This window comes from Epargyreus clarus, unplaced genomic scaffold (genome assembly GCF_041222505.1).
Source record: "Epargyreus clarus isolate Ecla_fem2 unplaced genomic scaffold, WU_Ecla_fem_2.2 ptg000035l, whole genome shotgun sequence".
NCBI classification, from domain to species: domain Eukaryota; kingdom Metazoa; phylum Arthropoda; class Insecta; order Lepidoptera; family Hesperiidae; genus Epargyreus; species Epargyreus clarus.
In genome coordinates, this window is record NW_027332240.1 from 5,589,850 (window position 1) to 5,734,028 (window position 144,179).

A 144,179-nucleotide genomic window follows, 5' to 3' on the forward strand; every position below is an offset into this window, starting at 1 on the left:
TTAATATTTTTAATAGTACGTTGTGAAGATATTTTCGTGCTCTGCTCTTAATTTGTTAATTAATTACCTAGATTAAAATGAATGGTGGAATGAGGGTGGAGGTGGGTGTGATTACAAATTGTTTTCATTTGAGTCGATTGTTATTGAGCATTTAACAGCTTTCTCATAAAGAGCCTCTAAAATTTTTAATTTTTTAAACAAAACGATTTTAAATTCACATGTTGCTTCTTTATACTACACTATACTTGTCACCTGGATCTCCTTTACTCCATTTATTATTATTTAAATTTTTAATTTAAATTACCACTCAATTCAACAGTAGTGACACCGTGAAAGATCTTGAGACAGTACAAGAACTTGGCACATGAGAACGAGTGTATTTGTATATTTGTATATTTATATAATATACACTTTTACAAATAATCAATTTCATTGTAAAAAAAATGAGATTATGAGGCGTGCACTTTTGGATTTTCCAAATTTATTTTGAACTCCCAGCCGTGAAGATTTCCTCCGTTTAAGCAAGTTTTGAAGCTCGGACTCACCGTAGGAGAGGCCAATATTTCTAAACTGCTTATAAATATGGTAGAGTATGTAATTTATTACTATGTTATAAATTTTTATGCCCAATTATTTGTATGATATGACCTACTGTATATGAATACCTATTCCAGGTACTATGACATGAGGCTCTTAAAAAGGTGTAATAAAACTCCCCTCTAAATAAAAAGGTGGGAAAATGATAAATAATATAATCGGTGAATTAGTCCATAACATTGCACGATTTACGTTATTAAATACTCTGCGACCGCTGACTATACCCCCCTTATATCTAAATTCATATACACTACATATCGTCAATAAGTTACGTAGTTACATGACCTACCTTGAACTCGACTAATAAGGTAAATGATAGATACAACCACATTCCGCCAAGGGATTGAATTTCAGAATTAGCTGACGTTTTACCTACATTCACTTTTGTTACGTTTCATGGAATAATAAAATGGAGCAGGATATGCGAAGATTATACCTAACTTTTACCCACAGCTTCGCGGACAATGACGATATTTATTTTATCTATCCCTGGGGAACAGTACATTTTTCGGGATAAAAAGTACCCTATAACCTTTTCTGAACCCCTGACAACATGAGTACAAAATTTTATGACAATCGGTTTGGATATTCAGGCGTGAAAGTCAAACAAACAAACTCACTTTCGTATCTATAATATTAGTTAGGAAGTTAGGGCTAGGATAATGTCTTATTAATGCAGATATACAATGCATTTTAAAGATAGTATGATGTAATGGAGCCAATTAGGAGCAGGCGAGGATCACCATGGGAAGTTGAGGTTCCATAGTAGCAAGAGCCACTATGAAAGCCACCATTTTTTTTTATAATGTAAGAGTAGCAGACGAGCATGCAGTCCACCTGATGGTAAATGGCTACTTCCGCCCATGGACATCTGTAATCAACCCCAGATAGGATTAGATATACCTACCTGAGGTCGGCCACAGATGCGCCGCTAACCCTGAGGACTAAGCTGGAATGCTTCGGAAAAGTCTGTCTCCCTTACCACACCATTCAAACCTGAAAGATTTCTTGGCTTTCGGTGGAAGAGGAATGCCGATTGACTTACATGAGGCGAGCGTCTAGTTCTCAGAAGTGACAAAGTACAGATGCTTCAGCTTCAAGTTACCCCTATTATGTAGGTCCTACGGTGGCAGTAAAAACTTACCATTACAAACTGTATGTTAATTAGCGAGATTGAACTTGCAAAAAAAGGAAAATTGTTGTCCTTGACCAACATACCTATTATCTGTGGTTGTGACGTCAGTTAGCACTGCTATTCTGTTTTGTATGCATACATATATCAGAAGACGACATACGAGTACAAAATGATATGTATCCTATGCAACCATTTACTTATGACTGGCCATCAGGTGGACTACATGCTCGTTACCCGCTTTAGTGTCCAAAAAAAGTAAACTCTACATAATTAAATAATTAATTAATTATCTTCTTATTCGGTGAGTAGTCAATTCAAAGAAACGTGACGTAATTAAATACGTCAAATATATTTAGTAGGTCGGTTGGTAATGACTGTCTTCGTTTAGTTACTTGGTTTTCGAAATTATTATTGAAAAGGCTCCGGGTAGATTGCAACTAATACAACATCCTTGAAACTAATTTAACGGAGTCAAGACGGGTCAAATACGTAAACACGGCAGTAGTGACGAAAAGCAGGAAAAGAATGGAACAATTCACCTGTATTTGTTCTTAGAAAAGTCATTTGACCGCCGTCCCAGTCAGTATTTCACGAAAAATATACAAAGATTGTAAATTTACTAGGAACTAGGTGAATTCTTTTACAAGTATTCATCAAAAATTTAATTGTTTTTATACAATTTAATTTAGCAACTGTCTAATACTTTAATATGTAACGGGTAATCGTGATATCGGTTTTAATTTCTTTATTGCAGTAATAATGATGTCTCAGTTTCGCAGATAATACTAGTCGAAAATCATATGTTGTCTATTGTTTCTTTTTTCTTCAACAAGGAATCCCTTTCTTAGTAAACTTTGTAGTTTTGGGCTCTCAAGACGCACTCCCACACATATGCTACTGAGGCTGGATCTTGCTACCTAAATCTAGACTTAGCAACCCGCCTATCTTTCGACTATAGATCTAGTCCTTCATCCTTGTGGGCGGGTAAACCCAGCAGAGCAGCCGGACATAGATAAAGAGAAAGTGTCTTAAGTAATGCGTTGGGACGCGAATGCTAATGCAGAGTTGCACAACCATTCATTATTACTATGCTAATGCATTGATCTGTAATTAAAACGACAATTGCAATCAAGATGCGGCGGTAAGACTCTACCGGACTCTATAATAATAGATTTGTGGGATTTGTTCTTCAGAAACAGTTTTAATACGTACCACAGTAAGACTCTACTGGACTCTATAATACTAGATTTGTGGGATTTGTTCTTCAGAAACTGTTTTAATACGTACCACAGTAAGACTCTACTGGACTCTATAATACTAGATTTGTGGGATTTGTTCTTCAGAAACTGTTTTAATACGTACCACAGTAAGACTCTACTGGATTCTATAATAATAGATTTGTGTATTTTTTTTTTATCAAGAAACTTTTTTAATACCTACTTATTACTAAAATAGGGTCTAGAACAGCGATCGGAAAACTGCGGTCCGCGGACTGTATGTAGCCCGGGAACTCTACGGTGCGGCCCGCGGGCCTTCCTAGAACCTCTCCATGCGGCCCGCGATCCTTTAATTTTATAGCCTCATTTTTACCCAAGTTGTTTTTAATTTTGTCAAATTTACAGTCCATTTTTATTCTTTTCGACTTTTTTGCGTATGTTGCTATAGTTTGTCCAAAAAACTGCGAAGCCGCCTTTGACACTGAACTAGATTTATTGTGGTTTCGCTCTCACGTAGAAGGACTTCTTTGTCTTGTAGTCCAAAATAAAACTGTAACAAGCACAACAAATACAAGTAAAATACAAAGCACGATTCTAGATTTAATTAGAATATGCTTCAGATAAGATTTTATAATAGGTATATTCTACCGATTTAATTTAGATAAATATCCATAGACAAGAGACTAAATACCTACTCAACATCAAGCTACACTCACATTCAACATAAGAACAAAGATTAGGTATGACTGAATCACATTAATAGATATTATATTTGCTTATAATTATGCACGTAGATATATATGTGCGTTTTAACCTCATTTCGGGTTCAACAGAACAATTGGAATCACATTAAAGGAAAGTCATCCGTGCATCAATGAATCATAACCACAACAATATGTTTGACGTCACGACCGAAGATGAGTGATCGAAAATTCCTCTGGAGAAAAGTTTGACAGACATTACGCATGCGACGCGAGGATGCGTACGCGCAGATATCCGCCCGCTTTCGAACTTGCTGGCCTTGTAAATGATAAGTGATGATGACCGTGATAGACTAGTGGATATCTCGGCCTCTTGAGGGGTCCGAAGTTTTTTTTCTTTTTATAATATAGGAGTAGCAGGCGAACATACAGTCCACCTGATGGTAAGTGGCTGGACATCTGTAATTAACCCCAGATAGGATTAGATATTCCTACCTGAGGTCGGCCACAGATGCGCTGCTTCCCCTGAGGACTAAGCTGGAACGCCTCGGAAAAGTCTGTCTCCCTTACCACACCCTTCAAACCGGAACACAGCAGCGCCTAACACTGCTGTTATTAGGCAGAAATAGGTGTGGCGGTGGTACTGCCGGAGTCGAACCACAAAGGGTTCTACCACCTTCAAAGGTACGTGAAGTCCACCAATTCGCACTTAGCGGTGGACTACGTCCTAATCCTTTGCATTCTGAGAGGAGACCTGTGATTGCGGTAAGTGACTAAGGGATAAAAATTTGAGAGTGAGCGTCTTCCGACGAACTTACTCATCAACTGCGGTCACGAATACGCTCAGACACGCGCGTGACCAAACTCAGTCTAGGGGAAGCATACGTTTTGTGGAAAGTTAAGAGGTAATGAATACGATAGTAATATAACACTTTAATAATAAGATTATATAGGTTTTCCTTAGATTTTAAGGATGTGATGAAATTAGCTGAGTTTGTACGGTCCGAAACCACTCAACCGACTTCAATAAAATTTTCTGAGTGTATGAAAAGTAATGGTTGGTTTCAGCTTTAATTATACGACGTTTGAACCCGACAGATAGCGCTGGGTATTAATCGTCACTTTGGTAATTTAACGGTAAAGTTATTGTTAGGAAACTACTACATGCCTGAGAGTCTATATAAAAATAAATCTAAAAGGTATGTGAACTCTATCATTCCACACTTGGTCAACGCGGACTATGCCTTAAGGGCTCGAACACAAAACTGCGATGCGACGCGATGCGAATTCGCAACGCAGAAAATTGCGATGCGAATTGCTGCGATGCGATATCGTGCGGCGTAGCGTCTCTCAGGGTGACCAACAACAACAACCACTGTGCGATGCGAATCAATTCGCAAGTTCTTGCGATGCGTCGAGGGAGCTCGCAGATTTTTGCGATGCGACGTCGCATCGCAGTTTTGTGGACGAACCCTTAATCAGTCTCCCTCTGAAAGGCAGATCCATAAAGAGCAGTGGGGGAAGCCCAATTTGTTGACAAAAGTATCAATTTCTATATTAAAGAAGATTTACCTATACTTAGATACTATACCTTGAACATCACCATAGTAATACCATAGCCTATAACCATATGATTTTAAACTGTATTTTACATAAGAAAGGTTGAAATTTAAATAAAGTATTCGATCAACGTACTTATGGTTTATCTAATCTTCAATGATAATTGTACAGTTGTTACGATAATGGCCAGTTCTTAAAACGGAAAATTTGTAAGGAAAAGTGCTTAGATGAACGAAGATAATGTTTCTTGACGATAGCTGGAAATAAATTAGTGATGTATCTAAAAATAATAGCGTTTAAAAGATAAATAAGTAACATTCTCTACACTCATGGTGACTGCTCCACGAGGATCGTCAAATCAAATCACGATACCGATATTTTTTTCATGGTAGAGTCATTTGCCATTCACTTTTGGAGACCGCCAAACATATTTCTATACAAGTAGTCATCCGCACCTGATGATAAATGACTACTGTTACCAATGGATATCTGCAATCATCCCCAGATAAGATTAGAATCCTTGATGTCACAGATGCGTCACTATCATTGAGAAGTTGGAACACCTCTGAAACTCTCCTTTACCACACCCCTCAGACCAGTACCCATACCATGAGTTTTTACGTTTTGACAAATATGACTGTTTTGGTATTTGTATTTACCCATACAAATTCCAATCAGCGCCCCTAGCGGATTGTATCAGAACTAACGTAACTAACTAGTGTCAGTAACGTAACATTAAATGTTAAGTTGACAAAATGGCGCTTTATGTTTTGTCTCTCTTTTTTGCGAACATGTGAGGTAGACAAAAAGACTTGAGCACTTACTTATTGTTACGTTTACTCAGCCTACTAAGCAAACGGAATAGAATAATGGATTGTATAAACGTAACGTAAAATTGTGGGATGTTTTGAAAACTCATGGTAAGGGTACAGAACACAGTAGAACGTAACACTGCTATCATCAGACAAAAAAGGGGTGGCGGTGGTGCTGTCAGAGTCGAACCACAAAGGAGTCAACTTCATCCTGTGGCCACAGAAACGTTCCTACCCCCGAGGACTATGTAGGAACGTCTCAGATAAGTATCTCCCTTCATAACCTTCAGGTGAGTCAACCTGCTTAAATATATGCAAAAAATAGCTCCAATAAATATAATTACGCAAGTAATTAGCTACTTTAATATGCTAAATACAAGTATACACACTGCATTAAAATTTACATACACCCGGCTATTAAGAAATTATGGACACACGTTGAAATCGAATTGTTTTCTCAATGTTATTTTATCCATTACTTTCATATTGTAAAACCTACCTATATGCATACCTTTTTTTTACGGGGAGGAATCCTTCAAAAGGTACCCGACGACGTGGGAGCGACGCCGGGTTATGTGGGATTTTTACCGCACTTAAACCCCCCCGGTGGCCGTTCTCAACACATGTTAGAGAACTCCGAGATCTCCGAGGGAACACAAACGGAGTACCTATATTTATACGTAATGATAAGGCAGACGGGCTACCTGATAGAAACCCGCGGAGCCGCCAATGCATCGCCGGCTTTGAAGAAGATCTGCTTTTTGCACCTTTCTTGAAGATCTCCTTGTGTGGAATACATATATCTATACTAATATTATAAAGAGGAAAACTTTATTTGTTTGTTTGATTGTGATGAATAGGCTCAAAAACTATTGTACCGATTTTAAAAATTCTTTCACCATTCGAAAGCTACATTTTCCACGAGTAACATAGGCTATATTTTATATTATATATATTTGATAAATGGATTTTGAGGCGGTACAAAGTTTGCCGGGTCAGCTAATAGTTATATATGGGGAAGTTTTACTGCCACACTTATATGTAGCGTGGAGCAGTTCTGCATTCCGATGACACGGTGTGAATGACGGCTAATGCGACTACCACCTTAGTCTTCGGGGTGGCAATACATCGACTTCAGGGGTTTCTACGTCCAAACAGGGAAACTCATGTACTATATGGAATTGGTTACTGATGGTGACCACTTACCACATACAATATGATATATGCTCGTTTGTTAAATCAATGTTATTAAAAACTACCTTTTTAAAAATCATATCCTAGGGCTAATGAATAACGAAGTATTTATAATTACTTTAATTTTTGTAGAAAAAATCTTCACTTGTAGATTGAGAAGAAATTACTATTTCCGGTATATTAAGAGCTATTTTGACATTTTTACCTATATCACTTACTTACCTATCTAAAAAACAACACTGTTGATAGAAACATAGAGAAGATTAATTAAACATCTAATTTGAACGTAACATTTAGCATCCGAGTCTACTTAGACTAAATATCTCGTTATTAAGAAATAATTGTAATTAACAGACGTCAGTACCGAATGTTTAAATTGAGAAATTAATGAGCAGGTGAGGTAATAGTGGACGAAAAGAGGTCAAATGCAACCACATGACATTCAAAAATTATAATAAGTTTTGTAAATGTACTGAGATGAGTTAAATTACGATATAATACTACGAGACCTTGGTCGGAGGACTGGCAATACATTGATGGAGGTGAACTAGATGTGACATCGCAGTTAATATACTGTGGTTGTTCCTTTGTGGTTCGACTCCGGCACCACCGCCACACCTATTTCTGCCTAATAACAGCAGTGTTAGGCGGTGCTGTGTTCCGGTTTGAAGGGTGTGGTAAGGGGGACAGACTTCTCCGCGGCGTTCTAGCTTAGTCCTCAGGGGTAGCGGCGCATCTGTGGCCGACCTCAGCTACGAATATCTCTATCTGGGGTTGATTACAGATGGTCATAGGCGGCAGTAGCCACTTACCATCAGGTGGACTGCATGCTCGTCTGCTACTCCTATATTATAAAAATAAAAAAAACTGTGTAATTGACGGTGGTAGAGTTTTGGTTGGACTCTGGAAGCATCACCGCTACACCTATTTCTGTCAAATAACAGCAGTGTTAAGCGCTGCGCTAAGGGAGATATAAGAATTCTTCATCGTTAACCCATTACCGTTTCAATTCTGGGAACCTCTCCTTGCAGAATAGGAGTGGTTAAGGCCATAGTCCATCGCTCTAGCGAATTTCCTTCTTGTAAAAGTTCTCGTGCTACTTCGTGTAATAGAAATATCAAATCGTGCTCAATAGTTAATATCGTAAAAGACTTAACCGTAAGTTACTTTACTATATAGTATGCTGCCATAACCTGATAAAGTACACGGACTATGAAATACAATTGCTTATTACTTGACATAAACATAAATTCCATACTAGAAAGTAGTATACATAGATGGCGTTACTTGCGTACCTCCATTTTGTTATAGTCCGCGCCAAACTACTAGTCCACTCTGAAGTTGTTGCGCGCAGGTTTAGTCATATATACTCCGTAACGCTGGGGCACTCTAACGCAGCCATGTACCTACTCGTCGGCAAGAGCGAGCAGCGGAAGTGTGCTTGGGCGCGTTGTCTAGTATCTACAGTTTTCTTTGGCGACGCGATTCATTTCTATATTCAGAGCGGACTAGCTGTTTGGCGCGGACTACACCATATTAACAAATAACAGGTTGTCGCTTCCATTTACTCTATATCTGTGTGAGATGTAGTTCTAGGCGATACGGTAGCTCACGCCTCGCAATCATGAAGATTATAATTAAATTTAACGTTTCACAACCACGTTTACGAAGCATTATCTCGGTGGATGCGTTTGTTTTACTATTTCTATGTTTATGTTTGATATTTCAATTAGATACTAATTAAGTTTTTAAGGTCAATTAGTATTAGTTATGCTCGCGACTTTGCGCGCGTAACGTACATAGGTTACTAAAGATTAGTCACTCCTTACAAGAAAATGTAACCAGTTTTGACAATTGAAATGATAATGAAATGATTTTTTTCCGCACTTTTTCTCCGATTTCGTGTTTTTGCACCACTTACTGCGCATGTCGGCATTGTTTCGCGTAAATTACACCATGACAGCCATTAAATGGCTGACTGAATTGTCAGCCTTTTAAGCCATTTAATGGCTTCCTTCAATTATAAGGCGGTGAGATATCTATACTTATCTATGGTACGGAGGTACACTTTTTTTTATAAATCTCTCAGGTATGCAGGTTTCTTCACGATGTTTTCCTTCGCCGTTTAACAAGTGATAATTAATTTCTAATACGCATATAACTTTGAAAAATCAAAGGTGCCTGGGATTTGAACCTCGGACCCCTCGATCAAGAGGCCGAGTTACTTAACCACTAGGCTATCACTGCTTCTAAATGAAATCTACCTATGACCGATAAATAGGAGCGATATACCGAACGCCTTGTAAGTGTCCCTTCGTCTATGCTTCACAACCATACTTCTCAAACTAAAACACAGCAACGCTTAACTAAATAAATAAATACTGTCAGAAATTAGGCAGAAATAGATCGTGGGTGCCTGGAGTCGAATTGTTCCAAATACAACAGAAATCGTAGGTGCATTGTACTCATTACAGATGTTTTTTAACATGTTTTTACGCGCCATTTTTACAATATGACCAAGACTACGATATCTTCAATACAAATAATTCAAATCAAATGGAATTCTCGTACTAAAAAAGAGAAAAAAGCAAGAAGCGTAATAATTTTCTGGCCAGCATTTATTTATTTTTCAGCCAAGATTCATAACGTTTATATAGCAGTAGATTCCAATCGCTTAATTCACAATAAGAGCAGGGGTGAATGCCTTTAAAACAAAGAATCCACGCTCTCTGCAAAATATCACAATAATTAATATGTATGCACAAGTGGTATTGGTTACAAAGGAAAATACTTTTGAGTTGGATTTCCATCTCATTTCCCTTGGCCTCACATGCAGAATCTGAATTAAAAATAAAGTAATCGAAATTTAAAAATATGGGTACGTTACCGAAAATCGTTGTAAATGATTTTGTTTTTTTAGGTAAGAATTATAAGGATACGACATTTTAATAAATGGAACATTTTTACATTACTATTTTATTTTCGATATATACCTACTATCTAGTAACAGATACCTACTAATATCTATATTTATTATAGACCAAATAAAGTCGTTAAACTTATAGTTATTTAAATATCTACTTATCAAAATCTCAAAGCTTTTTATTATTTTTATGTCGGTAAAATCAATTATTATAAAAACCTACGCCCAAATATTAACTAGCTCATCACTATTCAATCCAGTGCCATGATTACTAATATACCTAAGTACCTACTATGCCTACACTAATATCCAAATAGAGACACAATACAAAGATACTTTATTCTCATCATGTGCGATGCAATTGAGAGGTCATCGGCCGCTCTAACAATATTGACACAGGCAAGAAGAACGATATCACATACAAATATCGTATCCAAATACGATTGTGATGTGTGGGGACTAAAAGATCCATTTAAATATCGCGTAGAGGTTAACGGCTACGTCTTCCTGTTGTGGTTGATTGTGTAGGTGACTTTTGAGACGTTTTCGTTATTTTAACGTTTCTTTATGTTGAATATCTAATGACGTTATACAGACGATGCCTTTTATATAGGAATGTAATAACATTAACCTAATATGGTTTAAATAAAAAAAATATTTAATGACTTTTCTTTACGGGATATGGGTTTATTTTCAATTTTCACTATAGTTGTAGAATTTCTAGTGATTGGAATAGCTATTATTTATGCCTGATATTTTTATGAATATCTGGACTTAATGAAATTACTGTATGTAAAATATCGTATGGGAAGTCTGTGCAAGGGAGTTGAGTTTAGACCGTAAACAGTGTTTGTAAAAAGCCGTCTATCATATTGTCTGCTTTCCGCCTGTCTATAAGATATTCTGAATTAAACTCATTAAAACATTAAAGGAATCATTTGATACTGTAAGGAAGTACGAAATCATACAAGAAAAGCGTGATTTATTCTCAAACGAAAGTGAAAGAAAGTCGTATGACCAATACATCATTTTCATCACGCGATCAACATAGCGGAAGCGTTGGCGCGAAATTGAATCTTAACTTTTTTCTTACTCGCGAATGCAGCGAAGACATTCCTGCCGGCCAGTGTCAGTTACCGCTGTGTTCGTTAAGAAAAAACGCTGTACGTCATGCAATTATACGCCACGATAATAGTCAGGCGAGACTTTACTTCTGCTATTACTTAACCGCACTGCTAAATACGTATAGGTATTTTCTATTTTTTACTACGAAAAAAGTGGCCATCTGAAAAAAAAGTATTTTATAGCGCGAAATGAACGGTCACATTATTAAATATACTGGCATGAACGAAATATGTTCTGATAAACTAAGCAGATAGCACAAGGAAAGTAAACATTATTATTATAGTAAAGTAGAATCTAGTATCGGTCTAAAACATCGATTTGGACAACATCCATTGTTTGAGATTACCCGCAGCCACCCTAGTCTATATTTTGTAAACTAACGCGCGAACATCCCGTCTGTCTATTTTTTCCGTTACCGACGCCATGTTTGTAAACGTCAGCTCCTGTTCATGAATGAATTTCGCGCGGTTTCCGCAATTTGTGCAAATGGTTCACAATGAAAGTGGTAGTTTATAGATTTACTTCCAATTGATTATGCATTTTGTTAATGACTTTAAGTGACGATGCTTGTAGCAGAAGCGTGTTACTGGTTATGGGCATTTACGCGGTTTTACCAGTTGTCCATAGTGCATAGGTCCTCTAAAACGAGACTGCCCTTTTTTCCCAACGGTGATGGTAATATTAACGAGATTATTTAATAACAACAAAATGATATTTAAGGGCAAAAATTCTTATTAAAAGCCATATACCCATATTAAAACTTAAAGCTATATTTTAAAAAGTATATCGGTAATAAAAATATAAAAAATTTACTCTTATGTTGCATAACTTTTTACATTTTTATAAATGAAATCCATACCTACTTCAGCTTGTCATAATGTATGAGATTAAAATTGAGTCTCCTTTATAAATCGGTCCTATTATTTGACATGAAGAAGCCGAAGTCCCGTTTTGAATCAAAAATAAATGGCTTCACGTAATACATAAGTACCTACCTGTGCCTGTGCCAGCACAGTATAAGGATGTGGTGCCAGTCAGTACGACTTCTGACCAGATAAAGCTATCCTTATTCCAACCTCAACATATTTAGGCATTCCCAATGAATAAAACAATGATAATACCCACTGCACAGCTAATACCATTTAAGGCGTTTTGTCATTTTCCTTAATTGATTTGAAGTTATGAATTAAATTGGCAATTAATTGTCAAATGACATAATTAAATTAATATACACTTACCTACTATTTATTTATAAACCGTAGACTAATGGGTAAGTTAATTCATTTATAGAAATAATGTTATTAGTAATATATATAGTGAATATGCATGTGAAAAGTTAAGGGGCTTAAACTACGTGTATTTTACCCGAGTACGGTAGGCATAAAGTACCTACATACCTATTTTACCACACTGCGGAGGGAATTTTCTTTCTTTCTTTGACATGCCATCCATTCCAAACGGCTGGACGGATTTTAACATATGAGGCGTCATTGGATTCGAATGTCTTCTAGAATCGCCTTACTCAGAATTAAGTCTTTAGTAACGTTAAATAACTAACATATACGATAAAACCGATCGACCTTAAAAAGATAAAAATTGATTATAAAAAATCTTATTTATGTGTCCCGTCGACTGCTCCAAGATCCCTAGGTATTATCTTTAGGTGTTATCAAATCGATTAATGTCATGGTAACAGATAAAATTGTGTTTTTTAAGAAAATAAAACTATTTTGTAGATATTTTCCGTATGATAGTATCGTAGAAGGCACCTTCACGACACGGGTCTTCTTTCATAGTGAGAGGTTTAGTTCATAGTCCACCGCGCTTACCAAGTGTGAATACTATTTACTAATTATATATGAAAATATTATACGAGACTTACAGCAATAAAATAATTATTAAAATTTTTGTCTGTCTGTCTGTTTATCTGTCTGTTTGTACTGTATAATCCCCGAAATGGCAGTAAGACGATATATCAAGGACTAGCTTGGACTACTTTACTTTATGAAATAGAATTAGCGTTCCGCACAAAATAAATAACACCCTTAAAATCTCCACTATATTTACGTAGGTACATTTTAAATATTTCTCTTTCACATATTTACAGAAACCGTACTGCACAGTTCGTCTAAAATATATTTCGTTTTATGTCCCTCGCAAGATTTTCAAATATTCTTATAAGACATACCAAATTCAGATAAGACACCAATAAAGGGACATGTTCAACTGAGATAGGAGAGCCGAATTGGCCACGTGTTGACAGATGTAAGGGTGATTTGTTTGCTCAAGACGCTTGACCGATATTGGAAGTCGATAGTAAGATGCCCCTCTCGAAAGGTAACATTTGTTTGGTATGAACGTAAGCATTTGGATTTTTCAAAAATTTAGAGAATGTAGGTATATTTAAAAGTTTAAATAATGTAGGTATTAGGTAGGTTAAGTTAGAATTTACATCATGATAATACTTATAAAACATTACACATAAGGGCCAGTGCCCATGATTCAATTTCTACTTGTTTATAGGAAGCTACTGTAGTTAAGCAGTGGTTGAAAGTTTGAAACACGTCCTATCAATCGGGCGATCGGAGATTCGAATCCCAAACATGCATCTTTGATTCTCCGAAGTTACATGCGAACTAGAAATTAATCAACTTACCTTATATAATTAAATCACTTACCATAACGGTGAATCATGAGAAAGGCTATACACCAGAGAGTTAAAATAATATAAAGTAGAGGGTGTTTGAAGCCTTGGTTGGCTGTCGCACTATGTCCCCCTCTCGTTCTATGACGTATAGACCCGTGCCCAGCAGTGAAACAGTATTGGCTTGACGACGACACTTTAAATGTAATAAGTAATAATAATAGGTAAAAAATAATAAGTTCTCACTTATATAATCAACTGGCTGGTACGTTTTATGAGTTAGCATAAAAAAAGAAAAAGAACGAATGTTAACGTTTGAACTGTATTTTGGGGAATAATAAAAGTTGTAAAATAGTTTTATTTTTATACTACATTTCAAGCGTTTTTGATTAACAAATAAGATTAAATTGAAGCTATATGTGGATACCTACAAATATTAAGTACTTTTCAATAAATATTACGGGATATTTTGTTTTATATCAATGAAAATAATGGCAATGAACATAATTGTCTACGCATTTGCGGTTGTGTATTAGGTACTCATTAATTGATTTATGTCATTACAAAATTAAGAGAATTGACATGCTATCGTAGAAGATGAATAAATATTATATTTAGGACAAGTGATAACTTGTTTGCTAACTTCATTAAGTTTGTATTGTGATAGACAAATAATTGATGCTTTGGTATGAATTATCTTAAGAAAGATTAAGTATAAGTCATTATTATATACCTAAACAACAACAAGCGGCTTAAAACGGCTGAAAAAAATATGTCAAGTATCCTATGTCATTCCCACAATTCAGACGAATCCAACGACACCTCATATGTTAAAACCCAGAAAGCCATTGAGGCTGCAGGGCGTGCCAAAGAATGACACATAGGTACATACAAAGATACGCACGCTCGGAAAACATTACCCTCCGCAGTCGGCTAGCAAGAAAAATCTTTATTAATAACTGTACTGTAATAATAAAAGATGATTTTATCGCTTCAGGCATACCTAGAATAGATAATAATGCATATTAGAATTACAAATAAATGATAACTCACAAAGTAATTGATAACGATAAGCAAGTGATAAGTTTTAAGAGCGAAGCATCGATATAATCTTGTTTTTTGTTCATTTACATTAAATTGAAGTAATTGGGAAGGTATAGGATATATTTGTAGGCATTGAACAAGTTTAGGCATTTAACTCGAGCAAAAACTTGGGTAAACCCGCGTGTTTTAATGTTAGGTACATATTTATTGGTACAGATTAGGTATCTATCCTACCTATCATATTATGCTAGGTACCTATCATATATAATATCTTCGATTTTCAATACAGGAGATAAACATTCAATAAATTAATCCTAAATCTTGATATTCACAAAATATTAACATTCGACAAAAATTTTAACTTCCACCTTTCCAATTTATCTGATTCAGGCCATACAAATGACTATGTGAAAACCGGCTAAAGGTGTATAATCAAATTTTTTTACCATTCTTTCTAATTAGGCAAGGATAATGACCTAATGACTGATTGATTATCTATCTATCGATGTATGTAAACTCAAATTTAACTTACTTGTATAAAACCAAAATGGTAACGAATCATATTTTTCGAGATCGTTCTAATTAATTATATTAATTAGCTAGAACATGACCTAATCTAACATTATTTCGGATATTTTTATTGACATAAATCAATTTTTAATCTCCGATAAGTGATCGGAATATATTTTTGCCACAAATGCTGACGCCATATTGTTTTAATAATCTCATTGATAACACTCGCTAAATAACGTCGATAAAGACGGAACCACTCGGGCAGGCATCTCCATAATATCATTTCGCTCTCAACAATGATCCACCTGAACTCGCCCGACGGACAATCTGTAGCAGGGCGACGAAACGATCGATGCTATCCGTCTCGCTCACTCGCTCACCGTCCGAGATGCGCTCTCTCCTTCTCCCCGGCCGCGTTCTCGACCAATCGGAGGCCATCTTCTGCTCCCCCGAGAGCAGAGCGACAGTGCGTACTCTCATCACAATCACAAGGAGACGACATCTCGCCGTGCGAGGTTGTCGTCCGCGAAGATGCGGTACACATCCAACGCGACCGAACGTTATTTTTAAACCCTACAGTAGTGCCTTAGAACATTTTTAGTGTTTAGAAAACTGTATCTGTGCTCAATTATAACCAAGTTACCGTGTTTTGTGAGAGACTGGGAGTACAGGAAGCTCCGGTGTGCGAAATTGGACTTTTTTGTTATAAATAAGGCACAGGCTGATAGCGCAAAAATCATCCACGATTGGGTAAGTTATTCCGATTAGATTACAATGCAAATTATCGTTTGGTACCGTCGACGGGTCGTGTTTTTAAGTGCTTGTGTACACTTGTTTATTATAATCGAGTAGGCTCCGCCAGGCGCGCCAGTTTGCTTTTCAAGTCTTTTGACCCTCAGTCCGTGAAAAAATTACGCGACATTTTAAAATACGTAATTCGAAAAGAAGTTTTGCTAAAATGAAGAATGTAGGGTTCTTGTGAAATAATTGAAATAAATCTGAAGCTTTTTAAGGAAAAGTTTAGAAAAAAATGTGTTTTCAAATTTTAAAAAATGACTAATATTTTTTTTTAAATTGTGAAGCTATTTATAAAGACTAATGTGTATTTCATAAACAGATAAATTATATATGAACTATAACTAAGATAATAATATATCTTTTACTATAGAAATAATTGTGTTAAAATCCCTTATAGTTTATATTAAATAAATAATAATAGTATTATTATAATATTTATCCTATCTCTACAAAAACATTCTGTCTCAATAGTTAACGTATTTTAACGTATTCAGTGTTTTATGTTATTTTAATGAAAAAAACGCTATATATTATAATTAGACGGCGGTCAAGTGTTTTTAGCATTAATCAATCTATTTTTAGAGGTATAATTAAATTGTAATGATTCCGTCGGCAATAGTTCACACCCTTGTATACCGTCGTACCAAAAATCAAAAACTCTCTTCTGTGTATTCTCAATTATACTAATTGTAAAGAATTATTCCAAAGTAAACAATGCGCAAACATGTCTTAAAATAATTACCTATTAAACTAAATTAAAATGTACTTTTTTCTTGCATTTATTCAAATTAAAATGTTTTGATAAATAGTCTATCATTTATCACAACTATTTCTGCAATGGTCTGTAAAAGACTAAACATTGTTATTTAAATCATATTTTTTTTAAGTATCTACCTCCTAAATTTTAATTTTCTTATACCCTTGTGTATATTATATTTGTCTTTAGGATATGTCTAAAATAAAAAAAAATAGATAAAAAATAATAATGTAACATGTTTCAAATTAATAATACACTAAATAACTATGTATACAGTGTAATAGCTGTATAAAAAGTAACTTAATAAGATTCTTATAAGATAAAATGCCATTTTTAATTTTATATAACTAAAAATATGGGTGTAATGGTGACAAGATAAATATGGCACTAATAAATTGATTTTATAATTATTGATAACAAGGAAGTTATTCGCAAATATAAATAATAAACATTAAATTGCTTTTATTATTGTAAATTTTACAAATATTTCAACTAGTCCAGTCTTAAAGTAATTTAAATTTGAATAAAATACCTTACAAACGAAATCCTGTTCATAAAAAAATATGAGATGAAAATGAACTCTCAATGTACCTACTAATATTACTGTCTAAGGTTTTCTATAAATATCTCCTTTTTTAGAAAGCTCTGAATAAGTCATTAAGCTTATTTCTACTTACACCTGCTACAATTAACTAATTATGATATTACAAGTATGATAATGATATTTAATAAAGCATCTTTAACTATGTACCATCATTATTCTGACCCATTAACTAATTTGTAAGAATAATCTAATCCTATTAGATTGGTACATTAAATGGGTACTACCTACCTACCTGTATTCGAATACCTTAATTTCTAATAAGGAAAAATGCTATTGGCGTGTTACAAATTTTTGCTTATTAGTTCCTTCATATTATGTACTTAGACTATAACAAAAAAGATGGCCGAATATAACGATATAATGCGACGGTACCACCGCCACATCATAGCACAATTTAGTCTGTCTACCCTTAAGATTAACTTTCTTTTGTCCTGCTTTCCACCTGGTAAGTAGACACTGTCTCTCTTGCACATCTGTAACCAATTCCATATAAAACAACTTTTACTTGAAGACGATCACAGATGCGTTACCATTCCCGAGGACTACAATGATCGCCCCATGTGGATGTCAACCTTACACCTTCCACTGAAGCTTCCGCGTCACCCTAGAAATGGGTGTGGCGGCGAAACTTCCCAGGTTGCACCTTTTTTTTATAATATAAGGGTATCAGACGAGCATGCAATCCACCTGATGGTAAGTGGCTACTGCCGCCCATGGACATCTGTAATCAACCCCAGATAGGATTAGATATTCCTACCTGAGGTCGGCCACAGATGCGCCGCTACCCCTGAGGACTAAGCTGGAACGCCTCGGAAAAGTCTGTCTCCCCTTTCTACCTTATAACAGCAGCGCCTAACACTGCTGTTATAAGGTAGAAATAGGTGTGGCGGTGGTGCCGCCGGAGTCGAACCACAAAGGGTTCTACCATCTTGAAAATATACCTTACCTTACCTTGAACCTTATAAGCTCTACTACCTTTTGTTACCTTTAACAGGCAATTTGACGATCCTATTGCTATTGGATTCAAGGAGAGCCATGGGATGCAGTGACCATAACCGTTAAGTGGACAAATACTACTTGAATCATGTGCAATTGAGAATTTTGATTATTTTAATATACTCGTAATAACGGTGCCTCATGATATGCGGTTTTACTTTTTTTACTGCCGATATTTCGACCCGAAGAATCGGGACAAATGTTTCAGTCACGATAATATTACTCGTAGTATAAAATCATAAAATACGTCTTTGTCTTAAATAGTTACGAGAATTAATCATGTATAATTGACAAATTAGTTCCGTTTAATATGTAATTAGTACTCACGACACGCAGTTTTAATTTCTTTATTCCCGAAATTTCGACCCGTAGAATCGAGACGAATGTTTCAATTCCGCGATAATATTAGTAAGATATCATACATTAGCTTTTTATTTTATTTAACTTAAAATATAGGTGTCCCAAACAGTTATGCATATATATAGTCGGGATACTATATATAAATGAATTGAAACATTGTAATATGTAACGAATACGATACGCGGTTTTTATATCTATACTAATATTATAAAGAGGAAAACTTTGTTTGATTGTAAAGAATAGGCTCAAAAACTACTGGACCGATTTTAAATATTCTTTCACCATTCGAAAGCTACATTATCCACGAGTAACATAGGCTATATTTTATATGAAATAGTCAGCTAGTAGGTAAATAATTATGAGAACTTATGGCCAGCGTTTGGAATAAACTGCAATACAGGTACGTGCTACCAATTACGACGCAACGTGATAAGGGATCAATCAAAATAGAATCAAACGTAATGAGATAAGAATCTTGTTTCATCTTATTGAGACATTAGTCTCGTAACAGTGATAGCTCTCAAGATTATAGCAGGTTGGTTGGTATCTAATCTTTGTTTTTATTTTATGGCAAGTACCTTTCACGTATTTTTATAGAAAATGATAGCCGCGGTTACTGCCTAGTTTTTCGGTATTTAAGCGGACTTTTGATGATTTTGAAATTATAACAAAACTCTGAGGATTGTAACGGTGTTTTAAAATCCTTAAATTCCATGTAGTTTCGAAGATTAGTTTATAAGATGTTGGGAGCCTTATAGGAATGGTAGAAATCTGAAAATTTAAACAATGGCACCATACGGCTCAAAGATTAGTATATAAGATGGTGAAACCCTGTTAAAAGTGGTCGCTAATTTTATTTTAGGTACTTTACCTACATATATCTAGTATATGAAGCTACCACCATAGTAAAGTAAGAGTTCCATTGCTACCACAGACGAACGGCAGTAACCGCTAATAAGATAGACCGCAAAAAGTTTTCTTTTTCAAATTCCATAAATACAAAAAATACATTCCATAGATTTTACGTTGACATTTTCTTTTTCAAATTCCATAAATACAAAAAATACATTCCATAGACTTTACGTTGACATTTTCTTTTTCAAATTCCATAAATACAAAAAATACATTCCATAGACTTGCGGACAAAAATAAAAACGGTCTTATTTATATATCTAAGCATACGAGCTCTACTAAAATCAATTATTTCAAAACGACACACACGTGTAGGTATTATTATTATGTACAGATAATAGAATTGACTGTAATGATCCGATAAGAATCCGCTTCATCTCAGATTGAGACATCGTATCTCGTAATTGCGATGCCTATCTCGAGTGGCTGATAGCTCTTGACGTAATGAGATCTACTATCTTGTCTTATATATCTTATATATAAAATAAAAAATAGGAAAAGTCTTGTTTGCTTAAGGCATTGCTTTTCTTAGTAAAGATCGGATAGTCATAGGTAGTACAAGGAGTTTAGTTGTCGGTATCGATGATTTTAATGTCAATTACGCTTACTTTTATCGACAATTTTAAATTTTTCTCCAAGTATTAGGTATAAAATGGCATCCCGGAGTTCTCCAACAAGCGCTGAGGACAGCCACCGGGGGGGTTTTAGTGCGGTAAATTCCCACGTAACCCGGCGTCGCTCCTACGTCGTCGGGTGGGTACCTTTTGAAGGTTTCCCCCTCGTAAACAAAAAAAGGTATAAAATGGCAGATATTTAAATTATTTTGATTATCGAAGTGCGAACATGTATTTTATAATAGTAGTACCTGAGAATCTTTTAAACACAGGTCTTATTTGATTGCTAAACATATGGGAATCATAACCATGTTAAATAAATTACCATAGGCCGCAGTGGCCAATTACAATCTAGTAAACTACAAACTCATTTATTACTTCAATGTTATAAAAAGTGTGTTTACTGCTAATTATCTTATATATAAAATTCTCGTGTCACAATGTTAGTTACCGTACTCCTCCGAAACGGCTTACCGATTTGCACCAAATTTTATACGCATATTCAGTAGGTCTGAGAATCGGCTACTATCTATTTTTCATACCCCTAAGTGATAAGGGTTGTTCACCCTTAACATTTTTTTTATTTATATGGCAATACTATGTTTGCCGGGTCAGCTAGTTTTTTATATATTTATAATCCAAAATTAAAATGACAATATTTTACATTATCAATAAGAATATAATCGCTGAAAGATGAACAGTATTTGTTGTTTCGCAAAATAATTAAAAATTACAGCATAATTAAGTTTTTTATAAGCATGATTATAGGTAATTATAAAGACGCTGCCAAATAACTTTTCTACGTAATAATTTTGCATAGTTTTACTATAAAATTATCTTAAAATGTTACATAAGTAAGCCTACTATTGAGCACAGATCACTCAATGCAGTCCGTCTGATGGTAAGTGGGTACTGCTGCTCGTGGACGATCTATAATCGATCCCAAATTGAAACGTCCTATTTCATATCAGCCACAGATGCATTACTTCCCTTGAGGGATATTACCACACCCAGCAAACGCGCAAAGCTGCTGTTATAACGACCCGCGTGGCGGTGCGGTCGCTATATCGGTCTAACGCGCAAAGGGTCCCGGGTTCGATCCCCGGCCAGACAGATATCTAAATGATGAATTTAGGTTTCTGTTTCTGGGTCTGGGTGTTTGTGTATTTGTCTATGTGTGTGTCCATGGCACCCACGACACGGAATCCTAGTGTGGGGCTGTGAGTGTAGAAAGCGTGTAGAAAGCGTTTATTGGCAGACAGTGGTGCCTCCATAGTCGAACCACAAAGGTTTCTACCAATTCTTTGTTCACTTTTAATCGTATTCTATTCTCCACGTTTGGCAAATGTGATTTCAATTTTTTTAGATGGATTTGTTAATAACATAAATAAAATTTCCAACCATAATTGGAATAATTATAGTAGGTCCTTAAGACACTTTTATTACAGAAAAATCACATTACGTTAGTAGGTACATTAGCGAGTTTTACGTAATTTTATGCAATGGTCGTTCTTATCGCTTCTGAGGTAAAACTTGGAATAAAGAAATAATTAGAATCGCATTATAGTAATATGCTGCTGATGATCGCCATTTTGGCTGATTTTTTATTCTGAAAAGTGGTTGACTTAGTATCTATGGTTTGACCGGAGAGATACCACTGATAAATAAAGAGGGTATCCTCGAGACCCGAATTTCCTGCCCACCGCCCTTATGTTGACATTGCCGCGATATACTCGTATGTGCGCCCGGGGGGTAAGACGTTCCAGTGTAGCTAGATACCACCACCCATTTCTAGCGCGAATTAGTTGTGTTTCTGTAGACGGGTGTGGAATGTGGATTCTGGCTGATTTACATCTGAGGTGACCTCCTTAATCAACAGTGGCAATGCATCTGTTACAGGTTTCGGGTAGAACCCCCGGTTTTATATGGAGTTGGTCACAAATGTCAGATTGCGGCTATGTCCTCTTACAATTAGGAGACTACTGTTACAGTCACATCACACTGTTTCGTGTATAGATTAAATTTCGTATTAATTATATAATTTACGTCACTTAAATACTTTTGAAATATTCAATCTTGCTTTGAGTTATTAAATTTCATCTGATTATTGCAATGTTTTTTTAAAGAAGTGTATCACATTTAGTGGATAAAGATATATTATTGTAAATATTAATGAGAATAGAAGAACATACCTATTGTGTTTTTTGGAAGTTTTGAGAGTTTTAATACTGAATAAATTTATAATAAAAAATCTAAATGAAATAGTAAGAAGTTACACCATACCACGATATCGGCGATCCGTGACAAAGTTGCCATAACATCTCTAGAGGCTGTTTACTGCAATCCTATGCTCGTGAGGAGATAATAATTTATATGATTCAAATAACTTTACACTACTTACTTATTTTACTACCTACCAACTGAAGACTTCTGAAGTTCATTCCCTACGTCATTCATTTAAATGTAAAAAAATATTGGAATTTAATATTTTACTAGTTTTTGCCCGCGGCTTCGCCTGCGTTTAAAAGAAAATTATATGACATACATACTACACTCAAAACTTGTCTTTAAACTACATAGATATACCTAACGTTCTGTGGTTCGACTCCGGCGGCTCTACGACCTCACCTATTTCTACCTTATAACAGCAGTGTTTAGCGCTGCTGTATTCTGGTTTAAAGGGTGTGGTAAGGGAGACATGCTTTTCCAAGGCGTTCCAGCTTAGTCCTCAGGGGTAGCGGCGCATCTGTAGCCGACATCAGATAGTAATCTTACCCTATCTGGGGTTCATTACAGATGTCCATGGGCGACAGTAGCCCCTTACCATCAGGTAGACTGCATGCTTGTCTGCTACTATATTATAAAAAAGAACAACATATGCGACAGGTACTTATTAGCACGTTTCACGATGTACAAATTTATTAATAAGTTATGTATTTGTAATAGCTCATTCGTCAGTGCCATCCGATCACGTTTACCGATAAGCCTGAAATCCTTGTGATAACTGGTGATAAATAAGAGTAATTGATTCTATGTAGGTATGTATTCGTAACTCTTAAAGGTGAGGTCTGTGACTACATCGTATTAGTCTGCGCATAATTGAAAAAAGTTTGAAAGAGTAGTGTTAAGCTACTGTGTTCTGGTTTGAAGGGTGTAAAGAAGTCATGCTTAAGCTACTGTGTTTCAGTTTGAAGGGTGTGGTAAATGAAACATAGTTTTTGAGTTGTTTCAAATTAGCGGCGCGTATGTGACCGAACTCTGGTAGAATTACAGATTTTGATTACAGTCCTTGAGCGGCAGTAACCACTAACCAGCAGGACTGCATGATCATCTGCTGCTTCTATATCATTAAAAAGTACCACCGCCACAATTATGTGTAACGTGAAGCTGTTATGTATTTCTTTGGCTTAAGGAGTAGTAACATACATGCTTCCGCTGTCCGCTTCAGGTGGATCATATTCTGTATGGTGCTGGTTACAGAGCTAATGGGCGGTGACCACTTACCATCAGGTTGACTGAAGCAAAACCTTAAAAGAACCTACACGCCTAAAAGTACTTTAAAATTTTTCTAAGGCTTGTAAAGTCTTCCAATACGCATTTGACTTCAGTAAAAGAGACACGTGTCCAGCAGTGGTATGGTATAGTCCGCGTAAAACTGCTAGTCCGCTCTGAATATAGAAGTGAATAGCGTTGTATGGCTATTGCTCGCAACAACTTCAGAGCGGACTAGGAGTTTGGCGCGAGCTATAACTGTTTTTTGTTACAAATTGTCATTTTATGTCGGGAAAAATTCAAAGTCAACGTTAGTTCAAAACTGCATTTTCCTCACAAAGAGAGCCGCTTATCGAAAGAGACAGATAAGTAATAAATATTGTATTACGATTCATACATGTTCTAAGTAAAGTGTAATTGTCGATCAAACGATGCCGCTTGGCGGCGTCCTTTGTCTTTTGTTGGACTTTTGCGGAAACTACTACCATCTGGAATTTGGTGACGTCATTTCTCTGGATTTTGATTCTGTAAGTGTTTTATATGCTGGAGCATGATGATGATGAAAAGTGGACCTTCGCCAATGGACATCTGTAACTAATTCTACAGAAGGTTCTAGTGGAAGCCGATCGTATATGACCCCACCACATTTTTCACAGACTCTAACTTTGCAAAATCCGGCGCGAAGGACCAACATGTTTACTTTAAACAATTTTAGCTTGAATTTCGTATAAAAACTTTTTGCCAGATGACTCTGTTATTTTATAAGCGACTTAAAAAAGGAGGTTCTGTGTTCGACCGCTATGTACCTATAGTCTGATTCATAATTAGGTGTCCGAAATGTAAACAAAGGTGTTGTCCTATCAATAAAATACGTTTCAAATGGTAGTTTCTTATTTTTGACAATATTAAATGAATACAACAATAATAAAATAATAATCTAAATAAATTAAGATCAATTCAAATTTTCTAATATTTATATTACCTCAATTTCGTTCCATACAGTAATAATAATAAAAAACAAGGTTTATGGTAGAAAATTAAAATGTAATAATGGTAACACAAACGGACCCCAAGACATTTTTTGTACCGTCATTTTTAAGTTTCGTAGCTGACGTTATACATTTTCGTGATTGTAATCGAACTCAAATGTATTATGGTTTTCATAGCCCGTATGTTAAATTGTGAATAATTGTAAAATATTCGATTTTTGTTGAGTTTGTTAAAGTTTTTGTTTCTTGTTAATTTTGACAGTGACATTTGTTTGTTTACATTTTGGACACCTAATTATGAATCAGACTATACCTATTTTTATTTTTATTTTATATGTCCGCTATTTTCTCTTATTTCTGAACCAATTTTATATAAACTATGTGTCAAATTAGATCTATGTAGAATACCTGATATCCTCTGGTAATTTATTGCCAAATGTAAAACGTAAGTAAAAGTAACACATAATAAATGAGTAATACACCTATAACAGGTGACATGAATAAATCCACATGTCGATGTACCTCGTATGACTGTCATAAACAAAGGTTTAGTGCGTATTGTATGCATAGTCGCTCAAGTTCTGCTTGACATTCCTAGCCGGGTGTCGTGTTCGGCTTTGCGAATAGATCCTACTATGGAGATGCACATAGTATTTTAGTAGTTACAACTGTTTTTTTAAGGTAGTGAAGGTAGAAACTTAGAACCCTCTGTGGTCCGTCTCCGGCGGCACCGCCACACCTCATCATCATCATCATCGTCAACCCATTATTGTCCCACTGTTGCGCACGGGTCTCCTCTCAGAATGAGAAGGATTAGGCCATAGTCCACCGCGCTGGCCAAGTGCGTATTGATAAACTAGTAGGCTATTTCTGCCATATCACCGCCACACCTATGTCAGCCTAATAGCAGCAGTGTTAAGCGCTGTTGTATTCTGGTTTGAAGAGTGTGGTAATGGTAATACTTCTCCGAGGCTGCAACCTAGTCCTCCGGAGTAGCGGCGCATCTGTGGCCTCAGGTTGGAATTTGGTTTTATCTGGGGTTGATTGTAGATGTCCATGGACGGCAGTAGCTACTTACCATCAGGTGGACTGCATGCTCGTCTGCTACTTCTATATATATTAGTTGGATCGACATTTGACTGAGCACTTAATAATCAATACATCGTTTTATCATACCTAAGGTTTAAGATTCGATTCTTGTTCAGAAGAATCTCTGCTTTAGGTCCATTATACTTATACATTACACTCACGACAAACAGAATCTTAATATAGATCATAAAACCATTGATTTACAAGTAGAGTTCGCGATACAATAAAGTAACCGATTTATAGACATTTCAACGTTATGTTAATACTATTACTGCTATAATATAATGAGTGATACTAAATAGGAATTTATTTGTTAACAATAGACATTATTCTAATAATAATCGTGTGTGTCCGTCTGTACGCATACCAGACGTAGGTTATTAGCACGCATTGTCTGAACCATAATGCGGTTAAGGGCGTTATACACTGGCTATCTTGGCTTATAAGCTTAAGCCTGAGATTGGCTAGTGTATAGCACGTACGCTGCATTTGGATCGGATAGTGCACAAGGTACCTTTTTATAATATTGCAGACGAGCATGCAGTCCACCTGGTACTAAGTGGCTACTGTCGTTCATGTACTATAATCAATTCCAGATAGAATTAGATATTCCTACCTGAGGTCGGTCACAGATGCGCCGCTCACCCTGAGGACTAAGCTGGAACGCTTCGGAAAAGTATGTCTCCCTTACAATACACTTCAAACCAGAACACAGCAGCGCTTAACACTGCTGTTATGAGGCAGAAATAGGTGTGATAGTAGTACCGGTATCGAACCACAAAGGGTTCTACCGCCTATTATATTTATTTTTAAAACCTTTAAAGTAAATATCGCTGAGGACGGTGCCTCCGAGATCGAACCACGACAGTTTCTGCCACTCTCAAAGCCACCCTGGTCCTAGTAGTTCCTCCGTAATATCACTTAATATCATCTGATATACGAGATACGAAATACACTAAATAGTCTGCTTGTATTTTGTACCTTTGTACCTATGTATGGATAAAAATATTCAATTTCTTTTCGTAAAATATTTTTTGCCTTAGGTTTTAAGTATTATGTTTATTTTAAGTGAAATTGCTCTGATAAATTCATGTTCTTTTACATTAGTAAATACTAAAAATAAATATTACACCAGAAAATATATGTACCTATATCACATAATCCGATCAATATTTCAAAGTACATTAATCTTTATCTTTTGAAATAACATTCGAATTAAGAATAACTGTTGTTGGTAGATAAGATTGGAGATAACAGGACAGTCCTAGATTTTCTTCCTTTGGTACACTCGTGTCTCGTTATTGGATTAAGCCGCTTACAAACGAAGCCGGACTGGTGTTTTTATCGGACCGTTAAAAAATTGATCAAATCTTCAATTTGTAAAACATTGAATATTCGCAGTAAATTTTGTATAAAAAAGAGTTTGCCGTAAGTGCATTATGACATATTATTATCCCTATATACCTTACCAGACCCAATTAATATAAAGTGCGCCCTTGTACAACGTAGGGCGATCATAGACCTTCAACATTATCCTTATTAATTAATAATTATATCCTGTACTAAATTTAGAAACTCCATATTTACATTCTTTATATCAATGTCATATTTAATTAACCACACACAGTGAAATAGAAAGCAATTTTAAATTTTCTTTTCGATGCGTCCGGCGGAGATCCGGCATGTCTATCTCACCGGATACCGTCTAGTGTGCAAACGCCTAACCAGATACGATATAGCCTCGTTCTTCGATTAACGCCGTAAGTGCCTTTACAGGAAGTGGGGCTGATAAGTGCAGGGTTTATGACTCACTTACGGTTCTTTGTTAGGTAGTGACGTATACGAAGCGACAGTCACTAGATCTAAGTGGATAGGAAGATACTAGATAGTTAAATATTAGGCTGACTACAGACTGAGATAACCTTAAAGGGAAGTACTGCCTAACATGCTAACATAACCTACTAATTGGGAAGTACCGCCTATTTCGCAATTGATAATATTGTCAAAATTATCGGTGGTGCAATAAACGTCAATTAAATACTGAATTAAAATAGAGCTTGATCAAAAATAGATTTCGCTGCTCGCTTTACAGCAACACAACCAGGTTTTCTCCATATTTTCAAAGGTTGTCTGGCAACCCTGCCTTAGAAATGAACTATGGTCTAAAGGCTAAAACCTTGTATTTTTAATACATACCCGGCAATGAGACAAGGGCTAACGTACTACATATTTTTTAGATTTGTACCTACTAACAGGATAAATGATACTGATATCATTTAGGGGAAAATGTGCGCCATAATATTTACGTTAATCTTTTTTATTTGACGTTGTTCATTAATCAGTATTAAATAGATATTACACGCACAAATTAACTGGCCCCTTTGTGATATCACCTACGCGAGATCTCCAGAAACTTCTCCCTGATATTAATAATCGATCTATCCATTGTTTTGTTTACCAAACATCGACTAACAATTTCTTCCTACAAGACATTTTGTTTTCATCTCTGGTATGCAAAAAGATCTACATTTAACAATTTATTTATACAACACATAGATCTGTGGTAGGCAATTATGTCATATTTCTTTGGTTTGGATTACATCAAAATTCATTTATTAAGCAAGGATAGATTGATTATTAATAACGGTCAATCGTACGTATAAGGTTAGTAATGTATGGACTGCACAGGCGCCGCGGTCGTTCGTCGCGGGTCATGCAGGGCGCTGCGAGCGTCCCCGCGCCCCCCGCGGCCGAGCCACCTGCTCCGAAACGTGAGTGCCATTTCTTTTTATATCTATGGGCAATCTAATGTTGTAATTATAGTAGTATAAGAATTAAGAGTCTTTAGTTTCTAAGGTAGTTTGTAAGAAATAAAAAAGGGGTAGTTAGTGCTATAAAAGGAAGTGATAGGTACCTACTAATTAAGCTTACAACATTTGACTAAATCAAGGTAAAAAAAATGTTAAAGCTAACAAACATTGCAAATTAAATTATAGTTTGAAAAAAGGTACGAGTAAATAGAATCCGGTGCATCTGCAGTTAGAACAGAGATCTAACTAAGAATCTTAGGATAGATTATGTCTAAGTACTACCTAAATCTATACAAAATAAATATAAAATAATTGAACGGCCAAATTACCAATACGCACTTGGCCAGCGCGGTGGACTATGGCCTAATCCTTCTCATTCTGAGAGGAGACCCGTGCCCAGCAGTGGGACAGTAATGGGTTGATGCTGATGATGATGATGATGATGATAATGATGATGAATTGAACGGCAACTTTCTTAGCAACAAATTAAAAAAAATGTACGACTTCTTACGCCATCTGCTGCGATATTCGAGAATAAACAACAACGAAAACTTCTAATAGTTTCCTTTAGTCTAACTTGACTCTGTGTAAGTTCTGCGCGCGCAACTCTCTCCTAAAAAAATCTTAACACGCCAAAAAAATTATTCCTTCAAAAATAAAACTAACTATAAACATCAAGGTAAAAAAAGTTAAAGTTTAGAAGGTGGTAGAACTCTTTGTGGTTCGACTCCGGCGGCACCACCGCCACACCTATTTCTGCCTAATAACAGCAGTGTTAGGCGCTGTTGTGTTCCGGTTTGAAGGGTGTGGTAAGGGAGTCAGATTTTTCCGAGGCGTTCCACCTCAGGGGTAGCGGCGCCTCTGTGGCCGACCTCAGGTAGGAATATCTTATCCTATCTGGTGTTGATTACAGATGTCCATGGGCGGCAGTAGCCACTTACCATCAGGTGGACTGCATGCTCGTCTGCTACTCCTATATTAAAAATAAAAAAAAGTATGTCCATCTTGAAACTACACCTTCGCTACGTAACCCCCGAAGCCGCATGACATAAGCGTGATGCAAGCCCAGACGTTCATTCAGTCCCTCGAGTTTCAAACCATTGATGAACAGGATGTGCATTCGACACGTAATACATTTGAGATTATATTGTTCGGCTGTTACTACCATGTGGTTTGGTGCGAAATCGGGACAGTGTCCACTTGGAATCAGGGCCTTGGATTCGACTACGATGGCACCACCTCCTATCTATGTCTATTTTAAATCTTACTTACAGACGATCGTACACTGCATTCAGACTAATATTCCCATGGAAATTTCTGGATAAAAAAGGTTGATTGCAAAATATTCTGGATTATAATAGATATATTATAGTGCTTGCAGTCTCACTTATACATGACTACATATGAGGCAATCATCTTATTCCTCAAAGTGGTAACGCTTCTGCGATAGGCTTCAGGTAAAATCTCTCCATACGGAGTCGTTTCCAGTTACCAGTGAGACATTACCATCAGACGGACTACATGCTCGTTTGCTACAAAATGTTATGAACAAAGACACCTCAACCTGATAATAAATAATTGTCTGAATATTACGAATACCTTATAATTAAAACATCCGGAATAATCCTTTAAAACCCAAATACATGGTGCCCTCATCCGGTCATCCCATCTCTGGCTCGTAACTTGAGCGGCAAAACGAGAATCATTGCCCGCACGCGCCGACACTGACACCTGTTTGTTCGAGATATTGCTTAACTGTTCGCATTATGATTTAATCTTATACCGCATTCTATTATCTGGAGGTAGGTGAATGATTTGCAAATGGACCTTTATGTCGTGCACATCAAGTACGTTTAGAAACACGTACCAAATTAATTAGGAAATCCGGCAAAATCTAATCCGTTGGTGCCCCATCCGGTCATCCCATTTAGGGGCTCGTAACTTGAGCGGCAAAACGAGAATCATTGCCCGCACGCGCCGACACTGACACCTGTTTGTTCGAAATATTGCTTAACTGTTCGTATTATGATGTAAACTTATACCGCATTCTATTATCTGCAGGTAGGTGAATTATTTGAAAATGGACCTTTATGTCGTGCACATGGAGTCCTTTTAAAAACGCCTACCGAATTAGTTAAGAAATCCGGCAAAATCTAATTCGATGGTGCCCCATCCGGTCATCCCATCTCGCTGCTCGTAACTTGAGCGGCAAAACGAGAATCATTGCCCGCACGCGCCGATACTGACACCTGTTTGTTCGAGATATTGCTTAACTGTTCGCATTATCATGTAATCTTATACTGCATTCTATTATCCGAAGGTAGGTGAATGATTAGCAAATGGACCTTTATGTCGTGCAAATCAAGTACATTTAGAAACACCTACCGAATTAGTTAAGAAATCCGGCAAAATCTAATTCGATGGTGCCCCATCCGGTCATCCCATCTCTGGCTCGTAACTTGAGCGGCAAAACGAGAATCATTGTCCGCACGCGCCGACACTGACACCTGTTTCTTCGAGATACGGCTTAACTGTTCGCTTAATTATATTTTGTAATCTTATACCGCATTCTATTATCTGGAAGTAGGTGAATGATTTGCAAATGGACCGTTTTGGCTTCTCTACATCGATGCAATACATACGATACAAAATAATCGATCAAATATAGTAATCTTGACTGCCGCAAAAGTTAGATAAAAAATTGCCCACAAGCTGCTGCCCTTAAACCCACTGATAGCAGGTCTACAATATTGTTGTAATGCTTTAGGTGTGGCAGTTTTCCGTAGTTCTCCAATGTCACTATAATGGGTAATGTTTTTAGACCGTATGTATGTATGTTTGTCACATAATTTGCTACGTCTTAAAGTAAGTACAATTGGCTTAACAAATTTTAACATATAGGGTGTCGTGGGATTCGTCTAATTGGAGGCCGTGACATACATACATATACCCTATATTTTAAAGCTGTCGGATTTTTTGTTTTTATAATATTCTCTAGTAGTTCTTACACTTTAAATAGAGCCAATATTTTCAAAGGTACATCTCAGACATACGTAAGATGTAAATGAATATACCCGTCCTTTTCCTTGCTGATAAGACCACTTTCAATAATTACGATTGCGACATTCGCATTTGCGCATATTAACATACTTCAGAATAATTTAAATGCTTTGCAAAGCAATTGAAATAATAAACGTACCTCAGAAATACTCAGCATGCCTATACCTAAGTGTTATAATAACTGTTTGTACATAAAAACTGGTATCTGTCTTATAAATAACGAGTTTATTAGGTGATAAGAGTGTCTGCGTGATAAGTTTTATACCTACTTATTTTACAGTAAAGAGATCAGTTATCTGGAGGCACGGCAGTGCCTCCGCCAAGTCGAGCCAAAGCCAAAAGAAGCGGCACGGCCGTACCATACTTTTCCCGAAGCAATTCGGCCCATTTTTGACCCCCTGTAACTTCGTTGCATATGAAGCTAGAAGCCTGAATTTTCAGGAGCCAAGCAAGCATTGTATAGACACGGTACATTTCAAATTTCATTCAATTTGAACCAGTAGTTTCAGAATTACAAGTAGTTAAAGTTCGTAATTTTGTCACTCACTCACTGACTGACTGACCGATCATCAAAAGTTTAAGGCACTTCCAGCAGACATAGAAGGTTGAAATTGAGAATACAATTAGTGTTTAGTATACAACTCATGGAAAAACTAAAATATTTTGCAATTTCTGTCCAGTTATCTAGATACACCAACTACATTAAATAACTTTGTATCCTATATAAGTTATATAGGATTACAAAGTTACATTTGCAGTTAATGAATCTGTGTTTCTGTCCGCGAAATGTACGAGTAGTAGGGGAGCCCATGATGTTAAATGGGTAGAAACTCGAGCGTCAATAGGACGTATACGATTGTGTAGATTACACGTTAGAGTGAAGAAAAGGTTATGTGATATTTTTTGATTCACCGTGAGAATAGTTTCTAGATGATTCGATAATATGTAAAAAGCAGAGTCAGACATACTCAAGGCGCGGCAGGTTAGTGATATAGTATATATCTCTGATGCCGGAAATATGTTTATCTGCTGGTTTGCATAGGGGGACAGCCATACGAGAGGTAAAAATGGAAAAAAAAGTAACCAGCACATTAGATTTTCAAAGGGGATATGAAGTTACCCCAGAGGAGTCTCCCATTCGAAAGACTGACGATTCGATTCGAAAGACTGTCAGTGACTCTTCGAAAATGCAAAAAAAAACGTTATCTTGACACACTCGAGGGCGTAAGATTATTATACAGGAAATTCCAGCTGATGTTTTACTTATCATAACCCTTCATCTGACGATTTAGTGGAGGGATTTTTTATACTGACGATTTGAAAAAAAAAATAGAATGAGAATATATAAAGAATAATGTATTTTCCATAAAATTTGCCTTTTCCTTTAGTTTGTTGTACACCATTACTTTCCAGGGATCCATGCTAATAAATGGCGCTATCAGATAGTGCATATTTTCTAGCATTATTTCCTTTGTATTAAAAAAATTACCGCACTCGAGTATGTCCAGGTATAGATTTTTTGCAACCTTATTACTCCCTAACGCCGCCCTCAAACCATCAGATTATAAATTTATTGTTTTCAGCATGTAATTAAGCTACTATAGATAATACGATTTTTTATTAATAGTCTGATGGACTTCCCTGGTTGAACCCCCCAAATGGATAGTTTAAGATACTCTATAGGATGTAAGGTATCTTCCATATCTTAATCTGCCGCGTTCGAGTCACTCTCGAAATCCCGTCTTGGGCTCCCCTACTATTATAGGCGACGTCAATTGTTTTTATTCTCGAGACAAAAGACGTTTTCAATTCCAACTTCAATTTAAATTCAATTCAAATAATGGGTGAAGTGCGAATCGAACTCGTACACTGAGGGTTCCGTACCACAAAAATATTTGTTTATTTTATTTTTATTTTTACTAATTGATGTTATAGCAGCCATATAATGCATTGTGAACATTTCAAATGGAAAACGCTAAAAAATAGCAGGTCCTTATATGTTTGTCTCTGTAGTTCCTGGACTAAAAAAGGGTTACGATATCCCGTGCCTGTCGTAAGAAGCGACTACAAGGGGGGTTCCGGAGTGGCAAGAGGGAGCTCGAACCGTCCGATAAGTGTCCCCGGGAAGGACGGCGGTATGTGTAGTCGCATACCGTCGTGAACACCGGATAGTTTAGGAGGAGCGAAAACTGTTCTTCCAGGGCAGAGCTCGATCGGGGCATCGCGCTTAAAGGACTTCTGTTACGTTCAGTCGGAGATCCCGGAGTTCTCCAACAAACGTTGAGGACGGCCACCGGAGGATTTTAGTGCGGCTAAAGTCCCACATAACCCGGCGTCACTCCCACGTCGTCAAGTACCTTTTGAAGATTTCCTCCTCATAAAGAAAAAGAAGGTCCTTGTATGGCAACTCTCCTTTATTTGAAAGTTTTTCTTTTTACTTTTAGTACTTATTGTTAAAGCGGCCACCATTATACATATTCCGTAAAAATTTTAAATTTCTATCTATAAAGGTTCCAGAAATAGAGCTCTATGTCAGACAGACAAACGAACAGCTTAGAAAAAGGGTTCCGTTTTTACCCTTTGGGTATGGAACCCTAAAAAGTTATATAATATCAAAAACATTCCGAATTTCTGACAAATGTCATGAGAAAAAAACTAGATGTTACGGCTAATGTGCCTAAATCAGTTAAAACGCAGATTAGCTTGTCCATTACCTAAAGTACAAAACGAGATTGTATCAATTTTCACCCCTTGACGTCGACCCGTGCATGCCATGATGCGTCGTCGTGTCATGAATTTACGACAAACATTGTATATTTTCACGAAACAATATCGCTTTGCGGCACGATGTCGCTATGTGTCACGATACGCCGTCGTGTCGTAAAAAGGCATGTGTTTTAGCCCTAAGAACAAGTCTGAAAAGATGTTCGAATTTTAACTACATAGTTAATCTGCATATTTTCTAGCTAATCTTAAGACTGCCTAGTTAATGTGTATGCAAACGTATTCTACAATCTAACGGTAACATACACAAAATACAATAACTGTCGTGAGGTAAAGCAACTGTCGCCGTATTATAAAATAATAATAAGTTTGTTTCCAAGGAAACAAGTGTTCAGGCAAATTTCGGCCTTATTGCGCTTAAATAAATGTCTGTACGAAAATAAGCTTACATATAAAAATTTGAATGTTCACAATGGAAAATCCCTAATAACTTGTAAACGGATTACCCTAATTACACAATTCCTATTGCCCTATCCGTTTTAGACCTAAACCTACCAAATGGCATTAAAGGCAAACCAATATCTACACAAACAAAAAATCATGTTTTCAACTTACGTAATATTAGGTACGTAATATTACAACGCAATATTACAAAAATTTAGTTAAGTTCGTTTCAAATGATTCGAAATGGGAAACTGTTATATAAATCGAGCTTAGATAGCCACTAGATGACATGTTCTTGCCATGATCACCAAAAATATCAGCTCCTAGTGGCTTGATAATTGATAGCTATAAAAAAACGAAAATCCACAGTTTAATGTTGAATTTAAACAACCGTCCATTACACAATTAGGGTAACTTTCTTTTGCTCCATTGCTTGTACAACAGTTACAAAAGCGTGTTAGAAGCGGACTGACAGTCGCACACGTATGCGCCCGAGTCCCCTCGAGATAACGAGTCGGTAAGCGAGGTCTATGTGTGCGTTGCTCGAGCCCACTTTGTATGAAGATTGACTTCTGTTAGCTTTTATTTTGTGGGCTTTCGAATGATTTAAAACATAAGGCCAAACAATTGTTAATATGCGAAATGTTTAAATTAATGAATGGCGGAAACTTAACTGCCAAAATATTATGAAAAAATTTGAATTTTCTTAAAAATGAGGCTTTTCCTTTACTTTGTCATTTATCAATACTTTCCAGAATTTGATCCTTATAAGCAACACTATGAGATAGTGGAATAATATAGAGGGCGTATTTTTTTTCAAAATGAACTCGTTCGATCCCCGGCTACGGAAAAAAATATTAAAAAAAACGAATGATGCAGTTTTAGTTTTTATTAAAATCGGCCTCGTAACTCCTTTCAGCATTTTTCGCTAATCGTTATTGTACTGTTTGTGTTTCACCTTATGTTAAAGTATCGGCTCACTCAGCAGTGCCCGCACGCACATCCATCTTACACCACAGCTTCCAGCAGAGTGAGGGGGGGACCATGCCCCGTTCACACCATACCATTGTTCACGGCGTGTACACATGAGACGACGGAACCTTCATATTACTTTTCATACACTACAGTTATAGATTCGGATTTGGCCCTGAAGGCTTATTTGAAAAATTCGGCGAGTTAAGTTTTAAAAAGTGAATAAAAATATGGTCTAGCTGAAAATATGTATTATTAATATACTTTGCGAATAATAATTTTAAAAATAACTACAGGTTGAATATTTTGAAGAGATGAAATTTTAAAGATAACTACAGAAGACAAATACAGACTAATAATTTAAGTATGAATTCGTTATCGGTGAGTAAACTTACTGAAAAAGGATTTACTGTTAATTTCCTGAAAAACGGTTGCACTATTAGTAAGTCTATGGATAATATCATCGCAACTGGCCACAACGTATATATATATATATATATATATATATTTTAAACAATTTGTCAAATCACCGATAAGTAATTTGACAATGTCAAATAAATATTGGCATAGAAAACTAGTCCGTACTAATCCGGAATATATGCAAATTTTAAAGAATATTGTGACCCGTCTTGATGATGTGAACATTATGACGGATATGTCGACTAAGAGTAAGATGTAAGAAATCATTTCCAAATCTCTGAACGGGAGCGAACGATATACTGGAGATCGGACATACGGGTTTATGTGGTCCCTTGGAAGCTACTTCATTCAACGGTTCATGGTACATGTTATTATTTATCAACGATATATACTCGAATGACACATGTTTATTTTCTCAAACATAAGAGTGAGACTTTATAAAATTTCAAAAAAAATAAGTTCGCGTTGAAAAGGCAATTAGCAAGTCGAACAAGTGTATGAGATGAGATGGTGGAACGAAGTTTTGTAATAGAGCTTACGATATTGTTTTGTCAACAAATGAAATTCTACATCAGAAGGCGATATGTAGTATATACCACCAAACAGAATGGTATGGTTGAAAGAGCTAACAGAACTATTATCGAAAAAGCGAGAAGTCTATTATAACTTTAAGCAAATTTGTGCAAGAGCGTTAAATATGTACTAAGATTTATATAAAAAACCGGATTCCTTACGAAGACAGTGAAAGACTGTGTGCCTCTACAAAAATGGTCTGGGAAACGAGTAGATGTTACCCATTTATGCTTATTTGGATGTGCAGCGCATAAAAAATATATAAAAACGCATTTATTTAAGGAAAATCATTGAAACTAATGGTCGGGGCTTCCTGGTAAGTAGTCAGAGACACTTGTGATAGGAATGCGTCGCTCTTCCACTGTTGGATTTCTTAATTAGGATTATACATAAAAGTATTGACATTGAATTACAAATATAGGATTAACATAAATATTACACCATATTGAGTACCGCATTGAACCGCATTGGAGGGTGCTACAATATCGCAACGTCTCCTATCAAGGAAGGTGTTATCAAAAGGTAGACCTTTATGGAATTTTAAAATTAGATTCACGATATATAATTTTCTAACAGATAATAAGTTACTGATAGCGTAGAGATATACGTATATAGCGTAGCGTATACTCTTATACCAAACAGAAAAGACGAAAGTTGGATGCAAAGTCATAACCAGTGATTTTTGTCGGATATTCATAAAAAGATATCGATTATTTAATACGAAGACATTCGAGGTGTTAAGTTTTTAAAATATGTTTTTCCTGAGGATAACGCGAGTAATTCCAGTTGTCAAAATAGTAACTTTTCGATTTAATTTATTGTCATGAAAAAGAGTCCATGACTGATTCTGGTGTTACAGGTGATATAGGTGTATGTGTGCCTGCGGTTACGGATACAAGTGATGTAAGTAATGTGACTAATACTATGACGGATGTAAGCGAGCCTGAGGTAATGGTACGTGAATCTGTTCATATAAGTAATGATAGTAATAGACGTTATCCTGTTAGAGAGAGGAAACAAACTGAATTTTACAACTTTTTTACATGTGATTTAATTTCAGAGAGTGGTCCTGTAACGGCCTGAGTGTAGGCCTGATCGTAATTTGTACTAAAAGAAAATCAAACTCGAGTTCTTGTTGAACCTCTGCGTGATAGCATGCTTATAGATGACTGAGTGATTATTTGAGACCAAAAACAATGTATTTTAAAATTAATGCAAGCGTTTGGTATGTCCGTTTGTAAGTCCATGTCAACTTCAATGGAGGTTGATTTGAAATAAACAAAAGGTAACTCAGATAGTAACAGTAATCTACCGTGTCAGAGTTTAGTGGGGAGATTCAACTATTTAGCCAGTTCCACGAAAGACTTATGTTTGGTAGTATTTATGTGGAGTTTCGTTATAGGCGGGTAATAAAGATAAAGGGGCGTATTGTAAGAACCTTTTTTAATATAAATTGTAATCTATATTACTGGTTGTGTATAAAATGATATTGTTCGGTGACTCAAGATTAAAATAGAAATAAATAAAAACGTGGTCTAGCGGAAAATATGTTTTATTAATATACTCTTCAAATAATAATTCTTACAATAACTACAAATATTACCTACAAAAAAGAAGGCTCATACTCGTAAGACAGTGAGGGGGCTTTAAAAAAATCTGTTGTTGACATTCAAGTAATATAAGGTCCCGGAAAGGAAAAAAAGTAGGCATACCTACAAAAAGGAATGAGATGCCATCAAAAACACTGCTTGTAAAAAAATCCAAGTCTCGCCATTCAGCTCTTCCACCGTAAAAAGTCGTGAGATCCATGGAATCCAAGTCCTTGGATTCATGTAGTCTGTACTTAAGAGACCTTCTGTCTTAAGGTATTATCTCACTATGTAACCTAACAACATCTCATGGGACCATATCAATATTAAAAATATTTTATGTTTCAAATAAATAGATTGGACTTGGCAATCGTAGTAATGTTACTCGTGTGCTGCGATATGATGCGATTAAAACACAATGTGAACTGTTTGTGGTATCACCGCTTCCAGCGGCACCACCGCTAGATCATTTTATGCGTCTTAAGCGCTGCTATGTTCTAGTTTCAAGAGTGCGGTAAGGAAGATATACCGAGGCGTTCCAGCTTAGTCAGCTTCCTCTATATTATAAAAAAAAACAATGTATATCACAAGTATATGTATATTAAATTAAATTAGTTTGTTTAGTACGATTGCCAAATCCAATCTATTTATTTGAAACATAAAATATTTTTAATATATATATGGTCCCATGAGATGTTGTTAGGTTACATAGTGAGATAATACCTTAAGACAGAAGGTCTCTTAAGTACAGACTACATGAATCCAAGGACTTGGATTCCATGGATCTCACGACTTTTTACGGTGGAAGAGCTGAATGGCGAGACTTGGATTTTTTTACAAGCAGTGTTTTTGATGGCATATGTGTATTATTATATACAAAAATACGACTTCTTCAAAATAAGTAGGTAACTAAAAAGGGAAGTAATGTAGACTATAACACTTCTACAATTTAGATTTTGGAGTAAATTCAAGGACACCTTGTATTTTAAAATCCTTCAGGACGTTTAGGTTGAAGGGTGTGCTTAAGAATGAGACATACATATACTTGAAAAACATTACTCTTCGTAGTCAGATAAAAAGGAAAGTAATGTAACCTATATCCCTCCAATAATTAAGACGAATACAACGTAACCTCATATGTTAAATCGTCCAGCCGTTTGAACTGTAGGTTGTGCCAAAGCATCTCATTTACATTACCTACCTATTTACATGTAGGTATAGCCCGCGTAAAACTGCTAGTCCGCTCTGAGTATAGAAATGAGTCGCGTCGCCATAGCAAATTGTATGACAACACCTGCTCGCAAGAACTTCAGAGCGGACTAGCAGTTTGACGCGGATACATATGTTTAAAAACATTACCATCCACCGCCAAAAAACTAACGGTAATCATAATTAAAAAGCAACTAACGAAACTTGTATTAACAAGAGTATCTCATTAGAGCGTCTAAGACAACCGGCATTCCGTTTGTTCAGTTGCGGCAGTATCTCCTGAGAGCAAACCACATCCTTTTGTAGTGACACTTGTGTCTACAGAGCATCTGCTGTAGATTCCTCGCTTGATACTATGTTTGGTTTGAAGTATTTTTAATTGTTACCCGCGTGGCGGAGGTGACACCGCTTATAAGATGGGTTCCAGGTTCGATTCTCGGATAGCTATGATTAATTTGGGTTACGGTTCTGGGTCTGGGTGTTTTTTGTCTACGGATGTCTATGGAGGGCAATGGCCTCCAGTGAACTGCAGTGTAAAACTCCAATCCTATTTAGGTGCTCGTATACTGGTTCTATATTATAAAATAAATGTATATCAATAATATATTTAACCTAAAACAACATTACCAAACGCAGTACCTAACGTGATTTTATTTTGCGTATTCTTGAAAAATTCATTAATTTGATACATAGATCCCATATAATGGGGTGCATAAAAATTAAATTGGTACACCATATTGGGATGTTACCCATTTGGATATCATTTCATCATTATTATCATTAGAATGATCATTAGAATGACGTCACTCTAATAATCCAAGCGAAATGTCTACAGTCACAGAATTTTTCCTCAATCCGTACGATTTAACGGGTTTAAAGTTCAATTGAAAGATTCAACCCTCACGTGCGAACTAACAAAGCAATTAAAATAAAAGTTTAAGTACTTATTCTGTTTGATGACGTTTATAATTAATAATCATTTCATATCAAACGATTATCTCGTCTGGGTTTACGCACGTAAGATTAAAGTCAAAAATTCTTTGTGAAGGAAATCCGTATTAATGTGATGACAATATACAGAGATAAATTATATTTAATTTACAACACTTGGATTACGTTTTTGTTTTGTTCTTGATATAGCTTGGGACGTTAAACCCTATAATCTTTTCAGTAAGTCATTTCCCTCCTTTAAGACAAGTTTCCCAAGGGTGGCTAAAATCTACTCTTAAGGGTGGATTGCGACTGACCTAAGTGAGTATTTATCTACTGACCACTAAACATGGATTTTAGACACAAACACATCCCACAAAATAGTCACTCACAAATATTTCCTAATTTGACAATTTTAGTAGACAGAATTTGTCAAATTCTTATCGTCGGTAGGCAAAACAATGGATAGATTGATTAATAATAACGGGCTAAATAACTGGCTACATATGGACTTAGCTAACCATTAGGAATATTAATTAAAATTTTCAAACAAGCAAATTTCTTCATATTTACATTGACTATCAAAAAGTTTACCAATACTTTTTTATGTACGACCCGGGACTCGAACCCTGGTACAGGACTAGTCTAGTTAACATATACCTCACTGAGCAGACGCATCAAGATAAACGTTAATGTTAAACAATCCTTATCGGCGACTTCAAAGTACATCTCAGTGTCAATATGCATCTCACAGCTCAATTAGACATGGTTGCCCCTATCTAAAACGAATTGGAATTTATAACAAAGAAATACTTAAAATACTTGTATTTTTCTATTTTTTTTTAATCAAACAGCGATAAGTCCCGTAAAATACAGAGTTACTTGCAGATCATACTATTCCTGAAAATTAGAACGCTTCCACATTCAGAACAGTTATCAACTACCTGCATAACAGCAGCATGATGTAGTATATTCCACGTCTCTCGAATATGATGAGAAACTCGTGTCTATATCGATCATATCGATGTGTGTCAAATCCAATAGGATAGCTTCATTTTCATTTGTTTAGTTTAGGACAAATCCTAGTAGCTAAATTATGTCTTTTATGGTTAGGTGCGAACTAAGGATTGTAGTTATGGATGTAAAATTTATTGTTTTATTTATTAAATGGATTACCCACATAAGAAACAGTGTTTACAATGAATACATTTTAAATAAGCTCAAAGGATACATTCCAACTGTTCGAGTAATTCCATCATGCATTATTAGGTACATGTTACACATTTTTAAAATATTATATTAAATACAAAAAATGAAATGTCTTAAGCTAAAAATAATTAATAAGGCGAGTACAATGGAATAAAGATAGATTGAATGAATTGAATTAAATTTTAATAATATCAATAAAAGAAAACAAAACATAGCGTAAAACAAACAGCGCCTCGTCGTTAGGCACCGTTTAGCTACCTCGCACACCTCTGTTAGATATGCACCCTTACTGTGTTACTCCTAAGACATACAGTAAAATTAATAGCCTTCAAATCAAAACAGACAGCCCTTACGTCAACCTAACGGTACCTTATCAGATAGTGAGTTCCGGCCTCAATTGCCGAGCCTGATTGGGCAAGTTTGGACAACTGGACCGATAGCCGAGATGAGTAATCGTTTACCTGGTGACGGACTGGGCTCGTCTCGAACGTTTACAGACGTGGAGATAGCTGATAATTTGAATGGAGTCATGCCTTGCTCATAAGACGATATGATGAAAATTTCTTCAGTTCGTATGTGTGGAAATTGAAATTATTTAAAAGGAAATATTTTACAATTTTACATAATGGTACATATAATTAATTATTTATGATGAATGGATTTTTTTATTATGTGGTTGTACGGAATGATATGTTCGCCCAGTGAAAAAAAACCCTTTATAAATTAAAATTAAAAAAAAAATCCAGTTATCATAACATAACTTGAAGGTGCCAGAACTATTCACATTTTTGTTTATAACCCACATAGCACATACCATTTTGTCTATGATAGTATTAAGCGCTGTGGTCTGCTTTGAAGGATTTTGTCAAGGTAGAGACACTTATACCAAAACTTCGAATATGTTTATAACACACCCTCAGTGACCCTCACCTATAATATTATAAGGCGCTTCTGATAAAGGCTGGTAAAGGGTATTTAAGGGAGATACACGCAAGGCCTTTAAAATTAGACCTCAAGGGCGTCAGGGGTCAAAATTGATCAAGAGTCACAATGCATATATGAGCGACCTCTGACCTACCTACGTAAGAACCAGTCTACCCCATTCCTTTCAAATAGACGGCATGGTCATTCGTTACTTATCTTATACATAAAATTTTCGTGTCACAATGTTAGTTACCGTACTCTTCCGAAACGGCTTTACCGTTTTTCACCAAATTTTATATACGAGTACATATTCAGTAGGTCTGAGAACAGGCTACTATCTATTTTTCATACCCCTAAGTGATAAGGGTTGCTCACCCTTAAAATTTTTTTATTTATATGGCAACACAACGTTTGCAGGGTCAGCTAGTATTTTATAAAAAATGTAAATAAAGAAATAAGAATTCTAATTAATTCTAAGCTCATATTATATTAACAACTTAAAATTTCGCTACGTGCAAAATGTCAAGCTTTATAGGAACTTTTATGCTTAAACGTAAATAAAGCTGCACGAAAAAGCTCGTAGCAAATACTCGTAACTTTTGTACACAACATCAAATTTAGATTTAGATAACGTATGTACAATTTTCAGGAAAATTGCTGAAAACCTAGGAAATCATACCATGTCAAAGAAAATTGTAGTTTTCAATCCTATTTTTCGTGCTCAGGCCAAATTTGTAGAAAATTTGATTTCGTCGGAATCGTATTGTGGTAGACATGTGAATTCAATTCAAATTTTGTTTGATTATAATTCAGCAACAATTTTGAAAATTTGATAAAAAAATCGTATTGTTTTACATTAGGTACTTTAATTTGACCTACTTTGGTTTGCGTCTGACTGTATTTATACTATAACCGTGCTAGGATGTTGTGTAAAATATTTTTGGTATTAAGAACGGCTACAAGATTTTGGTGCGTGACGGTATCATAGGTACTGTTCAATACAAAGAATATCTTTTTTGCCTGACACTTTCATAGAACGTTCGGTATGGATACGAAGTATTGTCCGCGTAAAACTGTTAATTAGCTCTGAATATAGAAATGAATCGCGTCGCCATAGTAAATTATACGACTACACCTGCTCGCAACAATTTCAGAGCGGACTAGCAGTTTGGCGCGGACTATACCTAAGTACCTAATGGGTAGTCTCCTTTACACCGTACTATATACATATATTATAAATTATTGTCAAATTTATGTACATACCTAACTTTTGTGTCATATGAAAAAAAGTTATGTAAATACATAAGGTATATGTTTCATATTGTTCAAATTTTCAAAGTATACCTGAGCACATTTTAATGTACTGAATAAACCATGATCACCACCACTTATCTGAAAATCAAGATACCTGTAATTTCCTTCCCAATAAAATGAAAAGACAAAAAACAAATTAATTTGTGTGCGTGTTAGAGGTAAACAACCTACAAGGAGTCGTGTACCTTCATACGTGAGGGATATGTTAATTTGGTGTACTTTGGTAACAGTTTCGTGAGCGGAAAAGGTCTGTACTTTCGACGTATCTTCATTGATAGGTCACATTATAGATATACTTTGTATAAAATAATTCTTTTTTTTATAATAATAATTTAGCGAACGAGCGTGCAGTCCACCTGATGATAAATACTCACTGCCGCTTATGAACATCTATTATCAATATTTTTTTATAATATAGGAGTAGCAGACGAGCATGCAGTCCACCTAATCGTAAGTGGCTACTGCCGCCCATGGTCATCTGCAATCAACACCAGATAGGATTAGATTTTACTACCTGAGGTCAGCCTCAGATGCGCCGCTTCTCCTGAGGACTAAGCTGGAACGCCTCGGAAAAGTATGTCTCCCTTACCACACCCTTCAAACCAGAACACAGCAGCGCTTAACACTGCTGTTATGAGGCAGAAATAGGTGTGACGGTACGGTGGAATCTACCTAGTTTCTTAAAAGTTCATTTGAAAAATTTAAAAGAACATTCTTCTTTTAATTTGCTATATTACCTACCTACTATAAAATTGCATTGCAGAGAAGTATATTTATCGTCATTTTAATGAGATGTGAAGACTATTTGCAATGCACATCATAATAATTTCTTAATAAACGAATATTACTCAGTGAGTTAATAAACTGCATATAATTACTGAAGATTCATAAAAACGACTCGTCTTATTTGAGATTATACTGCGATAACCCCTATAACTTGAGATGTTTGTTTATTTCCTGATATAATACCAGTATGACGTGTTGTATAAAATACGTATATAAGTTTTAATTAGTGTTAGGTTTTTTATTTTAAAAAATAAACGTCGACTGTCGTCTTCAGTTCAGTCGAACATCACTAATAAAGTTTTAGATACACGCCGAATGCAGACGAATAGACGCAAGTAGGAATATGTAAAAACCCTGCTCGGTATTCGCTTCGACAGTCGTCCATCAAGATGTAGGTTTTTCAGCGAAAATCAAAGAATTTCGCGCATGTCATCGTGCGCAGCGTTTACATATTCGTCATTATTTAGAAAATTACTCGACCGATTATTCGCGAGTATTTAAATTTAAAACTGGCATAATAGTCGGCGTTCGCGAGTATTTAAAACTGGCATAATAGTCGACGGTCGCATTTTGATTACGAACTCTTATAGCAAGAAATCATAGGTGTGGCATACCGTAAAATTAAAATTACTTTTTAATACTTTTCTATGTCTAATGCTACGTATTTTCAATATCTGTGTAAGCATCATCATCATCATCATCATCAACAACCCATTACTGTCCCACTGCTGGGCACGGGTCTCCTCTCAGAATGAGAAGGCTTAGGCCATAGTCCACCGCGCTGGCCAAGTGCGTGTAGGTAGACTTCACATACCTTTGAGATTATAAATCTCTCAGGTATGCAGTTTCCTCACGATGTTTTCCTTCACCGTTTTAGCAAGTGATAATTAATTTCTAATACGCACATAACTTTGAAAAACCAGAGGTGCGTGCCTGGGATTTGAACCTCGGACCCCTCGATCGAGAGGCCGCGTTTCTTAACCACTGCTTCTCATATCGTGTAAGCATATCGATACCTTAATTCGCAAATCAGCCAACTCCACTTTTTGTCAAAATAAATTAAAAAAAAACATTTTGAAAAAAGTGGAGTTGGCTGATTTGGGAATTAAGGTATCGATATATAAAACACTTATATTTTAACACACTTAGAGTACACAAATATACCTACATGTACATTTTATTTTTCTAACATAAATCCTTCTGTAGTTCCTCAAAAAGGAGAGAATACACACCGTATACAATATTTCTGTTAACCAATAGCTAGAATCAACGAAGAGCATTATCATAACTCATTGACTGCGCGTTATCACGTCTGCAGTGCTGTTACCGCCATCTCTCGGGCCCTGTCGGATCAATATTCAGTTATTCCACGCCCCAACACGGTGATTTAATCGCTTTTCCGTTCGGAGAAAAGTTATAAATGTTTTACTTAGCGTAGCATGTCTTGAGTATGTCTGTATGTAATTTGGTAACTCGAAGGTGGTACAACAATCTATGCTTCGACTCCAGTGGTTTCACCGCCACACTTATGCTTCTCTAATAAAAGCAGTCTTAAGCGCTGTTGTGTTCTGGTTTGAAGGGTGTGTTAAGGGAGACATACATTTCCGAGGCATGCCAGCTTAGTCCTCTGCTACTCTTATATTATGTAAAAAAGATAATAGCGAGATGTCTTCATCAAATAAACGTTAATGACGTTTGGCAAAAAATTTGGGAGATTTTACTTTCATATTAAATTTAATTTTAATAGATAAGTATATCGCATACATAACTAGAATGAAAATTGAATCTTGATAGTTTATTGGTATAAAATTCCAACTTTATTGATCAAGAAAGTTCACTCCACCTTTATAACGGAAAACCTTCTTGTATTTTATTGGTAGTGTCCTCAGTCCTTCTTTAATAAACCTTTCTAGACGATTACCGCCATCTGGCGAGCCCTGCGCGATTCTGTATTCAGTTATTCATCTCCCGCGCAAACCTAATTGGAACGCTTTTCCGTTCGGAGAAAGCGTCGATCGATTCGAAGTTTTGGGCGCGCACAGATAAGGAATCGATACGTTGAAGAACAGGCGGAAAATATTTATTATCTACTTATCTTCGTGGTTCTTGTATTTTTTATTATTAGTGGGTATTGTATATTTACACATTCAATTGGATTTTTATATAACGTAACTTTCAATATTTTAAATCAATTACGTAATATAACTGGTTACTTCATAATATAATAATTATATTACAATATTTTTTCCTCTGTTTATTAGGTACTCTGCATAGTTTATGGCAATTTCTGAGAAAGTGACAAAAAAATATTATCTGTGAAAATTACTATCACATTGATAAATACACGAAAATAAAATTAATGATGTCATATTCTTTTTATCAGAATAAATTACAAACTACCCGCAACTCAACTTACAATAGATCTATTTTAATGCAATAAGTCTTAAACCTAAGAATCATGGCATTAAAATATGTATATCCAATATTTATGGCCAATACTATTAGTACTAGTAACATCGGCGTAATATTCACCTCATACCTATGACACCCTAGTACAAATGCAGGTCCTATGCCCTATTGACCCAACCAAGGCAGGGCCCAGCTTATAACAGAGAATCATAACCGAACCGTTAAATCGGCGCGGAAGGCGCGCTCCTGACTTGCATTGCTGATGGCGGCGCAAGATGGCCGCCGCTGCCCACAGAATTATAATATGCACAGATTATCTATATTTCAGATGCGTTTGAATATGGAATTCGTTTTCTTTCTTTATTGCTGTGTTAAATAACTGCCGGTGAAGGTTTTGGAAATTAGATTTTTAAAACACTAATGTAGGTAGGTACTTATACTAACTACCTACCTAAGATTAGTTGTAGATTTTCTACTCCTGAAGACTAACTAACTATTTACTTATTAGAAATAACACACTTAAAGAAATATTTACCTGTTTTCTAGACAGGTCTATTATGGGGTAATAACACCATGAAAAATCTTCCATTGACAGTAATGAATGGCTTCATCTCATTAAATTTCTCCATAGAAACTATCCAATTGTCCACCGCAATAGCCGGTGGGACTAATAGACAATACCCATCTATTTACCGCTATTACAGCGTAAAATCCGTTGGAGTCTTTCGAAATCTGCGCGCCTGGTAATTGTCAATGCATAATGAGGGCATGAAAAAAGGAATAGACCCGTTGTTTTTACATTCGACCTGTTTAAAGGTCCAGAGTTCGATGCCCAGACAAGCACTACCGATTTTACGAACTTATGTGCGTATAAGAATTTAAGTATAACTCGCTTTAACTTTGAAAGATAATTGCGAAAGGGCCTAAAATTTTTGTAAAAAGGCCCTCTGAGGTGTGTGAAGTCTTATCTATCAGCCAGCGTGGTGGACTAAGGCCCTCATTATAAACGAAGACCTGTGCCTAAGAGTGGGACAATAATACCTTAATGATGATAATGATATAGTGAGGGAAAAATCACAAAGCCTACATGCCTGAAAGTTCTTTAATAATCTCAGATAGTGTCGCTTAGTAAACTATAAGAGTCTACTGGACTATGGCCTTAAACCCTTATGAGTGCCCGTGCCCAGCAGTGGGACAACTGAATAGTGGTAAAGATACGTTGTAATTCAGTACCGTTGAAAGCATTCGAGTTGAAAGCAAGCGGTACCCACGACGTCCTCGCCATATCAATCAAAACTTATGTGACCACCGTTATTTGAATTTATTAACTGAGTTATAAGGACGAGTATTGAGTGGTAGCCTACCGCTAGGGCTGCCACTTTAAAGAATATTTGTTACAAAATCATTTTAAAAATATAGTAGTTTTTTGGGGAAATTTAGATACAGTAGATATTTTAAGACGCCGACTTATTTCTAAATATTGAAAACCACTAGGTACCAATGAGAATATAATTATTTTCTATAATAAGTAAGTATATAGTACAATTGATTGCAAAATAGGAGGTACAAGGTATTTTTTGCAAACGAGCATGGAGCTGATGGTAAGGGGCTACTGCTGTCAATGGTCATCTGTAATCGGCCATAAGTCTGCTATCGGCTATAGTCGGCCATAGGTAAGTTGTTACTACGAAGTTGTTACTACTAAGTTACTCCTAAGGACTAAATTGGACGTCTAGGATAAATCTCCCTTACCTCACCCCTCAAATGCAGCACTGCTGTTTTAGGCTGAAATAGGTGTGTTGGAAGTGCCTTCGGAATCGAACCACATTTTGCTCCATACGTTTTAGTATTCTTATATACATAGTTCTCCATATATTTTAGTTGTAGTGGCAACCCTAGCAGTAAATAGGACGCCATAACGCCGGGATGGTGATAGGTCGATTAAAATTCCGAATAAGCGGGAAGGAGGAAGTCACGAGCACATCTATGTCACACCTTTTCTCCGTATACGAAGTGAGTGAACCCGGTGGACGGAGCTGATTTTGTGATGTGATTGTACGGTTTTATTGTTCTGGACTTTTGTATTTATTGAAAATTGAGTAGTTTTATAGTTAAAGTTAGGTTGAACACAGGTAAGCTGTATATGAACATCTGTAACTGTGATGAAGAGCTCTTTGCGCCTTTTTTTGAAAAATATGATAGAATCCTGTATTAAAAAGTAGTAAAAAAAGAAAAGATATGATAGAATCCTGTATTAGTAGAAAGCGTTTTTTTTTAATGACTAAATTCCGTGTTGTTGGCATGGTTCCTTCATGGTAGTGCACGGCTTTACTTTTTTTTACGTAGGACTCCAAATATTTGCGATTCCATTTGTACTTTACCTTTAGGTGAAAATCCAATCAATATCAGTTTATCTGAAACTTATAAAATTGCATTTTAGAATCGCAGCCTGAAATTTCGGTTGATTTTTGTATATGATTTTGTATGATTTTGTATGTTAAATAGATTAACACCCGTTAGAACTTCATAAAGAATCTTAACCAATTTTTGGCCAGAAGTTTTACAATACATAAACTGACAAATGGCGAACTATTGCAGGCAAAAATTGCTTAAAATTCATTATTATTAACAGACTCTAATAATACGTAACTCTTAACTCCGTGAGCACGGACTATATAATGCGATAAACAACATAACTGAACATAGAACCTCCTCATTTTTGAAAGCCGGTGAAAATTGTGCATTTTCCCTCTTTTTACGTTAGCACCTTATGATTTCCATCCAAGATCATTTACACCAAAACGAACCCCGCAAACCCGACTCCGCATTCTCTCTGCGTGCACTCCACAGTTTCCTGGAATCGATATGCCTATACGTACGATTTCGACACCGTTGCGACAGTTCCGCGTACAGTTGCGTAAACGGCCGCCGTCACACCGTCGCGAACGTGACAATTTGGACTTATCGATTGTGATAGTCACACCTGTTCAGCAGTGATTATGTTGACCACAAGATCTGATAAAAATGGCAAAACTTTTTGATAATTTTAAATGTTAAAAGCACTTTACTTACGTCTTTCTGCTGGGGTTGCTCCATGCAACTGGAGAAGGCCAGCAGCCACTCCGTGACAACAAAGCAGATTGTTGGAGGGAGAGTTACTATTGAGCATCCTGTGGCGGATATTTATACAACATCACAACATCTACAGAAAGTGCGGAGATATGGGGAGTTTATTCTGCAACTAATTAACACTCTTGCTAAAAACAGAGCCAGAACGCTATGACATGGGGCTCTTCAAAAAAGGTGCAAAAAGAGCTCTCCTTCAAAGCCGGCGATGCATTGGCGACTCCTCTGGTGTTGCAAATGTTCATAGGCGACGTTGACTACTTTCCATCAGGTAGCATGTCTGTTTTATCGTAAGGCGCAAATATATATATCCCTAATAAAAAAAACATATATGCCTTTAGTCTAAGATACAAATAAAGTTCAATTACTTATGTTTAATGACTTTATTAGAAATATCACAATAATTTGCCGCAATAACGTTTACACGTATTAGGAATGTAAAAAATTAAATCATTACATTATTAATAGTGCACAAAAACCTGTTGAAGCAAGTTACCAGATTATTACACAACGGTGCAATATCATCCATCATTACTCGTGTGGCCATACGTTTGGGAATAATACGACAATCCTGCTACGAATAATCTGAATTAAAACCATAGATTAGTAAAGATTACTCACTCCTAACAAGAAAATGTAACCAGTTTTGAGAATTGAAATAGTTGCGTAAAAAAGTTTTGCCACGTCTCCGTGCTAAAATGTCCCTAAAATATTTGAAATAATTGTTTATTTAGTATGTAAATTACGCAGTATTAGTTATGTATTCGTAAATTTTCTCTAAAAATGTTTTTATTTGTCAAGAATTAAAAAAAAAAGAACATATAATAATCCGTTTGTGGCTTCATTCAATTTCAAGGCGGCGAAGTATTTTTACTAATCTATGATTAAAACTAGTATTTAATAATACGATATAATAATAGGCACAGTAATAGTTACTAGCATTTTTTAATTTTAGAATGGATAGGGTGACCGTATAAATAAGGAAACAGGACAACCGTACATTGATAAAATACTAATAAGAAGCGTTTATTTATAGAAATATATAAAGAAAGTTTATATCGGGAGTTTATAAAATATGTTCTATATTAAGCTACGCTCAAAATATTGGAAGACAGAATTGTTATTATAATAAATCTATATCTCCAATCTATCTTTATGAGTAAATAATGGCGTAACATTAATTAAAACAATTATGCATTCATTAAATGAAAAAAGCTATATAATGAAAAATATGCACTATTATATAATATATAATAGTGCATATTTTTCAATATTGAAAAAAGTCTTATAAAATTATCATTTTTGGGTAAGCGCTAAAATGTAATAATTGATAAAACGTGTGTTTTATCAAATATATTCGTCCCATATCAAACAAAAATGATGGTGACACCACAGAGCGTCGTGTTACTTCACGAGATTGCGTGAACTGATAATTCTTAAGAAAATATGATACGCTACATTTGCTGGCTACTGGTTTTAGTTGGCAATTCAGCTTCTGAAAAATGAGGTGGCCATTTCACCGATACATTATTATGTACTTTTAAATATTGGAGTAGTACACGAGTATGCAGTCCACCTGATGGTAAGTGGCTACTGCAGCCTGTCAACGGTCAACCACAGGTGAAATTAGAGTCCTATCTGAGGCCATTGATGTGTTGCTAGCCACTCGAATAATAACGTCCTTACCACACCCTTGAAACCAGAACACAGCAGCGCAGCAGTATTGTTCTATCACGGAGGTTACAACGCCACACGTATTTCTACCCTAAAGCAGTTCATATGTTTCGATGCATGCTGACTAACTTACATAATATTACCTATGAGGCGAACATCTGACTCCTAAAAAATGGCAACACTTCTTTGATCAGCTTCAGATATAACATCAATTCTATATGGAGTTGGTTAAAGAAGTCCATGGGCAGCAATGACTAGAGAGTCCAGAGGGAGGACTACATGCTACGTCAATCTTAAAACAGAAAATATTTCACAAAAACCAAGATAACATTTAAAAAGACAAACATAGGTATTGTTAGTAAAACTAAAATAGTGCTAAACGACTCAAAATTAGCTCATAACTTCTCCAATTTAGTTAATTGGCGTAATTCGATCGCGCCCCGCTACCGGATGTGTTTATCTAAATATGCATTGAAAACAGATACTGCGTCACGTTCACGCACACATACAGAAAAATAGGGTTGTCGACTGATTTAATTATTTTGTTTATTAATAATGATTATTGTGACCAATTATATCATAATTGAAAATTTGGTAAGCTACTGTGGTTTTTATATTGTGGTGTTGAATAACAGTTGTAAACGAAATTATCTTCTATTTCATGTATTTAACAGTAGTGTGTAAAATTATACTTTTTACAAGCTTTTTTATTAGCTAAGACAATGTTTATCTATTACGAAAATCTAATTCTTATGCTATAGCTAGAATTTTGAATTTTTGGAAAAAGTGGATTTTTTCTTAGTTTTTTTTTATTTGAATTCTAGAACTTCAGTTTTACTTTACCCCGTTTGCAACAGACAGCTCGACAAATAGACATACCTATTCTATAATTATAATATCTGTGTTGACTATGTTACTTGTTCCATTACTGATAAAATTATTCAAAAGTGACTACACTTCATTTTTTTACTATCGAAAAAAACTCAGTCTTTGACAACCCTAGCAACATACCCACACATACACCAACACATTCAAATTTTCTTATTAATCAATAAGATTCATGTATGTTGCAAACAAATGCCTTGTTTTTTCATTCATAGTTTTATTGTTCCTATTTAAGTGTTACGATAAAGTTACTGACTTTGTAAGTACCTATACCATTTTATACTGTTTAGTCAAATTAATTTAGTTTAAGAAAGGGTGGTAGAGCAGTAGGGAGTTTAGGTTCGACTGCGGAAATACCACCACCCTTACTTTGCTATGTTCTGGTTTGAAGGGCTTGGTAAGGAAGGCAAGCTTATTCGAGGCGTTCCAGCTTAGTTCTCAGGTGTAACGACGCATCTGTGGCCGACCTTAAGTAGGATTATCTAATCTGATCGGGGGTTGATTAAAGATGTCCATGGGCGGCAGTAGCCACTTACCATCAGGTGCACTGCATGCTCGTCCGATACTCCTATACTATAAAAACAGTTTTTAATACATTTTGGAGATTTATCGAACTTTTAGTAGCAACTCTAATGTTTTCTTCAAACGTTAGCAAGTTATAGTTAAAGTTAATCTTTGTTCATTAATTTAAATTAATCATGCCTGTTATTTCATATAGGTATGTGGCTTTGTATGTGGTATATCTTTAACTCCTAAACCAAGGTTGTCTGGAAGAAATCGCTTAAGCGATAAGGCCGCGTATGTACTGTGTTTGTTTTCTTCTCTGTACCTAATATATTTTATCTCTTTTTGGGATACATACAATAAGAAACATAGAGTATAAAATAATTATAATAATATAATCATTTATTGCCTTTAAGTTTAAAAAAATACACATTACAAGATAACTTAAAATTAATACTGGGCAAAAGGAAGTGGCTCAGCTTTTGCTGACAAAGATTGTGATCCTGTGCCGCTGATGTTCAGTCACCCCCTTCTCCCTATGGTGTAATGCGGGAGAAAAGGACCTGGGCTCCCAACCATTCTCTCACTTACCTCCAGATCGAAACTCGAAACAATAAAAATACGTACGTATATAACGTAAAAAACTTAAACATTAGATATTTTTAGTTTATGTTTTGGATAGTTTATTAAGAAGGAAAGTAACTAATAGGTCTGCAGTCCATCTAATGTCAAGTCGTTAACTACTCAAGCCAATCAAAGTATTGATTATACCTATAGGGACTAATTAAGAAACATTTATTAGGTACTCGTATATCTTAATCCACCCTTGCAATATCTTACCTTTGATGACGTCATAGTTTAACCAGAAAGTTCTTTAGTATTACAAATAGTCCAGACTGGTACACGTTCGTGAACTTTTAGCGTAGGTGTTCTTACCCTTTTGTTACTCATATAAACCTAAATACTTACTCATAGGTGAATCCGATTGTACACATGAATAAACTAAATGTTGTAAAACTATGGATAGAACTTTTATACGTCAGTTTCTATCATATAATCCCATTTATTGTGTAACATACTATAGATACCATACCGTAGAACCCTTTGCGGTTTATCTCTGGAAGCATTCACTGTTTTCTATACTAATATTATAAAGAGGAAAACTTTGTTTGTTGTTTGATTGTAATGAATAGGCTCAAAAACTACTGGACCGATTTTAAAAAATCTTTCACCATTCGAAAGCTACATTATCCACGAGTAACATAGGCTATATTTTATATGAAATAGATTTTGAGGCGGTACAGAGTTGACCGGGTCAGCTAGTCTGTCATATAACGGCAGTGTTAGGCGTGTTCTAATTCGAAGATTGTTAAGAGAGATATACTTACCCGAAGCGTCAAAAATTAGTCCCCAGTGGTAGCAACGCAGTAGCCGATCCCAAGTAGGACTCAACCCCAAACTGGGGTTGATTACTGATGTCCATGGGCAGCACTAGCCACTCACAGTCAGATGGACTGTTTCAACATTCTAACTCATGCCTTTCCTGTGTCGTCTGGCATTTCTTCCCCTCAGTTACCAACCTTTTGGTTCACCATCAGTAGAACTGCACGCTCGTAACACTACAATGTATATTCTATTAGAATCTAAGTATATTATACGTGTATACAGATAGTGCGCTGTAGTGAGTCACAGTGGGACGAGGCGTTGGTATTGATTTTTCTCGCGCCGCCCTCAAATAAAAAGTATGCCGCTCTGTTATACTGGACTTTGTTTTCATATCTTGTATAGTTTTCTATTATCTAGGCTATCAATAATCTAGTATTTTATTTAGTGGCATAGTATTATAAGTTTGGATTCTCAAACTCGAGATCTAGAATTCGAACCATTTGAACCTATGATATTTTGGTTAATTATTTGCGTTACTGACCCATTTATGGGCATGGATTGCCACCCAGGGTAAGAGGAGTTTTGTGTCATATTCCATCATGGTGGCCCGGTGTGGGCTTATGGAGTAACTTTTATGCGAAAGAAAATATCGTAAGATCGTAAAACACCGTTAACGTAGTTACTTAAATTAAAGTTTGTAAATTCGTGAAACAATTCGCTCACAATGTGGTAAAAATTCTAAGAGGAAATCCGTGCTTAGTGATGGAACAATACGGATCTTAGATTTTGCAAAGTACCTCACGTGAAAACTAAACATAAAAATTGATTTGAGTATAGGGTAACCAGTAATAAAGTAAAATGTATCAGAACTTGTAAAATCAATAAGGAACCGTCTGGGCGCAAGGAAAAAATCAATAACGAATGATTCATAACAAAAACTATGACACTGAAAAATAAACTCAATGCTAAGTACCTACATGTGACAATCGATCCCATCTTAAACAGTTTTACTATTACAATGGAGCTCTGATTCATACGTCGAACACGTTGTGGTTTAAACGTAATCACATATGTGATTTATGTTTGTTTGTACTTTGAAGGTGGTAACTCGTAATGGCTGATTTATGACATAGGCCTTTAAAGAAGGTGCAAAAAGTATTCTTATCCAAAGCCATTGGATGAGAGCAAACATTGACGACTCCTCTTGTGTTGCAAATAAACACGTCTGCTTTATCGTTAGGTTCGGTTATAAAACAAAAGGTTATGACGATTATCTTAGTCCCCAATGACAATGGGTCTATTATGCGCTTCTTAAAACAAGGAGACACCAAAAATGATATTATTTTCCTACAATTTATGTTTAGTAATTACAATAATTTATATACGCATATATATAATTTGTTATGACTCATCAATGACTTGCCTTGCCTAACTTTAATCACTTATTGCCTTCAGAATATTTCATTTCGTTATGATCGATTAGCTAATGTAACGAAACTACAATGAACAAAACATCTCATCGATGTATTATTCTAATAAAAATACATTCGCTTTACAAGTGAATCGCCTGACTCACCCATTGTCGACTTTTCTTAGAATAGTAAAATGAAAGCACACTATTCAAACGACCCGGAATTATAACATGTTCCTTTGTCATTGCAGAAATCAAAACAGAAATCAGCGAGGCCAAAGTCGAGACGGAGAACCATCGGGACGACAAAATGAAGTTTGAACGCGAGTCGCGAGCCACGCGCACAACAAGCATTGACAGCGACAACAGATCAGATCGCAGTGAAGAGGAAGACACGCGCAGAGCCCGCAAGAGAGCAGCGTCCACCTCACCATCCCCAATACCACTAGACAAAAGAATCGCTCGCTTCGAGTGCCCGAAATGCAGACAACGGTTCGATTCGGTCAACGCATTTGAAATCCACCGATACACAGCGCACGGCGAAGATGCCAGGAGTGGCTTCGACGATCTCACCTTCGTCGACTTCTCCAGCAAAAAGTTCCCCGAAATCGCCCGGGGTCTCTGTGAGCGCAGCCCCCACATCTCCATCACGGAACAACGTTATAGATGTGAATCATGCTTACGCGACTTTCCTTGTGCACAAGCACTCGATATTCACAAAAAGTCATGCTCTGTTTCGACGAGATTGTCCAGCCCAGACAGAGACCGCAGGGAGGACTTTTTCGCGAAACTGGACCTAAGAAACAGATCCTTTGCGATTCCGGGCACGTTAACACCGCCGATGGATCGATTTACGCCAAAGTTCGAAGAGGGACACCTGACAACAAACGGCATCAAACATATTGATGCTGCCAGAGACTTGGCAGATATTCAATCGATTTTAAACGTCACCTCTGCCGGCAGTCTCTTGGAAAGGCTAACGGGAACCCGCGTTGCCTTGGAAAGCTCCGTACTAACACCACCAGATACGATAGTCAAGGAACGCGAACAGGAAGAAACTCAAGATAACTTCGCCGCGGAGTTCAGACGGATGAAGTTACGTGGCGAGTTTCCTTGCAGATTGTGTCCAGCGAAATTCCCCAACTTACGAGCGTTGAAGGGCCATAATAGAGTACATCTAAGTGGAACGGGACCTGGGCCTTACCAATGCAACATGTGTCCACATGCCTCTCTAGACAAAGCAGCTCTTGTGCGTCATATGCGTACACACAATGGTGACAGGCCTTACGAATGCGCTGTTTGCAACTACGCTTTTACAACTAAGGCGAACTGTGAGCGACACCTGCGTAACAGACATGCTAAAGTCACAAGGGAAGATGTCAAGCGCTCAATAATATACCATCCGTCTGAAGATCCTAATAATGATGAAGTGAATTCTAAACTCGCTCGAGAAGAAGTGAAAAGGTCACTCGCGTTCCATACACCTGAAACTGAAAGACGCAGTGAAAGCACGGGGCGTGACACCCCACTCACCCATTACACACCCAGTTTCATTACTGACAGACATCCCGTTACAACTCTGTCAACGAAACCTGTCACCCAACTGACTGAAATACCTAGTTTGACGCCTAAAGAATATAATAAAGAGCCAGAACAACCTTTGCCAAGAATTAAAGTTAAGGGCATTGGACAGTTAACTCAAATACCAGAGTTCAGACCACCAGAAATTTCTTTCAAAACAAATGAGGTTTCAGTTAATGAAAATAGTTATGACGAAGAAGCGCCCGTCGATCTCAGCACCAACGACAACTGTGATGTGCTTGATCTGAGCAAAAAGAAACGTGATGTAGATGAACCAGAAATCAAAATCCCACCGAGACCTGCCTTTGAACAAAACGCAGCATCTGCCGCCGCGTCAGCTTTCGAAAAAACAAGGTTCTTACTGGCTCAACAAAGACTTTTCGAAACCTCTTTACCTAAAATCGATCCAGCTTACTACGCATCTCAGCTATCCCAACTCTACGCTGGCGCAGTACCCGGACTGCCCGGCTTGCCCTTACCACCGTCCTTTCCTATCAACCCTTACTTTCTTCCGACATCTTTTTTTCCCCACCCAACTGACTCTCAAGAAGTTGCCGAGATAAAACAACGCATTCAGAAGGAAATAATTAGAGGATTAAGTATGTCTGGAGGGAGACTGGTAACAAACGAACCAGAGACCCAACCGAAACAGGAACCAGAAGAAGAGGATCAAAAGCCATTGCCCCAAGTCGTCGATACATCGTCTACGCCACCCCCGCTTCCAGAATCTCCGAAGCCTATTACCAATAGCCTTGCACCCCAGAGCGATTCAGTGAAAATGGTCATTAAGAACGGTGTGCTTATGCCGAAACAAAAGCAAAGACGGTATCGCACTGAGCGTCCATTCTCTTGCTCTCAGTGTTCCGCGCGCTTCACTTTAAGATCTAACATGGAACGTCATGTAAAACAACAACATCCCCAGCACTGGAGTGTTCGCAGACCAGGTCCGAGGGCACCGCCGCCTTATCCCACCAATGACGCTCTCACCGACCGTGTTAAGTATGCCTTACTGGCACGCCATCTTGAAAGACCTCTGCAACCGAACGAAGGTTCTCCAATACGACGAGATTCTGATGAAGTTGCTGACAATGAAGAAGATGAAGATGACGCGTTGGTCATCGATGAAGAACCTGAGGACCGAAAGCCTGATGAACATACCGCCGCCCACCGAGCTGCCGCTGAGATACTGATGGCTTCTCGACAGCAAGAGATGACTAAAGACTTTGACTTGAAGATAGCTGGGAATCTTATCAACAAGCCTATCCCTATTACCACGGATAAGCCCGAAACTGGTAGTGAACCGAGCTCTGGCGCTGAACCCGTGCCTGTCCCAGTAGTACCCTCACGAAGTGATGAAGAAGAAGATGAGGAAGGTCTCGTAGCTTCAACCAGCGAGGGCAACAACTCTGGAAGTGATGAAAATAAGTAAGTAAACAATTTAATGGTCAAATTACATTGTTCACAGTATAAAGTAAAATTCACCTAGTTCAGCAAATAGTTTGAAAAATAAGAACTCTTTTCAATGAAAAAAAATATGCCTGTCTAAATCTTCTAACAAATTGCAATACAATATTTACTACTTTAAGCTTATATAGAACTCAAAAACCTAGACATTGTTATTATGTCTCTCGTCATTCCAAAGATATTAAGCGAACAATCTCTTTCAGGTCCGAGTCGGATACAGGCAACCAGCCCCCAAAGAAGAAGTCCGCCTACAGCCTGGCCCCTAACAGAGTGTCCTGTCCCTACTGCCACCGAAAGTTCCCTTGGTCGTCCTCCCTCCGTCGCCACGTCCTCACCCACACTGGCCAGAAGCCCTTCAAATGCCCTCACTGCCCCCTCCTCTTCACGACGAAGTCCAACTGCGATCGCCATTTATTACGAAAACATGGGGGTTCAGCTCGAGCTATACTAGCCGAGCCCCTCCCAGACACAGTAGCCCAGCCACAGCCAGCGAATGACGTTCGTGCTGTCCCGGATAGACCCTTCAAATGTGCCTCATGTCCTGCTAGCACTTTCTCATCAATGGACACCTTAAAGAAGCACATGTCTGCCCGTCACGGGACTGGAGAATCCCAGCCATCCTCTCCTAACCCAGACGAGGAGTCAGTAGATGGTAGCTTGGTCTTCAAGTGCCATCTCTGTGAAGCATCCTTTGGTGATCGTACTGGTGCGTTAGGTCACCTCGCGTCGAACCACACGGCGGAGTATGAGCAGCTGGTCAGCAAGGGAGCCCTGGACGCCGCCAGCGATCGCAGCGAGAGTGCTGATGATGATGAACGGGGGAAGTTTCCTGATCACGCTAATAGAAAGGTATTTAATCACATTTCTAGTTTACATAACTTATATTTCATATTTGTAAATGTATTTTAATTAAAAGCGTTATGGTAAATTTGTTTAAAGTGTACCTTATAGTCATCAGAGTAGTATCCATAGAAGAGAAGAGCTTGTTTCTCTGTTCCATGCTATCATCAATATCATTGTTGTAGTTTTGTCAATCTAAATCCACCACCAATTAAACTGCTTTCAATAATAAATATAATAAACCGTATCAATATCATAAATTCACCTAGATTGTAAGCATGATTACAATAATTTAACGAAATGATATGAATACTAACAAATTGCAATGAAGCATGACAGTAAGAAATAAATAAGAATTTTTGGGCTATTTATGTTTTGTACAATATTGAGACAAGCAAGGACCACCACTTAAGATACAGTGGTAAAAAACATCCATATAAGAGTATATTCCGCGCCAAACTGCTAGTCCGCTCTGAATATAGAAATGAATTGCCTCGCAACAGCAAATTGTTATGTCAGCGGGACGAAGACAGCGCGGGACTTCCCCAGCACCCGTCCCGCTCTCGCCCACTGGTTCATAGCTGCAGTAGTGTGCCCTTTTATGCTACGGAGTATATGCTTGTAGTTGTGTTCACATTGGCTCTCTGACACATGAAAACATCAGAGCGGACTAGCAGTTTGGCGCGGACTATATTTAACTGACAATCTGTAAGTGTTTCTATAGCCCTATATAAAATACATATTTTTCATTTAATTACATTAACCCCACAGGTGGTATGCGCGTTCTGCATCCGTCGCTTCTGGTCAGCGGAGGACCTTCGTCGCCACATGCGGACCCACTCGGGCGAGCGGCCCTTCGCGTGCGACCTGTGCCGGCGGCGCTTCACGCTGAAGCACAGCATGCTGCGACACCGCAAGAAGCACCGCGAGGAGGCCACGGACGACGAGGAGGCCTCGCCGCCGCACACGCCCGAGAATAACACCAACGGGTGAGTACAGTATCTTTGCTCTGGAGTAACTTGGCTGCTAATTGTGTGCCACTTGACGAAAGTTCTCCACAATTGGGTCTAATATGAAGAGGTAAAGAACTGGCCTTTTTCCCGCTGTTGGGCAAAAGTTTCCCACTAGTAGGGAAGATCAGAGGATGCCTAACCACGCTCTCATATGAAGATATAGGGAAGGGGTCCTTTTCCCACAGCTGGGCCATACTAAAGGCTGAAATCCACTTATGCCCACTGCTGAGCATACACCAATTTTACGTGTAAATTATTTTCCAAATTGTATTTTTGTATTTAAATATTATGGAAATTAATTGAATTTTCTTTGTTATAGATACCGTTACCAAGACGACGACGGCTCCGGCAACGAGATACCGAACAACGTGAACAACAACAACTCGCCGCCCTCCGCGCCCTACGACAAGAAGCTCAAGCTCGAGATGACGTCACGAAAGTACTCCTCCGAAGCCGAGAACGACACGGAAAACGGCGGCGACCTTATCGGCAAACTCCTCGGTATCCCCGACAAGACTATCATCAACAAACTCCTGTCCTCAGCGGACGAGGCAGCGAAATTCCTCGGAGTGAACAAATGAGAGTACGCCTTAGTCCTCGTGACTCCGGCCAGGCTTATCCTGGCTCCGCGAGGACTAAAAATCCCTGTGCAACTCAACATTCAAACGAACACGGTACAGAACCGTACAACGCCATCTAGCAACGAGTAGATGTAACTTAAGTTTTACTTTTGGACTTTGTAAATATGCTTGATCGCTTAGGTGCCTTTAGCTGCCTTATATTAAAAGTAAACCGTCCTATTCTGCCTTATAAATGTATTATAAATTGTGGGTTACGACAACGAATATTTTCTTTAGTGCCAGGTTTTAGCCTGTAATTTTTGTAGGTATCGTATGTACATAGTTTTGGTGATATTAAACCACCTTTTGTCATTATTCATAATCGGCTAGATACACGATTGCATTTCCATCTAGTCCACATACTATCATCTCCTTTTCACATGTGTGATCTTTAAAAGTTATTTCATAGTTGTGAATTTCAGCCAAAAACAACGTTTGCTAATATATCCCAAATTTTTCTAGTCAATCTTTAAACTTTTTGTATCGAACTTAAGTAGACATACCAAATTACAATAGTTACATTGAGTAAGTATATGTAAGTTCGTAGTTATAGCACACCTCATATTATCCTACCAATGAATAAAATTAGGTCGTCAGTAGTATTTTATTAATCATTAAAATTATATTTCCTTTCTTTAACTATAAATCTTATATCTTAAACATATTGTAAGGTTCTTCTTATCTTAAATAACTTTCTCTTTATGATAACAAAAATAAATTTCTAAAATTTGGTAATAATCTGTAAATAATAATTACTTCATATTTCTATGGTTAAGGATATTTAAGATTTTTATTTGCTCAAATTTATTGCATTTCTTTTACCGACAAAGACTTAAATACGAACGTTGCTTTTAAGAAAAGTTAGGATCTCTTTTTAAACGTAATTTACTATTTAAAATAACTTATTTTTTAAACCAAAGCCTCTGGTGGAACTGTTGTTTACCGCTCGAGGATAATTTTCGAAAAATATTTCTTTAGTCAGGCTAATTCAAAGAATTTTGTGCAAAGATTTTATTTTTAATAATATTAGGATGTGTATCGGTGCAGCAATATTGTTTGAAATGGGTTTAAAACTCTTTAGGGTAGTTAGTTTAAGGATTTCAGTCTCCTTCGGGATCGACGAATCATACGCTAGAATATACCTAAGTCCAACATTGCTTTGTATAATAATAAAATGCTGAAATATATACCAAATACAATTTTATGTAAAGATCTAGATTCTATCGTGTACATCGACTACACTTATTTAATATCATTAGGTATTCGTTTGAAAGCAATATAAATGTAAAATAAGCTTTCACGTTTACAATGTCGCATGTGTGTCATTCGAGTAGTGTTGTTAATAAGTAAAATAAAATATTACCCCAAAGTAAGATTAAATTTTATTATAATTTGAAACAAAATCCTGCTTAATGTCAATTATAGTTAGATGGAATGGGAATAATTTCTAAATGTAATTGTAAATTATTTATTTCCATTATAATATAATGAGTTGCTATATATACATGCGGCCAGTAAATGAGTTAGGTAATTAGTTTTAATTTTTATACCTGTGTTGAAATATAATTTACGTTTAGTTTTGAATAAGATATTAGTAATAATCTCGTACTTAATAGTTAAGGTAATAATTAAGGATTAATTATAAGATTGTGGCAACACCGCTTGGCCTTTGAAACGTAGTGTTCGTGTGTCTAATATATTGATGTTATTTAAGTATTGTATCATTAAATTAATTAAATTTTACCAATATTATATGCATGATTATAATTGTGTAATGATTCGTAATTTTTATCGTAGTAAGAATATTTACTATTCACTTTTTGCCTCCATTTTATTTTGCAATATGAGTGTCGTTTTTAAAACGTTTTTGTGAATTACATTATGATGTATCAATAAAGAAATATTGCTTTTAATTAACTTTGATTTATTCATAAAACCCTTCACAATTGTGTTTTAGCAATTTTCTTCAATTTTATGAAATTAATTTAATATTTAACAGGTATTTACCTGTTTAAATTGTAACTATCAGACGCTTAGGTATTATATATACTTAATATTATAAAGAGGAAAACTTTGTTTGTTTATTTGATTGTAATGAATAGGCTCAAAAACTACTGGACCGATTTTAAAAATTCTTTCACCATTCGAAAGCTGCATTATCCACGAGTAACATAGGCTATATTAATTTTATATGAAATGTATTTTATAAATAGATTTTGAGGCGGTACAAAATTTGCCGAGTCAGTTAGTTGACGTAGTTGAAAGTTTATCTTTGCTACTCACCAATAGATGTCACTGTAGGGATTCATAATACTTCATTATAATATAGCGACAATAGATGGCACTGTCTATTAAATAAATAAGAAAAGTAATTAAAACACAATTTATAAAATAATAAACGAAAAAGCTTCAATAGATCATATTTAAAAACTAATTATAGATTTGTGGAACTATGAATGTTTTATCTGTAAAATTAAATAAGTTTCTTAAATCTCAACTTACTTCATTGTTATTTTGAACGCACTTGTTACAACCGCTTTATAAAGTGGAAGATAAACTAATGAGTGATTTAGTGATACCATATAATAACTACATCACCTATGAAATTGCAAATAATATAACTAACAATTATAATTCTATGTATTTTCATTTGATACAAATGTTTTCGTCGTCATTAAATTATAGTCATACTTCTTAAATAAAATGAATTAACTATTCATCTCTTTATGAAATTAATATTTTAACACATATTTGTATAAAATTATTAAAGTTTTTTATTTTTTTATTTTTTAAGCATATACATATATCGATATCTACATTTTTCCGAGAAAATTAATAATAATTTAATATTTAAAATTATTAGTCATATTTAGATATGATAATATTTTTCAATCTATATTATTGTAATTCATTATTAATTAGTATTTCATGCTTAAATATTTTTAAAATATTTACATTCAAATATAAAAGAACACCCACTTTAAATAAACTACATCTATATTTTATTTATTATCAAGACTTATTTGAATTTTAAACAAAAAATAGAGCATAATTAATGATTCCTAAAAAGATTAAAGCGTCACGTAATTAATTCCCAAGATATATTTTAATACACAAAACAAGAAAATAAAGAGTAACTGTAAAATCGTTCGTAAAAAAATGAAACTTGAAAGTTCAAGGGCGAATATTATATTAAAAAGTGGCAACACCGGCTAGGTGAATGAAGGAATTTGAAGAAATAGAAAGAAGTCACTAATTTATGCGAGACGGCGTCTTTATTTTCAGATTGAATTGCTTAACTGTTTAGGGAATTGTGAAACGTTACGTGTTGTCCTTGAATAAGTGCCCGAATTTGTTTGTTTGCACTGGGATTTCTTAGAATTATTTAATTTACTGCATCTAACTAGGTAAGCTTGTTTTCTATGCAATGCATTCCACATAGTGACGTGTGTGTAAACTAAAGTGCAGTATATTTGCTTATAATTAGTATTATCGGCAAATAGTTGTAATAACGCCTGAAACGTGGAGTTTTTGAGGGAATTGCTGTATAAACCACGTTTTGTTTATATGTTTATTTACAAGTTGTAAACATAATTGCAGAAGTAAAAAAACTTTCAATATGGGGGACCAACAGTTCTTTCTGAAATGGAACGACTTTCAGACGAATATGGTAACGTCTTTTAGGCACCTACGAGACGAGAAAAGTTTTACTGATGTAAGTATTATGATTTACTTTAAGACTATTAGAACCAAACACATAACCTTAGAAATTTTTACCATACACTACCCAGATGAAGTATATTTATTTAAAGTTAAGTATAAATCGGTGTTTATTCAATTGTAGTCACAGGCAATTTAATTTATCACTAAATTATAAGAAAGCGTAAAAAGACTTATAAAAAGAGTAGTCCAGGACCTACTCAAATGAGATCTTAAAGGGCATGTCACAGGACCTGTGCCTCGCATAAACCACACGTCCTAAATATGGCTGAATGTCCATGGACAGCTTGCAATAGCATCTGGTGAAAAAAAAACAAATAAACTAAGGAATTAAATTGTGTTGAAATTCCAAATGAAAGAGCTGAAAAATAGTGTATAAGAATTGATTTAACTCCACATTTTTTTAATGTTAATCTCTAGAGACATCTCTCTTAAACTTAAATCAATTATAAAGCCAGTGTACTTGCTGCAATGAGTATTAAGATGCCGTATGATAAACTTGTTTGTTTAAATGGGTATCTAACAACCATGGCGGCAGTTATTCATTAGAGAATGAATTCTTGTAGTATTCTTGTTTGTTTTTGAAATATGGGTCCATATTCACTTAAATTTACAACTCAAAAATGATGGCTGAATTTTCTTATATTTATTAAAAGCTATTTACGTACAATACATTGTTCTACAATCTACATCATATGCTTCAGACTCTACTGTAGAGTGAAAAAACTCTACTGTGAGTAAAGATGAAATATTAAAAAAAAACCTAAAAAATTAAAAATTGTCAATGATTAGTTTTATATTATGATTATTTGTATTATAATTTTGTGCAAATAAAAGAACTGCCGTATCACACACTATCTATACTGACTTAAATTTCAGCTGATAATTAAATGCATGACTTCATTTTGATGTTTATGCATTGTAAAGTAAACTACATTTATACTTTGCACGCCAGATAATACATAATGTTTAGCATTATCTTTATAGATTGTATATATACTAAAAAAACAACAGTTGAAAGGCAAACATAATTGAGCAACACTTGGTAATTTGTACAGGAGAGTGATTAAAAATGAAATATTTAAAGAAATGTAATAATTAATTCACATAATTTTTGACCAGAGAGGTTCCACCATGACACATATTTCTATACTAATATTATAAAGAGGAAAACTTTGTTTGTTCAATTGATTGTAATGAATAGGCTCAAAAACTACTAGACCGATTTTAAAAATTCTTTCACCATTCGAAAGCTACATTATCCACGAGTAACATAGGCTATATTTTATATGATATTTGATAAATAGATTTTGAGGCGGTACAAAGTTTGCCGGGTCAGCTAGTCTAGTATAAAGTACTTTTTGTATTTTGGTGGAAGGGTGTACATACTGACTAACTTACATATCAACCTCTCCTACGTATTATCTTGTAAAGTTGTCATTTTGTAGTTACGTTGTTATACATAGGAGGGGTCGATATGGGACAACTATCTAAGTCCCTAGGAGTGGCAACATATCTGTGATTAGCTTCTAGTAGAGTTTGGTCTACATGGCGTTGGTCTCATATGCCCATGGTTGGTAACCCATAATATTCTTCGTAAGATTATCAGGTAGGTGCAAGGCTGAGGACTAAGTTGGCAGCTCGGATTAGTATGTCTCCCTTACCACACCCTTCAAACCCTAACACAGCGGCCCTTAACACTTCTGTTATAAGCCAGAAATGGGCTGTTATTAGGTGCCACCAGATTCAAAACACAAATACTTTCATTTCTTCTAATATTATTATATAATACTAGCTGACATATAAATAAAAAAATGTTAAGGGTGAAGAACCCTTATCCCTTAAGGGTTCCATTAGGGGCCGATTCTCAGACCTACTGAATATGCATATAAAATTTGGTGAAAATCGATAAAGCCGTTTCAATGGAGTATGGTAACTAACATACACGAGAATTTTATATATAAGATATTGGTAATATATTAAATATTTTTCCAGGTAACGCTAGCATGCGAGGGTCAGACGTGTAAAGCACATAAAATGGTACTTTCAGCATGTAGTCCATATTTCAAAAGCTTATTAGAGGTAAGTTGAACTTTAAAATGAAATCTGCAATATAATAACTATGGTAATTAATAAATATGCAAGGATTTTGTGATTTTAAAAGATAAATTTTCTATTTTAGTATATGAATAGAAAATTTATATTATTTTGATTGTATATATTTTCCTGTCGGACAGGAACAGGAAGACAACAGTATATTAATGTGCTACAATGTCAAAAAGTAGAATTGGATTATATAATTACAATGTTTCACAAATTTCCGTGTTACTCAATATATTTGATAGACATAAGTCATGTTATTAGGATTTCATTATTAGATTTGTCTCGTCATCAATCGATTACTGTCTCAATGCTAATCTAAGGCTTTAGGGCTCCACTCTCATCCTGAGAGGGGCTTAAGACCACTACACAAATTTGTAGACTTCACATACCTTTAACTTCTTTGTATGTAGGATTATTTACAATATTTTCACATAATTATAATTTATAATATAATAATCTTTTTTATAATATTCCAGTAGCAGACAAGCATGTAGTCCGACTGATGGTAAGTGGCTACTGCCGCCTATGGGCATCTGTAATCAACACCAGATAGGACTAGATATTTGTACCTAAGGTTCGCCACAGATGCGCCGCTACCCCTGAAGACTAAGCTGGACCGCCTCGGAAAAGTATGTCTGCCTTACCACACACATTTTTTTGTTTTAGGAAAATCCATCTAAACATCCAATAATAATCTTGAAGGATGTCTCGTACCTCCACTTGCAAGCAATCCTGGAGTTTATGTACGCGGGTGAGGTGAACGTGTCGCAGGAACAACTGCCTGCCTTCTTGAAGACTGCTGCTCGGCTTAAGGTGAGGATTAGAAACTATCTGTAGCGGTAGTTTGATAACTGATATGCTTTAGACAGTTTGAAATTCTGTGCCAATTGTTTTGTTTTGACAATATAAATAAATGATCAATGCTGTCTGTGGTCATCTTTAATAAACCCAAATAGTACAGGAGTTCTTTCTAATAGATGACAGCGCAATTTGTTACTTTTTTTACTCCTAATATAAATTTGAAAGGTAGTAGAATTAGTATAGTTCAACTATGGTGGTATTACTTGTCCCTGTAGTTCCGGGACTAGAATAGGGCTACGGTATCCCCTGCCTGTCGTAGGAGGCGACTAAAAGGGGGCTTCCGGGGTTGCGGGCGGCAAGAGTGGGAGCTCGAACCGTCCAACAAGCGACCCCGGGAAGGACGGCGGTGTGTGTGGCCGCATACCGTCGTAAACACCAGGTGTACGGGAGGAGCGTAAATTGTTCCCCAAGAGCAGAGCCCGATATCGGCATCGCGCTCGGAGGACTCCAGTTGTGTTCCATCAGAGATCCCGGAGTTCTCCAACAAGCGCTGAGGACGGCCACCGGGGGGGTTGTAGTGCGGTAAAAGCCCCACATAACCCGGCGTCGCTCCCACGTCGTCGGGTACCTTTTGAAGGTTTCCCCCTCGTAAACAAAAAAACAAAGGGTGGTATTACTTACCGCACCTACGTTAGCGTGGAGCTGACTTGCGTTTCGGTAGAAAGGTATGGATGTTGGCTAACTTACATATGATGCAATTTTATAATTAAATAAATAAATGAGAATCAATAAGCCTTCAAACAAAAATTCCTTTTTTAACATCGCTATAATTAGCCTGAAATATAGATATGGTTGGGTGTTAGAATATTAAGCATAAGTATCTAATAAGAACCTTCTTTTCAAACATCTAAAATTGCTTTAAATATATTTTTTAAAGTGAATAATTTTGTCCCCAGGTCAAAGGCCTCGCCGAGCCACCCCCGCAGATGCCGAGCATCAAGCGGGAAGGCTAACCCCCAAGTGCCCTAAAGACTTTAGTGAACATTAAGACACCAATGTAACATACCAATAATTAAACCACAAATTTTCACCTTTTGTTTTCAAGCAATTTTTATAGTGGCCACACTAGAAATGTAAGTTTCTTTTTTAATATAGCAACCCCAGTTTACCAGGGTTGTCAGTCAATGCAATAATACAGTTCTATACTAACTAAGCATAATAGTGTTGCCAGAAATATACATGGCCTAATAAATAACATAATCTTAACAGAGTCACATATATTTTTTTAATAGAAAAAAATATTATGTGGGTAGATAAACAATACTTGACATTATTATATTATATATAAGTCGGCTGGTACTAAGTAAATAAGCAATAAATAAATTATATATATGTATGGCAATATTATTGGAATTGTGTAAAGGAAATCTTATGAATTCAAACTTAGGTGATGACGCCATGATGATGACGCGTTTAAAATGTGTTCTAATAACCATATAATAGGCAGTGGCGGACTAAGGTCGGGGGCCCGGGGTGAAAATATTAAGGAAGCCCCCAGTCTAAAAAGTTGATTAGATTCTACAAAATTACAAATGTCCCATAGACTTGGCGGTTTGTCCACCGTCACCGAGCCGATACCCAGGACGAGATTATTTCGGGCCAATTTTAATATGACGTGACGGCGATAGTTAGTCCACCTCGAGCGATATCGGCGGTTTAGTTCGTTCCAGCTGTTACGCGTGTATGGAAAAAATCAAACTTGTTTTATATTGCCGCCACATGGGTCCGTCAAAATCTCGGTGCCGATCTAGCGGTCACGCCGATCTACTCGAAATATCGGCAGCCGGGATGACGGTGCTCTGTGACAGTGGCGGTGGACAAACGACGTTATAATTCACCGACAAATACGTATTTCAGTGATGGTGATAAATCTGGCAACCTTTAGCTAATACCAACTGTTTGGCGACCCCCTAGGACCGGAGGCTGGGGGAGGACCGCCCCTTCCAACCCCTTAGTCCGCTACAGATAATTAGACCTCATTTAGAGAGGCCTTGCCCATCTATGTCTAATGTTAGAGTATAATACTAGATGTACGTGTGAAATATATCAATCAATTGCTTTAAAATTAGTATGTCATTGATAGTTTTTTATTAATGAGTTTTGTTAATCTTTGACCATAAATAGAAGGTCTACTTTGTATATGCATCGTTCAATATAATTTCGACACCATCCAAAAATAAATTTGATAAATACCTATCTGATGAAAAAAAGTGTTAAATTATATTAAATTCAATATTTCTCTCTTTCTCACATTGTGTCAGTATGAATTTGGATGAGTTTTTGGATGAAAATCTTGAAGTGTTCTATAACTCTCTATATTTCATCTCTTTTGCGCTGTGTATACAGAGTAAACCTTCAGTTTCGTTGCAAAACAAGTCCATATACATGGTGTCTTCAAACTGTTAATTAAAAACAAATCATTTTTATACGTTACAAATACAATAGCTTCGTTTGGTCTTAAAAATGTGACTTGTATGCACTAACACTAATAATACAGTTAAAATTATTTTTCATAAACAATTTCAAGTTTCCAAACATCCTGTATAATACTGAATCTCTAAGCAATATCTATTTTTTACCTTTTCTAATTTCCAATTTAGTTGTTAGTTTTTAACGATATGTTTAATAGTCCACACAGTATAGGTTCAGGTGAACTAAGAGTTCAATTTACAAGATAATTGTAAGAAGAGATTTCTGTATTTGAGACAGTGCGTTGGTTGGTCTCTCTCATGTTTGTGCTAGAAGATTTATAAATAAGATTTTTAAAGTCTGCATATGGACGATATCTTTCCATCTTTCTGTGACTACTTTTGATGTCCTCAATTGGACATGGTTTCCCCAGAAACGCTCCCTAAGTTTCCATAATCATCATACTAGGGGTTGTAGGTGTCAGAACCCTTTGTGGCTTGACTTCGACGGAACCACCGCCACACCTATTTCTGCCTCATAACAGTAATGTTAAGCACTGCTGTGTTCCGTTTTTAAGGGTATGGAAAGGGAGACTTATTTATTCGAAGCCTTCCAATTTAGTCCTCAGGTAGTAATGCATCTCTAACTATTTTTCAGCTGCAGCATTATAACAGCTGCAAACGGCATTACATTTGTCTGGACGGGCATCGAACACGAAACCCTTTGCCCGTCAGACCGGTATGGCGATCGCTCCGCCAAATTATGTCAGGGACCAACCAACACACACACATGTTATTAGATGTAATCATGTAACGTTGTGTTTACATATAGATTGATGTGGTAGCATAGATCTCTCGTCACACACCCAAACGCCCGTGAGTTACCTAACGACCAAAGTATTTAGCTTATAACCTATTGTGTATACACTTGTGAGCAAAAATTTGGGCTTTTATTCTTTAATTTTGATTACACATCCTATATATTAATATTACAATATTGTATGTATGCGTCAAAATCAGTTCTAGATATTATTATGCACCTCCAAGATTACAATGTAAGTGCAAATACGCATTTGAGAAAAAAACATCACAATTAAAATTACTATCATAAATTCACATATTTCGACATTGACTCTATTTTCATCTAGTGGAATTTACTGTAATCACACGAGAGTAATAGTCGAATTAAATAATTTGCGAATTACGCAACTTAAGCGCAATTGCGAACCGTAAGAATTCAAATGAAGTAAGAATGAAAATAAAAGTATAAATACGCACTAAAAAAGTTTATTATCAAGATTTGATACAATAATAAATACAACAAAAACATTGTAATAATTAAGGTAATATAAAAAGAGAGTAAAATAATATAAAATACGCACTTGAAAATATTGTATTGTATTTAATTTGACATTGACACTACTACATCTAGCGGAATTTACTGATCATAGGAGTCAATGTTGCATTGTTTGACAATTTTTAATGGTTCATACAGAATAATTAAGTAGTCAGTTTAAACGATTTATTGCACTTACGTGATAGTAATTCTAAAGCTATATTTCCAATATAAATATTCACTTTAGTTCCATGAAACCTTTAATCTATGATACAGATATATTTATCAAAATAATGAAGTATGTTTGCCCTAATAATTTTTGTCCACAACTGTATGTAATCGTCTCCGCACAGTAGACTATGCTAGCATATCAATATCCTTCATAGTTCTATCCACCGACGGTTGCCTTATAATTTACGTATTCCAATATATTATTATGTGATTCAGTATGCTCTTTATTTCTGCATTATATGTACAGCCCCGCTCAGTTTTTTCTGAATGCTATATGTAATCATATATGTTTGGAGTGAAAAGTAGTCTGTTACTGAAAATCTTTCTATGTTTAGGCGAAAATCTGTTTTAACAGTTTCCAAGAATATCAGGCATAAACAGAAATGCGAAATTTAACAAGATCATTAAAAAGATCATTTTAAAAGATGAAAGATGTTTCAGTATCTTCAAAAAAAAAATTAAAAATACTTTCAATTCATTATAAAAAAACGTTCGGTTTTCACTAATTTTGTAATAAAAAATAGTGTGTGTTACGGTGCACCCAATTTCGTCCTACGTAAAAATAATGTGTTACATCGACGCGCTCGCAACCCTCTTTTTTCCAAACGCCAACTGAAGTATAATTTCAATAAATAATTATAATTACACTACGTCAGTAAATGTGAATTATCCTATACTATAACGGTAAATAATAAATACAGAGAGAATCGACATAATTTTATATTGGAATATAACATAATTATAACTGACTCTGCTTAGTTAGCGATGTAAGGTATTATTGATACCTTAATAAATAATTTATATTCTTGTCTATTAAATTCAGTTTAGTATGTTTGATATGCACTGGCGTTTTTCTCTTATATTATCACACGAGTAAGGTGTTTAAGTCTGCTTTTTTAAATATTTTGTGTCGTTGTTAGCTTTTAGTGAAATCTTCCAAAATTGTAAACGCGATGTTTAGTGTTATTTCGTAGACTAATAAGCTGAATAAATTCCTAATAGTCAATAAATATGTAATATGGGAAAATCTAAGTATTTTTTGCGCATACATAAGATCTGTTATGATTTGAAACTATAATGTTTCACTTGTGAAATGAGTCCTACTAGCTACTTTTAGTATCAGCGATGGACGATTTACATGCCTTTCTGAAATTAGGTGCAGCAATCTAACACTACACCGCACACATTTGAACGTCGGGTTCAGCTACTTTTGGCGCTCGCTGCAGTAACTAAACGCGATGCAGCATTCATGCAGTCACTAAATGCAATTAAAATACCGCGGCCGAACGCAGAAAGTCGAAAAAACGTGATGAAAAATGCAGCATCGATGCTATTGTCAAAATTTGAATCGGCGATAATAAAAGTAGCTAGTCTGCTACGGCGGCTATAAGCACAAAAAGAGGAGTGGTGCTCAAACCACAAGATGGAACAATTTATGAATTTAGTACCAGAACAAAAGTAGATAGTCTGCTTAGTAAGCACTTGCAAATAAACAGGAGTGGTGCTCAAACCACAAATGGTACAATTTATGAATTTAGTACCAGAAATTGCATGTCTACTATTAGGAGTTCATTCAGTTTGTCTATGTGTGATTTTTATATTTGTAAAATTTGTGAAATTTACACTTTGTGGCACTTAGTGATGTTGAAGCAATAAGAAATTAAACACAAATAATTAATTATAAAGGGAATATTATAATATGTAATCGATGGAGGTAAAATTAGTACAAATATCGTATTTGAAAATTCGAGAAAATATTGAGTTACATTGCATTTTCAAATTTTTTATAACTTTATTATTATTATTATTTACGTCTTGTGTTCAGGGACGGTTTCTTAGCTGATTTATGGTTTGTTTATCTACAGACAAAGAACGTACCAGACACGTGACGTGTCAGACAAAATCATGTTTATCTTGATAATTTTCTGATAGGTGCCCGCGAAGCTGTGTTACAGATGAATAAGTTAACACACATTGTCTAGGAGAATACTATTTTGTCTGGTACGCCACGTGACTGACACGCTCACCGTCTGTAACGAATGTGTGACCATATAAATGCCGATTTTTCTAATTTCATTATAGGTGCAATTCTATTTTTTTTATCTACCAATAAATCGCAGCGTGTTTTTATTTGTTTTCTTTTCGTAAATAATTTTACGCTGCGTACTTTTTAGTTTCGTAAGTTCTAGACTCTTCCTTGTAGTAATTTTTGTGACAATTTAAACAGAAAAATACTTAAACTATTCCAGAGGAACATCTATTCGCCTCAAGAATATCAATGAAGTAATATGAAGAAGCATAAAGTATGAATTATGTCTTGTAGTGTCCATAATCTCACTTCAAAGATTATTTCTCGAAACGAGGATTTCTCGAACGATGCGTTGAAAAACGCGATATTGTGAAAAAACGAATAGATATATTTCGCTTATTTAAAAATAGTAAATTGTTCATCCATATAAACAAGCTACTATGTGCCAAGTGGCAAAAGTGGATTTTTTCATTACAAAATATCGCATGCGAGAAACTGACGCTCATTTGAGAAACTCGTGTCGTTTTAAAAGACTTTGTAGTGATGTCGTCATAAAAATACTTATGGGAAGAGACTAGAAAATTGTTTCTTTTTTTCATTTCTTTCGAAGATACATTCAGCACAATTTCTATTTGTTTTTTTTTTTGTTTTCAAGGTGTTTAATTCCGTAAGCATTTCTTGTACTGCCTTGTTTTCTTCCCAACTTAATGTTAGTTTTTGTTGTAAAAATGTAAATCTGATATTTTTAGATGAAGCGTAAAGGAATGTGCTGAATAATAATCACGTGAAACTAGTTTGTAATGATGATTGAAATTATGAAAGATTTGTAATTTTAGATAATACAAAATAAAAAATAACTAAGATTTTTGTGTTTGTTTATTGTAAAAATGTGGCAAGTTTTACGTCATAAGATGGCGCTTCTTGAATCACATCGAAATTTCCTCAACATCTTTTCATACAAGGTCCAAACTGGGTCTATTCACCTAGCTCGACGGTGATCTCCTTTTGTCAAAATAATAATAAATCTCACAGACTAAAATGAATAGATAATAATTACAAATCATAGTCACAAGTCACGATGAGATTGAGGTTACCAAGTTTTATGAATTTTACCAATTACATCTTTTACACGGTCATCGAACTATGACTTATTTTTTTTATAATGAGCGCACCCTATAAAGGTAAACTATGCACGTGGCAGGGGAAATTCTAAGGACTGTTCTTATCAATATTTATTACGAATCTAGTAATAGTAAGATTATTAATTTTATTACAAATAACATAAGTTTCAATTATGAAGTAAAAAAAACAGGGGAAATTGAAAATTTTTTCAACAAATGAATGACTGTTTCCGAAAACCGCCGCCACGTTCACAGAAAAGTTTGCCGGCGTACAGTTCGAAGTACCAGGACATCATATTCTACAAGAAGTTGTCAAACTATGATTTGAGCGCTTAGCTGATAGATGGCGCTGTTAACATTTAAATGGATCTTGAATTAGACGGCGACACTAGACTTGCTAACGAGATGTGACAGTTTTTGGTAGGAAACTTGAGTACGTGTATTCCAAGTACCAGGGTATCATATTTTAGAAGTTGTTACAGTATGATTTTAGCTCTTCGCTGATAGATGACGCTATTAACATTTAAATGGATTTTAAGTAGATGGCGACACTAGAACTGCTAAAGGGGTTTTTAATTTGGGTTCGTACAGTTAAGGAATCTTGGATACGATGTGTTCGAAGTACCAGGGTATCATAATAATCTACAATAAGTTGTTACACTGTGATTTCAGCGCTTCGCTGATAGATGGCGCTATTAAGATTTAAATGGATCTTGAAGAAGATGGCGACACTAGACTGCTAACGGGATTGCCAATTTGAGTTCTGAAAGGAAAAGATTCCTTGGAGTATCATTGTTTTATCAAAATATCACACATAATTATGCTAATAATAATGTAACAAATAAAACGAAATGTTTGTATACACTAATTTATTTAAGATATGGTAACAGTTTCTATAGAAATCTAGCATTCGAAATTATATTATTTTCTTACAAATAGCACCGCATAATGTAACTCTGAATTTATAATAATAATGTAAATAATAGCACATGCTAAAATGCACAAAATGTATTGGAATGATTATTACAGAAAAATAAATAATAAATGCCGAATATTTATAGGAACGAGTGGCTTTGGTGTTGACAACAATATCGAAATGAAATAAACTTGGTTTACATTTAAGAAATTTAAAAATACAGTTATTAACTAAATGGTGTTAGTAGAAACTACTTTAGGTTTCTCTTCTTATTGCAATTAGGACTTAGCCAAATTAATTATTTAGTCACGAATAAAATCAAAAGTAAATATTAATTTAACATTAAAATTAAATGCTTGTATTTGTTAAGGATTTAAAAGCTTGATATTGATGTGAAGTCGTCTTGAGCCGGTCATTATTGCTAATTTTGATTCTCATTCTTTTGTTTATGCATGATACGTACGAGCATAGATTAGTAAAGATTACTCACTCCTAACAAGAAAATGTACCCAGTTTTGGGAGTTGAAATAGTTGCGTAAAAAAGTTTTGCCACGTCTCCGTGCTAAAATGTCCCTAAAATATTTGAAATAATTATTTATTTATTATGTAAATTGTACATTGTACATTGTAATTGTAAATTACGCAGTATTAGTTATTTATTCGTAAATTTTCTCTAAAAATGTTTTTATTTTTCAAGAATTCAAAAAAAGAACTTACTATAATAGGCCATTTGTGGCTTCATTCAATTTCAAGGCGGCGAAGTATCTTTACTAATATATGCGTACGAGTACTGATTTAATAAGGATAAAGCATTTTCTGACAGGCTCAAGTTATTTCCGTGTTGACAAGAAAGTACCATAATCTGTTTTTGAAACCAATAACATATTTTTAAATTAATAACAAATTTGTAACATAGCACATTAAGCATGAAGATTATGTAAATGTATCCTACAGATAATATTCTAAAAATTATACATTGGTTACCTCAAAGCTGAAAAATAATGGAAAATTTCTTACGTAATAATAAATGTTATACATGTAGTACAATATTATAAGTCACAAAATATAATTAATAGTTATAACCAAGTAAATAACAAAAATAATCATCAACGCTTTGGCAAATCAATTAACATACATAGATACTTTGGTAACAATTTAACTTTGGTATTAATTATAGCAATTTACGTTATAAAAATAAAATAATGGCAACATATTAGGAACGTATTGAAAATGATTTGGAATAATATTAAATAATGATACATCATTACATTACTACATACTTGAAAAATAAATATATTAGAAATTCCAATTAAATTATAAGTTAATTTATATTTTAACAGTTAAATATTTAACTTCTTAGTTCTAATCCAAAATTTTAATAGAAATAGAAATGTATAAATTAAATATAAAATATTTTTAATAATAATATACCTATAGGTAATTAAATTGGAAAATATAATTATGTTTTATGGGCATAAAAATAAAGATATCATTTTCTTAATAAGTAACTGACAATTTCGATTATTTTCAAAAACATAGATTTTTAAAATATATTAATTTATGTACTTACATGAATAAATTCTTGTACATTTGCAAAATAATATGGCAAATAATGGCATCACAATAAAAATATCTGGAAATAAATCCAAATTTAGAGGAATGTAAATAAATACAAAGTTTTTTACACATAAAACATAGAATCATATGAAATAACAAAATAGGTATATTTCTGTTGTAATAACTCTATGACTATTCCCCTTATTAGTAGAATAAGTAGTTTTATAAAACATATTTATTATATTACAGGGTCCGTCATACATATATTAATGCTTTCAATATTAAATTTCCTGTGTATTATTTATTTAAAGGGTATCTTGGTGCAAATAAAATTAATTTTAAATATGATTTTTGTTACTTAGCGCTTCATCTTTGTCTATAATTTTTTACTCTCATACATATCATACAAATAGTATTTCTTTACTTAGATTTTATTTATTTTCGTTTGGTAGCGCACATTTATTTCTCTAAATTGACATACATACTGATATACTATAAAAGTAAGACGTTATGTTTATAAATAGATATCGTGGTTCGGCTAATAGCGTCCTAGAGCTTATTAGTTTCATTAACCATACAAACCAGTGACGCTAAGATCACACCTTCATACATAATCATACGAGTACATACTAGAGCCAACACTGTTTTTCTGAAATCGATTTTGTACTTTTGACTTTGTATAGAATGTGGTGATATCAGCGTTACATCTGCTTCTTTTTAATTACCATATTTTGTATGTTGCGCATGAATTGTGGCGTGGTGTCACATTCTTTTTTTTTAAACATTATTTATACACCGATAGTAATATTATTGTTTTGTATACTATGTAATTTTAGTAATTATGAATCAAATGTAATGACACTAGCGCCATCTCTGTTTCTTTACATTTATTCTCATTTTCTAAATTCTGATTCAACTATGACGTCACTTATAAGGATACTAGTAGCTATTTTTATTAACCTTCACACACACACTCACAATTCCATTCATTTACTCCCCTACTCTCCCCGATACCCATTCGGATGAGTCCGTTGCCAGTGCCACGTATCAACGCACATGTCCGCCAGGCCTCTAGCGGCCCGCCAGCCGAGCAGCCGCTGCACCAGCGCCGGGTCCGCCACGTATGATATTACCACCGTACATAGACTCAAACGTTGGTATAGCAATGTTTATGAAACAGAGTGTTTTCCGATTTAAACGAGAGTAGCATTTTTAAGACTGAGCAGTTCTGATCATATACAGAGTTTTTTTTTATAGATTGTGCTTCCATGGTAGGGACGCTAATGTTATTTTTCCTTTTAATATCATTATTTATAAATCGATATTTATATATTTATATAATGTTTTGTATCGTGTGTATTTTTTTATATCATGACTCAAATGTTTCTTTACCTTAATCCTCATTTTCTAAATTCTGATTTCACTATGACGTCACTAACAGGATCCTAGTAGCTCTTTCTATTAACCCTTACACACACACTTACAATCTCACTCACTCACCCCCTACTCCCCCCTATACCCATTCGGGTGCGTCCGTTGCCAGCGCCAGGTGTCAGCGCACATGTCGGCCAGGCCTCTAGCGGCCCGCCAGCCGAGCAGCCGCTGCGCCAGCGCCGGGTCGGCCACGTTGGCGGCGATGTCGCCCGCGCGCCGGCCCGCCACGCGGTGCGGGATCTTGCGACCGCTCGCCTTCTCGAACGCGGACAACAGTTGGAGCACTGAGTAGCCGGTGCCGGTGCCTGTCGTAGAATAGAATAATTTATTTGCGTCGGGTGTTACAAAGTTTATGACCTCCTATTCTCATATTCGTAAATCATATAATGACATGTACAGTATTCATGGTTCCTTTGCTAAGAAATATTTGAATAACTTATTTAATCTAGTCCTTGGACTGTTTACTTGTACATTGAAAAACTATAGTGACTCCACCGTCACTTAAACTTTTTGTCACCATATATAGTATTTCACTATTGCACCACCATTATCATTAGGCAAAATACCACTGCCGCCCATGGACATTTGTAACTATTTCCATGATTATATATCTATCTTATACTACTCATGCGCTCCCTCTACTCAGGATTAAAAAAGTCGCTTCATGTATAAGTTACCCTGCATACACTACCTTCAACCGAAACGCAAGAATTGTTTAATACTAGAAAAAGTATAGCAGTGGTACCAACTCGGAAGTGGGTCTACCATCTTTCAAAAATATTATCACCTAGTGTGATAATGATACTCAAATATACAAGTATAAAGATATCTTTAATATTCTAAAACGAAATTAACATATAATCAAACTCACCCAAGTTAACAGCGTGAAAGCCACTAAAGCCCTTCTGCTTGAACAGCTTGACAGCCTTAACGTGGCCCTCAGCTAGATCCACCACGTGTATGTAGTCTCTAACTCCGGTACCATCCACCGTTGGGTAGTCCGCGCCGAACACTACGAGCTCCTTCAGACGACCTACCGCCACCTGGTAATTGTAACGGTTATGTGACTTAGTGGCAGAGGGTAGTTATAGAAAATTAGGGTAGGAATAGATGTTAGGTGACGCTAGAAGTTTCTGTTAATATAAAATTGACGTGATTATACTTTCATTATCTTACATACGTTAATCATTAATTACTTCAATATAATGTAAACTGTGTAAATAATGTATGAAATGTATGATGTATTGATATTGATGTAATTGTATTAACATATACAGGTGAATTTTTCAAATACGCCTTCAGGGACAAATCCGGAACTATAAGGATTAGCGAAAAATGCTGAAAGGAGTTACGAGGCCGATTTTGATAAAAACTAAAACTGCATCATTAGTTTTTTATAATATATTTTTCCTTAGCCGGAAATCGAACGAGTACATTTTGAAAAAAATTACACCCTTTATATTATTCCACTATCTGATAGTGTCGCTTATAAGGATCAAAGTCTGGGAAGTAATGTTATGTGATAAATTAAAGGAAAAGGCTCAATTTTAAGAAAATACATATTTTTCTTCTTATTAAAATAGTTTTAGTTACCTGCGATATGTACGGCATGAGGTTGTTGGGTATCCCGTTGGGGTCCTCGCCGATCTTGCCGCTGGGGTGAGCGCCGACAGGGTTGAAGTACCGTAGGGATATCACCATCCATTTCTGAAGACATATTTACGAATTGATTAATTTTACGATTACTAAAGCACTTTGTATTTAAACAACTTTAACATAAAATATAATAATTAATAGTAATATGGATGGACCAGAATAAATAAGAGAAGAATGTTATTGTTTGCAATAATTAATTAATTTAATCATTAAAATACAAAAAAAAAATCAAAACTTAATAAGCCCCGTGCTAGTGGGGTGGCCCTCGTCCAGCGGCAGGCACCGGGTCGCTCGGGACCCCCTACAGTGCACTCACCGGGTCGCTGCGGCACAGGTCCTTCATGATCTCCTCGCAGAAGTACTTGGAGCGGCCGTAGGGGCTGGTGAGCCCCGCGCCGGTGGGGTGGCCCTCGTCTAGCGGCAGGCGCTCTGGCTCGCCGTACACGGTGCACGAGGAGCTGTACACCAGCTTGTGGACGCCGTATTTGCGCATCACCTCAAGATACAATTTAGTTAGGTTAGGTTCGTTTTTTTTTTAATAAATATTGCCTATGCTTACTCCCAAAATTGAGACTTATTAGACAGATGTTATAGTGCTAATGAACGTCTAGATTTTTATTCTAATTTGTTAAACCGAAAACCGCTTTTTTACCATCGCAAAATTACTTTCAATCTAATAGTTACCTCGAAAAGAGTACATGTTCCTGTAATGTTCGCTTGGTAGTACTCCAGGGGTTTCTCCACCGACTCCGCAACTGCTTTTAAGGCGGCGAAGTGAATCACGCAGTCTATGTTATGCTGAAATCAAATCAAATCATTTTTTTGTATTCAAAAACGGTTCTTTACAGAGTACTTTTTGATTGTCAATACAACTACCACCATGTTATGAAGAAGAAATGATCAATGATCATTTGTATATCTTTCAATATCATCGTAAAGATATACAAATGTCTTATATATTTATATACCGACTATTGCATACTGCTTGACCTGTGTATGTATATTGCTTATTGTTTATATTCAATTGTACGTGTGCAATAAATAGTATTCTATCTATCTATAAACTTTAGCAAGCATCAGCCCATCGACATGTAATCAACACAACATAAGATTAGTTTCTAATGGAAGATTGCCCACATATGCTATGCTACCCCTGAGGACTAAGTTGGAACGCCTTGTAACTAAAAAAAATCCAAATAAGTATTACTAATAAGGTTACAATTTTGTTACATTTACAATTATTAATGATATGTATTAAGTAATGTCATTTTACTCACATTTTCAAAAATTCGACAGAGTCCAGCAGCGTCCCGAATGTCAATGTCATAGAAATGTATCGTCTTCTCTGTCATCTCCTCTATTATCCTAAGGGGTTCAGGTTTTTTCTGTCCTTCTGGTCTGCGAACAAAAAAATAATTTTGTTGACACAAGAGTACAACAGGTACAAGCTACTTCAAAGAGTATTTTTTTTTGTGAATATTGGATTCCTTCATAAAAGAAAACTGGCTCATTTCAAAATTACATATATTTTCATATTATTTTTTTAATTTAGAAGTAGCAAACGAAAGTGCAGTCTACCTGGTGGTAAATGTATACTACCCGTGGACATCTGTAATCAATCCCAGATAAGATTATACCTGAGGTAGACCACAGACGGGTTGGTACTGATGAAGACTAAGTTGGAATGCCTTGGAAAAACCAGAAGACAGCAGTGTTAAAACTGAAATTATAACACAAAAAGATATTGAAGTGGTGTCTCTATATTCGAACTCGAACCACAAAGGGTTCTTCCACCTTATTCATTCCTTTCAAACAAAATGAATTACACCTGATAGGAGGAGCTAAAGCAGGAACTGCCCTCACTCCTATGTTGTTAACTTCTTATATCGACTCACCTATAAGCATTGCTCAGGTTGTCAACTACCACGATGTCGACATCAGTGTCTGGTCGCTCTAGCAACGCGGCGACAGTGTGCGAGCCGGCGTAGCCAGCACCGCCAGTCACCAGTATCGCTGACGTCATCGTACTGAAAACAAAAAAACAACCATTAACATTAATTATTAGACTACTTGTAGGATGTCGGAGGCAGTTGTAGTGTCCCCGGCACTGTTACACACGTCCACTCGGGCCGACGGTCGGACATAGACTTACTCACTGCCGGCACTCACGTTATGACAGTAGTGACGTATGCGATCGAGACATTTACCCACCTACCCACATTCACCTCAACGTCACAGTAATAATATTATAATGTTCGAAATTCAAACTCAGGCACGCTTTTCTGATTTTTCAGTTACGCGCGTGCTGAAATAAGTTATAGCTTGCTATAAAGGTGAAGGAAATCATTGTGAGGAAACCTATACGCATAAGGAAAAAAAATGTCAATGGTGTAAGATGTCTGCCAATTCGAACTTGGCCACTGCGGTAGACTATGACTTAAGTCTTCTCACTCTGAGAGGAAACCCGTGCCCAGCAGTAGGATACTAATGTGTTGCCGACGATGACGTTTATATCTATCACGTCATTGCATACAGAGCATAGACCATTTAAAGCTGAACTCCCATTCAATACAAATTTAAATGACACTGTGTCTTTTGTAAAGTCTCCGGATCCCGTTATCGATGCGAGATAAAATATCACTATACATACAAACCTTTAAGTGCAATGACAAACTTTTGAACACAACAGCTTTCAACAAAATCTAACATAGGTTCTACGTAATACGTTTAAACAAAGAACAGTTTCAAAATAGTACATCTATATTACGCATGTAATTGAAAACTGTACGAGTGACGTGAGTGGAACCAAGCGGGGTTAATTAAGAAAATAGTTATAATGTAGTCAATTTGTCACGAACACTACGTGTAAAACGTGCCGTTGAACATTACTGTAATATTGTACAATGTAAAGCATATAGGTACAAGTATGCTTTATCTTAGTCTCAACTAGTGGCGGACTAAGCTTTTTATAATCATGTAGGATTAGCAGACGAGCACGCAGTCCATCTGATTGTAAATGACTACTGCCGCCGATGGACATTTGTAATCAAACCCAGATAGGATTAGATATTACTACCTGAGGTCGGCCTCCGATGCGCCGCTGCCCCTGAGGACAAAGCTGGACCGTCTCGGAAAATTGTGTCTCCCTTACCACACCCCTCAAACCAGAACACAGCAGGGCTTATCACTGCTGTTATTTGGCTGAAATAGGTGTGGCGGTGATGCCGGAGTCGAACCACAAAGGGTTCTACCACCTTCAAAAGCTCGTCGGAGGAGACTGAAATGTTTAATATGGTCCCCAGTCTAAAAAGCTGCTCTAATTTTACAAGCTTTTACAAATGTCTACAAGGGAACGGGAGGCCTTTGGAGGCCCCCCAAAACAGACGGCCGGGCGGTAAATTTTAATTGTAAAAATAATATACATATTCAAACGTACCTAGAAAAACATACTAATGTTAACTATTCTTAAGGTTTGTGACGTATGAAAGTGATATATCTGTATATCGATAGTAAAAACATTTATACTTTGGCCCAGCATGTTTGATAAGCAAGATACGGTAATACTACTTGTATAATTTAATATTCTATCAGTTAAGATAACAGAGACAGGATTCTCCAATTAGTGGTCACGTTTCAGCCACATGGTTACCGTGGGCTTAATTTAAATACATGTAAAAAAAAATGTGTAATAATAATTAATATGTACGTCTGTCTGTTCGTCCGTTTACAATAACCTCCTTTCCCTGAGGTCATCTATTAAAATTCGATATAAAACTTTTGAATGATTGTCAGTGTGTCATTTGTTTCTCAGTGCGAAATATTCAAGTAAAGTACTGAACAGATTAGGATGAGATTTTATTCAAATTTATATCATATTATAATAAGCAACATATGTTTTTAGGGTAGGTATAGGGAGTGTATTATGTGCGAAAATGCAAAAGTTCAGAATTTTAATAACAACGGGCGGTTACAAAAATTCATGTATGTCTTCTGAAGAAAATATGAATACCAAATGGAAAAAACATATGCCAAAACAGTAACTTGTTATGAAAAGTCCCAAAGTACATACATATTATTTTAATACCCATTTTGAGCAGTATATTTTACAATACATGGCAATACGCTCCGCAAATTAATTGCCTGAAACTCTTTCAGTAGTATGCTTGGTTGCCAAATAGCCAGACATAGGTACAGACTTGAGGTAAAGAGATATAAACAGGAACAGTGCACATATGTTAACGGTCAATCTATACTATTATGAAACTATAATCGTCTATTTATGTCTTGAATCACGCAAAAAAATATCCGAACATGCAGTCCACGTATCGGTGGTTCACTGCCGACGATGGACTCGACTATAGATGCTTTGCTACCCCTGAGGAATAAGTTAGAAGTGGAAGTTAGCAAGTTATATCACCCTTTTCTTGTATGGAGTAAATATCAAATATGGATCTTTGGTTGGAAAAACATTAGATAGATTAATTGTTAATAACGGTGGAAAGTATATTTGTCATCCTTCACACGAGAACACAAGTGGATGACTTTACATACATAACTGAAATTAAAATGATTCTCGCGCCTACGGGGAGTGGATGAGTTGTACCACTTTTAATTATTTATACGAATAGATTATTACTAGTCGCTAAGTAATATATTTCCACGATTATATAATATTGTTGTGGCCCCACGTCAAGCAAAGCTGACCTCTTGATCACTCATAATATGACTGAATCTTTCTTATCTTTATTAATTACATACTTTTAAGTGTTGTTATGGAAATCTACACTCATGAGTTCAATTTCAAACTTATTAGGGTAGGTACTTTTTAGTTAGGTTAAATTTAGTTTATTTTCATACTTCTTTGAGAACATTATGAGAGAATTCTACAAAAATATAGTTTCCTTACGATTTTTTCTTCACCCTTACAGGAACAGATTTGTAGACTTAATTGTTAACTTGTTTGTGGTACGAGTAGATTTACTTCTTTTAATTACTACTTAATTTATTTAATGAATCTATATTTTTTACAATTTTACGTAAGTAGAAAGTAGGAACCCAGTTACTATATCTACTCACTCCAGAAATGCCACCTTTGAAATAATCTTTTAATATAAAATAAATATCTATACAAGAAAACAGGATTTTAAAATTTTATGGGACTTTGTATTAAGAAAAAATCGGCGTTTTATAATATTTTCTATCAAAATCTATTTATCAAATATATTTCATATAAAATATAGACTATGTTACTCGTAGATAGTGTAGCTTTCGAATGTTGAAAGAATTTTTAAAATCGGTCCAGTAGTTTTTGAGCCTATTCATTACAACACACAAAGTATTCCTCTTTATAATATTAGTGTAGATGAATCGAAGGATAAAAAGGTCGTTCAATTGCCTACAGTAGGCACTTTACACTGAATTGCTTAGCAAAGATTGTTTATCGGTATCGTTTTACTATGGATTAGTTGTAATAAGTATAAAACTTATCGTGTAGGACACCTTGACAATATATTTCAAACCATCGAACATTTTTAGTTTATTTTTAAGATAAATATAATTATGAAAAAAATGGAACAATTTTATCTGTCTGTCTTGTTGTCGAATTCTGATTAAGTAATAGTATAGGTAATCCCAGATTGTAGTCTTACCTTTTTCACGAGGGGGAAACCTTTAAAAGGTACCCTATGCCGTGAGAGCGACACGGGGTTATGTGATATTTTTAAAACCCCCCCGGGTGGCCGTCCTCGGAGCTGCGATGCGGGCTCCTGAATCTCCAAGGATCCGGAATCTCCAAGGAACGCAACCGGAGTCCTCTAAGCGCGTTGCAACATCGGGCTCCGCCCAGGTGAGCATGAGCCGCCGTCCTTCCCGGGGTGGCTGGCCGGGTGGTTCGAGCTCCCACTCTTACGGCCCGCTACCCCGGAAGCACCCTTTTAGTCGCCTCTTACGACAGGCAAGAGATACCACAGGGACAAGATTGTAGTCCTACCTATGGTCGGCTACAGATTTGTTACTGCTTCCGAGGTCTAAGATGAGACGCCTGGTAAACGTTGCTCCAAATCATATTACCACACTTTTTAAACCAGAATCATAGATTAGTAAAGATTACTCACTCCTAACAAGAAAATGTACCCAGTTTTGAGAATTGAAATAGTTTCGTAAAAAAGTTTTGCCACGTCTCCATGCTAAAATGTCCCTAAAATATTTAAAATAATTATTTATTTATTATGTAAATTACGCATTATTAGTTATTTATTCGTAAATTTTCTCTAAAAATGTTTTTATTTGTCAAGAATTCAAAAAAAGAACTTACTAATAAGCCGTTTGTGGCTTCATTCAATTTCAAGGCGGCGAAATATCTTTACTAATCTATGACCAGAATATGGTACAACTAAACGTAGTCGTTATTAGGCCGAAATAGAAGTGGTGGTGTCGGTCAGTGGTCGGACCACGAAAGGTGCTTCGTTCGATTTAGGTTTTGAATTTGAGGCACTAATTTGTCACTTGCTTTTACGGCATCTATTCCATAAAAACCTATAGAGTTAAAATATTAGCCGAGTTCATGCTAATATTCGTAAGTACGTAACGTACGTATTCATATGTAAGCGTACACGGAAAAATATCGAAATAAAAAACAATTATAACCGAGAACCAAGTTACAAAATTAACTTCCTTTAAAATGGCGTTCATGGTATTCCAATTCCCGCCCAAAATTCCGCGCGCGCGTAAAGCATTAAAAAAATAAACAAATTCGAAAATAGAATACTAACTTTTTTTTTTCAATGGCGGTCGTATACACGTATGCCAGCTGCGAAGGCTGCCGGGTCACTGCAGTTATCAAATTCGCTATTACCAGCAGATTAGCTTATCAATGGTCGTATCAAAGTTGTTGAGTGAAACATTGTTTTGTAACACACGACAGGATATTAGTAATACATGATTGATGGGTTTTAAATTGAAAAAAGTCTACTCATATAAAAAAGTTTCACAGAAAAATTATTTTTAATCAATAAAAGAGCTTGCCAGTTTTTATCTCATATTTTATGGGAACACAAAACTTCGGTTAGTTTTTTCGGGGAAAAATAAAAAAAATATATCACATTTGGAGCTTTAAAAACACATTATACATTGCATACCTCAGAGATACATGACATTTATAATTTCAATTAAAGTAGAATGGATTATTTGTATAGTACAAAATATAAAACTTGCAATATAAAAATCAATGTAAACTTTATTTACAATAGAGACTAACTAATTAAAAGCAATTTTTAATGGCAACCTTGATAAAGAACTCAACAATAATATTCATTTATGCATTTATAAAACACAAGAAAAAATAAACTTAAAAATTCCACAAATTACATGACAATATAAAATCTGCTAAAATAGTACATTACGATACGAGGACGAAAAATTTTTTTCTGACAAGTGTGAGTTTGCAGGCCGAGCCGCAGGCGAGGACTGCAATCACACGAGTCAGAAAAACATTTTTCGTCCGCGTGTTGTATAAAATTTTATATTACGGGGTCGGAAATGGGGGTTTTGCGCACGCGAAGCGTGCGTAAAACGTCCATTTACGCACGCCGTGATATAAAATATTATTTTTCTAAACATATACGTATTTTGTAATTCGTAAGTATTTACTTGCATACTACTTGTACTAATATCTGTATCTCTTCGTATATACAGTGCAGATACTGAAGTTTAATTGATAAATTGATCTCAAGTGTTTGTTCATTGGATAGAAGAAGCACTGCTGAGTTCAATGTACTCATAAGATTTATGGTTGTGATATTAATCAGCTCAATTTTATTTAAATTGGAAGGGAATGTTAATATCATAGCCAGTTTGATGTCATAGAGAGAAATGGTTTTGAACAGAGATAAAAACATTTAAAAAATAAAACATAGACAAAAGATCAATCTATAATTCTAATTTCTTAGCTAGCTCTGATCTTTAAGTTTTCTTAATTATTTATATCTTAATTTTGAATATGGATTTACTATGCATTTAGATAAAAAAATAAGGGATGTCTGTCCACCTGATATTAACTATAGACTACTTACTTTTTTCTAAGGGTTTCTCATTGATTAGTAAAGATTACTCACTCCTAACAAGAAAATGTACCCAGTTTTGAGAATAGAAATAGTTGCGTAAAAAAGTTTTGCCACGTCTCCCTAAAATGTCCCTAAAATATTAGAAATAATTATTTATTTATTATGTAAATTATGTAGTATTAGTTATGTATTCGTAAATTTTCTCTAAAAATGTTTTTATTTGTCAATAATTAAAAAAAAGAACTTACTAATAAGCCGTTTGTGACTTAAATTTCATAACACTGGTTTCATTACAAAACTAGAAAAGGCAATATATCCTACTTTTAGCTACATCCTACTTTTAGCTATTTCTAAACACATTACATTGAATAATCAAACTATTTACCTTGTTTTGCATAATATTATATTCTTATCATTTACAATACATGCAAATGAAAAAATGTTGATAGTGACTAATTTAAAACAAGTTTATTGTACAGATAGTTACTTATTTAATATAATTATTTAGCAATAGGCAAAAGATAAATCCAAGAATTTAATTTTATTTATTACTAGTTTTTGCCAGCGCCTTCGCCCGCGTTTAAAAGTAAATAATATGACATACTAACATACAGAAAACTGAAAATTCATACCTTCATTGGAAGGAAAGTGGCTCCATCTGGAGAAAATTGATCATACCAACTCTGAAACCTTCGTGGGCTCATGGAAAACAACTTTGCTAAAGATCATCACTTGATCAAATGCATAGTTTATGATTCAATCCTTAATAATATCGATTAAAATAATCGACTTTTTGGCCCAAAAGATTGATATTCCGATTAATCGATCTTAGATCGCCATCCCTAGTTCCCGTGGGATTTCCGGGATACAAACTATCCTATGTCTTCTCTCGGGTTTCAGACTATATTTGTACAAAATTTCATTCAAATCGGTTCAGTGGTTTAGGCGTGAAGAAGAGACAGACAGACGGAAAGACAGACAGCCAGAGTTACTTTCGGATTTAGTAAGGATATGTTATATACCTAAATTACTATGCTATCTTCCCCGGAAATTGTGGTTCTCAAACTTTACTGACCTGTTTTTTGTGTTTGAAGACTAGATTCCCACCAGATTATAGATTAATGGAATGAATATATGCCATTTCTTTTAATGCCAATTAAAAATGAAGAATCTTAAATACCTACCTTGTGTTATTGCTATTGACCCTTTTTAAGACATAGTTCAAGCTACTTCAAAATTGTTTAGTAAATAGATAAATGGCCTCTGATTTATTGTAAGCCCTTAGCTTTGTCTTAAATATGAATAATCTTCAACTAATTATGAAGTCTAAGCTATCTATATAAATAAAAAAATACTTTAAATTATGAAGAGTACTTAATCTAATAACATGGCAATGGTGGTATTTTAAATACACATAATTTATTTGAAAGAATAGATATATTATTCTTAATAACAGGCAAGTCTTATAAGATTTAGAAAAAGGCATAAAGTAAATAATTGATAATCTTCAAAGCAGGTGAGTAGGTACTTAGAAAACATAAAGGACATGAAATGAATAATTGAAACAAACAACTCATACATAATAGAATAAAACATCATGTTTACTTACTCATTTTCATTGTGATTAGGCTTCATTTTAAACAGCAGAACGTCGACGTCAGTGGGAATAAATTTAAACCTACTACAAGGTCTGTTTACACGAAACGTAACACAGTTTAAACATTGCCGGCGGCTGAAATTGCGCTAATTTATATTCAGCAGTTTATTTCTAAACAAAATCGCTGATTCGAATTTTATTTTACTTCAAAAAGCAGTCTCAACACATTTTATAAGGCTACTTAAATTGTTATTACCTATAAAATTTGGGAAAATCCCGGGAAATTTAATATACATAGATTACTCAGAGTATATTCCTATGTAATTCCAGAAGATAGCCAATTTATGATAGGTATTTATAATAGTAAACAATCGAACAACAACTGAACAAACGTTCTGAAATTACAATACAATATAAATAAGTTAACTTTATATTCAAATATAATACTGAAAATTAAATGCAGAGCTGCAGCTAATGAAACTTATGATTCTTATGAAGCAGCTTTTAGTGACACTGACGTTAGTGACACTTATGCTTATGACTGAAGTGCCAACTGCCAGTTGCAAAGTGCTATTACAAAAATATTAATTTTTAACAACTTTGATGATATTAAAATTGTTTAACAAATTAAAAAATAAAAGTAAATAATTGTATAGAACTGCAGTGGTCATACAAATATTTTAAATCTTTTAATATTATTTGTATATTATACAGGTTATATAAAAGTACATTACAAAAAGTTATATCGTTTTTACAATAAATGAAATATGAATTTTTGGACGAAATATTTGGTGTTGCAACAATAATTTACCGTTCCTAATTTTTGGGAAATCTTATCATCAAACAAAATATTTCATATAATGCAAATATTTGACCAAAATATACTGCAGTAACATAGAAGAATAACGAATAATGTGCTTTATTAAACTTATAATTACGAAATGGATTCAAATGTTAATAAACGATACCAAGAGGCAAATAAATTATTATAGATCATAAATACTTAATAGCAATATTGATCAGCGCACTATACACTAAAAATTTAACGTTAATATATTTTTTTAAAATTGATATTTAAAAAAATATATCACAAGGAACAAAAATGGTGTTCATTTTTGTTCAACATGCTGGGAAAAATTAATTTTGTACTGAGCACACTTTTGACATTTTCTCAATCTGTCTCTTTTGCTCCCGCTCAGTTCTCAAGGTGGTTATTTTTGCGGATTTCTATGTAAAATATATAAAATTAGAGATAAATATTCAACAAATACATTATTTTTTTATTTATTTATTTACCGGAGAATCTGCGCTCCTGAAAAGATTGATATTTAGGGTAATGATTACTTAGATATAAACTGGTGACAAATACTCGGGACCGTATTCAACGTTGTTATTGTTGCTAAAAGTGACGAATCGGCTTGTATTTTACAAATAACTCGAATACTTATCTAAATTGTAAGAAAGCCTTCGATTTCGCGTGTTTAAAAGTGTATAAATCGTCTAATGTTAGCTGTGAAGTATCCTAACCTATACGGTTATGAAAGTGGAATGTGTTGTGTTCGATATTTAAGTTTTGGTGTTTGTGGTTTCAGATGAGTACGAAGATTATGAAAGCGGGCGCCGCCGAGGCGGACCAATTCGAGACTTCGATCTCGCAGGCGCTGGTTGAGTTGGAAACCAACTCTGACCTGAAAGCCCAACTTAGGGAGCTATACATTACCAAGGCTAAAGAAATTGAACTGCACAATAAGAAGGTAAGCAAATATAACCCTTTTCAAAGAGAAAATTAATAGAAAGTATTAGATATTTAGGTATTTAGCAAAAACAGCAATTGTTGAGAAAAATTGTTACAGACATTGCAGCTCATTAAATATATATAAATTATTTACATTTTAAGATTGATTTTCTTGCTTTAAATGTAATCTTAAAATACTAACAAAAGGGATTATAATTTTCAACCATTTCCATTGTTCTATTGCTGGTCAAGAGGCTAATAGACTTCAAAAGTTTTTTGGATTTTTGTTACAACAACCTTATTTATTCTCACTTCACTTAAAGCGAAATTTGAACAAAATTATTGTAAGACCTAACAAAAAATAAACTATGACAAAAACCCAAAGCACAAGTGTGGGGGACTGAAATAAATAAAGCTATTACTCTATGTTTGGAAATGTCATTATTTTGCACACCTTGCACTTCATTATTATGACTAAATATTATACTATGTAAGACTTAAAAACCTATCTATTAGTAAAATAAAATATTTGCTAGGATATAGGTGCTATAGAGTTGAGTACACAAAAAATGCCCTGAATTTAAGTATTAAATTCCTACCTTATGTTTACATCCCTCTGCATTGAAGTGTAATTCCTTTACTTGTCTGTTGTGCAAGTAGGATAGAATAATTATGGACAGGTAATGTTAAGAATAAGATGTACATACAAATTATTGATAAATAATTGTAACCTGACCTGATCATCAAATGATGTTGCAAGTGGGTTATAATCAGTCCTGTTGGTAGGGGGTGGTATTGGGTGAAATGTGCCCATTTGTTTGTAGGGGTGCATTCTTCTGCACCTTATAAGAAAGATAAACTATGTACCTAATCAATTTTACAATGAGTCAGTAAAAAAAAGATTGTTGTACATACAACAAAAAGATATCTAGTGTAAATTATAGTAATTTTAAAATGAGTCAGAACAAGTACAAAATTAGTTAAGCTGATTAATTATAATATTTCTCTTTCTAGAAGTCTGGTTGGCCAAAATATGTTAAGTCCCGCCAGGGATGCGAAAGCTATAATGCTAATCTTCATAATAATAAGTCTCTTGATTGAGGGGACCCAAATCCCAGGCCTTTGATTTTTCAAAATTATATGTGTGTATTAGGAATTAATTATCACATGCTTAAGAGATGAAGGAAAACATCGTGAGGAAACCTGTATACTTGAGACATCTGGAAAAAAAATGTTTTAAAAAGTATGTAAAATCAACTAATTCATACTTTGCCAGCGCGATGTACTATGGCCTACTCCTTCTCACTCTGAGAGGAGACCTGTGTCCAGCAGTGGAACAGTAATGGGTTGATGATGATAGTGATTATATTGTTACAGTCAATCATCATCTACGTGCCGATGCCCAAGCTGAAGGCGTTCCAGAAGATTCAGATCCGTCTAGTCCGTGAGTTGGAGAAGAAATTCAGTGGCAAGCATGTTGTGTTCATCGGCGACCGCAAGATCCTGCCCAAGCCCAGCCACAAGACGCGCGTTGCTAACAAACAGAAGAGGCCGCGTTCCAGGTAATCTATAAACTTTTAAATATACAACAAAAAAACTTAAATGAAAATGACAATACTCCATTAAGAATGCCGGTTACAGCTCATCCAATTTTCTTGTCATTTTCTGGCCACAAAATACTGTTTTATGACTTTATGACTTTTGCCCGCGGCTTCGCTCGCGTTACGAAGTAATATTTTCATCCCCTATTTTATCCCCTTGGGGTTAGAATTGATCAAAATCCTTTCTTAGCAGATGCCTACGTCATAACATCTACTTGCCTGTCAAATTTCAGCCCGATCCGTCCATTGGTTTGGGCTGTGCGTTAATAGACCACTATGTCAGTCAGTCACCTTTGAGTTATATATTTTATAACTAATAATGCATTAACAATGATTTTACCCAAAGTAGGCAGAGCATGATGATTTTGTCTTGCAATTGTTTTTTAATTTTCTAAGCGATATTTGAAAAAACGCTAGGGTATTTAGTCTCTAATAAAATAAAAAAAAAAATCGATCCTTAATATAAATGTTCTTTGTAGTGAAATTACTTCAATGCAATAATGATTTTGTCCCATAAATGTTGACCTCAGTTGACTAGGAGGCCAATCATCTGCTTGGTAATGTCTACTAATGATGCCTGAATTACAAAATGACCCACTAAACAATGAGGCTGGTATATTTTTAATTTCAATATTTTCGTTATGTTTAAATTGACCTGCCTGAAAGTAACATTCAACCTGCCCGAGCAAAGAACTCTCTTAACCCAGGTAGATTCTCAAGCGGGGATAGAACCTGGAAAATCCCTACTGCCCTTATATTGACCAGTAACTTTACTACAAGAGACCTACGTGGTATGATGTCCCTGTAACAAATTATAGAACAATCATATGTTGAAGCAGCTCCTCCAAACAATCGGAATTCACACATTTACATCATAAAAACCTGCCTTCAAATTCTCTTTCCAGAACACTCACATCAGTCTACGATGCGATCTTGGAAGACCTGGTGTTCCCCGCGGAGATCGTAGGCAAACGCATCCGAGTCAAACTGGACGGCTCTCAGCTCATCAAGGTTCACTTAGATAAGAACCAGCAAACTACCATTGAACACAAGGTGAGTTTTTTTACATAGATACATATGTAGATGCTAAGTGTTGTGTGTTTAATCCAGGGCAGGATTTAATCATTAGAAAACAAAATTTCACACTATAGTTTTTAAGGTTTGCAGGATATTTAATATGGAGAGTAAAATCAGATGGAATAGTCAGAGTAATATTGCTAGTTATGTAAATTGGTTGTGATCTCATGAAAACGAAATAAGAGTCATAACTGTCTGCTTCTGTGTTATCTGATAATTACACGCTTTTAAAACAATAGTGAAAGCTTCTTCGAAGTAAGCATACAACATTTTTGGCTTCATCATTTACCATCTTATTTCAATGAAAAATGATTGAGCAAAAATATGCTGACTCTTATTTAAAAAATACGACAGCTAAAGTATGTTTACAGGAAATTTCAAAACAATTATCTTTATACTAATATGTACTATGTTATCTTTATACTAATATGTTATAATATTATTTGTTGCATAAAATTCCTCAACCATGTCTGCCTATACGCATGCGCAAACTTTTGAAGTTGTGATGGTTCATAGTTTTATTTTTTTGTTCTCAGGTGGACACCTTCCAGTCGGTATACAAGAAGCTGACGGGGCGCGAAGTCACATTCGAGTTTCCCGAACCCTACTTGTAAACTTAGACTATGACTTTACAATAAAACTAAAAACTTACTTGGTACTTTTGAATCTTTGTAACCTGTCTCCTGTATTAGTTAAGGGATGTATAGAAAGTGATACAAAGGGAATTTAAATTTTTTGACTAGAAATTGACAAAATTTAATCTTTGATAAGAAATTCGGATACAATGATTATTAACAACGTGCACGCAAAGTATAGCGAACATTGATGCACACCAGAATGAAATACTTGGGAATCCCCGAAATTATGCAAGTAATACATTGCCATGCTCATAGCACTGACTGCATATTAACGACTATCGTTTGAGCAACTGGAAGTTTAGGCGCATCATTATTTAATCTATCCATTGTTTAGCCTACCGAAGTTCGAAATTTGTCAATTTCTAGTAAGAAGAAATTTTCATTGATCTTTGGAAGGCATTAAATTAGATAGTTTAATAAAGGGGATAGTTTATTAAATCTTTTACAACTTGCTTCATACGACAACCTGATTATTCATGTCCCAACATAGGCTACTAAGCATTTGATAGTAGTTCTTATAAGTAACTTGAGAGTAAAGGTAAAAAAAAACTACAAAATTATATTAAAAATTTATTGCTATAATTGATTCAATGATCAGTCCATTCCATACCTATACATATTTCCAAATCAAATAAGTTTGCAGAGAGCCAAAACCGGCAACGAAACTGGACAGCTTCAATAAATCACAACAGATAAAAGCTATATGAAAATGCAAACCAGTCTGTTATAATAATCCCTATCATGCTTTTTATATTAGAAGTAGCAAACGAGCCAGTAGGGAAGTAGACGAGAACGAGTAGAACACGCGCCATCAGATGGACTGCATCCATCTGATGGCACGTGGCAACTGTCACATGTGTAGAGACCGCACCAAACATCTAGTCCGCTCTGAATAGCTAGAAACTAGTCGCGTCGCAACAGCAAATTGTAGATATTAGCGGGACGAAGACAGCGCAGGCACCCTCCGCTGCCCGCTCTCGTACGCGGGTACATAGCTGCGATAGTGTGCCCTTACGTTGCTACGGAGTATATGCTTGTAGTTGTGTTCGACTGCATTGGCTCTCTGACTACAATTGCGCGCAACAACTTCAGAGCGGACTAGAATTTTGGCGCGGACTTTACAACTAATTAAAATCAGGTCGACTGCAGATGCGTTGCTGCCCCTTATGACAACCTTTTACTTTTACTTTTAGATCCTAGGAAACTAAATCAAATTACGTCATCGGAACCCATTTTTATCGTTTATTTTTATGTAACTAACTTATAATTAAATTATATACAATTCATAAAGGCACCTTTCACCTAATAGAATCTAAAGTTTTATTATGGCCCAAGTTATTGCTACATACATTATAAATAACCAAATTAACAGTTTATTAACAATAATATATAATCATAACACATATATACAACCAAATAATTTGCAATATCATTTCATGAGTCAAAATCGCTAATCCCACTTTTCGGTATCATAAGTGTATGAGAATAAAATAAAGCAAATCAATATTATTGAAGTCTCGGAAACTTTGATCTCATTATTTTACTCGTATCTTTAATATGTCTTATGTAGACTTATACCCCTAATTGTGAACACGTCTCCCTTGCAAATTATATTCAAGCACTCAAAATTTACCCATTAATTATTTATATTACCCAAATTTTTTCATCTGTTATTGTAAGAACTATAATAATCCATCAAAGATTGACGTCAGTGGCGCGAAGAAGAATTGTTACGTAGACATAGTCCGCGTAAAACTGCTAGTCCGCTCTGAATATAGAAATGAATCGCGTCAACATAGTAAATTGTATGGCTACACCTACTCGCAACAACTTAAGAGCGGACTAGCAGTTTGGCGGGGACTATATATCTCAAATATTTCAAACCGAAGATATTGGAATAAAAGACTAGTATTTCTAAAGCAATCTAAGCAGTTAAAAGAGAGTGAGAGATATGACTAAGACTTTGTTGTCGCAGAATTCAAGAGACCTTATGTCTGTACAGTGTACATATTTTTTAAAATTAAAACTGGTGTGTAAACATCTAGTCGCTCAACAACGCTTAGACATCATTTCGCCACTGAAGAGGCTAAAAGTTTATTGGCCCCTTTGCGTGTTAGACTTTTAGCCTTTTCAGTGACGATTACTTGAGTTGCAAAAACTGAAGCGGGTTACGCTCGTTGATTTGCACCGAAAAAGTCTGTTATATATATTATGAGCAGCAACATCGCGCACCCGCCGTAAGTTAATGTACGTCAAAAAAGTCAACACATACCCTTAGTATGAGTTTTTACGTTTCCTCGAAAATCGAGACCGTATCGGAACTATAATTTCGCATTATGACTTAAAAAACTGAATAGTCAATTGTACCTAACTACATTTAATTTTACAAATGTAAATACAATGCATTTATTTTTACATTTTTAATAATTTTGAGAGCGTTATAGTTCCGTTTTTCAAACTTATACTGCGGAATTTTAGTTCCGATATGGTCCACGGGGGCGCTGTATGAGCCAATTCGTAAACGTTGAACGTTTTCGAGCAAACGTAAAAACTCATACTAAGGGTACTGTTTCTAAACACTTAAACCTTTAAAACCGTAATTATAACCGCATTTCAATTACAAAACCCTAATCCCGGATAAAACTACATTTCCTGACTGTAAAACTGTTCCATATCCGGCATAGCTGGTTGTTGACTATCTTTACTTTGATTCCCTTCTTGTGTCTCATTAGGTTTTACGACTTTGATGTAGTTGACTGGGACTAACGCGGCTGTTATATTATCAGTTGTGCCCATAACCCATCCAGTTTGCCAGAGTCGTCCTTGGAGGGACTGGGAGGCCAGGGTAATGACCTGGTTCGCCTTGAAGCTCAGCTCTTGGGGAGAAGTCGCCGTGTAGTCATATGACGCGATCGCGCGAAGCGGATTCTGCCATGTTTTTGGTTCATTTACTGAAAAAAATATAAGGACAATATTTGTGTGATTTGTATGGTGGTGATTCAACTTACGCTCGTCATTAACAATCAATCTGGATAGATTTATTCATAATTTTTGATACTAAAGTTTGAAATTTGCCTACTTTTAATTGGCTGAAACAGTCAAATTTCGATTTTTGCTTTGTTAAAACATTGGATGGTTATAAATAATGCGAGTTAGACCTCAGAGATAGTAACGCATTTATGACGTTCTCAGGTAGAACTCTTATCATATCTGGAATTGATTACAGATGTCTGTCTAAAGTTAGCAGTGGCAACTTATCATCTGGTGGAGTGCATGCTGGTTTGCTACTTCTGTATTAAAAATAAAGCCGTAAATAATATTAAATCGACCACACGGGTCGTCATCACGTGACGTAAATAACTTAAAATATACATAAAGACTGATATATTAGTATGAAACTATGAGTGAACATGTATGTTTACATGACCTTTGACTTTAGATTTACACATACTCCACATGGTCTTCATAGTCTTGAAATTTGTAATTCACGTAATATAAAGTTGTTAAATTAATTACTTATTAAAATAGTAATTATTATACTCCTCTAACTTTTTTCACATTATAACAGTAGGTACATACTCGTAGTTTTGCTTTAAACATGAAAATAAATATTATCTTGTTTTTATAGCACCTATGATAATAAATGTTTTTCTTTTGCCTCTTAAAAGTTGAATAATCCTATGAGTGGCTCGTAAAAGACGTAAGTACTTTATAGTATATTGTACTCGTCATAAGTATATACTAACCGATAGCGTTATTTCTCTAGACGAGATAATATTGATACGGCCAAGATCCATGACATTCTACTGATCGTGATGTCAATATTGCGAGCATTGGAATACATACCTCAACTCTATTAATTCGATGAGTAAGGAATATTTTTGTATCGCTTAAAGGATTGCACTAACTAAAATGGTACTTTTTACTGTACTGGTTCAAAGTTACAGGTTCAAACTGTTACAGGAATTCCGTAAATGAAATAATAATCGGCCAAGTGCGAGTCGAACTACAGAGGGTTCCGTACAACTAAATTTTTATTTATTTTAAGTATTAGTTATTATAGTAGCCATAGAAGTACATGCATTGTGAAAATTTAAACCGTTTACTTATTACGATTTAATAAATAAAGCTAAAAACGTCATTAACAGCGGTTTTTGTATGGCGACCATTGTTTATTTTCAAAATTTCATTTTTAGTATTTGTTGTTATAGCGGCCACACATCGCCGTTATTTGTAAATTTCAATCGTTTCTATCCATTACGGTTCACAAGATTAAGCCCCGTGACATACGGACAAACAGCGAAGGCTTAGTAATAGATTTCCCTTTTTACTTTGGGTAAGGGACCCAAAAAATGTGCGCGGGACTGCCAGACAGTTTTTTTATTTTTGGGCACCGTACAAAAATGTTTATAAAATAAACATGGCCACATAAATCTGGGCCTATCGAATGAATCCATATTAAATTAGGTTTGTACAACTCATTACAATTCAATTGTCTTGGGTTCGTTAACCATGTTTAATTATCATATTGTTCGAGCACGAATCAAATACTAGCGGTAAACGAAACATCGGGTTAAAATGCAAGTCGGGTAAAACAGGTCCGTAAAATAATATGAGGTCGTTTGGCAATGCAATTACTGAATTGATCATCTTCACAAAACTTTCAAAAATCCCATGTCTATTTTACTTTGCAGATGATTATATTGATGGATAGCTGATATTATAAGGAGTAATTTAGGTAACTTTAACTTAGAAAAATTATTTAGGGTTCCGCGTAAAATAATCGAACCCATTTTCAAAGTATTTACTCTTTTGAACGCGGGTAAAACGGCGAGACATAACCCGTTATTCTACTGCATATTTGACTTTTAATTTGCATCATTACGTTTTTAAACAAACCCAACGTAATATAGCAGGTAACTCACATTTCTCATTAATAGCAGACGTGACTCCCCTCATCATTCTGAGCACGATGTACGGAGCTGCCGCGATGACGCCGAAGAACAGCATTATCGGCCAACTGGAACCCTTGCTGCGTTGCTCGGGTGTCGCTGAGCCGTTTTGCGTTGCTGCCACCGCATCAGCCCACGCCTATGACAACGATGTCAGTATGAACTTAAGTTTACTCTAAGGTTTTTGTTTATAATATAGGAGTAGCAGACGAGCATGCAGTCCACCTGATGGTAAGTGGCTACTGCCGCCCATGTATGTACGTCTGTAATCAACCCCAGATAGGATTAGATATTCCTACCTGAGGTCGGCCACAGATGCGCCGCTACCCTTGAGGACTAAGCTGGAACGCCTCGGAAAAATATGTCTCCCTTACCACACTTAGGGTGATGGAACAATTCCTATTAGTACCGTGGTACTTATTTCTGCCTTATAATTTTAGCACTGGCAAAAGGAGCACATGTTACATGTGGTAAGGGAGACCTATTTTCGAGGCGTTCCAGCTTAAGCTCGGCGTAGCGGCGCATCTGTGGCCGACATCAGGTATCAATTTCTAATCCTATATCGGGTTGGTTACGAGTGTTCATGGGCGGTAGTAACCGCTTACCATCAGGTGGACAGCATGCTCTCGGTTGTTCCTATATTATAAAAATGGTCGCTAACCAAACATGTGGACTGACGACCTGAAGTAGACAGCGGGAAAACGCTGGATTCAAAGGGCCCGAGACTGTTCGAGCGGCGCCAATTAGGGGAAGGCTATGTCCAGTAGTGTCCTTAAAAGTCTGATGAATTGATGAATGAAATTTTAAAACTTTTTGAGAGGTGAGAAGCGGGTGGTAAGCCAAGCACGAAACATTCTAACTTAGTCTTCAGAGGTCGCAATGCATCTACACCTGAACTCTGTACAATTTCATATCATGTGGGTATTGCATATGAATGAGCAGCATTATCATAGATTAGTAAAGATTACTCACTTCTAACAAAAAAATGTAACCAGTTTTGACAATTGAAATTGTCACTGTCATCTATTTTCTTGTTTGAAAAATATTAAAAAAATGTAGTTTTTAGATCATTTACGAATGAAACAATATTTCTCCGCACTTTTTCTTAGATTTCGTGTCTTAACTGCGCATGTCGGCATTGTTCCGCGTAAATTACACCACGACAGTTTTAAATAGCTGACAGAACTGTCAGCCGTTTAAGCAATTTAATGGCTTCCTTCAATTACAAGGCGGTGAGATGTCTATACTTATCTATGGGCAATATCTAACAATATCCCACTGTTTTTACTTTATATTTTAGATTTCTGCGGGCTCAAATTGCCACTTACTTACTTTTTTGCTACTCCTAATCATTTTTACTCAACTGCTTACTAATAAAATACGCGATACGCATAATAAAAAAATCAGCAAAATCATTCCTCGATAGTTATTTAACTCTAATAAGATAATGTAATATGGCAAAACTGTTTATACACCTTATCGTTATCTAGTTGCTGTATATTTTTTGCGAATCACATTATGAACGTCTTTATGATGAAGATATGATAACTATCTTGATGTATGTTTAAAATTATTATTTGCGTAGAATAGTAATAGAAGTAGCAAATGAGAACTAATTTCAGGATCCAAATTATCTAGGGCTGTCACGGTAGAAGATTTTATATTACAACGAATTTTATTTAATTTAAACTATAGCCAAGCTTGCAAGATGCACGTCAAAAATTCCGGTGATATTTAAAATATTTCTATTATCTGATATTTCGATAATGACATATGGAACTGGGGCTATATTTGAAGTCGATCACCACCTTTCCAATGTTACACAAAGTCACAATTAAACAATGAAGACTTCTACTTAAGTGTTATAGAGAGTATCGTAACTATACATATGAGAACGGGTCTCGTATGTATAGTTACGATACTCTCTATAACAATCGCAAATTCATTGCATGGGGCCCAAGATATTTTCGCTTATACGAATACGTACTTTAGTGATTGTTTGGTCCCGACTACTTTCCTTTTTCGCTGATTTCTACACATTTTTTGATGAATTTTGAGCTCATAGCCTCTCGGGCCGGGGGCATGGTCAGGCCTGGCATTTTGCCAGTCTTGCAACTATATAGTTATGCCACGGGTTATAGGTCAAGTTTTAAGTTAACTTACCTTAAATTCACATTCAGTCCTGATGCCCAATATTACTAATAATTTCCTTATTAACCAGTTAAGTGTTCGTACTACTGCAAATGTTGACCAGAACTGGGCGAAGAGAGATCTTAGGCGACCGAAGTTTTCTGCTACACCTGTGAAAGTTGGAATTATAAGTAATTCTTTAAAATCTTCACTCCCTAGATTTTTTTTATAATGTGGGGGTTGCAGACGAGCTTGCAGTCCACCTGATGGTAAGCGATTACTGCCGCCCATGGACATCTATAATCAACCCCAGATAGGATTAGATGTTCCTACCTGGAGTCGACCCCAGGTGCGCCGCTACCTCGGAAAAGTATGTCTCCCTTAGGCCCGCATCTATGCCATGGAATCCCATCAACGAAAATAACGTACTTGTACCTTCTAATTTCTCAATTAATAATTATTAATAGATTACATGGAAAGTTAAATAAAGTATAATATATTCCTAAAAATGAATTATACAAATTCCAGGCACAATAAAGAAAGTGCTTCAAAAATGTTCATCTAGGATATGGTACCATGGCACAATGGGTATGGATAGAATTAGAATGACGTAAGTGTAAAAAGTGACTTTTATGTGTAAAAAACATTTAAAATATTAATTGTAAATTCTGATAATTGGATATAGCGTCGCATCATTTAAACTCTTAATATGATATATGTAATTTTATGATTTTGTGTAGTTCGTATGGCTTCAGTACACAAACATTAACAACATTGTGTAATTGAATGCATAATTGTATATACTACTGTTGTGTATACTACTGCTTCTTTTATATAATTTGTTGCATGACCCATCACTTTTCTAATACTCTATGTATATGCTAATATTTTATGATCTACATGGTACATTGGACATCATAAATTTTTCATAAAGAAACAGTGGGTTCCACAATAATGATGATTATAGTAAATCTTATCTTTATTGGTTCCATGGGGCAGAGCAGTTATCGAACTTGTCTGACACATAGTGGATACCCCGTTTGACCCTTGACCAGACAAATGTATACAATTGGCTACTTGACACTTTTTGGGAAAGTGTTTTAATAAATTAGTATACGTATTATATATGCCTTTCATTGATCACTTTTTCGAAAAAAGGGCTATTCATTAATAAAAATCGAACTTTCATTACGGTGAACGGAACGTCGCGTTAAATCAGGCGGTCAAGTGTCATTTTGTGGCGGAACGTCATTACACTGTAAACAAACAACGCTTAGAAGAAAATTGAGAGTTATTTAGCTATTATAACTAAAATTTAAATAAATGACAAGTTATAAGATGTGTGCAGTGACGATGTGTACAAGTACGATCGCTAAATATCCTAACAAATTTGCTTATACAAGTTCCTAAACCCAAATCTCATAAACGTTAAAGAACTTGCAAATTCTTATATGTTTAAATCCTCTGTTTGCAAGCAATGACATTTTATACTATCTATGTAAGAGAAGTATTATTGAAAAAAAGGAATAAATTTAGTAACTCTCGAGTGATTCGTCAATTCCAAATCATTGGAACGGGACGTAATCAAAACAAAACAGCAAGTGGAAGTATTCATATATTTAATATATTATTTAGATGTCTATGATAAGAATAGAATTATAAGACGTCTATGAGAATTCTATTTTAAGGGCCCATTCTGTAATTAATAGGACACAAAATATTTCATGACTGTGTTATTATTGATGGTGCATGTGCACTGATTAAGTTACAGGACTGTATAATTAAAAATACATGATTTGCTAATATTAGTATTTTATTAACCGATTTCTTTGTTTATTTGGTTTATATCGTTCTATTAGTGAGTACACACAGTACAACTTTTGTATACATTTATCATATGTAACAGTTACAATAATTACTACAGATCACATAAGCTAAATTTTTGTGCTGCTTGCATGTCTACTTTTCTTCATTACTAAAATTATATTCCGTAACAAATGGATATATATTTTTATCACTGTCATTTTCAGAATTAAATTGCAATGCAATAATAGGAACTGTATGGTCACTTTTCTTCCTTCATCTTGTTGGGTAGATTACGCATGTAAAGAAGTACTATTTCCCGTGTACTTTACTTTATGTATTTCAGACTGGTGCCCACTTTCGAAACTTTTGGCTCCTCACTTCTTCTAGGCAGGACAGTCATCACATTTTCATTTTCATTGATGTACCATGTGTTCAGGACAACTTTTATTTTTCATGAAACACAAACTTGCCTTCCTCTTAAACTGCACATACTCCATAAACGTCGTCACTATACGATTGTCGGGAAGATCTGTAAATATAAATATAACCAATTCATAACCTTAAAACAGTTCACATAAGAATATAAGTATATTTAAAAAAATCTTAATAATCACTTGAAGACAACCTTTCTTCTGTCTGAAGTCAGTTAAGAAATGTTTTAATAGTCCGATATGATTAAATGTAAATATAAAGAATGTTTTACTTACGTTGTTTATTTGATATTTCCATAGGTTATCTCATGAAAGTTTTTGTATCCATTTTGATTTATTGCACTGCATATATGGATCTTCTTTAAGCAGGTTCACGCTATCAGCTTTAATATAGTATGGCTTCATTTCGGTTCACAACATAAATTCAACCAACTCTAACAGCAAACGATTTAATTATTATTTGTCTTGTTTGGTTTCGATGTAGTGACGTCACATGACATTTGAGGCAGCACTGTCACCGTTTTGGGATTTAAAATTCACAGATAAAAAATCGAAAATTTCTTTTTAAAAATTAAAATACTTAGAACGTATTAAAAAATAAACGAAATACTGCATAATTTATGTTTACTTATAAGCTATCATATCCAACATATTTCATATTTAATTGTTATAACTGTCAAGTACCCAATTATGGTGATTTTTAGCTCGGAGAATACTTCAGGAGGAAATTCATTCCACATTATGCACATATGCGGCATAAATGACCGTGCAAACAGAACCGTGAAGAATTTCAATTTCATTTCAGGGTCTGGGTGTTTGTTTATGTCCATGGCATCCACAACTAGGGAACAATCCTACTGTGAGGCTAGAAGTCCAGAATTGTTAATTAGGGTATTTTTTAATCTTCCTTGTGTGTTCATAGCACTCCCAAGTCCCATAACATTGAGAACATAAGTTATCAATACATAATGTGTTCATAAAACTTGAATAACTTACCCAATATGGCCCTAAATGAGCTTGTTAAAGCGAAGAATGTATTCTCCATCATCATTGCAACACTGCCCACTGCGTGAACAAGGCTCTGTATAGAGTCGAAGGCAGGTCTTGTACTGTCCTCTGCCATTTGTATAAACCTGGAAGAAACATACATATAATTGGTCATCTTGATAGTCAGGAGTAATATAGCAATCTATATGTAGTGTATTCTAGTATTTTAAAAGGTGGTAGAATCTATTGTGGTTTGACTCTGGAAGCAACACCGCCTAATTTATTTCTGCCTAATAACAGAGGTGTTAAATGTTGCTGTGTTTCTGTTTGAAGAGTGTGGTAAGGCAGATATACTTTCTGAGTCATTACAACTTGGTCCTTTGAGCCACATCTGGTCCACCTACCTACTTTCTATATTCTGTTCTCATATGCTTTTTCTTTATTATAATGCATAGTCAATTTGTATTAAAATAAGTTTATTTCATACTTTGTTTTCATATGTATATTGATTAATGATAAGTATGTGCGTATGTTCATATGTAACTACGTCATATTTACATAAGTGACCACATAAACAAAGAAATAGTACACTGAAAATTCATATTTTCCTCATAAATTATTTCCTTGTGTGTGTGTCACTATCAAAACTATTAGTCTAATGGTAAACACATATTACATATTGTACAACAAACATTTAAATGAATTTACGATGTTACGTTACATATTTGCAAGAGTAAATGTAAAATTGCAAAATGTATGTATTAAAAACAGTACATAGTCTTACTGTAATTATTTATCAACTAATTATCAACTGGGTGCAGAGGATAGCACAGTAACATTGCAAAAAATATAATATCTTCCCTTTTTTACAATATTATATTGTAAATATGCACCTGTGTCAATCGTTGACTTTTATATTGTAATAACTAATTATCACTGATAAAAAAAACACTTAATTTAAGTAAGCTGCAAGGTCTCAAGAAGTTGTTTATGTACATACCACCTTTCACCAAAAGTGTTCAAAATCATTTTATTACATTGAATTTTATGAGGTTACGAGGGTTGAAACCCAGGTCTTGATTTTTCACAGTTATGTGTGTATTAGAAAGTAATAATCACTTGCTTAAACAGGGAAAAAAAAACACTGTAAGGAAACCTGCATACCTGAGAGATATTCAAAAAGTTCTCAAAGGTATATGAAGTCTACCAATTCGCACTTGGCCAGCGCGGTGGACTATGGCCTAATCCTTGTCATTCTGAGAAGAAACTCATGCCCACGAGTTGGACAGTAATAGGTTGACAATGACCATGAGGAACATAATTTCTTAAGGTTACTCTCTATAATCTTTGTCTTTATTAAAAAAAAGTGTATACCTGCTTTCAATGTCCCCTGGGTACATAGGCCCCATTCGGTTGTATCCGCCGTAAGGACCCATTCCCCCCATTCCACCCATCCCGAAACCTCCCATACCGTATCCCCCACCCATGCCATAGTTTCCGTAGCCGCCCATACCGCCATAGCCTCCCATACCGTATCCCATCATACCGTTTGAGTACCCCATAGTATTATAATCGTTTATTTTAGGCAAGGGCGGTGGCAGCGGAGGCGCAGGTCTTGCGAGTACTGGAGGTATCACAGACCCTGGCACTGGGTCTCTGAAAGACCCACCCGCGCTATGTACATCTGCGTTCGATAAAGTAGGGCCATTGTTTACGTCAAACAGTTTAACAGGTTCAGCCATTGCTCCACTTTTCACTATTTCCTTAGTAAATTCCGTTAAGTCACACTATTATATGAATTCCATTAAGCACAATACGATCTTATCGCAATTTACGACACGTTTCTTAAAGATTATTTCGTAAATAAGGGCCCGCTGAACACTGTAAATATCTCGCAAATCGACTGCTGCTGCGAATAACACAGAAATTCACAGAATACTAAAATTATGAATTGTCAATTCAGATAAACTTTTGACTTTGACAACATGTGACGCATTGATATATTGACGTATTATTTTAATTTTTTTAACATTATTGTGACAGGTGTTGCTTACTAGCAACACCTGTCACAATAATGTTACAATATAGTATAATATACATGCATTACTATGCATGTATATTATACTATATTATTTTATATATATATATATATATATATATATATATATATATATATATATAATCCTGTAAGAAATGACGTGCGTTCTCCATGTTGCCGTCTAGGAGCGACTTTGTTGTCTATGGCGGGTTTTCTCCTCTCCCCCCCGAGGCAAAGGGAAAATTATGAGATGCCATAGATTCAAGATGGCGGCCGATTTAAAATTTTTAACTTTTTTATTTATTGACTTTATGCTGATGTTTGTTTCTTTTTCGAATAATATTCAGGTGGGTGTTACGATGAAATTGGAAAAAAATGAAAAACCAAGATGGCCGCCGAGATATTTGAGTTTGAATTTTTTCAATTTTCGAGGTGTTTTTCGGAGGTCGTATCTCTTGGGATTTTTAATATTTTGTTGCCATTTTTTAAAATTTTCTCGGATATATCCTCAATTTTGCCAAATCGGATTTATTTTTTTTTTCAACAAGATGGCGGGCCGTCTGTTAGGCGATTTGTAAAATGTATGAAAAAAACAGATTTTTTGAAGTGAAATATTCGGAGGTTGGCAACGTTTGAGCGATTTGCTTTGTTTGGGGCGGTCGTGGGGCTCGGCCCGAAGTGTTGCCAGGTTTGAGTTTTTTTCTCCCCACTCTTACAATTTTTCAAACTTTTCATTCAAAAATATGAAAAGTAGAAGGAGAAATATTTTTGATGAAAATTTTTCACTGGAATATTTTTTTTGGCTGTCGTAATGACATTTGACCATTTTCGTCGATGTCGACTGGCAACACTGGCCGCAGGAATTTTTTTTCAGTTTTACGAAAAATCGACTTCCTCGACCTGAAGGAGTGGTGGGGGGTGGGTTTGATGTAGGAGTGGAATTTTTTTTTTGCCTCCATGTCTATGGGAAAAATATGAAACTTCCAAAATTCAAGATGGCGGCCGAGCTGGATTGGACAACTTTTTTTTTTTATTTTGCACCTACCCAAGATCGGTATCGTTTCCGGCTAATTTGAGGTCGACTGTTACGATGAAATTAGTAAAAGTTGAAAAAACAAGATGGCCGCCGAGATATTTGAATTTGAAATTTTTCATTTTTCGAGGTGTGTTTGCGGGGTGGCACTGATGTGTTTTTTTAAATATTTTTTCGATTTTTTTTTCTTTTTTTCTGGGATATATGCTCAATTTTATCAAATCGGATTTATTTATTTTTTTAACCAGATGGCGGATCGTTCGTCAGGCAATTTGTAAAATGTATGAAAAATCGCATTTTTTGAAGTGAAATATTTTGAAGTTGGCAACATTTCAGCGAATCGCCTTGTATGGGGCGGTTGTGGAGCGTGACTTCAAGTGTTGCCAGGCTTAGGATTTTTTTTCTTCGTTCATACTTTTTTTGGAACTTTCCATTCAAAAATGTAAAAAGTAGAAGGAGAAACATTTTTAATGAAAATATTTTACATGGATATTTGTCGGGGGGGTCGTAATGACATTTGACCATTTTCATCCAAATTAACTGGCAACACTGGGAGCTAGATTTTTTTTTCACTTTTTTGACATTTCGAGTAGCCCAGCCTTAAGTATTGGTGGGAGGTAGTAATAATGTATGAAATATTTTTTCGGTATATTATGGTGGTTATAGGAAAAATGGGAAACATACAAAATTCAAGATGGCGGCCCTCCTGCGATTTTCAACTTTTTTTTTATTCTGCGCGCCTACCTGAGATTGGAGTCATTTTCGGCTAATTGTGGGACGACTGTTACGATAAAATTAGAAAAAATTGGAAAAACAAGATGGCCGCCGAGATATTTGAGTTTGAAATCTTTCATTTTTCGAGGTGTGTTTGTGGGGTCGTAGCGCGGTGGTTTTATTAATATTTTTTCGATATTTTTGTTTTATTGGCCGGAGTGTATCCTCAATTTTATCATATGGCAATGTCATATTTTTTAAACCAGATGGCGGACCTTGTATCAGCCATTTTGCAAAATGTACCAAAAAATGCATTTTTCGAAGTGAAGTATTTTGAGGTTGGCAACATTTAAGCGAGTCGCTTTGTATTGGGCGGTCATGGAGCTCGGCTCGAAGTGTTGCCAGGTAAAGTTTTTTTTTTCATCGTTCATACATTTTTTGGAACTTTTCATTCAAAAATGTAAAAAGTAGAAGGAGAAATATTTTTAATGAAATTTCTTCACAGGACAATTTTTTTTGGGCGCCGTAATGACATTTGACCATTTTCATCTTAATTAACTGGCAACACTGGGATACAGAATTTTTTTTCGCGATTTTCACTTTTTGAGTACTTGGGCGGAAACCGTAGACAGAGCATATAAGTAATGTATGGGAGATATTTTTTATTTCAAATGGACCCTATGTAAAAAATCGAAAATCCAATGTTGCCATATACAAAAAAAATGTTTTCATACAAATGCATTTTCTGCAGGATTATCGAAGATTTCAGGCTGTTGCCACCATTTGAGGTCATTTTTTTGTATTAGGCGCTTAATGGCACTTATAGACTGTACCAATGTGTAACGAAATATTTCAGTGTTGCCATACAAAAAATAATAATTTTCAAACATGTGCATTTTTGTATGTCATATTTCAAGCTGTTGTAAATTTTTGACAACGTTATAATGTATGACGCGTTTGTATGTACTAATAGACTGCACATTTTGGTAAAAAAATATTTTAGTGTTGCCATACAAAAAATATTAATTTTCATACATATGTATTTTTGTATGTAATATTTCAAGCTGTTGTCTTGTATTGGTAACATTAGAATGTATGAGGCGTTTGTACGTACTAATATTGTGCACATTTTGATTAAAAAATATTTTAGTGTTGCCATACAAAAAATAATAATTTTCATACATTTGTATTTTTGTATGTGGTGTTTCGGACTGTTGTCTCCCTTTAAAGACCACCACCACCATGCCCAGCATCACTAAACGTCAGTTTTCTGTATGAGGCGTTTAACGGTACTTATAGACTGTATAAATTGGTGAGAAAATATTTCAATGTTGCCATATAAAAAATAATAATTTTCATACAAGTGCATTTTTGTATGCCATATCTCAAGCTGTTGTTTCCTTCTGAGGTCATTCCAATGTATGAAGCGTTTGTTGATATTAACAGTTAAGACATTTGGGTAAAAAAGTATTTCAGTGTTCCCATACGAAAAATAATAATTTTCATACATATGCATTTTTGTATGTCACATTTCAAGCTGTTGTTTCCTTTTGATGTCATTCCAATGTATGAGACGTTTGTCGATACTAGTAGTTTTAACATTTGGGTAAAAGAATATTTCAGTGTTCCCATACAAAAAATAATAATCTTCATACATATGTACTTTTGTATGTAATATTTGAAGCTGTTGTCTTGTATTGATGCCATTAAAATGTATGAGGCATTGGTAGATACTAATAATCTGCACGTTTTGGTAAAAAAATATTTTAGTGTTGCCACACAAAAAATAATAATTTTCATACATTTGTATTTTTGTATGTGGTGTTTCGAGCTGTTGTCTCCCTTTAAAGACCCCTACCACCATGCCCAGCATCACTTAACGTCAGTTTTCTGTATGGGGCGTTTAATGGTACTTATAGACTGTATAAATTGGTGAGAGAATATTTCAGTGTTGCCATATAAAAAATAATATTTTTCATACAAGTGCATTTTTGTATGCCATATTTCAAGCAGTTGTTTCATTTTGCTGTCATTTTAATGTATGAGCCTTTTGTAGGTACTAATATTGTGCACATTTTGATTAAAAAATATTTTGGTGTTGCCACACAAAAAATAATAATTTTCATACATTTGTATTTTTGTATGTGGTGTTTCGAGCTGTTGTCTCCCTTTAAAGACCCCTACCACCATGCCCAGCATCACTTAACGTCAGTTTTCTGTATGAGGCGTTTAATGGTACTTATAGACTGTACAAATTTGTGAAAAAATATTTCAGTGTTACCATATAAAAAATAATAATTTTCATACATGTTCATTTTTGTATGTCACATTTCATGTTGTTGTTTCCTTTTGATGTCATTCCAATGTATGAGACGTTTGTCGATACTAGCAGTTTTAACATTTGGGTAAAAGAATATTACAGTGTTCCCATACAAAAAATATTAATTTTCATACATATGCATTTTTGTATGTAATATTTCAAGCTTTACTATATTTTTGCCAACCTTATAATGTATGACGCGATTGTGGGTACTAATAGTCCTTACCTTTTGGTAACAAAATATTTAAGTGTTGCCATACAAAAAATAATAATTTTCATATGTATGTATTTTTATATGCAATATTTCAAGCTGTTGTCTTGTATTGATATCATTAGAATGTATGAGAGGTTTAAAGGTAATATTCAAAGTAACTAATATTCTGCAGATTTCGATAAAAAAATATTTTAGTGTTGCCATACAAAAAATAATAATTTTCATACATTTCTATTTTTGGATGTAAACTTTGAGTCAGTTGTTTCCCTTTAATGATCACCACCACTATGACCGGCATCATTTGACGTCATTTTTCTGTATGAGGCGTTTAATGGTACTTATAGAATTTAAAAATTTGTGGAAAAATACTTCAGTGTTGCCATACAAAAAATATTTTTTTTCATACATATGCACTTTTGTATGTAATATTTCAAGCTGCTGTCTCCTTCTGACGTCATTCCAATTAATGAGGTGTTTGTCGATTTTAACAGTTTGAATATTATGGTGAAAAATTATATCAGTGTTGTCATACAAAAGTTCATATGCATGTATTTTTGTACGTAATATTTCAAACTTGTATTCTTTTGATATCATTACAAAGTATGAGGTGTTTGTAGGTATTTATAGTCTGAAAAAAAATCATTTTGTTAAAAAAATATATCAAAATTGTCAAACAAAAAAATATTTTTTCATACATATGCATTTTTGTATGCAATGTTTCAGGCTCTTCTCTCACTTTAATGACCACCACCACGATGACCGGCACCATTTTACATTTTTTCTTAGTATTTATTGTAAGGTCACATTTATTATTATACCTTACTGCGTTAGTTCAACATTATAAAAATAAATAAAATTAAAATTAGTTTAAAACCTTTCACTCGAAAAATAATGCTGGCCACATATTTAATTGGCTGTAACGCTGTACTCGTGATTTAAAAAAAAAAAAACAAAAGGGTATTATGGCGGGAAACGGCAGATGTCAAGGACGATGTTTGTGGAGGTCTTGGAATTAAATAAAAATAACTAGCTTGATTCAAGCCTTTCATTGGAGACACCCCCAACAATTTAGCCAGTGGGATCGCCTGCGTAAAAATGCGTAAGTTAATTTATTGGATATATTTAAATACAACAAATTAAGAATCGATACAAATGTTGGTTGGTACAGATTGTCTTAAGTTTGCTATCTGAGTTTATTAAATAGGCATGTACTCGTAGTAGCCTAGCCGGCCGTTTTACAGGAATTTGATTGGGTCAAATATTTATGTTTTCATTTTACCTTATTTTGATATAAATCATAATTTAATTTTTAAATAGTAATCATATTAGAAGTTCTTACTTACACAGTCGAGATATAAAATGGCAGTACCGTTGTTATGAGCAAATGTTATATTTGTTTAGAAGAACTTTAATGTTATAAGGCAACTTTTGCATGCTTCAAATTATTAATATTTTGTCATACATTTAACACTTAACGTTTCGGAGTTTGTGTTAAATATTTATACGTATATTACGAATAATTATAAACTCCTATATTAGTACTAGGGCTTATTGTGCTGATAATATTCGAAAGTAATATTGATTTTTAAAGTTATCGATGTTAAATTGTTTTACATTATATTATCCGTATAATAATAATAAAGGGATTAGGTTATTGAATTTTTGTTCTATTTGCGTTATTTCTAAGTATCCATTACGTTACTAACAATTGGAAAAGTATGGTTACAGCTTGTACTTACTTAGTTACATTTTTAAATAGAATTAATTGCAAGTTTTATTTTTGTTTTCATGTTTATATTGGATCAAACAATGGAGAATACCTGTGGTCTCTGGAATGTAATAATAATGGACCGGGCATTCAACACTAAAGTATTTAAATCACTTGTTACCATTTCGGAGGAGAAGAATTCATAGTCAGAGTTCATAGAAGAGTCATAAGATATGAAAGAAGAAAAGCAAGACAAACTGTTTAAATTATTTGGAGAGAAGTAATGGTTATCGATTACAGGGTTTATAAGTATAAGTATATTTCGAAATTTATTTATGAGTCGTTTAAAAAGGTACATATATGATTCAATCTTAATTAGCTAACTTATTGGTATGTTAAGAAAGCAATAACTGCTTTGAAATTATTTATGACTTGAGTTTTTGAGTATATTTGAGTTAAATTGTTTGTATGTGTTAAATTGTTTGTGGCTTACGTTATCTATATGAATTTTACTCGTGATTATTCTTTTTGGAGTGTTACCCTACCATGCACATAGTGGGAAGGGACGTAAGATGTTAGATTCTCTTCTTACGTAATAATTTATAATTATTTATTAACAGACATAGAGAAACAGATTTTGTGGATGTCGTATGTACTCAAGTAAAGGATATAAAATGTAATAATCTTCTACATTTTTGTGAGTTATTAAAGAGGGTTAAAATATAAAATTTACTAAAGAAGGGCCATAATCTATGATGGACATTTGGACATGATTTGGACATTTTCATGTTGCCGTAATGACATTTGACCATTTTCGTATTAATCAACTGGCAACACTGGCATACAGATTTTTTTTCATGATTTTCACTTTTTGAATAGTTGAGGGAGAACCGTTGACAGAGGATAAACTTTTTACTTAAAATGATCGTTACGTAAAAATACAATATCCAATGTTGCCATAATCAAAAGAAATGTTTTCATACAAATGCATTTTTAACAGGATTATCGAATGTTTCAGATTGTTTCCACCATTTGACATCATTTTTTTTTGTATGTGGCGCTTAATGGTACTTAGGTATATACTGTACCAATGTGTGAAAAAATATATTTTAGTGTTGCCATACGAAAACAATATGCACTATGCATATGTAATCTCTTTTTTTGGGAAGCGTATATGCTGTAAACATCATATTTTTAACTCATTGTTACTTTAAAAAGCTATAATCCGATGAGTTTATTTTTTTTACGCGAAAAAAAAGCTGTAAGTTGTAGCATAAACAAAATTAATATTAAAATAAAAAGACGTATTTAGGGATCTGGTCTAAAACTAAAACACTTTAAAATCTTACTTTATTTTTTATTGCGGGTAATGAAAATGTAATTCTTTAACGTTTTAAATATAATTGAAATGACTTAAGAAAAAAATCGTACATTATACGTAATACGTAATTTTAAATAATTTTCACTTAAACGTTATAATTAAAGTTTTCTGATTTTTTAACGCCTCAACTCAACTCATAAAACCTTTCATCTCATCATTGATTAATTTGTCTCTTACGTCATCACTCTTCTTATACATCAACATGCTCCTCGTCTGTTTCTTCTAATCAATATTTTTACTTTAGTACAAGGCTTATCAGTCCTCCTGATGGTAAGTGGCTATTGTCTGGACTGTATGTTCGTCTGCTACTCCTATATTACATAAAAAGGTATCTATAATACTTCATTTCAGAACTCTATGTTCCGTGGTTTCGACTGTACGTTGATTTTCGAAAAATGAATTAGTCATTTAGTTAGTCAGTCAGTCAGTCACCTTGCTGTTTTATATATATACAAATATGTTTTTATAATCTCCGTTTAATTTCCTTTCATTTGATACCCTGCTCGATAGGTTCGGTTTACTTTATTTTTTAAATGTGTTACTATTTCGCGCCAAAAATCCGCCATTGTGATTTTTTTTTCTAACACCTATCTAAGGACACTCGGGTCATTGAGACGAATATAATGATTTATGATACCTTAACTCTCGAAATTTAAATCTCCAAAAGAACGCAACCGAAGTCTTTTTAGCGCGTTGCCTTGTCGGGCTCCGTCCAGGTGAGCACACGTACTGCCGTCCTTCCCGGAATCGTTGCCCGGGCGGTTCGAGTTCTCACTTTTGCCGCCCGCAACCCTGAAGTCCTTTTAGTCGCCTCTTAAGACAGGCAGAGGATACCGTAACCCTATTCTGGTCCCGGAACTACAGGGACAGATGGGAGTTATGTATGCCCGCGGCGACTCCTCCTCCAAGCTGTGCGCTAGCTCGCTCGGCGTCTTCCTTCGTGGACATGACAATGTCGCACGTGATCATGCCGTCCCAGAATTTGCTACGCTTAACTATAGCTCCAATAATGGTGCTGGAGACAGGTCCGGTCCCACTTTTGTTAAAAGGAACCGCCGCTGAGACTCCCACGCTGGGCAGTACTGCAGCGTGTGCTATGCCGTCATCTCCCTCTATCCTTTTTAAATACTCACCGAAACGGCAATGTCCGGTGAGTATCTGGGTCAACCGGTATGTTGCATGACCTTTCGCGAAGAGCAAAGCCCGAAAGTGCGGTACGATAGCATTGACCAACCGTTGGCGTATGTTACGTGGTTTCAATAGCCGATCATGCTAACAACCTCTATATAAATACACCTATATATCAAAGCTCACAAAAAAATCTCTATACTTTAGTCTAGACGTCCACTGGACAAAGGCGTTCACAACAGTCGCATTAAACCTTGATTTATAGATGGGTATCAGTGCAGAATACTACAACAGTGGAAGACAGATCGTCTGGTCCTCCTGGAAAGCAGGGCGTCCAGCGCAACCCCATCCGCGTTCCGTTCCGTCGTGTTGCTTGACGAGGACGGGCACCTCGAGGATGTCGGTCTGGATCTGTCTGACAACCAGTTGAGATTTCGCAGAGAGAAATCCACCGCAGACGTGGTACAGTAAGCGAAGTCCCTGGCGAAGAATACAGTTACCCGGGGTGAGGTAATGTTGGCTGTATCACTTGATATGGCCAACGTGTTTGACACCCGCCCCTGGAATTGCAAGAGGGTAGCGTCCCATTACCACGGAGGTTCTCCCGGAGAAGATTGTCGGGGACTACTTATCTAGGCGTATGGTGGAATACCCTGGCCAAGACCTGTGGTGTCGGCGGGAAATATGGTGCGGAGTTCCACAAGGTTTGATGCTGGGTCCTCTCTTGTGGAATATCGGCTAAAACTGAGTGCTGCGAGGACCTCCCCTTCCGGGTGTCAGCATTGTTCGTTATGTAGACGACACCCTAATGACTGTCTGTAGCGGAAACCATAGGGATGCTTTCCTGCGCGTCACCGCTTACACGGTATTCATAGTGGGCCGCATACGGCGGTTGTGTTTAAAAATCTTGAAAAATCCGAAACTGTGCTTCATGGCAATCATGGCGATGCTTCATGGCCCTCGGAAGGCGCCGCCCCAGGATGCTTAAATCGTCGTCTCCGGAGTTCGTATCGACGTGAGGCCGTTGCGAACGTATCTGGGATTCATCCTGGATAGCCGGTGAAATGTCGGACCCGGCTTTGGATGGACCCCTCAGCGCCTGAGGTCGGCGGCGACCTTGGGTAGATTTTATGCCTTATCTCATGTGAGGCAGCCTACGTGTTGGCGGGAAGTTTGCTCTGGGATTTGGGAGCGATGACCTTTTCGTCGCTACGTTATTGGCGCGAGGAAACACACCAATCCTGGAGCCGCCCGCCCGTGCGACAGGAACTGGAGAGACACAGAGTTGAGCTGCGCCAATGGGTTACCGAGACGTGGAACTCAAGGTTGGTGCATCCTAGAGCCGTCCTGAGGACTATTGAGGCAATTCGTGCGTTATTGAAAAGTGGTTATGTAAGCGCAAGGGCATCCTGTCTTTCCGTCGGACACACGTACTCTAGGTATATGGTTGTTTCTGGAATTTTTTGTGCTGGATCGGGCGGGTGTCGACGGCCAGATGCCATCACTGTGACGATTACCTCGAAGAGATGGCCCAGCACACGCTAGAGGTAGTGCTGGTGGTTCGCGCTATGGATGGAAGTGTCTGGTTGCCGGGTCCGTGCCGTGCTTTCTCGTGAACCGTCTCTGAACGTCCAGAGGAACGCCGCGGAGTTTTAGTTGGTAAGAGTCTGACATACCACTGTTCCCCCGATCTTCTGATCTGATATGCATGAATCCTCATGGATGCTCTTCTGGATTTCTCCGCGTTAAAAAATGGGTAGAAGCAATAATTTTAAATATACCTACCTAGCACTTTTTGCCATTAATAGCTTAAATTTTTACAATTTTTTACTAAACGAAGACTGTAATTATAATATTCAATTTGTACCTAAAATGCTTCTTATTTTTAATAATTAAATGTACTTTAATGAACACCTTACACGTCCTGCCACTTCGCTTACCGCTCGGCAAATGGAACATTTTCGTCGCCTCCGTCAAAAGGGCGCGAGCACACGTAGTAACATTTAAAAATAACGTAAATATTGTGAAACCTAAATATTGGATGCTTTAAAATGTTGTAAGATATGTTTTTGTGTCCATTACAAGTGATTAGGTTTAGTTTTCATGTCCATATTTATATGTTTGTGTCCATTACAAGATTAAAAGTTTAGTGATTTGTTTTACGTAATTAAGGATTTAAATACGACATATTTGTATTTCTTATACCATATAAACGCTGTAACTATAATTCGCCTTTAAATCTCATACCGCGTAAATACTGTAACTGAGCTGGGACTAAAATTCTCAGACCGCGAAAACGCTGTAACCCGTGTTGTGTTTAAATGTTTTGATAGTGAAATTAGTGTAACAGGCGCAGTACAATAAAACGGACTTTTACAGGGTTACTGCAATTTAAGGTCGAAAAAAATTTTTCATCGAAATTTTCGCTGTAAATTAATTAAAAATGCTCTTAGAGCTACGAGAGTTGGATCATTCAACGCAGAAAAAAAATCTGATTCCAAATATGTACGACTATATAACGTATTTTCGGTTTTTTTAGAGTTACAGCAATTATGCATTCCTGCGTCGATATGCACTATTTTATGTAATATTTCATGTTGTTGTCTATTTTTGAACACCTTATAATGTATGACGCGTTTGTATGCACTAAAAGACAACACATTTTGGTAAAAAAATATTTTAGTGTTGCCATACAAAAAATAACAATTTTTATAAATAGGTATTTTTGTATGTAATATTTCAAACTGTTGTCTCCTTATTATGTTTTTCAAATGTATGACTTATAGACAAAAAAATCACGCTCCAAATTCTTGGTATTCTGCAAATACGAGTATTAACTCATATCTTTTCCAAACGGCCCCAAAAATTAACAAACTTTCAATAAATATATAGAAACAAAAAAATGTAAAAAATCTTGCACGCAAAACTAAACAAGACATTTCCCCGCGAGCTGCTTGCAGCTCGCGCACCCACGCGATACCTAGTTATAAATATAATGCTACATTTAGACACTCCCGAACAATCGGCACAGGAACTCGCTGAACAACGACGAGTAGACGTCGCGTACGATAACAGACGCATAGTCTTTTGCTTTGCGTTGAAAAACTACACTAGGGTAAGCGTTGTGGCAAGTGCCGAGTATACCCGAATGAGTTAAAACAAACTCGCGCTTACTCGGCTGCATTCGGCGAAGATAGACATCTGGTAAAATTATTCAAATGTTTATTATTCAATAGAAACATAAGAAACACAACATTTTTTTGTCTTATTAACTAAACCGATTTGGTAGCTGTAAATACAATACAAAACAAAAATACTTATTATACGGTAGATCCCATTTTGCATATATTCTTTCGATACTTAAAAAATGATTGCATTATTTGGAACTAACATGTTGTTAAGCACGTTTCGTAATTTCTTTAACATTATTGTGACAGGTGTTGCTTACTAGCAACACCTGTCACAATAATGTTACAATATAGTATAATATACATGCATTACTATGCATGTATATTATGCTATATATATGCATAGTAATGCATGTATATTATACTATATTATAAATATAATGCTACATTTAGACACTCCCGAACAATCGGCACAGGAACTCGCTGAACAACGACGAGTAGACGTCGCGTACGATAACAGACGCATAGTCTTTTGCTTTGCGTTGAAAAACTACACTAGGGTAAGCGTTGTGGCAAGTGCCGAGTATACCCGAATGAGTTAAAACAAACTCGCGCTTACTCGGCTGCATTCGGCGAAGATAGACATCTGGTAAAATTATTCAAATGTTTATTATTCAATAGAAACATAAGAAACACAACATTTTTTTGTCTTATTAACTAAACCGATTTGGTAGCTGTAAATACAATACAAAACAAAAATACTTATTATACGGTAGATCCCATTTTGCATATATTCTTTCGATACTTAAAAAATGATTGCATTATTTGGAACTAACATGTTGTTAAGCACGTTTCGTAATTTCCTGTTGTAATTTTGCAAATAACATGACAATGTTGTTCTCGAATTCTATTGAAAAGCGACGAAAGCGTTACAAAATGCCTTACAAAGACCGGAAGCCGGCTTTTTAAATAATACTAATACATTTTGAATAACGAAGATAGTAGAACCCAATGAGGTTCGGCTCTGGCGGCACCTATTTCTACCTAATAACAACAGTATTAAGCACTGCTGTATAGTGGATTTAGGGGGTGGTAAGGGAGACCTACTTTTCTGGAGCGTTTCAGCTTTATCCTCAGGGGTAGCGGCTCATCTGTGGCCGACCTCAGGTAGGAATATAATCATATATGGCGTTGATTACAGATGTCCTTGAGTGGCAGTAGCCGCTTATAGTCCGCGCAAAACTGTTAGTCCACTCCGAAGTTGTTGCGAGCAGGTGTAGTCATACAATTTGTTATTGCGACGCGATTCATTCATATATTCAGAGCAGACTAGCAGTTTTACGCGGACTATACCATCAGGTGGACTGCATGCTCGTTTGCTACTCCTATATTATAAAAAGTACGTAATAAAAATTACAAAATAATACACAAATAATAATCGAATACATTGTTTATAGAGGAAATACAAAATAGATTATATCTTTGAATTATTATTAAAGAAAATATTCTTCTTAGCAAAGATGAAGATGTTGTAATTTGAAATTCGATTAAACGAAATTTTCAGCATTCGTCTTCTTCCCTTGAAGTTATGTTTTATAAAGATTTTTCTTCTACGCCGCGAACGAAATATATAAATATTTTTTATTTACATTAGATTTCACATTGCCAGGCTCAAAAATGATCATCTATATGAAGTGACCCAGTTTCCTATCTGAAAAGTTATAATTTGTCTATGGTATTGGTATTTGGGTGTCAATCGTGTCAATAATTTCGATTTTGTTTGTTGTTATTATCGTGTAATTTGAGAGTGTTTGTGATATTTCCGCTGTATTGGTATCAATTTTACGAAGAATTTTAAAGGTATGTTATTTCAATAGCCATTACATAATTACCTATGTGATGTAAATTGAAGATTATTGTTGTTGAACGAGTGTCATCTCAACCAAGTTCAAGTTTCGATGTTTGTTTCTTTATCTCTATTCTTAATCAAATAAGATTTGTTGCGTGTTACTCAATATGTAACAAAGGCGATATATTATCATTACAGAAGTTCCTAATGCATTATTTGCTGTTTAACGTACTCGATAAGGTTACTATGATTGACCGGTTTGCGGCAGCGAAAACCTAAAGGATCCGTCAGTTTGTTACCTTGGAATTGATTAAGGGATAGTACAGATATTATGCTAGTAATACGTAATAGTATATGAGCAGCACTGAATCATTTAAACTTGCCAATTATGGCACCAATTGATATATTTGAAAGTTCTTTGTAAGCAAGATTGTTGTGAGTTTGTCGTGACTAATATTCATATTAATATTGTTATAATAGAATCTTTTTTCTGACAAGTTTTATATAGACCAGTTTCTGTAATTGATAACAGTAAATTACCTTTAAGGACATCTAAGATAAGTAAAATATACAGCTTTTTGTTTTGCTAAAATTGTTTGTGTTTTTCTAGGAAATAGCTCAATTTTAATATGCTAGCTTACCCAGTGATCTAAACTTAATCATAAGTATTTTCAATTTTATGTATAGCATTTAGTATTATTTGTCATTAACTTGTCAATAGCCAAGAACAAACAAAGAAAAAATGGTTTACAAACAAAAGAAAAAATGGTATTGAATAGTAAAGTTTTATCTTTGGCTATTTATATAAAATACTAGCAGACCCGGCAAATTTTGTACCACCTCAAAATCTATTTATCAAATACAAAATATTGCCTATGTTACTCGTGGATAATATAGGTTTCAAATGGTGAAAAAATATGCTCTTTTTTGAGCCTATTCTTTACAACCAAACAAACATACAAAGCTTTCCTGTTTATAATACTAGTGTAGATTAATATTACTGTCTTCTCTGTACTATCTGTCTTGGTTCATTTTTCTACAAATTATTATTGAGTATGAGTTTATTGTTTTTTGAAACTGTGACATGTAGTGGTATACAATATTTGCTTAGTAAATTGAGAATAGTTGTTCACTATAATACTTAATAAACCATTATATATTCTAATTTTATGATATTTAAAATATTAAAATTTAAAATTGAATTCAATCTGGTAACTTTTTTTTTAAATAATCTAACAGTCCAAATTATACATACATAATTGTATAGAGTGGTGTCATTATTATTTTGTTTTGCAAGCCAAATGGGTAAAATAACACAGAATCAAGTAGGTACTTGTGATTACCTCAAACTTTATTTTAGGCAATAGTATTTTCTACAACTATTTCAATCTTAAATTTGGTTCAATTTATTACATACAAGAATTACAAGAGGAATATACAGAAATATGGGATATACAGAAGACCATAATTACTATAAACAATTTGAGGATTTCATTATTGTTAATACTAAAATAAGAATTGTTAAGAAATAGAAGAGACAAAGGTACTAAACTTTATTGACTTTGATATGTACTTAGTTCAATCAGTACTTTAAATTTGCCCAAAATCATATTATTGCTTGACTGATGACTCAACAACCCATTACTATTCCACTGCGGGGCATGGGTCTCCTCCTCCAGACTGAGAAGGATTAATCCATAGTCCAGCGGACTTTAACCTTGATTTTTTTTAAAGACAAAATCATATAGTGTTCAATTTTTATTGATAACAACAGTAGGTTGTTAAGAGCTACTAAACAATATAAGAAAACCAAATCACATCACGAAGGAAGGAAGTTGACATCAGGAAGACATCATCTTAATTAATTTATTACATACAAGAGTATGAAGAGTACAAGAGAATGAAGCTTTCATAGAAGTTTCAGGGAATATGACATTGGTTATGATAATATGTCTTTAAACTTCCATTACTGGATGCTGGTTTCACTATTTTAGGGTTATGTATTTTATTAATACATAGTAGTAAATTAATGAGCATGAAGTTGATCACAGCTTCTAAAGAGTAAGTTGCTTCATATATAAATAAGCTAGCATTCCTTTCCCATCTTAATGTAAGTACTCATCATCATCATCAACTCATTACTGTTCCACTGCTGGGTACAGGTCTCCTCTCAGAATGAGAAGGATTAGGCCATAGTCCACCGCGCTGGCCAAGTGCGTATTGGTAGACTTCACATACACTTGAGATTTTTTTTTTTAAATCTCTCAGGTATGCAGGTTTCCTCACGATGTTTTCCTTTACCGTTTAATCAAGTTACAATTAATTTCTAATACGCACATAAATTTGAAAATGAGAGGTGTGTGCCTGGGATTTGAACCTCGGACCCCTCGATTGAGAGGCCGCGTTTCTTAACCACTAGGCTATCACTGCTATTAATGTAAGTACTGCATCACATGAAATAATGGACTGGAATGAAACCACGAAACTGGAGAATGGTAGAGTACACTTCCACTATTTAGAAACTCACCCTAGTAAGTAGAATTAATTATATAATATGTTTAAAGTTATTCAAGTTCTCATTTACAAAAATTGTTCTCATATGACAAAATTGGACAAAAGATTATAGTATTTCTGCCTAATAACAGAAGTGTTAAACGTCGCGGTGTTCTGTGAGGGTGTGCTGAAGGATATACTTATCCAAGGCATTCCAAATTGGTCCTCAGGTCAACATATTCTCAAGTTGGAATCTAATCTTATCTATGGTTGATTGCAGATGTCTATTGTAGGCATTAGGCACGTATAGTTCGCGTAAAACTGCTAGTCCGCTCTGAATATAGAAATGAATCGCGTCGCCATGGCAAAATGTATGACTACACCTGCTCCCAACAACTTCTGAGCGGACTAGCAGTTTGGCGCGAACTATACCATCAGGTGGACTGCGCACTTATTTGCTACTTCAAGAACACCATCGGCTGTAGTGATCACTTACCATTAGGTAGAGTATATGCTCATTTGGTATTTTAATCTCGTAAAAATCGAAACCTGATAAAGATAAACATGTTCTTTTTGTACACTTTCTGACATTCTCCATTCAGACATTAGTCTGGGCTGGGATCGAATCCAGGACCCTTTGCGCGTCAGACCGCAAAGATTCAATGTATATACATATCAATACACAAAAGAGACTCTTACGCAACTCATTTTAACTCGTCATGAACCACATTAAAAGATTGCGTCAACCTGACGGTATACCTCGTGCTATTTCCGCAGCTGTCAGCCTGTCTGTCGAGTGGACAGCGAAATGGGGCAGTGAAATGGGTCAGCAAAGAACTGGGCCTATTGTTTGTGTAAAGGACATTGTGTTGAATATTACTTATGTACAATTGGAAAATGTTCGCTCCGATTGGATTATATTCATCGACAAGTGATTGGTAGGGCTATTGTTTTTGTTTATTGTAGAGTAAACGAGAATGTAGTTCATCTGATAACTTCAAATAGTAATAGAGTAGCACCTGAAGTCGGTCACTTGTGTTGCTACCTCTGAGGACTAATTGGAACGCCGAGTATCGTAGATATCCTTACGCTGTTTGTCCACCGCTATCGTCACCGAGGCGATAGCGTACATTTACTATAGTCGCTTGTCCACCGCACGCCCGTCATCCGAGCACCGTCATCCCGGCCGCCGATATTTCGAGTAGATCGGCGTGACCGCTAGATCGGCACCGAGATTTTGATGGGTCGATGTGCCGCCAATATAAAACACATTGGAACTTGTCCATACACTGCCGTCACACGCGTGACAGCAGAAACAAAGTAAACCGCCGATATCGGTCGCAGTGGACAAACATTCGCCGCAACGACATATCAAAATCGGCTCCAAAATAATCTCGTTCTTGGTATCGGCTCCTTGACGGTGCGGTGAACAAACGACCTTAGCGTAATTAAATTAGTTTAGTCGAGTTTTGCTTCCGTCAGGAATCGAGCTTTCAAAAAATACGACAATAGCTTGACAGAAACACCGGATTATGTGAGTTCTTACTCTATTTAAACCCCTAGAACTCCGGGATTTACAATGAAATTCCCGTCATTCTTAGGTCCTTCCCGGGTGAGAATTACACTCGTCTCACACCGTCGATTGTTTATGACGGTGCGCGACCACATATACCGTTGTTCACAAAGGGGCGCTGGCTGCACGGTTCGAGCTCTTGTGCCGCTCGCAACCCTGAAAGCCCCCTTTTAGTTTCTTCGTACATTCCGAGACCTTTCGTCATTGTAACTATTTTAGAGCCCCGAGCACAATACCATTGTTCTACTTAATCATGTTAATTTTTAGAAACTGATATTAATTCAATCTTTCCAGGTGACCAGCTTCTCCGAGGTCTTCTCATCGGTGAGTACGTTTATGTTCAAGCATGCTGGCTTATGCCTTTCAAGAATGTTAACGAAAATTACATTATGAAGTACGGACTATTAAACAGTAGTACGTGTTTTCAAGATTTATCAGAAAAGAGATATGTTTAACGAACAGAGGAGTAATAAATAGTGTCAGTGAGCTAATACATGAGCGTCAGTTTATGTCGATACCTGTTGCCGACGGTTGTCGACGACAGTTGACAACAGAAGCTAACGGTCGCTAATGACGGACGGTGACAGTCGACAACAGCCGTCAAAGGGTGCTGACGATAGACCGACGCCGATTGTCGCTTAAGAGGGATACTCACATACCTGCTACAGAAACAATATAGGGTCTTAATTGTGATGTGTGTTGGCAAGCAGGGGCAATTTCGTGGATCGGCACTGCGGCAGGGTGTTAGGGTAGACCACCCTTGGTCCCTAGATTGCTCCTGCCGCCATAACTGAAAAATGTCAATATACTCTGGAACACTGCACGGCAGCGTAGTGTGTAGAGATACTCCAGATATCGCCACGATCGACATGCACCCTAGATTGCCCCTGCGACAGGTGTGAGAGTAGCCCATCTTACAACAGGCAGTGACTGTCGATAACAGACAGCGACAGTCGTTAACGACAATCGTCGAAATGAACGATCGCTCATTTATAAACTCACTTACCTTTTAATATATTCGAAAACTCACCCGCATGTAATAATAAAATTATTTTATTTGATTGCAATAAAATGTGAATTTATCGCGCAGTTTTAATTTTAATGCAACAATGTAGCGAAATAACGTACTAAAGAACTGTGCGGTGATAACCAATTAAATTATGAGTTCATTCACGTCGGCTTATCGGTCGTTGACCTCTGTGTAATATTTGCCTGTTTAATTGAATGTTTCCGTCAAAGGAACAATTGCGCGTAATTATAATGTTCCGTAGTTTGTACTTGTTACGCACTCATCTGATGTATACGGCTCTTACAGTGTTGTAGGGTTAGATCGACTATTATCTTTTTGAGAAGTTACTTAAAGTACGAGGGTACGTTTTTAAGTTCGCGGAATGAGGGACAAGGAGCGAAAATAAAATGTCAAAATTATTTTTCTTTTTCTACATATTCTCCTGCAAGACGAATGCATTTTTCAGATCTTTGTATTAACTTATTTAAACCCTCATAAAAAAATGTTTTGTCCTTGTCGGAAAAATACGAGGAAATTGCGTCCTTTACTTCTTCGTTTGTAGAAAATTTCTTTCCACGAAGCTCTTTTTTCATTTTTGGAAAGAGATAATAATCGCTGGGAGCCAGGTCTGGACTATAGGGTGGGTGATTTAAAATATCAAAGCTCACCTTATGCAGGGCAGCCAGTGCAATACGGCTCTTGTGTACGGGCGCATTGTCGTGCAACAGCAGGACACCTCTGGATAATTTTCCTCGTCTTTTTTCTTTGATGGCTTCTTTTAACCACTCCAAGATTGTTGCGTAATATTCTCCGGTTATAGAGACACCTTTATCTTTGTAATCTATTAACAAAATTCCTTCTGCATCCCAAAAGACTGTCGCCATGAGTTTGCCGGCCGATTGTGACACCTTAAACTTTTTAGGAGGTGCTGTACCCTTTTTATGCCACTGCATGGAGTCTTGTTTAGACTCAGGTTCATAATGGTGAACCCAAGTTTCATCTCCAGTAACAATTCGATTCAGTACAATATCCTTATCTTCTCCACAGAGGTTCAAAAACGCACGGGAACATTCAACGCGCTGTTGTTTCTGAGGCGGCGTGAGCATTCTCGGCACCCACCGCGCGCTGACCTTAGTCATGCCAAGATGGTCATGCAGAATTTTAAAAATGGTTGTATCCGATACTCCAACCATTTCTGCAAGCTGTTTCTTCTTTAGCCGAGCATCTTCCAGTACTAATTTTTCGACTTCCGCTATCGTTTCCGGAATGGTCACCTCAACAGACCGTCCTGGTCGTGGGTCGTCTTCAAGTGAATCCCTGCCTTGCTTAAAAAGGTTGTTCCACTTGTAAACCATCGTTTTTTCCAGGGCAAGAGTCCCCTAAACCGATGACATCTCTTCCATTATGATTTGCACAGACTTTCCTTGCTTGGTAAGGAACTTTATAACGGCGCGATGCTCGATTTTCTCCATACTTCCAATTTTCTTCCGGATTGAGTTGTTTAATTGTCGATAGTTTTAAAACTAATGATGCAATTGTGATAAAACTTTATATTTATACTATTTATGAGTCACTTAACACATACCGCCCTTAACGAGCCCGCTATCCCCCCTCCAACCCTGCCATTCCGCGGACTTAAAAACGCACCCTCGTAAATATAATCATTTTGATGTATATGTATGCAAAGATTGATCGAAAAGGTGAGGTTATAAGAATGTTGATCAATGTGAACCATCAATCAGTAATTGTAATGAGCCTCTGTCCGCGTGAACTATGTGTCAAAGGACACAAGTTAGTTATAAGAAACATTCTGATTTAGTCTTCAGGAAGGAACACATCTCTGATCTATCGCAGGTAGGATTAAACTTTCTTGAAAAATAATACTTACAATCAGGTGGAGCGCATTATGATTACATCATCTTCTTTAAAAAATAAAATTTTAGCACATAAGTAGCACTTATCATCATCATCATCATCAACCCATTACTGTCCCACTACTTATATCATTAACACTTATATCATAGTTAAATGGCACAGATCGAAACTATTGGGCAACAGTTGCGTTTGTTACAGTATTACCATGCTCACCAGTCAGCATTATAATGGTTTCGTATGGTTCGATATGTTCCATACAAATTAAAAATATAAACTAATATATAAACGTTGTTCATGCCTATAATTGGTACTCATACGACCCTTATTATTATTAATACTACTATAGTGTTCTTCTAAGTACTATATAATGTATTGTGTGTGTTGCTGTTGGCATGTAAATAAATAAATTACTGAGGTCTATGGTCATCTGCAACTAAATCCACATAAAACAGAGGTTCTACCTAAAGCCCATCAAAAATGAATTTCCTCTTCTGAGGACTAAGCTGGTTGCGTCATATTTTTCTTTTATTTATTTACTTTAATCAACCAATATCTGAAGGAGACCTGGAACTTACTCCACCACGGTACCCAAAACGAAATACTGAACATGACAGCTATGCTATATCCCGCTAGTGTTTTATTGATTTAAACCTAAAGTTGATGTTATCTCTTTCCGTCTAACTAAATTGATTCCCAAGTCTAGACATTTCGCGAAGATCAGACAGATAATGGCAACTCTGAAGTACTTGAAACGATTTTCCCGGAGTAAATATGGGTAACCTCGGTTCCACACAGCCTTGGCTTGAACATTTGCCAATGTTTGTATTTTTTTTTTTTTATATAATATAAGAGTAGCAGACGAGCATGCAGTCCACCTGATGATAAGTGGCTACTGCCGCCCATGGACATCTGTAATCAACCCCAGATAGGATTAGATATTCCTACCTGAGGTCGGCCACAGATGCGCCGCTACCCCTGAGGACTAAGCTGGAACGCCTCGGAAAAGTCTGTCTCCTTACCACACCCTTCAAACCGGAACACAGCAGCGCCTAACACTGCTGTTATAACGTAGAAACAGGTGTGGCGGTGGTGCCGCCGGAGTCGAACCACAAAGGGTTCTACCACCTTCAAAATTATATAATATGATTTTTAGGGTCCACACCTCTCGATTTAATCGGTTGATTAGATTGTGGATTGAATTGACAACAATTCAATCCACAATCTGATTGCCCGTATAATTATAATTTGATCGTGTCAATTAAATGAGGTGGTTTCGATTACCCAATGACTTTGATTAGTTTACATTACGTCAAATTGTTCACAAAATTGTGTTGGACGTCTATTTAATGTTTAACGAAGATACAACCTATATAAATATATGGAATTCTCTAAACATTAGATTTTTTTAAGTGAAGTCTATCAACCCGCACTTGGCTTTTTCACTCGAGAGGAAGTCCATGCCCAGCAGTGGGCTTACAACGTGGATAAAGACGTCAGCTGAGGATAAAGCGGTGGTAACATTGGCAACATTTGCTCTGGAATCGAAATTAAAACTAATAGAACCCTTAGAAGAACCCTTCGGTACTATTGGTTTTATTTCAAATTTGTTCCTTCTTCCTCTTTGAATGTTTCTGTTTGGATAAATTATGATACATGTTTTCATGGACGGCAGCGACCCCTTAATATCCAGACTGCATTCCCATTTTTATTCTATTACAAAATCTACAAACTTAAACACAGCTGCTACTCTGCTTTCCCTCTAATTAGCAAATTATAGGGAAAGCGGCGTCTTTGCACTCGAATCACGAAGATTTCTTCCACTACAATTTTACCTGTGATTCTCAGTCCTCTAGATACGTAAACTTCTCTATTATAACAGCTAGCTTCATTTCTAACTCGCTCAAGTTGCATTTAGCCACTAGTGGCACGTGACATGCAAATGAAGGCACGAGCTCGAGCGCCACTAAACAAGAGAGCTTTGTATGAGCTTTCGTCTAGGTATTAAGTGCTATGTTATCGAAGAAAAATGTTGAATATATGTAAATTAATGTGGAATATATGTAAATTAATGTCAAGTGGTCGTGGATGAGATGAAAGTTGCTCTTTGATGCGTTGCTGTCCTTGATGAAATTGAAGGACAATTAAAACGCGTCAAGTTATTTTTCCTTCTACGAAATAAACTTATCACTAGTAGTAGATCACTACAGTCACTGTCGCCCATGGACACTCTTCTCGCACAACTGGTGTTTACGACAGTACGCGACCACACATACCGCCATCCTTCCCGGGATTGCTGGCTGGACGGTTCGAGTTCCCACTCTTGCCGCTCGCAACCCCGGAAGCCGCAGCCGCCACCTCGTACGACAGGCAGAGAATACCGTAGCCCTATTCTGGTCCCGGAACTACAGGGACATCCCCAATATACCTAGGGTTAAATAAGTACTCGAGATCTCCTTAACAACACAATTATTTCGGTTTGCAATTAATTTATAATGTAACACATTATTCCTCAATTAACTTGTAATAAGTGAGACATAAATGCTCATATTTCCTCACTATGTTTTCCTTTGTCGATAAAACAAGTGATCATTTATTTTTAATATTCAGTTAATTGTGTTGTGTTAATTAATGTGCGTTGTTTACTTTTACACAATAAATAAGGAAATCAATCATAATTGACCTTTTAAATAATAAATAACAAAAGAATTGCAAAATAGGTTTCTTAAGTGAAAATTTATTTATTTATACCTCTTAATTTATTTATTTATACATCTTAATTTATAAGTACGAGTACGTACGTGAATTATCTACTATTTAATCTTAAAATCAATAACTGATTTTCATTTCTTGTTCAATGAATATTCAATATTAATAATGATAAATCATTGATCGTAATTATGCATAGGTACTTATGCTTACAGTGACAGTTACCAAAAGGGGTTGTGTTTTTATATGTTTTTTTTTATAATATAGGAGTAGCAGACGAGCATACAGTCCACCTGATGGTAAGTGGCTACTGCCGCTCGTGGACATCTGTAATCAACCCCAGATAGGATTCGATACTACCTGAGGTCGGCCACAGATGCGCCGCTACCCCTGAGGACAAAGCTGGAACGCCTCGGAAAAGTCTTGTCTCCCTTACCACACTCTTCAAATCGGAACACAGCAGCGCCTAACGCTGCTGTTATTAGGTAGAAATAGATGTGACGGTGGTGCCGCCGGAGTCGAACCACAAATGGTTCTACCACCTTCAAAATTTGTACTTTGTAATCTGTTTGTATTTGTACTTTATACGTGCGTGATGTGACATATATTTAAGTACTTTTTAACTGAGACACATACCCAGTTTCCACGTCGCACGAAGCAAGGCAGGTATTAAACGGCGCACGCGTGACAGTATATTTATGGTATGACTGTTCATATTTGATTCATTAATGACTAAATACTACACACAATTTTAGTACATTTTAACTGAATTACTTAAATTTCCAGTGTCCAAGTCGCAGGAAGCAAGCCAAGTACTTGTCAGTGCATGCGTGACTGTATATCAGTGGTATCACTATTCATAGTTGGTTCATTTATTAATAAATACTACATTAAATTTAGGTACTGTTTAACTGAGACATATAAATTCCCAGTTTCCATGTCGCAGTTGCTTCGTCAGAAGCAAGGCAGGTATTTATTAGTGCACGCGTGACATGCAAATGGAAGCTTCATTAACAGATACTATATATATTTAAGTATTTTTTAACTGAGTTACATAAATTCCCAGTAGTGTATAGCAGGATGCAAGCCAGGTAATGACTAGTACACGCGTGAAAACATATTAATGGTATGACTATTCATAATTGCTTCGATCAGTTGATATTGTTCATGGCATAATTTATTTATAGATTTATAGATAGTACATAAAATTTAAGTACTTTTTAACTGAGACATATATATTCCCAGTTCGTCCTCGTCTTCAAAACCAACTTTTTACCATAATTCCCAACAATATATTATATTTGTTTATTTTTTTACTTAGGCGTATGTATATTCCCAGTTTCTACGTCGCAGGAAGCAAGCCAGGTATTTATCAGTGCACGCGTGACATGGAAATGGAAGCGCCGCTTGTGTCGAGAGGCGCTACATTCAAGAGCCTTTTGATTGCTATCCTCTTTTGTGTTCAGCCTGTTTATGTAAAGCACTGTACCTGTTTGTAGGCACCGTGTCGTATGTGTAGTATTGTGTAAACTGATAAATGTGGGAGGTCTCTCAATGGTTTCACTGTAGTTGCACTATGGTTATAGTTATTTTTGTTTTATATTTGGTGTGCTGGGTTGGGGTTAGAACAAATGTTGAATGAGTTCCGAGGTGGGAAGTTGTACGAGGCCACCAGCCTAAGAAGTTGATCTAATTTTACAAGCTTTTACAAATGTCTACAAGGCAACTTGTAGACATTTGGACCTCTCCCAGAACCAGATGCCCGAGGCGTAGGTATTGCTCCCATTAATCCGTCAGTGTTTTAACAGTACCCTTTAAACTACAATTCCGCTTCAGGAGGTTAGTTCAAAGTTCAAAGATACATGCATGTAGGTTTGCTCAATATGTTGTCCTTCACTGTAAATATCATAATTAATTTCTATCATATATATATTTAGCCGAAGCGTCTCAATTTAGTCATCGGTAGCAACTCGTCTTGCTTCAGTTAAACTTTTATCCTTGTAACAAATGTAGGTATGTGCATTGGCTGCCCTACAGTAATATTTCATTCAGACATATCCCACGTCCGTGTATTACATAATTAACATAATAATATTTAATTTTGTAATATCGAATCGTTCTCATTACAGAATCGATGACAAATCGTAATTACGATTATTACGTCAAGATAATCGTACAATGTTCGTGTCGTGGCATATCGATTCGTCACGTTCATTCGATTCGCTCTGTACTTGTGGTGTTTTACTTTATGCTCTGTTTAGGGTTGCCAGTCTGATATAAAGCTAGACATGTTTTCATACTTTTAATAGTCTCTATAAGAGAAAACGTGCTATATATTTTTTTAAAAATGGCGGACACTTTAATGATGTGTGCTGTGTGGGTATCATTTGAAAGGGGTTGTTGAAAAGAATACGAAAATCGTTATTTATAAAAATATCTTTTAATATATACCTTTATGTATTATATTCAGAAGACGCTTCAGGGGAAAAGCAGACGTAGCTCCCATTTAGTATTATTTTATACAAATACAAACTCGTAAGGTAAACAAATGATGATCCCATAATTACGTTATTAATAATTACTATCTTCGTTCATGTTCGTCATCAGTCCCACGTAGTCTAGATAAAATATTAATGAGGTTTTGCTGTCATGTCAGTATACATAACTTTTCTGATGAATTTATAGTGTAGATCTCCGCCATGCAGAGGATTCTCTAATTTCGAAATCTGTAAACAAAAAACTGAGTTTAATTTTCCCATTTTTATTTACATACGTGACCACGACCGCCACGGACGTGCAAAATGTGGGATGAGTTTCCTCCTGAGTTATTCCCGGATTCCCGGAGTTATTCCCGCTATGACAAAAAAGGTGTAAAAAGAGCTCTACTCCAAGGCCGGCGATGCATTAGCAACTCCTCTAGTGTTGCAAATGTCCATAGGCGACGGTGACTGCTTTCCATCAGGTAGCCCGTCTGCCTCATCGTTTAGGCATAGATATAAAAAAAAAAAAACAAAAATTACGATAAAACCAGTTGTTACGTCCACAACTCGGTTTTTAAATGGTCAACCCTTTAGCGTTACGAGTGATTTTTATTGTCCTCTTTGTTACCTTTGTCTCTTTAATTACGAGAATTAATTAAAACCCTTCAAAACGTCACGAACTAAAATAAAACGGCTTCCGAAAGGCGGCGGCAATTTCCGAGAAAATGAGAAAGTAAGAATTTTCGTACTCCGGAGATTAAAGCTAAATTATGTTACTGTACTTTTCTTTTATCTTGTCTGAAATCTTCCTTCAATAACGCTTGCTGTCTTATAAGATTTTTCATGCGTGTTTCCTTCTATGTATGTACTATACCCTGTAGGAAAATTAAAGTTTATTTTTTAATAAATCTTTAGTTTAATTCTTGATATTCTTGGTGTAATCTTTGGTAAATTCTCCGCTCTGTGAAAATCTTTATACAGTTATATGTAGATTGGCATACTACCCGTTAATAATAAATAATAAACAATCTTAAACTATCATAAACGTACCAAAAATGACAAATTTTATCATCGCTATAAAAATTGGTGAAGTTTCATATTACTAATCGACCGATCGATTTATGATACGATTTTCTGATGATAAATGTTAGGAGGATTTGTGTTTTATGCGAATACTTTGTAATTAAGGTTTTTAAAGAAGTAGCAAAAGAAACGCGCAGTCCACCTGAAAGTTGGTAAGAGGCAACTGCCCTTCATAGACATCTATAATGACCTTCAAATAGCATTAGAGTTCTACCTAAGATCAAAGACATATGCATATATTCCTGATGACTAATTTGCAACGCTTCGTATCGTATAAATAGCATTAGAGTTCTACCAAAGATCGGTCGCATATGGATATACTCCCGAGGACTAATTTGAAACGCCTCGTATCATATAAATAGCATTAGAGTTCTACCAAAGATCGGTCGCATATGCGTATACTCCTGAGGACTAATTTGCAATGCCTCGTATCGTATAAATAGCAATAGAGTTCCACCAAAGATCGGTCGCATATGCGTATACTCCTGAGGACTAATTTGCATTGCCTCGTATCGTATAAATAGCATTAGAGTTCTACCAAAGATCGATGGCATATGCGTATACTCCTGAGGACTAATTTGCAACGCTTCGTATCGTATAAATAGCATTAGAGTTCTACCAAAGATCGGTCGCATATGCATATACTCCCGAGGACTATATTGAAACGCCTCGTATCGTATCGTAGCATTAGAGTTCTACCTAAGATCAGCCACATATGCACATGTTCCTGAGGACTAATTCGCAACGCCCCGTATCTTACGAGTATGTGTCTCCCCTAACACTAGATTGAGCGTGTCAGCCAAATTTGTCATAGCATTCAATGATAAATTCCCATATTATTATGTGTGAATGCATGTATTGTTCTTTTAGTGTGCCAGGATGTTATTAAACCAAACATTAAACCGTCCATATGGTTGACTCATCGACCATTGAACTTTTATTGTATCAAAATGGAAATCCATCGAGATCTTCAGCTCCGCCTATTTCTTATTGTCTTATTAAAAACACTGAATGTATCTATATTAAAACAACAGTTAGTCGTACTGATTTGATTAATATGTTAGCGGTAACAGCTTAATTATACCTACGTACGAGTATTATATCTAGTCCTCCTACGCGACTAGTTCGAATATTAGCCATCTTTGTTGTTTCAAATCATATACTTATTACAACTTCTATCATTTAAATTAATGGTACACTAGATTGATAATTTTCTGAAAAGTATGGGAATTCTAGCAATCCCGTTCTTCAATCTTGACCTGCATGGTGGACTATGACTTTATAATGCAGTGAGGGGGGGGGGGGGGGGTTTGATGATGAAGTACCTTAATTTATGTAACATACGCATTATAAGCTAAGGCATATATTTTTTCGAAATGACAGATAACACACGTTACTAGTGTGAGGTCATAATCGAGAATTACCTCATCCCGTGACTAGGCTAGGCAGAATACATCATACATGTAATACTCCCATTTATATACATAATGCTACGTTAGTATTCAGCTTGCCATGTAATTAGTCGACATTACGGCGTCTATATACGAGTACGTCATGTACAGTCAGCTTCAATAGTAGATGAACAGACTAAAATTTCAAAAATACCTATACACCCAAGCTTTCATAAGTAGCTAAACACAACAAGCACCATAATAAGATGAACGTTATAAATTTTCGAAAGTAGATGGAACTACAGTGTCAAAAGTAGTTGAACAATGACATATCATATTAGTGATTTTAGCCATTTTGTACATACGGTGTTCAGCTATTTTTGACGCATCAGTGTTCATCTAATTTTGGAGTTTTACGATGTTCATCTACTTTTGGAGCAGACTGTACATATATATTACTGTATATGTATAATATAATATACTTGCTAGGAATTTTATATACAAGAAAACTAGTTATTACTATTTCTGGGTTGCATTTAATGTAATCGTAAAGTAGCAATATAATCAGTTGCTATATTTAGTCATAATAACTTAAATAATAACATAGCGTGAAACTTTAGTTTCTTTGCGTGATTAAAACTATAAATCTTATGGAGAAAAGCAGCTATAGTATAACGGTTAAGAATGTTTTTTGATTACGAAATTAAAATTATAAATTAACATGCAATGCACTCATAGTAAGTTTTATCAGGGGGGTTACTACCATCTCTTAACACAATATTATTTTAATCATACTTTTACTTTTTTGCAGGAAATTTAAGGTTTTATACCATGGATAAGCGAAAAATTAGTAAGGGTTTAAGTTTGTTCAACTTGTATGAATATTTTACTGTTTTAAGGAGGAAATAAAACTTTCCTGAACTATGATGGTTTTTAAAAGGTGGTAGGACCCCAGGTCAATGGAATTGGTTTCCTACGTAAGGTCAGAGGTGTTGCTACTTTTAAGGACTAAATTGGAATGCTTAGTGTAAGTTAAGTTAATTGAGAAGACTTTTTAAGCACTACCTAAAGTACTTAAGGTAGGTGGTCCGTTGATTCAGCTTTGAACCACAAAGGTTTCTACCCCTTTTCATTTTGATGACACGTAGCCCCACAGGGGTTGAAATTTCAAATAATCCAGTAGATTGCGTTGCAAGTAATCGCTCCCACGTCGACTACGACAGGAACAATACTTAAGGTAGCACGTGCCAATGTACGTAACATTGTCGTTTGAAAAGGTCCAAGTCTGTTTGTTACTTCGCATTCGAACTTAAAGCTTACGGTCGTGGAAACTCAGCCCCTAGAGGGCAGACGGCGCTTGCTTTGATCTTAGAGCGAGAGTCCTCATACTTCCAGAGTAACGTTTATGGAGTTTACTTTGTACTATACCCGGGATTTTTTTCCCAAAATCTTAAATGAGTTTGCTATTTCCTTACGGGGAAAGAAATGGAAAACGGTTAACAAAAATCACCTTATGATTTTGTAGGAAAATATTAAGTTAGATTTTTTCGGGAATGTAATTTTTTTTCTGCGGTTTTTTAGGAAACGTAATATTGAGTTCATAGCATTACCTATTTCGTAATAATTCCGATATCGTATTATAAAGATGATGTAATAGAAAAACATGTGTGTGATATAGTATCAAAATGTACATAAGATTAGATTATTAGATAGAAATAAGTCTACCTACATCTACTGTTGCTATATGACAACTTCAATAGAAACCAAGACTTTCACATCAACGAAACAATCGAGATGAAGAATGATCTCAATAAGAAATATAATAAAGAAATCTAGGTTTATGTCTTTTTAATTTATTGTCATAACTGTATTGAATTATCAACTGTATATAAACAGTTGAACAAAGAACGGTATAGTGTAACAATTCACACCTTTTTATCGTCAATAGACTTCATTGTTAACGAGGAACAAAACGTAATAACTGTAATCTGAGATCGTTTAGTGTTTTTGTAACTAATTAACTGGTTGTCAGTAACGGAGATCCCGTATCTGGAATACGATTGGACTAAACAATGACGCTTGGGATTCGACTAAACAATGACGCTTGGGATTGGATCTGATGATTAATATCTCGTTTTGTTAAGTGCAACGAGGTCTTTCGTTTTGAAGGGAAAGGAGATGATATATTCAACGTATTTAGTTTTAGTTTTGTTAAATGTCGCCAGTATTTAGATGTTTTGTTGACTGTCAATTTGAAAGTAGGTTTAGCTTTTAGAACGTATAACTAAATAGAAGGTAATGTTTGTTAATAAAAAATAAACAAAAGATGTCGACTCTCCATTCTCAACTTGCATGATGTATGTACAATTCCACCTCGCTCGTATGGTCCTTTAAGCCCGATATGATTTAGGCATGTAAGTTTATTATCCTACATTATTTTTAAAAGACACTGAAGGTAAGTGAATATATCTATTCCTAAAATAAATCTTAAATAAAAAAAAGTTCTCAAGTATATGAAGTCCACCAATGAGTACTATGGTCTAAACTCCTCTTACTTTGAGAGGAAATCCGTACGTAGCAGTGAGACAGTAAACGGTTGACAAGGACTCTACCAAGTTGACGAACGGCACAGGACCTCTCCAAAGACCTCATGAACAGATTTATTATTACCATCTTTCAATACTGATACTTGAATAATGTTTTCATAAGAAATATTTATTTAATATTTAGGACAGCTATTATCGTGTGCCAATCTAATCAATTTGCATCGTATCGCGAACAGATGACTGTCATTACGTATCGTACGAAGGACAATATTGAATGATTATTTAATTTGCTTCATTGAAATTAATCCTAAATTACTCTTGTAAATATGTATTGTAATTTATTTGTGGGTATTATAATGTATACTAGTTTTTTGTTCACGGAGAGGAAACCTTCAAAAGGTACTCGAAGCTCGACGCCGGGTTATGTGGGTTTTTTACCGACCTAAAACCTCCCCGGTGGCTGTCCTCAGTGCTTAGTGGAGAACTCCGGGATCTCCGACAGAACACAACTGGAGTCCTCCAAGCATGTTGAGCTCTGCCCTGGGAGGAGCAATTTACGCTCCTCCCGTACAACTGGTCTTTACGACGGTATGCGGCCATACATACCTCCGTCCTTCCCGGAGTTGCTTGTATAATATACACCTATAGATCGATTATTAACAACGGGCATTAGTAATTCCAGTTGGATTTTACGATCTTCTGACGGAACAACAGACAAAATTCCACTCCACAACTCAAGACGGAATCCTAGACAGTTCTTGCAGAAACAAACTAAAACAAACACGCCCGTTTCATATTTATTTTAACTTCACACTAACTCTCATTAGTTTCACGTTTATTCTAACACATTAGTGTAAATTAAACTGTTGTTCAGTAATGGCGTGGCGACCGTAATTCACGAGGGCGTGGCTGCGTGGTACGGTACACTCGCGTCCAATACAATTCTGTGAAAGCATCGACCGCGGCGCATTTTAATTTCATACGCATAAAGAACTAGTTTTGAATAGAAATGTCCTGTAAACGAAAATCTACCCGACTCGCGATATTGACGACCCTCGTGGCGGAGCGCCATGCCGGTCTGACACGCAGAGGGTCCAGGGTTCGATCCCCGGCCAGATTGAATCCTAAATGATGAATTTAGGTTTCTGTTTCTGGGTCTGGGTGTTTGTGTATTTGTCTCTGTGTGTCCATAGCATTCACGATACAGGCAATCCTAGTGTAGGGTTGTGAGAGAAGAAAGCGTTTAAAAAAAGAAAAAAAGTAAAACAAACACGCCCTTACACATTTATTCTAAGTATTCTAACTTCACACTAACTCTCATTAGTTTCACGTTTATTCTAACACATTAGTGTAAATTAAACTGTTGTTCAGTAATGGCGTGGTGACCGTAATTCATGAGGGCGTGGCTGCGTGGTACGGTACACTCGCGTCCAATACAATTCTGTGAAAGCATCGACCGCGGCGCATTTTAATTTCATACGCATAAAGAACTAGTTTTGAATAGAAATGGCCTGTAAACGAAAATTTACCCGACCCGCGACATTGACGACTCTCGTGGCGGACTGCCATGCCGGTCTGACAAGCAGAGGGTCCCGGGTTCGACCCCCGACCAGACGGATTTCTAAATGATGAATTAAGGTTTCTATCTCTGGATCTGGGTGTTTCTATATTTGTCTCTGTGTGTCCATAACATCCACGATACAGGGAATCCTAGTGTGGGGCTGTGAGAGAAAAAAGCGTTTAAAAAAATAAATAAAACAAACACGCCCTTTAACATACCTATATTCACACACACTCTAATTATTTTAACGTTTTCTAACACATTAGTGTAAATTAAACTGTTGTTCAGTAATGGCGTGGTGACCGTAATTCATGAGGGCGTGGCTGCGTGGTACGGTACACTCGCGTCCAATACATTCTGTGAAAGCATCGACCGCGGCGCATTTTAATTTCATACGCATAAAGAACTAGTTTTGAATAGAAATGTCCTGTGATCGAATAATCTTAATTATTTTGTTGGTATTTGTACCAAGTTTTCGTTTTATTTAATCATAGTAGCAGTTATAAGTCACCCTGGTTTTCTTAAAAGAACTCATCTTTTAGCTAAGTTTCGATAGCAGATTTTTAAAGCCAATGAAAAATCGCATGAACAAAACAAGGAAAAGAAAAAATCTAAATACATTTTTTTATTACTTTTCAGATTTAATGACTATTGTATTAAAGGTTTTCCATATTTTAGTAGTTTTTGTGTAGACGAATGTAGACCTCCGTGAGCAAATCCTAAATAAGAATTTACTCCTATATGCTTTCTCTCTTCTCAAAGTGCCTCTTCCACTAGCGAAGGTTAGCTATCAATTTCGTAAACTTACTTCGATCTAAAGATCGCTGAAGCGAGGCCAAATAGTTGGGCAGCACTCGCTATGCCTGTCCACTCTCTAATATTTGCAACCAAAATGTCTTTTTCCGACCCACTTTTTTTTGCCAGCTACTTCTCCCATCATAATTAGTTACAGAAACTTTATCTGTCATGTGTCATGACATGTCCGAATCCATGTCCTAGATACTTCATAGACCTACAGGATTTAGTAATCTTTAGATTTGCCACACTAAAGTTAACGAATGCCATTTCTATTCCTTATACGCTCTAGGACTAAACTGTGGCATCCGGAATTCGCACAAAGGCTACAGCGGTTTCGCTACAGACCAACAGTTTTACGTTCCACTCGATGCACTTTCGGGCCGTGGGAATAGTTTGCCACGGATAAATGCCTATTTACTTCCCTAGTTGTGCTTTTTTATGGAATTGACAAGATGTTTTGTGTCACTGAGCCCGTTGACATCGGCTGCAAGTAATAAGTCACCATCGTTAACCTTGAAAAGGTTACACATTGGTATAAGATTTTTTATAATATTAAGGCAGAGCAAATGAGCATGCAGTCCACCTGATATTACGTGGTACTTTCCATCAGGTGTATTAAAGACTAAACTTTGTAAAATACTTATTCATTTATATTTTGAGACTTTCCACGCACCTGGAGAAGATCTGATCTGAAGATGTCCTCCACGGATATTATGCTCAAACTTTATTTTGAAGATTTTATGTTTTAAACATATTAATAAAAATGGAATATTGATATTAATTGTTTTATACTATGAGGAGTCTATTTATTACTATTGTCTATGGCTACCAGCGAAACTGTATTGTACTCTTGGGAAAAATTAACACCAGAATATCGCTGGAAGACAGATCATATCAGCTTTCCCACCTTTGAATAATATAATTTATCCACGGGCGCGACTTCCCAAATTTATCTTGCAAACGATTTGTAAATAACTTTTATCTCCAATAATATCAGATTTCAGCTACCACATTTCAACAAATTTAATCAGAAATGGTCCCAGTCGGTTCATATTTTAATATAATCTAAATAATCTCTTGAATTTTGATTCTCGAATGAATATTCGGTTTATGAATACTGAGAGGAATCCAGATAAATCTTGAAAAAGGCTCGCCTTGCAAATTGAAATGTAAAATGTAGGAATTCCTTGATTTCGCGTCCGTTGCGGGCTGTAGGTGCGCTTCGTATTTGACTGAAGTTTCTAGCGTGGAACGTAATATTTGTCTGGCTGTTACTGTAATGTTATGCTGAGTAACACATTTCCTATTTCAACTAGATATTATAGATCATAGATAAATCCAATCTGTTAGGTTTTGTGATACTGACTGTACCTACTACTAACACTATAGATCCTGAAGCAAATCAAATCAAATCATTAGTATCATTAGTACACTACTCGTACATACAGGACACAAGTAATCTCTTAACTTTCTTAAGAAAGAATTCTAATTATTTTTTTTATAATAAGGTTATTTACTTGGCATTAACGTTAGTTTCATACCGAAACCAGAACGCTTATTCGAATGAAAATAACATTCAATTTAAAAGGAAATCTAAGACAAGTGAAGTTGTAGAAAACAGCTAGTATAGAAGTAGAAGTATTTATCCTTACTATCCTTACTTCCTTACTATCCTTACTAATATTATAAATCCGAAAGTAACTCTGTCTGTCTGTCTGTCTGTCTGTTTGTCTGTCTGTCTGGTTGTCTCTTCTTCACGCCCAAACCACTGAACCGATTTTAATGAAATTTTGTACAAAGTTAGTCTGAGGCCCGAGAAAGGACATATGATAGTTTTTATCCCGGAAATCCCACGGGAACTAGGGATGGCGATCTAAGATCGATTAATCGAAGAATCTATCCTTTGGACCCAAAACATCGATTATTTTAATTGATATTAGTAAGGATTGAATCGTAAACTATGCAGTTGATCGAGTGATGATCTTTAGCAAAGTTGAAGGTACGAAATTTCAGTTTTATGTATGTTAGTACCTATGTTATATTATTTTCTTTTAAACGCGGGCAAAGCCAGTAAAGAGAAACTAGTAAAGTAATATGATATCTACGACTTATTTGGTATGATTGGTTAATCGGTAATTTATTTTGTTTCTAAGCCCATGTTTGGCAAAGGCCTGGACATAAATTGATGGCAGCGGTTACGTAGACCTACCAGCGCCAACTTCTAAGCTACGATCCTAATGTTTTATCTGTGACGTAGCGATAAAAATGTAATTTATTAAGGTTTCACTAAATGTACTATGGTGTGCATTTCTAATTTAATGCTAGAGATTTTTAACGTAGTTATTAGAATATAATTTTTACTTGTATCATTATCATCATCGATATCAATCCATTACTGTCCCTCTGCTGGTCGTGGGTCTCCTCTCAGAATGAAAAGGATTAGGCCATAGTCCACCGCGTTGGCCAAGTGCGTATTGGTAGACTTCACATACCTTTGAGACTTTCTTTTTGTTTTCCTTCATCGTTTAAGCAAGTGATAATTAATTTCTAATACGCACATAAATTTGAAAACCAGAGGCGCGTTCCTAGGATTTGAACCTCGGACCCCTCGATCGAGAGGCCGCGTTTCTTAACCTCTAGGCTATCAGTACTTGCTTTACTTGTATATTAACGTTTAATTGAATATGGGCCCATGGGTACCATAGTTAGCCAACTACAGTGGTTTGAAGGTGTGTCTGCTTGTAACAGCAGTGTTAAGCGCTGCTTTGTTACTTATCTGCATTCCAACTTGGTCCTCGGGGACTAGCACGCC

At 35.7% G+C, this 144,179-nt stretch overlaps 5 protein-coding genes across 10 annotated transcripts; 3 read left to right on the plus strand and 2 right to left on the minus strand.

Annotated features, from left to right (window-relative positions):
- Positions 1 to 16,052: 16,052 nt before the first annotated feature.
- LOC140756751 (uncharacterized) lies at positions 16,053 to 63,866 on the plus strand. 3 transcript variants are annotated; one of them, XM_073092296.1, is made up of 6 exons: positions 16,053 to 16,215; positions 28,765 to 28,847; positions 56,687 to 59,441; positions 59,684 to 60,329; positions 61,092 to 61,309; positions 61,653 to 63,866. In XM_073092296.1, exons 2-6 carry the CDS (start codon positions 28,790 to 28,792, stop codon positions 61,912 to 61,914), a joined length of 3,939 nt encoding a protein of 1,312 aa, XP_072948397.1. In that variant the 5' UTR covers positions 16,053 to 16,215; positions 28,765 to 28,789; the 3' UTR covers positions 61,915 to 63,866. The 3 variants fall into 3 exon arrangements, with proteins under 3 accessions (XP_072948397.1, XP_072948399.1, XP_072948400.1); XM_073092298.1 differs by lacking the exon at positions 28,765 to 28,847; XM_073092299.1 differs by lacking the exons at positions 16,053 to 16,215; positions 28,765 to 28,847 and adding an exon at positions 53,375 to 53,393.
- A 1,285-nt stretch (positions 63,867 to 65,151) lies between these two features.
- LOC140756769 (longitudinals lacking protein-like) lies at positions 65,152 to 71,696 on the plus strand. Its single transcript, XM_073092327.1, has 5 exons — positions 65,152 to 65,360; positions 65,554 to 65,668; positions 67,669 to 67,755; positions 68,443 to 68,589; positions 69,534 to 71,696. The coding sequence occupies exons 2-5, from the start codon at positions 65,573 to 65,575 to the stop codon at positions 69,588 to 69,590; spliced, it is 387 nt and encodes a 128-aa protein (XP_072948428.1). The 5' UTR covers positions 65,152 to 65,360; positions 65,554 to 65,572; the 3' UTR covers positions 69,591 to 71,696.
- A 6,859-nt stretch (positions 71,697 to 78,555) lies between these two features.
- Gale (UDP-galactose 4'-epimerase) lies at positions 78,556 to 91,457 on the minus strand. Of its 3 annotated transcripts, XM_073092315.1 has the most exons (9): positions 91,239 to 91,457; positions 90,995 to 91,117; positions 83,221 to 83,352; positions 82,603 to 82,723; positions 82,010 to 82,123; positions 81,642 to 81,821; positions 81,263 to 81,376; positions 80,541 to 80,712; positions 78,556 to 79,974 (listed from the first exon to the last, which is right to left on the minus strand). In XM_073092315.1, the coding sequence occupies exons 2-9, from the start codon at positions 91,018 to 91,020 to the stop codon at positions 79,739 to 79,741; spliced, it is 1,095 nt and encodes a 364-aa protein (XP_072948416.1). In that variant the 5' UTR covers positions 91,021 to 91,117; positions 91,239 to 91,457; the 3' UTR covers positions 78,556 to 79,738. The 3 variants fall into 3 exon arrangements, with proteins under 3 accessions (XP_072948416.1, XP_072948415.1, XP_072948417.1); XM_073092314.1 differs by having other exon boundaries at positions 90,995 to 91,457; XM_073092316.1 differs by lacking the exons at positions 90,995 to 91,117; positions 91,239 to 91,457 and adding an exon at positions 88,096 to 88,184.
- Positions 91,458 to 92,090: 633 nt separating this feature from the next.
- On the plus strand, positions 92,091 to 96,046 carry RpS7 (ribosomal protein S7). Of its 2 annotated transcripts, none has more exons than XM_073092322.1 (5): positions 92,091 to 92,189; positions 92,575 to 92,736; positions 94,095 to 94,279; positions 95,224 to 95,371; positions 95,932 to 96,046. In XM_073092322.1, the coding sequence occupies exons 2-5, from the start codon at positions 92,575 to 92,577 to the stop codon at positions 96,007 to 96,009; spliced, it is 573 nt and encodes a 190-aa protein (XP_072948423.1). In that variant the 5' UTR covers positions 92,091 to 92,189; the 3' UTR covers positions 96,010 to 96,046. The 2 variants fall into 2 exon arrangements, with proteins under 2 accessions (XP_072948423.1, XP_072948424.1); XM_073092323.1 differs by lacking the exon at positions 92,091 to 92,189 and adding an exon at positions 92,196 to 92,315.
- A 1,190-nt stretch (positions 96,047 to 97,236) lies between these two features.
- On the minus strand, positions 97,237 to 108,333 carry Pex13 (peroxisomal biogenesis factor 13). The gene is made up of 5 exons (XM_073092313.1): positions 107,714 to 108,333; positions 106,349 to 106,485; positions 103,149 to 103,285; positions 100,959 to 101,124; positions 97,237 to 98,984 (listed from the first exon to the last, which is right to left on the minus strand). Exons 1-5 carry the CDS (start codon positions 108,079 to 108,081, stop codon positions 98,677 to 98,679), a joined length of 1,116 nt encoding a protein of 371 aa, XP_072948414.1. The 5' UTR covers positions 108,082 to 108,333; the 3' UTR covers positions 97,237 to 98,676.
- Between the last annotated feature and the right edge of the window lie 35,846 nt (positions 108,334 to 144,179).

What these genes read in the sequence shown, in the direction of transcription:
- LOC140756751 (XM_073092296.1), top strand. Translation starts at nt 28,790, where the DNA reads ATGCAGGGCGCTGCGAGCGTCCCCGCGCCCCCCGCGGCCGAGCCACCT. An exon ending in CGAGCCACCTGCTCCGAAAC is followed by an intron (nt 28,848 to 56,686) that starts GTGAGTGCCATT and finishes TTGTCATTGCAG; the next exon opens with AAATCAAAACAGAAATCAGC. An exon ending in TCTGGAAGTGATGAAAATAA is followed by an intron (nt 59,442 to 59,683) that starts GTAAGTAAACAA and finishes AATCTCTTTCAG; the next exon opens with GTCCGAGTCGGATACAGGCA.
- LOC140756769 (XM_073092327.1), top strand. Translation starts at nt 65,573, where the DNA reads ATGGGGGACCAACAGTTCTTTCTGAAATGGAACGACTTTCAGACGAAT. An exon ending in ACGAGAAAAGTTTTACTGAT is followed by an intron (nt 65,669 to 67,668) that starts GTAAGTATTATG and finishes ATATTTTTCCAG; the next exon opens with GTAACGCTAGCATGCGAGGG. An exon ending in AGACTGCTGCTCGGCTTAAG is followed by an intron (nt 68,590 to 69,533) that starts GTGAGGATTAGA and finishes TTTTGTCCCCAG; the next exon opens with GTCAAAGGCCTCGCCGAGCC.
- Gale (XM_073092315.1), bottom strand. Translation starts at nt 91,020, where the DNA reads ATGAAGCCTAATCACAATGAAAATGA. An exon ending in CCTAATCACAATGAAAATGA is followed by an intron (nt 83,353 to 90,994) that starts GTAAGTAAACAT and finishes TTTTGTTTTCAG; the next exon opens with TACGATGACGTCAGCGATAC. An exon ending in GAACATGTACTCTTTTCGAG is followed by an intron (nt 81,822 to 82,009) that starts GTAACTATTAGA and finishes TTGTATCTTGAG; the next exon opens with GTGATGCGCAAATACGGCGT.
- RpS7 (XM_073092322.1), top strand. Translation starts at nt 92,575, where the DNA reads ATGAGTACGAAGATTATGAAAGCGGGCGCCGCCGAGGCGGACCAATTC. An exon ending in TTGAACTGCACAATAAGAAG is followed by an intron (nt 92,737 to 94,094) that starts GTAAGCAAATAT and finishes ATATTGTTACAG; the next exon opens with TCAATCATCATCTACGTGCC. An exon ending in CAGAAGAGGCCGCGTTCCAG is followed by an intron (nt 94,280 to 95,223) that starts GTAATCTATAAA and finishes TTCTCTTTCCAG; the next exon opens with AACACTCACATCAGTCTACG.
- Pex13 (XM_073092313.1), bottom strand. Translation starts at nt 108,081, where the DNA reads ATGGCTGAACCTGTTAAACTGTTTGACGTAAACAATGGCCCTACTTTA. An exon ending in CCAGGGGACATTGAAAGCAG is followed by an intron (nt 106,486 to 107,713) that starts GTATACACTTTT and finishes TGTTTCTTCCAG; the next exon opens with GTTTATACAAATGGCAGAGG. An exon ending in CTCATTTAGGGCCATATTGG is followed by an intron (nt 103,286 to 106,348) that starts GTAAGTTATTCA and finishes CAACTTTCACAG; the next exon opens with GTGTAGCAGAAAACTTCGGT.